The sequence below is a fragment of the Lytechinus variegatus genome, chromosome 10 (assembly GCF_018143015.1).
Source record: "Lytechinus variegatus isolate NC3 chromosome 10, Lvar_3.0, whole genome shotgun sequence".
Classification (NCBI taxonomy): domain Eukaryota; kingdom Metazoa; phylum Echinodermata; class Echinoidea; order Temnopleuroida; family Toxopneustidae; genus Lytechinus; species Lytechinus variegatus.
In genome coordinates, this window is record NC_054749.1 from 29,414,045 (window position 1) to 29,558,223 (window position 144,179).

General features: G+C 36.5%; 3 protein-coding genes and 2 long non-coding RNA genes across 6 annotated transcripts; 1 reads left to right on the forward strand and 4 right to left on the reverse strand.

Moving 5' to 3' along the window:
• Window positions 1–9,615: 9,615 nt before the first annotated feature.
• Window positions 9,616–12,369, reverse strand: LOC121423099. The gene is made up of 2 exons (XR_005971233.1): window positions 11,987–12,369; window positions 9,616–9,953 (listed from the first exon to the last, which is right to left on the reverse strand). It is a non-coding gene; the product is annotated as an uncharacterized LOC121423099 (long non-coding RNA).
• Window positions 12,370–18,382: 6,013 nt separating this feature from the next.
• LOC121422223 lies at window positions 18,383–90,733 on the reverse strand. 2 transcript variants are annotated; one of them, XM_041617132.1, is made up of 38 exons: window positions 90,471–90,733; window positions 88,866–88,887; window positions 65,859–66,364; window positions 64,435–64,603; window positions 62,943–63,115; window positions 61,797–62,445; window positions 60,428–60,571; window positions 59,598–59,789; window positions 58,957–59,183; window positions 58,223–58,370; window positions 57,811–57,905; window positions 56,452–57,366; window positions 55,505–55,806; window positions 54,925–55,106; window positions 53,983–54,240; window positions 52,811–52,968; window positions 51,330–51,489; window positions 50,313–50,386; window positions 49,846–49,908; window positions 49,165–49,290; window positions 48,196–48,321; window positions 47,656–47,779; window positions 47,022–47,080; window positions 33,900–34,151; window positions 32,878–33,262; window positions 31,965–32,236; window positions 30,946–31,173; window positions 29,869–29,970; window positions 29,226–29,341; window positions 28,554–28,719; window positions 27,713–27,991; window positions 27,158–27,355; window positions 26,475–26,678; window positions 25,625–25,843; window positions 24,126–24,255; window positions 22,910–23,163; window positions 22,393–22,564; window positions 18,383–21,313 (listed from the first exon to the last, which is right to left on the reverse strand). In XM_041617132.1, the coding sequence occupies exons 1-38, from the start codon at window positions 90,510–90,512 to the stop codon at window positions 19,890–19,892; spliced, it is 9,315 nt and encodes a 3,104-aa protein (XP_041473066.1). In that variant the 5' UTR covers window positions 90,513–90,733; the 3' UTR covers window positions 18,383–19,889. The 2 variants fall into 2 exon arrangements, with proteins under 2 accessions (XP_041473066.1, XP_041473067.1); XM_041617133.1 differs by lacking the exons at window positions 88,866–88,887; window positions 90,471–90,733 and adding an exon at window positions 69,221–69,362.
• An 8,882-nt stretch (window positions 90,734–99,615) lies between these two features.
• LOC121422891 (Usher syndrome type-1G protein homolog) lies at window positions 99,616–119,880 on the reverse strand. The gene is made up of 3 exons (XM_041618119.1): window positions 119,313–119,880; window positions 111,356–111,527; window positions 99,616–105,180 (listed from the first exon to the last, which is right to left on the reverse strand). The coding sequence occupies exons 1-3, from the start codon at window positions 119,474–119,476 to the stop codon at window positions 104,260–104,262; spliced, it is 1,257 nt and encodes a 418-aa protein (XP_041474053.1). The 5' UTR covers window positions 119,477–119,880; the 3' UTR covers window positions 99,616–104,259.
• A 9,157-nt stretch (window positions 119,881–129,037) lies between these two features.
• LOC121423375 lies at window positions 129,038–136,114 on the reverse strand. The gene is made up of 3 exons (XR_005971279.1): window positions 135,991–136,114; window positions 131,855–132,084; window positions 129,038–130,441 (listed from the first exon to the last, which is right to left on the reverse strand). It is a non-coding gene; the product is annotated as an uncharacterized LOC121423375 (long non-coding RNA).
• LOC121423374 (40S ribosomal protein S2) lies at window positions 136,084–143,530 on the forward strand. Its single transcript, XM_041618735.1, has 6 exons — window positions 136,084–136,173; window positions 139,420–139,605; window positions 140,113–140,273; window positions 140,886–141,059; window positions 141,546–141,705; window positions 143,082–143,530. The coding sequence occupies exons 2-6, from the start codon at window positions 139,422–139,424 to the stop codon at window positions 143,234–143,236; spliced, it is 834 nt and encodes a 277-aa protein (XP_041474669.1). The 5' UTR covers window positions 136,084–136,173; window positions 139,420–139,421; the 3' UTR covers window positions 143,237–143,530.
• Window positions 143,531–144,179: the final 649 nt, after the last annotated feature.

A 144,179-nucleotide genomic window follows, 5' to 3' on the forward strand; every position in this document is an offset into this window, starting at 1 on the left:
GACTGACTCATTTGCATGTCACTGAGTTGTGCATATAACTGTTTTGTGAAAAATACTTGAAACTTCAAAATACCATGACTTTTTTACATCCGATTTTGATGAAATTTTCAGCGTTAACCTGGTTTGCCTTTTCTCTATTAATTCAAATCAACATTTTTCTGCGGTGGACTTGACCTGTAAAGTCATTCTCGATAAATCGTGAATATGGTGAAGGCGGTTTTCGAAGTTACTAACAGAAACCAATATCCTAGTCGAAGAAAATGTGCAGTACAAGAAATAAATCTGCAATGACCTTCGGGAGCAGATCCCCCCCCCCATAAAAAAAGAGAGAGAGAATGTGTAAGTGTGTGTGTGTGATGGTTAGAGAAAAAAAAATGAGAGGGAAAAAATGGAAGGGAAAATAGAATTTTTCCGATATTGTTCAAAATCTTTCAACTCTTTGATTTGTCATGTCTGATTTCCCTTTTTCCTATAAAAAGAAAAGAAAAATGATAAGCACCGTTTTTTCCTACGGCTGCGGTAGCGGTGACTGCGGGAGTAGTCAACATTAAGATCTTAACCAATTATTTTTTTAAACATCATCATGACTTAAAATTGTAATTTTTTTAAATGAAACTTGGTAAGAAGAATAATAATCGAATATCATTTATCGATTTGCAATAACCTTAGGTCAAATTATCAAGGTCAAACTTATTCTGGGCCAATGAACTTTGACCATGTTGCGGTGCCAACACTGACACATTAATTAAGGTAAAGTATTTTCTAAATGTCCTCATAAAACTTTTAAAATATAGGGCCCTAACTATTGCATCAAAGTTTGACATAATGGTGATAAAGGGTCATTAATGATCTGGCAGGAGTTGTTAGTCACATGGTCATAGTGAAAGGTCAGTTAGGGTCATTGAACTTTGACAAAGTTTCACTATCAATACAGGGGCGGTGGAACGAATTTGCTTTTTTTTGGGGGGGGGGGAGGGGAACCAAGAAAAGGGCACTTGTTTGTCAAAATGGGCATTATGATGCAAAGTGGTATTTACCCCATGAGATTATCATCTGTGTGAAGAAGTTGTGTGGGTTTTTTTAAGTAATTAAGTTGAACAAAGCCCTTTTGAAGCGATAACTGGTTGATAAAATATATATTTAGGCTTTATTTTTCCGCGAGCGAGCGGTTTGGAAACAATTTCAAATCTGAAGCTGTGAAACTCGCCTCGCCTTTTTGTCAATTATTGCGCAAATTGCCATGTATTAATGATACCTGAACATGAAATATTTCGAGCAGTTTTTGTTATCATGAAAAAGATATGTATCTAACTAATGCATTGACGCGAGCGCGAAGCGCGAGCTGAAACTTTTAATTTACTGACCAGAAAAGGAAGCTGGTAAGGACTGCATTTATTGACTGATGGAATTTGTGATATTCCAACCTGAAAACTGGATTTTTCTTTTTTGTAACCAAAAACAGAATGATTACCTTACTTTTTCAATGGTTGATGCGAGCGAGTCATTTTCTTATTTTCTAAACTGAAATGTATTATATTGTTTCACTTCAAAAACGGTATTTTATTTTGAAAAAAGCGCAAATATTATTTCAAAAAAGGGCACTTTCCATTTTGAAAAAAAGGCATTTTCTGCACTGGGTGCACGAGCACCCTCTCGCTGAGGCAGAGGAGTTCCGACACTGGCAAGCAAAATAAATTTTGTACGCCTTCTTCTGCTTTCAACAGCTGATTTTCCAAACTTTACACTGTGAAAAAATTGGGCAATATTTTACCCAATATTTTGCCCAACGTTGGGCCGATAGTCAACCCTACCAACTACTGGGCAATATTTTACCCAACGTTGTTGGGGCATTAATGTGCCCAACTGTTGGGTAATATTTTGAACTACATTTTGGGGGACATTAATTTGCCCAACTTTTTAATAAAGTTATTAACCCAACATCTGGGCAAGGCCTTTAATAATCACCAAGAAAAATGGCATAATTTTACTAAGTTGTTGAGTTATTATGATCCCTCCCTGCAATCAATAATACTATTTGTTGGCATTTTTCATTTGCTTTACACAACAAATGGTCATTACTTGACTGGGGTTTTGATGTGAATTATCCAATAGATGGGCAAATAAAACAAGCATTTTGTTTCTCATGCATGATGGTTTGATATTTACGTTCTGTCAATGATTTATTGGAAAAGGTGCACGAAAATGCATCCAATGCTGTTTGTAAATAGCAAGAGGAAAATTACTACAATGTATATTTTATAATAAAAGAACATAAATCCTCTGTGAGATATATTGTTTGTTTGCTTAAGAAATCATGTATTACTATCATAATTACTAATTACTATCATTTGTTATTATTTTGTAAGAAATTGATTACATATTTGTGAATTTCTTAAATCAATAGCCTCCTCCCCCAAAATAAAGGATGACAAAAATATTATTCTCATGACTATTTCTGTAAAACTGTCTTGAATGCTGTAAAGCACAATTCAATCAATTTACAAGTGATAGTTCAAGTATGGATTAACAAGCACACATTCACACAGTAAACCACACAGTAACAAATGTCCAATCAATGCACTTTAGATCAGTATTTCTTTGGTTTTTTTTTATATAACTGAAACTCAGAAAGTTGCAAAAGTTACAACTACAAACATAATAACCAACTGCATGCATAGAAAGTGTGCATAACTTTGCAGAAGTGGAATATAATTAAACAGTGTCTTTCAATGTTATTACGATAATGTAATATAAAAAAGCTACAAAAATCACTGAGTGATGCCATATTTGAATATGTTCTTGAAAGTGAACAAAATGAATCAAGTTTATCATGCAACTGTCTCTAACCAAAATCTCTGACAGGTATATATATGTACTTCCCTTTCTCTGTTTTTTTTTTATATAACTGGTTTTTTTTTTATTCAACTGAAACTCAGAAAGTTACAAAAGTTACAACTAGAAAGTGAAAAACATAATAACCAACTGCATGCATAGAAAGTGTGCATCACTTTGCAGAAGTGGAATATAATAAAACAGTGTCTTTCAAAGTTATTACAATAATGCAATATAAAAAAGCTACAAAAATCACTGAGTGATGCCATACTTGAATATGTTCTTGAAAGTGAACAAAATGAATCAAGTTTATCATGCAACTGTCTCTAACCAAAATCTCTGACAGGTATATATATGTAGGGAAAGTTCACCCTGACATTAAGTTGGTTTTAATAAAAGCAGTAAAATTAGATAAGAATATCAGTGAAGGTTTGATGAAAATCCATTAAAGGATAAAGTTATGAATTTTAAAAAATTTTATATTGTGACGTCACTTGCGAGCTGCTCTCCCATATGCTGTGTAGTGTAAATTCCATAAATTTCCATTTTTCAAAGTTCTTCATGAAGGAATAGATATTTTTCATAGAGGCGTGTGTAAAAACATGTGTCTAATAATACATCAAATGCACAGGTAAAATAATTTACATTCCTTTAAGAAAATGGATATTTATGGAATTTACAGTACACAGCATATGGGAGAGCAGCTCGCAAGTGACGTCAGAATATCAAAACTTTAAAAATTCATAACTTAAATATCTTTTGATTTTCGTCAAACCTTCACCGATATGTTATTTAAATTTTACTGCTTTTATTAAAACGAACTTAATGTCAGGGTGGACTTCCCTTTATGAAGTAGTAAAGTTAGTTCTTTAAATTATTTTCAGTTTCTGGAATATGGAGTGCAGTTTTGTCCAAATCATTGTTTTGTGAAACAGCTTTGAGAGCTGACAATGGCGATCGGCTGTTGAGATAACTACTGTGTAAAGGCAACAAATGCCCGGAAAGAGCGCATTGCTGTTGTTTTTGCGAAAGTTGCCTCCTCCCTTTTGATTGAAAACGACTTTCTCAAAGAAAGTCCAGGTCCCTTTCAGCATGTTCTGGTACTGGCAGTCAAGGACATAGCGCGCCTTGTAGCAGGTGTAAACTGCTTTGATCAGCGAAAATGATGACTACTGTGTGTAGGCAACAAATGCCCGGAAAGAGCGCATCGCTGGTGTTTCGCGAAAGTTGCTTCCTCCCTTTTGGTTGAAAACGACTTTCTCAAAGAAAGTCCAGGTCCCTTTCAGCGTGTTCTGGTACTGGCAGTCAAAGACGTAGTGCGCCTTGTAGCAGGTGTCAACTGCTTCGATCAGCGACTGTACAGGTACTGCCCTCTTCTCTATTATTACAAAGACTTGTTGAGGTCTGAGTATGCTCTCGGTGAAGAGTTCCAAGATGAAGGGCTGTGGCCGCTGTGTCTCATCAATGCTCTGAAGGAAGCCTTCTATGTGAACGCTTTCCTGTTAAAACAACAGAACCGTAAACAATATTAAACATGACAATTTGCACAACACACAATGTCAATGAATCAACCACACTCTGTAAATGAAACTACACTCGTAACCATGATTCAAGTCAGGGGAATTTCTCCTGCTACTGGTGAATGTATCCCAGAGGAATAAATCTGTCACAAATATTCTAAATTCAGTATTAAAATGCACATGTGGGAACACTCACTTCGTGTACCTGGTCCGTGTCGATCCGGAGACCTTATCCGAAAGTGCTTTGCATGCACAATAACGCTGCATACAAGTGCAAGTGCATATCTCAAGTGAGTGAAGCAAAAACAAAACAGCGTCAGATATATGTCATGTATGTAGGCCTATTCTGACAAGTTCCTTACAAATTATGCTTAACGTAAAGTCCAAAATAGAAAAATAAAAAAAACGTTTAAGCAACTCACCTATGAAAGATTCAGCGAGGCTCCCCAGCCCCCAGTCATCTAGAAGCTCCTCCATATCTTATCGACCGTGTGTAGCATGCTGCAAGCGCAACTCGTGATCGTAAAGTTTCGCAACATTTACCACTCAGCAGGGCAATTACTAGCCCAACAATTGGACATCTGTATTTTGGCAGCGGCAGAGTAAAAATTTGCCTAAGTATTGGGCACATAATGCCCAACAAAACAATAACCAACGTATATATTACCCAACAAAAAAATGACCAACGTAAATTTACTCTTTTTTTTCACAGTGTAGTTCCACCTCCCCAAGATGAGCACTCCCCTATACCACTTTAGTGCTATCTCCCCATGCTCAAACCAGCCGACGCTCTTGCTAATGCTACTCCTTACCTCAATGTCTTTAGTCAGTGCAAGCCGTCCTGCTCCGCCACCATCGCCGGTCCTACCGCGTGGACCACCTTGGCCATTGACGTAGCTTAGAAGAAGTAACGTTACGAATAAGCACAGGGGAAATGTTCGATGCATTTTTAGATTTGGTTTCGGGAGACACCCAGCAAAACAATCAAGAGGACGAACAGTCAGGTAAAGTACTGTATACTATATGGCCTTCGAGGGTTCAAGTTTTACCACCTATCGTTTATCGCATACTTTGGATAAACATTTCTGGCTCAAATTTGATTCAACAAAAGATAGGCAAATACGCCAAATGAATTGCATTTTGCGTTTGAGCGCTGCAGTATCGGTAATTCGCGATAAAACCAGTGGCGCAACCAGGATTTTCAACTGGGGGGGGGGGGGGGGGGCAAGCGGGGGCAAAGGCAGACAACATTTACTCGCTTCACAAAATCCAGTGCGAGCTAGATATTTTAGTGTAGGCCATACTGACTTAAAAGGGACCTTTCAAGGACTGTTGTAAATTGTGAAGATATCTGAAATCTTTTGATACCCTGAGATAATAACTGGGCGTTCTAAGCACTTTTTGTAACCATGCACAGGATGTGTAGCTGACTAAACAATTGATGCGAGCGCGAAGCGCGAGCTGATTTTCAGCTTTTTGTAATATGAACAAGCAGGATGCGTATCTCGCTAAAACAAATGAAGAATAGCATCACTTGAATATTTTGCCTATTGGCCTGAACTCTGGATTTTGAAGCCCCATGTTATCCTATTGAATATATCATTTATTAATCTCACTCAATTAACGTTGGCCACAGAGAGGGTGGAATTTTAAATTTCCTACAATGACTTGAAAAATTGTCCACGTTCAAATCATTCACCTACCATTATTTCATTCTCCTTTCTTACCCTTTCTCATTTACTTCTTCCTCTCCTTCCCCTTTAGGCCTAGAGGAGACTGGGAACAATTGTAACAAGGGACAAATGTAACAAAGGCTCCCACTGCGAGTCAAAGCTACTAGGGTAAGTTTTTTTTTTTACAGAGCATGCGCATTTCATCCCTCTACATGCGAGTGTGCGCAAATATAACGGTTCGTGGATTTTTCTGCAGCAAAATATCTGTTTTTGAGTAGGAATATATCGCATTACATAATATTTTTCTTCTGGGCAAATATGTAAATGAGCTATAGTGATAATTTTATATGTTTAGAAAGTATGTTCTTCGGCCTGCATTTGAGGCTAACATTTCAACGACGAATATACCCACGATAAGATCTTTTCAAATGTGACCAACCTCTTCGGAGCAGATGTGAAACCATGTTACGATTGCACATGACACTTTCGGAACTGTTAAAACTAAGGCTCAGAAAAGAGAAAATTTGCATAACTTGAAACGTATCTGTTAATCGTTTATTTAGTTTAAAAGGAAAAGGCTACCATATACAATGCGTATAAAAAAACGGGACAGATTTGAAAAGTCGATAAAATTTTTGTTTCGAATCATGATCTCTATATTTTGGTGTCAATAGGTGCTCTGAGGCCTTATCCTTCAAATGCCATTAAAATAATTAAGTGCCGTTCATGTTTGAGCGAACGCGAAATGTTTTTGTCTGGGGTTAAAAAGGGGGCTTGCGCCAAAATGGCATAAAATGATAAATATGATCATGGTCGGACTTCTTGCTTAAGAACGGACTTCCTCTTAACCTTTTAATTGTCTTTGCCATAATTTTCGAATAAACTCTACTTAATTGCTTGAATTGTCTGTTGTTGTTCCTTTTTAATATGTTCTGTTTTAGCTTTGAATATTCCTCCTCTAGGCAAGAACAAGTTTTTTTAAACCGTAGTATCGGAGAGCGTTTTTTTTTCTTAAAAATCCTTTTATTATGTGCTTCAAAGGTTATGGTGCCTTTGAACAGTGGCATACTGATGGATGAGGGCTCGGTGTGCTCTCCCCCCCAAAAAAATAAATAAATAAATAAAATAAAATATAAAAATCATGACCAAGAAACAAAAAGTCTCATTTATGGCAAAAATAATGAAAAGATTAAGAGGAAGTCTGCTGATTAGCCAAAAATCTAATCATCAAATTTCTCATTTCGGCCATTTTGGCGCAAGCTTCTTTTTGAACCCTCGACAAAAACGTCCCGTGTTCGCTCAAGCATGAGCAGAATTTATTTTTTTAATGGCATTTTAAAGATAAGATCTCAGAGCATCTATTAACATCAAAATATAGATAAAATGATTTGAAACAAATTATTTATAGACTTTTCAAAACTGTCCCTTTTTTGATATGCACTGTACATGTATAAGTTTAGAAATACATAAATTTGAACATATATCTGTCATTTTTTTATTATGCAATAAGGTTTGCGAATCATTTGTTTAATTGTAATCAGAACCTTCAGTGGTATTGTGTTTTTCATGTTTTTAATAATCTATTCCACTTTCCTAAAAAAAATGTTAAGAAAACGAAAGTAATTTAGGTTCTTCTAATATCAAAATTGTATATCAGAGTACAGGCTAATTTGAAATAAAAGCACAGAACGGAGTAGGCTCATCGATAAATTGAAACATGAACACGTTTTGTCAATCATAATGCTTTATTTACAAAGAAAATTGTAACCATGTTTTGTTATTCACATGGCTAATGTTGTTTAAAATAAATTGTTAAAAGTAATGCATCACGTCAAGTGTATAAGTGATAAAAAAACAAAATGTCATGCATTTGTAACACCTGACCTCTTTGTTTTCAAATGAAAATAGCTTCTAAATTATTTTTTAACTTAATCCAAATCTATTCATGTGTCAAGTCAAGATATGCATCTTTCATTTTATTTATAGGCTTAAGCAGGTATTTAGCTAAAGGTGATAATTCAAATTTAGTAAATTTTGTTACAATTACCCCCGGTCTCCCCTAATACTTTTTTATTGCGTCACCGACAAGGGGGTGGGGTAAAGTGTATAGGATTCGCCAATGAAAACAACAGCATGATTTCACCCCTGTTTTATTGATGTCTCCTTCATATCTTATTTTTCATACAATTATAAAACAAATTTCCATTGAGGGACAAGTAAAAAGTATTAGTAATACTTCAATTTTATTACAAATATTAATTCAAATTATTATCCGTATCATTCATTTTCATAACAATATTTTTGTGTGACAGCCTGTTATTGTGGGATAAAGAACATTTGTATTTGGTCAATGGGTCGGCAACTAGCATTTGGTTAAAGTATTCAGAAATGGTTCATTGAGTTATTAAGAATACCATTCCCACACAGAATAACAAAAAAAGGAAGGTCCCTTTGTAAGGCAAACAAACTACATGCATTCTTATAATCCAACATCCATAAAGCCAAGCAAAATCAGTCTTTTCATTTTCAAGGTAAATTATTTTATTCATTAGTTCACGTTGACATGGTCGATGTATTTCCATAAAAGAGAGCAGTGGCGTAAATACGGGGGGGGGGCATGGGGGCATTTGGTTAGTAGACTACGTATGGTCTTTGTGAATTCCTACAAACAAGCCTTAAAATGTTAATCATGATTACAAGTGCTTTATGCGCATGTTTAGATGTAATTCAAAAAAAATTAGCGAGCGCTTATTGGCACTCGCATTAGATGACTATGGGAGATGTGTATACTTAATGGATTCCTAAAATATAGTCCTTAAAATCTTCCTGTATGGGGGTCAATATTTACAAAAATATCAGCTCGCGCTTCGCGCTCGCATTTTTTAGCGAGACAGGTATGTATCATGATTACAAAAGATTGATTATAATGTCTCCTTTCCGGTCTGAATATAAAAAATTTTAAGCTCGCGCCATCATTTGACCAGTGAGATACACATCCGTTCAGTGGCACTGTTCTTAAAATGTCTCTATTAGGTCAGTATACCAGGCAACTGGGCGCGCTTCGCGCGCTCACTAAGTGACTCAAAATGTTTGCTGGTGCCCCCCTCATGCCGTGACTCACGGTACGCCACTGAAAGAGAGGTTACTAATAGAGATATACCAGATCTAATTATATATTGGATCTTATCTGCTGTTTTTTCAACATTCGCATTCAAATTAGATTTAAAAAGTTTAATAAATCTTCGTCTGTCTAGTATGAATAAAAGTTATTGATGTAGGTCTATAATTGCCTCCTTATTCAGCTGACAAGGCAATATTTCCAACAGATAGAATTTACCTTACACACGACGAGAAAATGTTTTCCAATTATTCAGTTTTTATCTAATAAAAATTGCTTTTAAAACACCCCCCTCATTCATTAGTGTAAAAAGCTGTGACTCCCAAATGTCCATATTTTACATACACATTGATTAATGTGTGTTTTTTTTCTTCACTATCTCTTTCGAAGGACAAATCAGAAATGAAATTAAATGTTCACTAAACCAATCAAGATATTTACTTTTTGTCTCGATTGATATTCATTTCCTTCATTGTGATATACATATTGAACACCTTAAGATATTGATATCTTTATTTTTCTTTTTTTTTACATTATAGCCTCCATTCTTACTCTACATAGAAATTATCATGGGCATCGTAAATGTCTTTCTATCATCTGCTCAGCTGTTATTGTTTTGGTCAAAATGAACAATCCTAATAGCATGATGGTTCCGGAAGAGCCAAGGTAGAAATCGCGATTTCCATGTCTGCTCTACAGGGCGACAGGTTGTCGTACTCTTCTGAAATCTGGGCGTCTGCTCAAAAAGTCGTCAATGGATCTTTTCATCTTTCTGATGAGCGGGGATGCCCTCATTTCTTCCACAGTTTGCTGTTAGTAAAAAAAAACATGACATGGGCCATCATCACCATGGTCATGATCATCATTATCATCATTAACACCATCATCATCATCTTTATCCTCGTCATCATCATCATCATCCCCATCACCACTATCTTTATCATCATCCTGATGATGATGATGATCATCATCATCATGATCATCATCACCACCACCACCATCACCATCATAATAGTAATAATAATAATACATTGTATTTATATAGCGCTTAATACGTGATGTTTCTAAGCGCTTTACAAAACAATTAAGTAACATACATCAATAACATTGGACAGTTAACATACAAGAAAGGAAATGTAGTGTAAAGTGTAAAGTATTTTCATATGACAAATTACAAATTAGCTAAGAAAAAAAAAAAAAAAAAAAATTATCGTCTTTATCCTCCTCGTCGTTGTCATTGTAGTGTCTGTATTTCTATATTTAAGTTTGGAACATGATTACTTAAAAAAATTATCCAATATGGTTTAGTCGTGTAGTAATGGATGGTATCTCTATAATCCAACCATATCCCCCCCCCCCCCGTTGCTGTTATGAATCAGTTACACACTATTAGGTGGCAGCAACAATGCATTAGAGGAAGTGCATTTTATACTTTCAAGATACCAGAATCATCATCACTACCATCAAGATCATCATTATTATCATCATCAAAATCACCCTAGTTGTTATTGTCATAATTGTTGTTTGTTAGTATTATCATTATGATTTTTTATTGTTATTATTATTGTTTTAGCTCGATGATTGTTCCTCATAACATCGTTCGACGACAGAACTATGCTATAATTTTACCGATCGAGAGACTAAAATGTGAAAGTCTACTTCAATGTATACGAAGTCAGGAAAGGTCACTATTTAAACATCCTTATCCCCTATTCAATTCAATTCAATTTTATTTATTTCACTTCCATCAAACAAAAACAAGTTGTATACCATATATAAACATAAGTATTTGTATCCGTTGCAGAGAAACAAAAATAATAATACACATGTTGTGAAAAAACACACAATTTGGGCAACACATTGGAGGTTTTAACTAAGTATACTATTTTTCAATAGAAATTAAATTAAGATGGAAATGGAGGGACCCACTAAAAAGCAATGCTTGTACAATGTGGGCCCCTCAAAAAAAGATAACACAACCAATAACAAAGTACAAATACAGATATATGTAACCAAATGAGAAAAAAATAAATAAATGATAAATAATACTCACAAAATAAATACGAAGTTATCAAAAAAATATAATTTGTATAGGACAAAACAACCCGTTTGTATAGGACAAAACAATCCCCTATAAAAGTATAGAATTTTTAAATTGCCACATATCCTATTTTTATGTCAACATGGCGAGATATATTATCTCACCAAGTCGAAAAATATAAACGGTTATATACCTATGTCGTCCTGGCAGGCTACGGATCTGGACACGTCTTGGAAAATAAAAATGGCGTTCCATAACCCCACCCTTTGGGAGTATAAAATGTGACATTTCATTTTTAGAATTATCAACTCAATGGATATTGCAATTGGACATTAAAATATTATTATCAGTGGTTATATCAATACTAGCTATTATAACTGTTGACATTGCTTATTATATCGTTGCTGCTGTGTTCTTCTTATATTATCATCATCATCATCATCAGTAGTATAGTGAGCAGCAGGAGCAGCAGCAGCAGCAAGAGCAGTAGTTGTAGTACTAAGAGGAGTAGTAGTAGTAGTAGTAGTAGTAGTAGTAGTAGTAGTTGGCACTACTAAACATCTCTATCATTATTGGGTATACACGTATGAGGCCATTGCTCCCACCCCCCTCCCCCCTTGTGTGTTTAAAGTAAAGAAAGAAAATATCATTTTCAACAAGCGAGATGTCTAGATGATATATCTCTACATTGATTATTGAGTTTTTAAATAACGGCGAAAAGTTTACAGCCATCTTACCCCCCCCCCCCTTCCCCCGGCATGACAATTTCCCTCTACGCAGCTCTGGAATGGATTTACCCTACCTGATCATACAATCTTGCCCCCGTATGTCGATCATCTAGGCTGTAGCCAGAGCCGAAGAGAAGCAATATGATGAATAAACTCAGGACCACTACTCGATGCATCGTAAGCTTATTTCCAGAAAATGCATATATGATAAATATGGTTCAAGTTTAAAAGACAGTTCAGTCAGGACAGGAACGAAATATGATACTAAATCAAAAGAACACTCCCTTTACCTTCAATACAGCCTTCACCAAGGCAAGCTATTTTTCGAGGTTGAATTTGTTTTTGTTGTTGTGCGAGAAATATTTTTTTTATCATGAGATTTTACAAAGAGAGTGTAAACCACGCAGCGTAGCTTGGCACCGTAGCACTATGGGGTTGTTCCCAATACATGCAAGTCATATTCAATATAAATATATTCACCAACCTGACTGTTACGGTTCCCGGATCATGCATGCATGGCATCTCACATTGCCTATCATGGGCATCACTCGGAACCTATTTTCTCTTTTATAGTTATATATATATACCGGTATACTTTTTCGGGGGGGGGGGGCATGTCGCCTTTATGCTCATTATTGAAAGTTATTCATAATTATACTGAAATAACCCTCACACACTCCCCCCCCCCCTTGTCTCCCTCTCTCCTTTCTGCGCAAGGTTCTGTGTGAATGCACGATATCTAACATGAACAAAAGTACTACCAACCAGGCTTTTCAATTTCAACTATTCATAGTCTGTGAGCCGATCAAACGCCATTGTCTGTATACAGGAACAATTTCGTCATATTCGAAGTCCTACCCAATGCGATGAAAACACATTTTGGTTGTATGTTCCCAGCTGGTAACAATACAGCATTGGATCAACGAGTTGCGATGTTGTGGAAAATTTTGCCTAACGCTGCCTCAATGCTGGCAGGCAATGTTGCATCATCAATAGCATTGCACGCGCATACAAATTTCAGAACGAAAACGTTGGTCCAACGTTGTCCGGGAACTATGCTCCGACGTTGGTAGGTTTTATATTTACCGTATAAAATCACAACAAAATACATTGCACAAGAAATAAGAAAATTTTCAAGTAGAGAATTATCGCATTACATAAAAAAGTAAATTATTTGGGTCATGTACCCGTAATGAATATTCATGGTGCATGATCATTTTTCCTAGATTCAGTTGTCAACGTTGGTCCAGTATCTTAGTACCGAAGAAACCGATGTGGTACCATCATCGCTTTTCGTGCAAACAAAATCCCAATGTTGTACCAAACATCTCCACTGAAAAACTTTCCAACCCTGCAGTTCCAAATCCTGTCAACATCCTATAATTGTTGGTGTGTTAAAGGTCAAGTCCACCTCAGAAAATTGTTGATTTGAATCAGTAGAGAAAAATCAGACAAGCACAATGCTGAAAATTTCATCAAAATCGGATGTAAAATAAGAAAGTTATGACATTTCAAAGTTTCGCTTATTTTTAACAAAATAGTTATATGAACGAGCCAGTTACATCCAAATGAGAGAGTCGATGATGTCACTCACTCACTATTCCTTTTGTTTTTTATTATTTGAATTATACAATATTTCACTTTTTACGACTTTGACGCTTAGGACCTCCTTGCCTAAATTAATTCCACGTGTTCAGGGAGGAATGAAACTTCATTTCACAGGACAATGACGAGAAAATAAAAATATTTCATATTTCTTATAATAAAATACAAAAGAATTAGTGAGAGGGTGATGTCATCAGTTCCTCATTTGCATACCGACCAAGATGTGCGTAGAACTGTTTTGTAAAATGAAGGAAACTTTAAAATGCCATAACTTTCTTATTTTACATCCGATTTTGATGAAATGTTTAGTATTATGCTTGGTGAATTTTTCTCTTTTTATTCAAATCAAGTGTTTGTTGGGGTGGACTTGTCCTTTAAATAAATCTCCATCAAACTCTGCCATCATCACCTGTTCATCAACCTTCCTACCTATAGATGTTAGATTTTTGTGGAAAAAAAACATCACAGCTGATATTCCTTAATCCTTCCCTTTGAGTGCTTTCCCTTTCGGACAAAATATTTTTTTATTTTTTATTCTTCTTCTCTGTAATATATCATTTCACATAATAATAATAAAATGACGTTTTATTTACCCAGGGTAGCCACTTCAGTTAGGAAACTGCTCTACCAGCGGGCCCTGCATAACACAACATGTTATTATTACCCTTCTCCAATCTAAATGCAAAGCGCCTAGCAAGAAGGCAGAAGGTCCCATTTTTATAAGTCTTTGGTATGACTCGGCCGAGGATCGATCGAACCCACGACCTCCCGTTCATGAGGCGGACGCTCTACCGCTGAGCCACCATGCCCGGTTCATTGATATTGATAATGATTCAGCTGACTATCGTTTACTAATGTTTGAACTTCACAACTTTCTGCCTCCGGAGTGTGGAGCTTTACCAAGTGACCAAGGTTTCAAGCGTTCTGTCATATATGTCCACCACTGGCGTAATGAAAATGTCAATTCTTGCTCACTCGCATCTTTAAATATTTGCTCCATTGGCCATATATCTGGCCCCCTTGTTCTATTTGTTATTTTGGCTTGAACATGGACGTCCACAGCGAGGTGACATTTTTTTTTTGTTTTTTGTTTTTTTTGTTTTGACATACACATGCACGCGCGCGCGCGCACACACACCTTTAAACTCTTACCAAATTTCTTTTCACACATTTAATCCTATCCCCTCACACACTATCTTTATTTCCACACACCCAATCAACTCTCCTCGTATCATTTCTCTTTCCACTCACCCAATCCAACCCCCATACAAGTACTTTCCACAAAACCAATCCACTCCCGTCAGACCTTTTCTCTTTTCACACATGCACCCGATATCCAGTCCCCTCACGCTCTCTTTCCACACACACAATCTGCTCCTTTCACACTTTCTTCCTTTCGAACCTATCCGATATAATCCTCTCATAATCTCTTTATATAAAAAGCAATCCACTTAATTCACACCTCTCACTTTCCAGACAACGCACTCCCTTACACTTTCCACACACACTTTCTATTTTTCAAAACAACCAATAGGCCTATACCCCCGTAATACCCCGTATACTCTCCACAAACCAATCTTCTCTCGTAACACTTGTTCTCTTTCTACACATCCGATACAATCCTCTCATTCTTTCCCCACACACAAACCATTCCATCCTTCTTTCCAAACATCCGATACAATCCTCTCATTCTCTTTTCACACACACAAACCATTCCATCCTTCTTTCCACACATCCGATACAATCCTCTCATTCTTTCCACACACACAAACCATTCCATCCTTCTTTCCACACATCCGATACAATCCTCTCATTCTCTTTTCACACACACAAACCACTTCTTTCTTCTTTCCACACATCTGATACAATCCTCTCATTCTCTTTTCACACACACAAACCACTTCTTTCTTCTTTCCACACATCTGATACAATCCTCTCATTCTCTTTTCACACACACAAACCATTCCATCCTTCTTTCCATACATCCGATACAATCCTCTCGTTCTCTTTCCACACACACAAAACACCCCGAGCCTTCTCTCTTTCCACACATCCGATACAATCCTCTCATTCTTTCCCCACACACAAACCATTCCATCCTTCTTTCCAAACATCCGATACAATCCTCTCATTCTCTTTCCACACACACAAACCATTCCTTCCTCCTTTCCACACATCCGATACAATCCTCTCGTTCTCTTTCCACACACACAAACCATTCCATCCTTCTTTCCACACATCCGATACAATCCTCTCATTCTCTTTTCACACACACAAACCACTTCTTTCTTCTTTCCACACATCTGATACAATCCTCTCATTCTCTTTTCACACACACAAAACACCCCGAGCCTTCTCTCTTTCCACACATCCGATACAATCCTCTATCTCTCTCTCTCTCTCCACACACAAACCACTCCTCTTTTTCTGCACATCCTATACAATCCTCTCTTTCCACACACATAAACCACTCCTTCCCTCTTCCCACACAATCCTCTCATTCTAATTCCACACATCCGATACAATCTTCTTTATTTCCCCACACACACACTCCCTCACTCTTTCCACACACACAAACCACTCTAAGCCTTCTCTCTTTCCACACATCGGATGCAATCCTCTCACTCTCTTTCCACACACACAAACCACTCCTTCCCTCTTTTCACACAATCCTCTCATTCTAATTCCACACATCCAATACAATCCTCTTTTTTGCCAACACACACACCACTCCCTCACTCTTTCCACACACAGCACTCTGAGCCTTCTCTCTTTCCACACATCCGATACAATCATCTTTTTTGCAACACACACACACACCACTCCCTCACTCTTTCCACACACAGCACTCTGAGCCTTCTCTCTTTCCACACATCCTATACAATCCTCTCATTCTCTTTCCACACACACACAAACCACTCCTTAACTCTTTCCGCACAATCCTCTCATTCCACACATCCGATACAATCCTCTTTCTTTCCACACACACACACACACTCCATTCCCTCACCCTTTCCACACACACAATCCACTCCTCTCTTTCCACACATCCGATACAATCCTCTCTCTTTCCACACACACACACACACTCCACTCCTCCCCTCACCCTTTCCACACCCCTAATCCAAGTTCTTCCAGAACCCATCACACTTTCCACAGAATTTACTCTCCTCACACCCATTACATTAATCTCGTACTTTATTTCTTTTCACGCACACAACCCAATCCCCTCCACTTTATTCCTTTCCACACGCAAAATTCACTGCAAATTTGTGGTTTTCAATCTTCTATCCCCAATGCAAACTTAGCAAAATTTAGTAGAATGAAGAGTAAATGTGTGCAACTATTCCATTACAGTAAATTTGTAGCATTTTTTTATTTATACTTTGATCAGAACTGATCTGAACATTGAATGAACATGGCTATAGAGAAATTAGTGGTACATGTCTTACAGCTAGAAATTAAGTTATGCTGTGCTAAACAAAACTTCTGATAAATGTTTAACTTATGGGTTTAACTTTACACCTAGATAATTTCAGAAAATAATTGCAATGTGTGTCCAGCCCCAGTGCAATTCGATGCTTACTTGCATTTCATGAACTTCTCAAGCTATCATAATTTATATGGTATTTCTAAATTATTTCACGATCTAGAAGCAGACTTGATTTTTTTAACCCACATATAGGATATTGAGCAAACATATTTCATGAAACTGCACACCTTCAAATATGCAAATTTGACTTATACTCATTTATTCAAATCAGATCAAATAAGAATCAATCTTTAAAGCCTATATTTATTATATCCCCAAAAGTTAATTTCACTATTCCAAAAATTTATATCATTATTCCAATGTATTACTAGATTATATATATGTGTGTGTTACAATGTAAAGGGTATAACATAACAAATGTGTTTTATTGAACAGATTTATATAAAAATAAAATATCTGAATATTTATTATATCCTTCTCAAGCATGGAAAGGGCTGAAAATTTCAGATATAATCTTTGTATATTCCTGATAGCCAATTGCTAACACCGTAAAGTAAGTGTCAAAAAGTCTATTAAAAAAAAAACGAGAGTGGGTGGTAGATACTAAATTTCAATTTGAATGACCACTAAACGTTTGTTATATTGAGATGTAAGCTGACACCCGAGTATAGGTCACATTGTTGACCCATTGTCAAAGCTTTAGTCAGGGTTTAAAGACAGAACCCTACTATTTGACCAATGGGAGGCTAGACAAACCACATGAATGCTTTACTCATGGACGAATATGCACACTTTACAAAAATCTACAAAGCCAAACAAAAAATATCGAATTCAGGTCCAGGCCATTTTCAAACTAAAATATTTATTCATCTATTCACGATCACATCAGGAAAAGGAAATGTATTGCGATAGACATGCATTAAAATTCACTTTATATTATAATGCAAATCACATTCACAGCAGTTAATGCATTACACGCCCCATTCAAGTAAAACATCTATGTTTATCTCATTCGTAAATTTTGAGTGAGAATAATTTCACATTCATCTGAATGTATCTGTCATCATCTTAGCAAGGTGGTACTTCATAAACATTTCTGTATGTTAGGTCTCATTCGGCACATCAATTAAGATTATATAAGATGCACTTTTGTAGAACCAACATATAAGATGTTAAATGGTTTGAACAAGCAGTCTATCGTCTATCCTTGGTTTTACGTGTTTCATGAATTCCTATTGTTTTTATTTCTTATATCTTGCATTCTTCTGTTGACTTGACAGGTATACATGCTAACAATTCCAGTACTGCTGATGTACCGTAGTTGCCACATGGGGCAGTATTCCGACAAGTTAACCCAAACATAATATCTCTATCATCAGATCAAGATAATTTATACTGGGTGAATAAGGTGGAATCTAGCACACTAAATAAATAAGTGGCTACCCATTACTATTAATGTACCTTAGTGTCTAAATTATTTCAGTGTTATGAGAATGGGATTAGGTGCTCTTGACGATGTATATACTGTGATATTTCAGGGCGCTACTAAAGTAACAAGGAAAGTGTATCTTATAGGCATATATACAGATCAAGATAATTTAATGATCACCGGTAAGTGAAATACATTATACAAAAAAAGCAATGAAAGACTTACAATGAAAGACATGAGTGAATATATACCCTAAAACAGGTTGATCTCAAGTGATTTCAATCCTTATCTAAATAATTTGATTTTTTTGCATACATTATTTAAGTAAAGAGAATCAAATATTATAGAACAATACTAAAAATGTCAAATGATGTTCAGAAAACAGTTGTCTGGATAACATGAGCAGTGAGCACTTGATCTTCCACACTGCCATTCATCCACTATTCACTATCTTTACATGAAATTTCTAATACAAGCTTTTTCCTTTTCCAAAATATTATTTTCCAAAGTACTGTTTATGGTTAATGACATTTTAGAGGTGTCAAATCATGTTCTTCACTTTTCAAGCATACAGTATATTGAATTGTTACAATACAAAATATGATATAATATCACTTTATTTGCAAACATTTAGCATATTGCTGTATTCATGAACCCAAATAAGAATTTCCAGTATAATGTGAGCTTCATTTTATTCTATTTAGTCAAATCAATTTCGTTGAACTATAATAGCAGGTGATACTCGGTAGTAACTAATGCTATAAGTCTTTTTGGGATTAAGTGTTTCCCTGTTATAGCTCAGGCTACTTTAAATCTTTAATTTCAAAAGCAATTATTCCTAGATATCTAGAAAAAAAACACAAATAAGTGCAACATGTTTTCAGAAAATTTGATTTAATATCGGATCTATCATTCCAATCAGTTTATCAATTCAATATTACCATTTGTCGTCTGAATTCACATTTAGTCAGCAATTGGTCTAGGCCAGAGAAAAAGGAAAAATAACAAGCAGATAAGACAAAGCTGGCTGCACTTATCACTTCAAACACAAACACCACCTTCACTAAATTATTAATTCACAGCAAAATTAATCTATTAAGAATCACAATAATAAACGATACCATTTGTACATATGGATGGCATTTACGGGCATTGCACTCAGCAGAGCATTTATGTACAGAGGACGGGACAAATTAAGAGTGATCATTGATTATTTATGTATTTTGTGTGAGTGAATATTTCTACTTCTGAGTCATGGTTGATATCTAGTACTTGAAATGTCGGCCAAAAGTATGAGAAAGATAATCCACCCATATTTTTCATTGTTTACGTTTGTACAAAATTTTTGTACATGATTTGTCACAATATGCAGTTTGAATTAAAGTTGAATTTTATATCATTCATTTCATTAAGTTTGGCATTTTTTTTACGTAACAGCTGTGCATACAAATTATCCTGTCAAAGCAATTTTAACCGGTCGTTTCTTGGTGGTGTTGGTATTCTCCCCCTTTGACCCACCCATCCCGCGGATGATGTCTTCAAATTGGGAGGCATCGAAGTAAACCTTGGCGATGCAGTCAAGGAGTTGGTCAACCTTGTCAGGGAACTCTGTCATAGGATCATGGTTGTCCATCTCTGTCACAGGGTTGGTCTTCTTGTCTTCTGGCTTGGTCTTGTTGTTCCATCCCACCCATTTCTTTAGCTGACCGATCATGAAGTCGACCATCTCATAGTCGTTGGACTGGCGGGTGATGTCTCGCTTCACTGAAGAGAACGCCTCAATTACGATGGTCAGGAACATGTTGACAAGTATGAACGTGATGGTGATCATGAAGAAAAAGAAGAAGATGGGGCCAAGGATCCGATTTGTTTCAGCAATACCAGCATAGTGGAATTTGCCTAACATGGCAGCAGAAAGTGTTTCCATGGTAAAGATGAAGTCAGAGAAATCAAGGAGATGGCGGAGGTACATCTGGTGAAAGGCGAGTGCGTAAGCGATGAAGAAGATTCCAAACATGATACCAAAGTGGATCAGATCTTTTGTGCAGCTTTGAATGGTGCTCGACAGGATCCCGATGCGTTTGTTGAAGCGAAGAAGTTTGATGAACTTCAGGTTGCCGATGAAGACCACAACACCTAAGAGGTACGTAAGTAATTCATTCCAGTAGGCAACATACTGAAGGTTGATCCTCTCTGTCCCATGGGTTGCCTTGAATTCCTCAAGAAGGTTGGCTGTGACATATTTGCGATAGAAATAGACAACTGTTGCTCCGATAGCACAAGCAATGATGATCCATTCAGCCAGGTTCCAGAAGGTCTTGAAGTACTTTTTAACCCCCTCCCGTCTCAGGTTGTTGATTTCACGAACAATAAAGAACACAATAAATCCGAGGAAGAGGATCTCACAAGCAAGACGAACAGCCCCAAAACCTTGAGCGTAGGTGTAAAGACGAATGATATCGATACGATAGAAAGGTTCTACGCCACCAGTGGGCAGGAACTCCGCCAACAGACTGACAACCCCAAATAGATCTACCTGACTATTGTACAAAGCAATCTCTACAAACACTCCCCGTGTGTATCTATCGAGCCAGGCCTCCTGGTAGAGCTGATCCAGGAGAGCTTCAACGTCGGTCTTATTCCCCTGAAGTTTGGCAAGATACCCACCTCCAGAGTAGAGGGCATGACGACCAAGTACTGGGTAACTTTCTATGTCATCCCATGCTGTGTAGTTATATTGCGGTCTGTCTGTTATGTTTGGATTGTACGGTGTCCATCCGGGCCCATAGTTTTCTTCATCTGAATCCGTTACGGAGTAGGCAACATTACACTCCGGTACTATGTCTGTGAATTCAGATACCACTTCACACTCTCCTATGAGAAAAAGAATAAATAAATGGGGAAATTACTCATAAAAAATACAACAAGGGATAATGCTACACAAAGAAACCCTAATGAAAACAAATTCATTTCATGAAAGCTGTACCCTACACTGGAAAAAGAGATATTTATAGAAACAAAATCAAAGAAAATTTCATGAAAACCAGATGAAAAATTATTAACTCCACGTTTTGCATCATTTTGATGAGACAATTCTTATCAAAATAAATTAACAATATGTAATTATTGTGATCATGACGTCATCTTCCATCTTTTTCTCTTGTATTTCAATACATGAATTAACAATAACTCTCATTCCCTGCTCCAAGAATGCCAGAAATCGGTTTAACTGTTGATCCAATATATAACACCATCATACGAATCTTATCTTGTTATGATATTTTTAAACACATGATAAAGAAAAGTGAAGTCATTAAGAATTAATATATCTAGTAAGGAATGGAAAAGTGGAATTGTGACATCATTGGCTATAAAACTGAAGCAAATTTATAACAAAATATTATTTTACCAGCATAATAAAAATTAAATTACTTCACCCAATTTTGATAGAATTTTCATTTTTGCTTCATTCAATAAACCTTATTCATGCCAATCTTGTCACTTTCAGGCTGGAGTACCCATTTCACACTATCATACTTTCGTTACATACACATGATGCCTGAGTCAAGTTTGAAATCGATCCTCAAAACTTTGAATATTGTGTAGACAAGACATTTCAACACATGTAATGATGTTTGTAAAGGCTTTTAGCTGCTCATTTCGTGTGAGGTTAAGAGATATGATTATGAAACAGGGAAAAGTTGATAAACACAACCTCACTCCAGAAAAAAAATTTAAGTGATATATTAAATGTAATCAAATCTAATAGGTATAATTTCTTGGCACTGTGAAGAGAAGTGAGTAACGTAAAAGGGCAATAACGTTTCATCTCGTTTACGTCTGCATCGATATAAGAGGGGCACATCATATGTTACCATGCACATCTTCTTTTTTACTGCTCTTATCTTGAATCCCTTACCAACCTCCGCAAAAAAAGTAATGCATATACTCACCCCTTTTGACGCGAACCTGTCGTAGTACAGGATAACCGAGGATTAAAGCATTCTGGTCTGCAAGAAATCCTTCCAGTTCTGGACTTGGATCACCATTATACCAGGTTTGGGGGAATATTGTCGGTACAAGGGTGGTGTGAAGGTAGGCCCAGAAAGATGTATGACTGTTGATCTGTTTGCGGTAAGTAAGAATATGAAGAAAAAAAACAATTAAATTGTTTGTATGTTTAATAGCAGAAGCCTGACATGTATGATAATAAACAAATCTAACACACATACAAAATCAGCAGAAGCTAGCATAAATACAACACACAATTTTTGGTAACAAACTAAATGTATATTATAGTTCAATAGATATTTGACCCCTCCCCTTAAAAAAAAACATGTACATGTGTGAATAATTCAGTTTTACTCCGTGTAATAGCACATAAAATGAAGAGGTATGAAAAGATCAAAATCGTAATCAAAGGCTATGATGTGCAGTGATTAATATTAATATCTTTAAGTTCAGTCTTGCCTTGGTAAAGGAATGAACAGAATCAGGACCAATTACAAGCTCGTTGAAGAAGTCTTCTTGCATTCGGTAAGCTGAAGGATCCGAATTGCCATAGCTGATGACAAGAACCACCCACAGATACACCACGTAGAAGAAGATCTCCCTGAAGATGGAATACATCTTAATCTCCTTGAGACGTTGTTCTCTGGCTCTTTCCAACGCCTCTGGATCAGGTGGCTTGTAGGGCAGTTTTCGCTTCTTTCTTGACACAGTACCTAAGGTAAATTGAAGCACAGGAACATGAATGCGTCTCTGATATTCAATGAACTTCACTGGTTACCAGTCCAAAAGACAATTACATCTTAAGATTGCATTGTTTGTTTACATCTCCACAATTGACCTAGTACCACCATACATTTCATGCTTGTTTTCTCCAGCCCAAAAATCTCATTATTCTTTACATTCTAGAACAGACCCTTTTCATTTAAATTCCCAAAATGAACTCAAATAAAGTTTAACAATGCATAAATTTTTCTGGCCCTAGTATTTGAAAAATTCTTCATGTAGCATCATCTGTCCAAGCTATTCAGCATTATTATTCATAGATGAACTGAAAACCTATCCATTTTCATTCTGATATCCTCTGTAATCACTTGGAGCTAGGGCAGAACTTGTTACTATGGAAAGGTGCTACATAAATGTCAATGCATGTACATATGTGCATGGATTTGGAAATAAAGAATACAGTTGAAAGCTGCAAGCGAATAAGAAAAGTTGGAAACACGGTGCAATAACATTTTCATTATTCAGTTTTAAAATGGGCAAGTTGATTTTACTAAAATTGATTTCAATGACAGACTGGATCGATTGAAAGGACCCCCCCCCGTACTTAGTCATGTGATCTCTGTACATGTGCAAATAAACACCATTCAATCAGATTTAAAGTGAGAATGTCAAGGATCACAATATCACAATTTGTGGGTGCGTTGTGGTCTAGTGGATACGACTCTTGTCTTTTATTCAGAGGGGCATGGATTCGAACTCCAGCAATGGCGTCTTGCCTTCAGCAAAATTTTGTTCCCGCATTGTGTTGCACTCAGCCAAGGTGAGGTAAATGGGTGTCCGGTGGGATTAATTGAATGCACCAAACCCCTTTACAGCTGGAGCTAAAGTTGGGGTAATATATAAAGTTCGCCAATGAATAGGCAACTAGATAAATGCTATATATCATTATTACCAGAGACTGTGTGGAGGTACTCTTCATCAGGTCTGAGATCAAATTCCTCTTCATCCTCTTCCATCTCGGTATCCTCATCAGCATTAGGGCTTTTGATAATACAGGCAATGAAGGTCGCAACCAGAAGAATCTGTACAGAAAAAGCAAGAGCACAGAGAAAAATTTCAGCCTCAAAAATATACACAGGAAAATTATAATTACATCTAAATCTTTAATTTTAGAACTTTTAACAGAGAACCGTTTCTAACAAGGACCCTAAAAAAGATCCTTTATTACCTTTATCTCTTTGTATGCTGAATTATTTATTGCTCCTGTTTCATTAAACTTTAAATTTAACTTGCAATAACAGTTAAAAACTACTAAAATACTTCAATCTGATTGGCTGAATCACAATACTAACAATAATAATGATATCAAAAGTGATCCAGGGGTTAAAGGTATTATTTAACTTTGTGAGCAGCCGATTTAAAAAATTCTCAAACCAAGATGAAACATGTGTACAAGTGCATGTATTAGAACTAATAAACCCTGAAAACAACCATTATTGAGAATGAAAAGCTAAAACTAAGGGGCTAACCCCGATTTTGTAAATAGGCGTCTTATAAACACCTAAATAGTACACATAAGTGTATGGGATGAAATTAAGATGGTGTTTCCGGTCACTTTATATTTCAATTTTTGAAGCACTAAATAATCATTTTCGAACGCAATTTTTTCTGGGCTTCATTTTTGGAACAAATCACAGACACAGGTGACAAGTGTGACCCTCTAGCTCAGATTTTTTAAAAGTCAAACCAATGTTAACCAATCACTTTAAAATCTTCTATAGGACTTCAAATACTCCCAATGATCCCTGTTTTGGCTTTTGAAAAATCCTACTAAGGTGCTAGATTATGGGATGCTTAAAAAGGTCCTTCTTAGCACTCCCCCTACTTCTCTTGAATTTATAATAGATAACTAGCTCTATCGCATGACCAACATGACCCAATCACTATCACATTGTCATATTAATATATCAATGCATGTGCCTCAAAATGACTAAGAGGTGACGAATACAAACTAAAAATTATGAGTTTTTTAAAATTAATTTATATATTTTAAATTATAATTAGAATATCTGCATTTTTTTGTTGTTTATATAAACCCTTCTCAATGGGCTGAAGATTTCAATGTATAAAATAAGCCTTCTGATTTACACTAACTGAAAATGTGAAATAACTGCTCAACTGGCATTTAAATAAATAGAAGCACATTATCAAGAGAGGGTGATAGTTTCACATTTTAAATCTTAAAAAAAAAATAGCCAGGAAAATTCCATATCTGAATTCAAATGGGTAAATATGCATTAGAGGACTACTACCGTTTTTAATAATAATAATACTCGATGATACTCCAGAATACTTCACATTACTACCCCTTAACCATAGTTAAAGACATGATTTAAGAAGACACTGTCATATACCAAATCAAGAACAAAGTGAAATGATATATCACTATACCTTAATGGGTTGTGTGAGGAAGATTCCAAAGACAAAGGAAACAACAATTGAGCAGAGCCATTCACTAGCTTCCTTATTGCCAAACTGGATGCCATAGAACACTGTAAAGGTGGTAGCTGCCGCCAGAGTTAAGATTAACACAATCCAAGCAATAATGACAAACCACCAAGGAAAAGAAAACTTCTTGCGTCGTTTCGGTTTTTCCGGTTGGATCAAGACCTAAGAAGAGGTGGTAGAGTTTTATGAAACTTAATCTTCTTTTTTCTGACCAATTAAATTGGCAAGTAGTGTTTCTAAGACAGTTTGTGATCACCACCCTTCATTTTACAGATCATCATTCAGGAAATTTCACATCAGGGCCATCTGGGATTCCTTGTGGTGTAACCTTGGTGTCAAAGTAATATGCTTAAGCTAGTAGACAATGAATTTTCTTTGAAAGAAAGCTTGTGGGAATTCGATAACATTATGGACATACATGTTCACAATTTTTTTTGCCTGCAGTCTTGTCACTAAAGCATGTTTCACGAAACTTTTGTAAAAATTGACATACGGTACTTTAATAATCAAATATCCATTGTGAATACCTTTCTCCTAAAGTTTTTTATAACATCAAAAAAGAATGCCAACAAAATTGTAAATTCAAATCACGAGCTGCCAGCAATTCTATTGCTTTTTTAGAGCATAGTCCAGGCAGTTATGATAATTTAGAGAGGTGAACCCCCTTACCCACCTAATCTGTATGTAAATGTTATGTTTGCTTGGGTTTCTTTGAAATAGACAACAAATCAATTGCTCATAATAAACTTAACATAATAAAAATTTGCATATATCAAAAACTTGAATGACTTACTGTTGCATCTCCTGTCCCTTGCGGAGTCGGGGATGAATCCCCACCAAAGTAACCCGCGCCTCTACCGCCTTGGGCCACACTCTCGTCGTAGGTACCGGGGATGGGTGGGACGACCAGACTAGGTTCAGCCCTAGTACCTGCTGTTGGGTTCATCATCATCGCCGGCTTACTGCTTTCCTCAAGGACGATTCTGCTCGGTGATGCCTGAGTGAGTTTAGAGACGGTGAGGAGGCACATGGTTCAAAATGAATCATGACAACTAGTGAAACATTTCATTGCTATCCTGTGTATCATGATACCCATTAATCAGATTTGATTTTGCATGAAGTTGCAGATTATTTATTTTTCTCTAATTAAGAAACTTTGTTGCTTTTACCCCAAAACTCTAAGATATTGGCCTAAAAGACCAGACTTCATGTTAGCCAATATAAACAATAAGAAAAGTGTGAGAAAATTGTAAAGTATTGAGCAAACTAAATCTAATGTTAGAACATCTTCTTTAAAATCTGATGGGATTCCTTGAAAAAATCAGTTTATTTATCTACATGGGGGGGGGAGGGGAAATCTCAATGATTTTTCTTCTTTCTGATTAGATTTCTTTATTTCAGTCGATTCAGAAGTCATTCATATTTCTGTTATAGCTTGCAGGGATTAGTCACCACAGAGCTCAAATCTCCACTTACAAAGTCTTCCAACTTGGAGTAATCCGCTGGTGCTGTCTTGCGAGGTCGGCGCTTCAGTTTCCGAACAGGCTTGTTGACCAATGCAGCTAGCTTGATGCGAGACTCTCTCATCTTTCTGGGACGGGATTTCCGGAAGAATTGGACGACAAGAAGAGATACTGGGAAAACTATGAGGTTGGCTTGGATTCCAATGCTTATCTGTTAAGATAATGGATGAGGTCACATAAAAGTATTTGAATGGAATCATGAACCAAAGCAATCACTTGCATTATTCATCAATAACCACCATTTATACTCCTACTCCTTCATCTCCTCCTCCCATTTCCCTCTTCCCTCTGTTTCCTCCTTATCCTCCTCCTCTTTCTCTTCACCCTCCTCATATCACTTCTCATTACCACTGTTACAACATTATGAATTTCAAATGTGATCGGCAATGGAAATCCATTACATGAAAAATACAAGATCACCAGTACACTCTTATAAAAACTCTTTCCAATTATCATCAGGTAAAGCACTAGAAAGAAGGCAGTAAAAGAAAGGCTGCATGGCTAGTACCTGAGCAGGAGAAAGACTCAATGGGCCAATTTCAATGGGGCTGGTGGCAGCAGGAGGTGGGGTAACCTTGTAAAACATGATGTTCACAAGCATCTCCAACCAAAGGAACATCAGACAGCATGCAGCCCTCTGGAACCGGGTGAATCGACTCCCTGGAGGACGCGCAATGATGGAGAACCACAGGTGGCCATCGTTGAAATTCTTGCGGGAGTGGTTGCTGAACAGGTGGGAGAAGTTCTGCATCTGCTCCCGGCCTGCTACTGGAATAAGCCGGTCAATCTGAATGTGACAGAAAGGATTGTTTCAATAAAACTGTACTTTTTCACTTGCTCTTGAATCTTGTGTGAGACAGATTGCCAAATACAAGTTTTCACATTTATACACCATCATCATCTTTGGCATCATTATCGCCACCATCATCATCATCATCAACGTCACCATCATCATCATGGCAATCAACACCAACACAAACCATCAACAACACCATCCATCAACAATATTGCAACTCAAACCAAGACCATTATCACAATCAACATCATCACCACCAATACTACCACTACCTCCACCAACATTGTTTCCAACATCATCACAATACCATCACTACCACAAAATCCCTCAATAGCATCAATATTAATTATCATCACAATCACCAACAACACAACCACCAAATCACCATCAGCAACATAATATCACCAAATTTGTCATTAGCATCACCTCAACATCATCCCATAACCAACCACTCAACCTCATCATAATTCCATCCCTGACCATTATCACAATCACTACCACCAAAAGTATCATCATCATCATTTAATACCATAATCCCAATCTTTATTCCCACCTGTCCGTCGTCCTCCACCACTGAGAACCACTGGTTGACGATAAAATAAAACCTCTCCCTGGTTTGGATGTCTCTGATAGCAATGTATTTGACGTACCATCCTTGCATCTTTCCTTTGCCAGAGTTGTCATGCCAGATACGCATGTAGTTCAATGTTCCCAGAGGCCTGAAATTAAATCATATACAGTACATCTCAGAAAAAAAGGAACCAAGGATTCAAATTTATATTTCCAGCATAGTCAAAATGATATATGATATTCTATATACATCATCGTGAACCAAAATGTATTTGATGGTTTTGAAATGTTCCTGAAAATGGGTATAAATGCCTACACCCAATACCAGGCTTCCTAGAAGGCTAATGGTCTTGCACTGAGGAGAAAGACTTAAACAGAGGTATAGCTCTCCCAAAGATTTTCTTCATGTAAATGAATCTGTTTTACGTAAAGAAAAAAGCAGCTGATGTTGTGAATAAAATCAGATTTGTAGTAACTTGACAGAATAGTAGAAAGTCCTGCACATTTAGGATTTGTTTCAGTGTATGTTATTCTTTAGTAATAATGATTATACATTGTAAATGATGCAATGCAAACTATAGTATATATGATTAGTATTTTTATCAACAATTAGTGTACACTTCATGAAATTATTAAGATTTCACTATGGTCTTACCCGGGTACAGCCATAAGGAATCGGTCAGAAGCTCCTCGTCTGAATATCTTTCTCTTGTCATCCTCAAATTCTCGTACATTTGTTTCTTCATTTTCACCAGACAAGATGAAACTAACCTTTATAGATGGAAACAAAACACAACAATTGTCAGAGATTCAGTGCTCTGATAGGTATTCTCAAAGTCCAAAAATAAATGGAAAATGGATCAAGTCTTACTGCGACACTAAAGTCCTTTGCAGCAACAATAGTCTGAATTCAGTATTCCCCATCTTGATGATATACCGTATATGGTTGCAAGAGGTTTTGAATAATACACACTTAAAGTATGAGTATGTGAATTATGGGGTAATAAGGCACATAAGTACATATTGTGTGCATCCTTTTTAATGTTAGAAACACTTTTTCTTTAATGGTTTTGTCCTTGGCCCTTTCTATTAAGATCTGCATTGCTGGAAATTGGCTATAATTGGAAAAAAAAACATATTTCTAAAGAAATCTGAAAATCAAACACAAAGAAAACTTCCAACAGGGTGCAGGAAAAAATAGGTTTAATGATGTGTTATATAATTACAAGACACCTACACCCTCCCCCCTGCAACACACACACAAACTTTATTTTTTTAAATTATTTTTCTTATCTTACTTTAGAGTCTGTTCCAGCAGCTTTCCTTTGCCCAGTCAAGACGACAATTTCATAGTAATAGTTATGGTTTGGGTTGTTGTCCGTCAGCGGTGTTACTCCAAGCTGCAATATAAACAAACACTTCATCAGCATCAGCATGACTAGCTGAATATTGCATATAGGTCTACATTTCCAATGTTATCCATCAAAATTCAAGGAAACTGATAAAAATTATCACTTCGCCTCTTTAAACTGTTAGAGTACCAAAATTCCAGAAAAAAAATAGGATTAAAACAATAATCCTCCTGCATTTTCTTTCCATTTCTTACATTAACCGTGTGTTTTTCTCTTATGTTTTTACAAATGAAAATTTACCAGGAACACTACACATATTTTAAATAATTTTTTTTTCAAACCATATTTTATTGTTGATCGTGAGCCAGGCAGCCGCTGTGCAGCGCCAGATCAACGAGGCTCTATTCCTTAGTTGTTGAATGCCAAACAGGGTAGCAGCAACTCCCATCTTTAAATGTCTTTTGGTCTGACGCGGCTGGGGTTTGAACCCCCGACCTCCCGGTTGTGAGATGGATGCTCTACCAACACACGCACAATAATAGCAAGCATGAAAACAATTGACTTTAATCATCAAATGTAAAATATTGATACATTATGAAAATATGGAGTTTATGGACTGGAAATATCATTCAAATTGGATTAGTACAAGAAATCATGTTTTTTAAACAATTTTTGTCCAATATCTAAGTATGAACTTGCATTCCTTCTTCACTTCAAATTTACAGAAAGCAGAAGCATTGACATATTATTACATGAATCTCTCATACATTTAAGTCAACACATTGTGAATACAAAATCCACACAGATCATATGCATTCCTGACTACATTTGATTATTTAGTATAAAAAAAATGGAACTGTACAAAGGATTTCGGCATCCACATGATTTTTTTTTAGTGGAGGCGTGATTGAAATTAAACGAAAACATTTCTTGCAACTGAAAACAATAATTAGTATTTCTCATAGAATTCCCTGTATCATATGCTCAATATCTTATCCAGCATTACACCATTTTCTATCCTACCTTCAATAGGTCTTTACGATCTCGACGTCGTGCCCAGAGTAAAATAAAGAAGAAGAACACATAGACCACGATGGTAGTGATGTAGATGGTGAGATTTTCAGTGAAACTAGCATTTTCCAAGATGTAGTTAAAGTCGAGAGGTGTTGGGGGAACAATCCAGGTACTAGCAAAGGATGTCAGATGGTTACAGCTGCAGTACTGCTCACTGTAGGTTGTACTGCTTAAAACCTTGAGAGAAAAAACATCAAGTCATTGCTCAAAAACGTGCTTTTGTGTTCGAAGTAAATGTAAATTGTGTTTTCAACCAAAAATCATAAATGTATGATTATTTTTAGTTTTGCGTGTCTAAATGTATTTATCTTATGCTTTTTATGATCTCAGAAGAATCCCCAACAAATTGATTTGACAAAACAATGAAAAACAAAGGGTCCAAAAAACAAAGAAATAAATAAGAGATTGCAAAAAACAATATAATTAATAAAAAATTGATCTGCTATCACAATTTTTTTCATGTACAATTGCTAAGATCACCACAAAGAATTTCTATAAAAAATTAGAACATTTGGAGCTTTATTTACAGAGTTAAAGGGAAAAAGTATGAATTTGCATACTAATTACGCATTAATCAGCAAAATCACTTAATAGCAATTTGCAAGAAATAAATTACTATGCAATTTTATAGATTTTGTCCCAGACAACCTGTGTGCCAATTTTTGGCGCGCTGACGTAGTCGATGACCGAGATCTCAAGGGGGGTCTGGGAGCTCCCCCCCCCCTCCGGCCATATGAACTCCCAAAATGCCCCGGCCTAGAAAGGGTAAAGCCACTAAATATTGTACCGAGATCTTTGTTATTATTTATATGTACCATTAAAACTTTAATATGTATGCTGTATGTCATTGTGGGAGTTTTGCACAATGGGTTTAGATTAATTGTGTTATTAAAGCAAAATGATATTCAAACAAATTTTGGAGAATATTAATATAAGAAAATTGCGATTTTTTTCCCCCAAAGTCTGACCTCGCATCCATCCTGGTGCCACATCTCGTCTGCTTCATCCCAGTAAGAACATCCTGAAGTAAGAATGCGGAAACCGTAAGGCATTGAAAAATTCTGGCTGGTATTTCCCGCCGCCCATAGAAGCTGGTTATCTTCTGAAGAAGACAAGTCAGGGTAGTCATTGAAGAGCTTAACACAGTCAAGCTCAAGCAGCATGGCATAGTACTTCCTAGCGTTGTTCCCGACCACGGAGTTGCTGTAAAAAGCCTCGTAAATGACTTTATCGGTTGTGGCTAGAGGGTGATGAAATGATGAAGAATTCAATACAGTAAGCAAACAAACAATGAGCAAAGCAAATGGTTACTGTAGAGTTGGTTATGAGAAGTTCAGGAAATATACTTGATTTATTTTTCACATGACAGTTTCAATGTCAATAGCGAGTGAACATGAGCTCCAAGCCACAAGTCTCCCCCCATCCAGATGAATACTCATAATAGCACATTACAATAATGTGTAATACAAATCTCAAATTATACCATCACCCATTCATATCATTCTCAATGGTGAGGAATATATAAAGGCAACACCATAATATATCATTACCATGGCAACACAGTTTCTGACACACTGTTATAATGTGTCTTGCACCCTTCACTCCAATTCCGTGACCACTGGGCAAATATTTAGGCGGTTGTTTGATCCTCAATTTTTGCAATGTACCAACCACCCGACCACTCGCCCGTCCTACTGTATGCTGATTCCTGCATGATATACCCATATTCGAATTACATAATTGAATAATTCTTCATTTTCTTTTTTCAATGCTCTGGACACAGTCTGTCAATAAAAAAATAATAATTTCTTGCATACCACTGATTAATATCATATTACTTTAATGTCTATTCCAATCCAATGCAAATACGAAGGAGCCTACCATTGGCATCTCTATCGTAGCGGAAAACTCTTATGTCGTCGAAGCTGCTTGCATTTGGGAAACCGCTGAATCCTAGAAGCAACGCATAGCATGATTCGCTCTCGGCCTGTATCTGGACGGTGAATGCTGTGTTATTGTAGAGGATATCAAAGCTGTGATACGTCACATTGGTCACGTTCACTAAGGATTCAGAAGTAATCTCGGTCCAGCCTGGCTCTTCACCGTTCTTCCGCTCAACCTTTATTATAACCGGTTCTTTGGTGTCAGAGACTGGAATGGGGTCGCCATCCAAAGTTTCCAAGACGACTTCCATGATGCCAGAATTGAGTGAGATACGGTCAGAGCTCTCTTCCCAGTTGTATGAATTCAACCGAGTGCTGATTGTCTTTTCATGATATGAACAAAAATTTGAAAACTAAGTCAATCAGTGCACTATAAACGCAAGTGGCTGCATCTTGCACTACAAATTAATATGGCAGCAGTACTGACTTTGAGAAAAAAACAATGATGAATTTTTCACAAAGGGAGAAAAAATTGTTAGACAATAAGGTATGTTTGGTGACCTCAAATGACCTTTGACTGAGAAACTTGTTATTTGTTTCATATTCTTTGTGACATCAAATACAAATCTTAAATGTGTTTTATCTTTAATAGATTCAGTACAGAGCTACCAAGTCTCACGCATTATACGTGAGACTCAAGCATTTTGGACTCTTGTTCATCCCCTCAAATCTCTGTCTCACGCAACTATCACAGCCTATCCCCATATACATTGTACACAATGTCTGTGATCTCACTCAGATTCACAGAAAATCTCACGCATAGCTGGTCTTTGAACTTGGCATCTCTGTCATTACTTTTAAAACGATGAACAAAATACAAATTCTTATCCAAGTTAATTGATCTAAAATGACAACGAATGTCATCCGCAACATAATCTCCACAATAGGATAGTTAATTTATCAAAACTATTCTCACCCATGCAATATCTGTAATAATGCAATCACTAGCTTAAAATTTACCGTTCGTGAAATGGGGACACCGCAAACGGCATCAGGGTCACTGAAGAGATTGGCTGTTGATGGGAGTGTGAGGCTACCAAATTCTTCATTGACATCTTCATTTGTCAGCATGTCACAGGTGTGCTTCTGATATGTCATGGTAATCGTATCCGACTTGATGTGAAAAGCAGGTTCCCTGGCAAGCATATTTGCTGCAAGGAGTTTCTTGCTGTTTTCTATCTTACTTCTAGCAGCCGTCACTACCACGCGACCCTGAAAATTTCAAACATGAACAAATTAATTTGCATGATCATTTAACAAACTTGACACAGTGGTCAAGATTAAAATATGCAATTCATTACGAAAATTTCCCGTTTGATTCTCGACCTCACTTCGGACTGCAAACTGCGGTCGCATACCCCGTTTTGCGTTTGCAAATCTCAAACAACTTTTCCAACCCCGATAAACCCATCTTGGCCAGGTAATCCCCTTGTCTCGATTTCACCACCACGGGCCAGCTAAACGAGCATTGAGCCAAGGACGAAATGATAAACAACAGCTGTGCTATTACGTAAGACTTGTCTGCCTGTAGAAGGATCTTCGGAATGAAATTATTGTATTCGATATTAATCACGTTTTCAAAGGCATATTACATTCAGACATCCAATACTAGTCTATTTTCAATTTCGATTGAAGAAAATAGACCTCGAAATAAGGAAAGTATGCGGAATAAGAATTACAGTATGCTTAGCATGCAAGGACCGCGATGCATCCCATCTAGTTTCTGTCCGTACAGCAAGAAAATATGGGATGCATGCCGTTCACTCGCGCAACGATACAGTCTTAACAAAAGAAAGGAAGGAAGGAAGGAAGGAAGAGAGAGAGAAAGAAAGAAATAAAGAAAGAAAAAGAAAGAAAGAAAGGAAGAAAAAAGTTTCTATCAACGCGTGTATACATGGAACTCCATGCACTCAACAGAATTCAATCCATCGTGTGTGGCCCCCTGCTGTGACCGTTGATGCTGTGGTGTATTATCTTTGGACCGAGGTCAAGAAACAGGTGTTTTTATACTTAAATTTCATGCTTGAGGGCAATAGGATTTTGAGAAGAGATTTGATGATAAGGGAAACTTGGGGTATACTGCTCTTAAACGCAAAATTTTCGTCATGTAATCATATGGTTTGAAAAACTGAATCCAGTATAATAATAATAATAATAATAATGAGACTTGTAAAGCGCCAAATCCACTCTGTAGAGTGCTCATGGCGCATAAAGAGCTAAGAGTTAAATAGCAAAGTTTTTAGAAGATTTTTTTGAAAGTTTCGACAGAGGTACATTTTTTTATGTCTTCAGGAAGGCTATTCCACAAAGTGGGGCATGCAAAAGCAAATGATCTTTCCCCCCAAGTTTTTGAAACTTTCGGAATGACAAGTAAGCCAGAGGTGGATGAGCGCAAAGATCTGCCTGGTCTGTAGTGATTGGTAAATGAAAGACTGTATTGTGGTGCTGATCCACGAATACTATGAAAGGCAAGTAACAAAATCTTAAAGATAATCCGTTTTTTTATAGGGAGCCAGTGCAGCGAATATAAGATAGGGGTGATATGTGAGCGTTTACTTGACAAAGTGACAATGCGAGCGGCTGCATTCTGGAGCTTCTGAAGCTTATGTAACTGAGCCTGCGGTAAATTAAACAAAAGGGCATTACAAAAATCAAGGCGGGAGGAAATCAAGGCATGTACAATCTTTTCGGTCGCGGACTTAGATAAATATTTCCGGATAAATCCTAGATTACGAAGATGATACCGAACCGATTTGCAGATATGTGAAATTTGGGAAGACATCGTCATGTGTGAATCAAAATTTACTCCAAGATTACGGCAAGTTTGAGACAAATGAATTGTGTGGCCAGAAAAAGAAAAGGAATTGACATCAATTTTGTTGAGCTGCACTTTAGAGCCAAACAAAAGAAATTCACACTTATCTAAGTTTAGTTTCAAGGAATGGGTTTGCATCCAGTCGTGAACATCAATCATACATAATTGAAGACGACGAATAGCAGTATCAGCTGCTTGCTGAGTTGAGTCAAAAGAAATAATAAGTTGAATGTCGTCAGCGTAAATATGGTAGTCAATTCCGTGATGGAGCATCACTTGCCGCAATCCAATCATGTAAATTGAGAAAAGCGTCGGTCCGCCCACAGAGCCCTGCGGTACGCCATGGGTCAGAGGTGAAGCAGCTGATTGACAGCCATTTATACATACAATCTGTGAATGGGAAGAAAGATAGGATTCAAACCACTTGAATGCTTCACCTCTGACACCAAACGAACTTAAAATATTCAGCATAATAGTATGGTTTACTGTGTCGAAGGCGGAGGATAGATCGAGTAAGAGTAAAGCAGTCACACGCCCTCGGTCCATCTCTTGGAGGATATGATTTGAGGTGCTCACAAGAAGGGTTTCCACACTGTGGTGGGGTCTGTAAGCAGATTGAAATGGGTCGAACAGATTATTATCGAGAAAGTATTCAGCAAGACGAGAGAAAGCAACCCTTTCAAGGACTTTGAAGAGGAAGGGTAAGTTAGAAACCGGTCGGTAATTTTGGAGAGAATCGGGATCAAGAGAGGGTTTCTTTAACAGTGGTGTAACATGAGCGCATTTCAGAGAGGACGGGACATGCGACTGCTCTAAACTTAAGTTAACAAGGTAAGAGAGAATAGGAGCGAACGTGGATGAACAATCCTTTAGTAACTTAGCAGGTATAGGATCCAATTGACATGACTTGGGAGGAGATTTTCGAAATAAAGACAAAATCTCATCAGGAGAGGTAGGGCGTAAGATGTCCAAGGTAGAAGAGGTGGAAGACTGTAGAGGTGTGAGGTCAGGAGTTAGACTTTTGCAAATCCCTTGAACTTTAGTTATAAAGAAATGTGAGAACTGACAGGCAAGTTCGTAGCTGTCTGTATTATTTGGTAGAGGTGAGGATTGACGACGATTGAGGAGTCTGTTAGCCAAAGAGAAGAGTTGTTTTGAGTCATCTTTGCACTCCTCAACAAGACCTACGAGGTAAGATCGCTTCGACCTCTTGACAAGAGAGTTGACAAGGTCGCGCTGAACTCGGAAATGTTCCCTGTCAATCAGTAGTATGTGCCAAAACATCAATTTACACTTGACCCAATTAATATTACACATGATATGCAAGAATTAATTTAGAACCCATCTAAAACTTTAGTAAAAGATAAATAATGCAAACTGCACATACTTCCATATCATTTAACATTCAAATCTCCCAAAAATGAGGAGATTGATGAATCTTGATTGAGTCCAATGGCCCTAATTCACAAAGGTGGACTCTGCAAAATCCATGGATTTTAGAATCCGTGGATTTTTGAGTCCATGGATTCTGGAAAATCCACGGATTCTGCAGTTTGTGATTCACCAACAGTGGACTCAAAAATCCACGGATTCTACCAGACCCACGGTTGAGTCCATGGATTCAACCGTGGACTCAACCAAATCCACGGATTCAACCGTGGATTTTCAATCAAATTTAGGGACTTCCCTTTTTTGAGACTGCACTGCGCATGCTCATGAAAACAAACATCTGCAGCATATACACAATATAAAAAAAATATTATTCTAAAATAAATGTTTGCTGGTCACCCCCCCCCCCCCATCTCCCAAGAATTATGTTTGCTGGCATTGATTGTTGTGTATCTTTACACACACACAAAAAAAAAATAGAAGCACATCATCAGCTAGCTGCACCTGATCAACCATGGCCCTGAAGTGGCAAAAAGCAGAAATCCATTATTTAATCGAGTTAATCTCAGATAGACAGGATAAGATATGTAACTGAGAAACTAATCACAATCCTTTTTACAGCAACCAATTCCACATCACTAAAGCACCACTGGATCCATCTTTAAGAACAAGGTAATCACTGATTGCCAATTCACTTTGAATCACGCCATGATCATGATACAATCAGGAAACTAATCATGAATAACGTTTTCAGACATTCCAATCCTTTATACTTAAACATCATCACCTAATCTAAAATATCACAGCATTATATTTGATTTTGACACACACAAAAAAGCATATCGTCACCATGATCTCTCTTATCAATGGGAATAACATCTGGAATAATTCAAAGCACAATCAATTCAATTTGATAACAGACAACAATTTAATATATTATTTTGTCACATTTTCCACACATGAATAACCACACTTCACATGATTATTTAACTATGATTACATAGAGTATGACTGTTAAAATTAATTTTTCTGCAAGTCAAGTGATATGCATGTAAAAATTATTTTTCAAAAATTTATATACATCATAATTTCATGGAATACCATTAACCCTATACAGGCCTCGGAGCCCCCCCCCAATGATTTACGCAATATTTTTATTTTTACCGCGCTCGCTGAATTTTTACTTTCAAGTCTTGCGCAACTTATGAGACCAGTTTTGCTTCACCTGGGTACGCGGTTCCGAAATTACGTAACATTATGTCAGACCAAAAATTGCTCAAAAGCGTGATTTTGTGTACAAAATCAATGCAAATTATGTTTTCAACCAAAAATCATAAATGTATGATTATTTTTAGTTTTGCTGGTTTAAATGTATTTATTCTATGCTGCTTATGATCAGAAGAGTCCCCAACAAATTTCATTGAAAAAACAATGATATCAAATATGCATTACGTAAAATTGGGAGTTGGGAGAAATTAATTGCTAAACACAGATTTACAATTTTTTTTTGAGAGGTTTATATTGCATCAACAGGGGTCCGTTGCAGAAAGAGTTGCGTTTAAACGCAAGTAAAAAAATCAATCGCAAGTCCAAAATGCGCGCTGTTGATGGGTTGAAAATCAAGTTGCGCATGATCTTTAGAGTTGCTATTGATTGCAACTCTTTCTGCAACGGGCCCTTGTACTGCAGATTATATTAAATATTCATAGATAAAGAAATAACAGAAGTTCTTGATTTGTTGATGTGGTTGGGAGAATTCATTTGAATATTGATAACATAAAAACTGTATAGAGACATATCTATTCATAAATTAGGAATTGTGTTGCAATGGATGACATTGTACTAGAAAGACCAAGAAAAACAAATATAGTATGCAGTACCTGACTCATTATCAATATTCATGAAAACTAGGGCAATACATTTTAAAGGTCCAGCTCAGACGTCAGATAAGGGTAATACTATATTATATTTATGTTATTAATGTACTTATATTCTTCACTCTGTATGATGATTAAGTATTTATTGAATATTGATATATGACTTCGGCATTATCAATTGAAAAATACAAGAAGAGCATGACAGTAAGAAAGTGAGTATTCATTTTTAAAGTAAACCTAGTTAGAAGGATCTGGTCTTTGAATGATTTTCACACTTCTCTAACTTAAAGAAATACGATGGAATTATAAGATTTTGTATATATGTTGATATATCAAACACAATTATCGAAAGACTCACTTAAATTCTTAGTCTGTAGCGTCTAATATCTAGATAAATGAATTTGTAAGGAAAATGCTCAAGAGCATATTTAAAGGACAAATAAGTACTGTACAGTACATTACAAAGAGAGGGTGCTAAATAAAACAATCTAAATTTCAATGCTTAAAAAAAGTCAATGACCGCTATTATACTTTAGTGACATTGGAATGATGATAGGAGTACAAGTCACATTATCGACCCTTTCCCAAAAGTTCAGACTGGCATAACAGAGTATACATTTATATTAAAAATGCAATCTGCACACTGACGGAATACCTGTTCTCCCGGTTAAAGAGAAATGCTAGTAGTTGCAGTAAACACTGATTTCATGAGAAAATCTGTAAAACCAGGCTTAATTGTCAGAATATCATCGAGGATCTAGATCTGGTACAGACTGAACTTGGTGAAATCTTGAAATCTACTCTGAAAAAGTTCACACTGAAGATCACCAACACAGATAGGCACACATGGGACAGTGTATTATTATTGCTGGAATAAAGACCAGACGGAAGTGACCGAATCTGCGCTTATTTTGCTGATCTCTCAGCAATTTCACAATTTCTCCCAGAATCCTTTGACACATATTTTTTTATTCATACAAACAGACACTTGGGTGGTCATTATATTAGATTCTGTAAAAAGTCATTTTGAGATCGTTACCAAAACTGGAATTTATCTTTAACATGTTTACGGAAGTACAGGGCTTGTTCCCCACCAGGACTCCTTATGTAGACATGAGTCCCATCGATGACACCTATGACAACAGGTAGAGGTTCACTACATTCTGTATTCCTCCTCAGATCACCCTCCAGCAAGTTGATGAGATGGAGTGCATGCAGTCTCTTTTGAGAAGCGATACCGCATTCAATAGGCTTCATCCATGTACAACTCAAAAAGGATTCATTCATTCCTGTAATCCTGTCAGGGTCTGGGCCTGTTGGCTATCTGTGTATACATGGAAAAAGAATTAGAGTAGACAAACATGAAACAAAAAAGATAATTCAAGATTCCCTGAACAATAGGTAAGGTTTGTTAACATTCAACCCCCCCCCCCCTAGTCTTCTTAGGTACAGTATGGAAATAGCCCAGTCTATTTAGGATTAAATTTGTTTTTCTTTTCCTAATTTTGTTTTTACAGTAATATGCATTGCATCCATCAAGTCAAATGTTTCAAATAATCTGCTGTTTTAATTGCTGTACTCCTTTCATTCATTTTGACTCCATCCATTTTTCAATCTTGAAAATTGTCACTGCTTGTGCAAGTAGGAACGAAAATTTGCCATGTTGGTTTCATCACTAGTGCTTCAACCAGTATCTCCTCCATATAGAAACAAGTCATAATTTTGTCACTGCATCGGTTTATTGTTCAATCGAAACAAAGCTTACCTCTCTGAGCCTGTTGACACCATCAAGATGCATTAAATGAGCACGGTGAATTTCTGCCATTTTTGTTCTGCAGAGAAAATGAAATTGACATGGTTAAGTTTCAATGGCAAAGAAAATAGTCATTACTTAGAAAGATGAGCATGAGACTAGAATGATATTCAGTCATCACGACATCGGTCATTGACATAACAGTTTGAGAAAATTCTCTCAAATCTGTATTCTGAAAATTTTCTCATCTCTGTAAGGACATCCCCTAGGCCTATTCCATCTCTGAAAACGCCCATTTTTTTTCTTTGCTAAAATAAAAATACATGACTGCTCTCCCAAATTTATTTTCTTTGAAACGATTCATCATCTCAAATGAAATCTTCAAAATTGCTGAAAAGACTAGCCTGGAGGTTCCTGGAGAGTAAAAATTAGTCATAGCTGGCCCGTAGGCTTACTCATGACCATCATGACCCTGGATAGTACCAACTGAACTTTTGTCAGTTCTGAATCTGAGACTGAGTGCACCGTAGAACTGATTTTTACTCTCCAGGAGCCTTCAGGCTTGCAGGCTAGAGTAAGATAGAACATGTAGATCTAAGAAAATCCAGCGACAGGGACAGGGGGAATTATAAATTTCGGAAGAACCGAGTGAAAAGGGGAACAAGTCAAGGGTCTAATCGTCTAACGTCAACGAGTACGTCTAGCCGTGTCACAGAGCTCGCGAAAGACCAACACAGAAATGCACTTATGGGGCTACACAAAACCATTTCCGCGAGAATTTTTTTCACTAACTCGACTCTCATGACCATACCTATTATACATGCATTTATGACATAAATTCGGACATTACTTCACAAATCAATGCATAAAAAGTTACAAAAAATATTGCTCATCAAAAAATATGTCAAATCACTCACAATTTTCTCGGAGCTCGGTGCAGCATGCATTTTTTCCACCACTTTCACGTCCAGTCTTCCACTTTAAATTTTGCTGCAAAAGTATCGCCCAGTGATAGCTAGCTGTCTGCATATGTACCCAAATGCTGCGCTGTGATTGGCCAATTACGCCTAGAATCCAAGGATTCTGTGGAGTCCACTGTTTCAGACCACCCCAAACAGTTGACTCGAAATCGTGACGTAATGGACTTGGTAGAATCCGTGGATTCGGTCGAGTCCACCTTTGTGAATCACAAAAGCGAATCCGTGGACTGTGGACTCAACAAAATCCGTTGATTAATCCGTGGATTTTGCAGAATCCACCTTTGTGAATTCGGGCCAATATGTGCCAAAATATCAATTTACACTTAATGCACATGACCCAAGCAATATTACACATGATATACAAGTATTACTTTAAGAACCAATCTAAAACTTAAGTAAAAGATAAGTAATGCAAATTACACATACTTAATTAGCATCTTATATTCTGATCTCACAAAAATTAGGAGATCGATGAATCTTTTTTTAAGCCATTTAATCTTTGTTCAATACCCCTATAAAACCCCTTTTCCACTAGGGCCAGGACAGCGTCAGGACAAGGCGCGGAATGTAATAATTACAATCCGCGACCCTTCCGCAACCTGTCCGGACATTCCTAGGAGTGTCCGCACGCTGTCCTAAACCCTTCCTGGTGTTCGGGAAATCAAAATTTGTCCGCATCCAAATTTTGGTCGAGACCAAAATTTGGACGCGGATATTGAATTCCTGACACCTTCGGGACCCTGTCCTGACGATGTCCTGATGATGTCCTGCCCTTCCTAAACCCTTCCGCGTCTTCCGGAAACCATCCGCAATCAGGTCAGCTTCAAGAAGGAAAGAAGAAGCCATGCGGATTTTATCAGGAACATGCGGATTGGAATAAGAAGGCAAGCGGACAGTTTCAGGAACGTGCGGACAGGAATAAGAAGGCAAGCGGACTGTTTCAGGAACGTTCGGACTGGAATAGGAAGGCAAGCGGAGTGATTCAGGAATGTGTGGATCAAATGCTAATATGTATGGAACGAGTACACAAGTAGCAAAAACCATTTGCAAAAGCACTAGATGGGGCAACGGGATAATACAAGACAAGAAAATTACAAAAAGTAAAGAAGTACGGGGTCAAGGGGCCTAATTAGTATATACTAAAGAAAACTGAGAACCTAGTATTTCAAGTAGTGTTTTAAACATAATTACGCGAGCGCAAAGCACGAGTTGATTTTTTTTTTGGGGGGGGGGGGTTACAGACTTGAAGGAAGAATATTTCAAGCATTTTCTACTGATCTGAAAAGTGGACTTTTCAAATATTTCTTGCAATAGTTCAACTGGCAATGATGCGAGCAGATTATTTTATTCTGCACTGAACATAAAAAGATGTTTCATGCAAAGTTTGATTATGAACTAGATTATTTTAATGTACTCGACTGAAAAAAGGACCGTATAGGCAGCGCTTGACTTTACAAATAGGACAAATATCATAACAAAATTAATAATACAGGTGTAGATTCCAAACTGAAATTCAAGTTTATATTCCTATTACATTTTAAGCACTTTGTTTGATCATGAATGAGGTGTCATTAATAAGATATAATAATAGCAAGTTTATAAATATCGCTTTTCTCAGAACGGCTCAAAACGATTTACAGCAGGGGCAAAACGATTTATCCCAGGATTCATTTCAATCCCGCATGAAAAGTGCACAATTTCCACACCCTGGGAAGCATTCCTTGCATTCATCCCAGTCTAAAAATGGCGCTGGCAAATTCAAGCATACAATAACTTTCGCTTCCAACCGGGTACCCATTTAGCACCTGGGTGGAGAGTGGCAAGGTATGCAGTACGTCTTGCCAAAGGACGGTTTAGACCGCGGTGAGAATCGAACACACGACTCTCCGTTTACAAGGCGGGAGTAAGAACCACTACACCACGACTCTTTACAAAAAAATAGGCCTTCCTGAAAAAAGTCGTGCACAGAGCATGTTTCTCATAAACATAAAATATGAGCGCGAAGCGCGAACTTGCTTCTTTCAAACATCAAGGACGAAAAAGAAAAGACCTAAGTATTTTTCGTAAAAAAATGAACAACGTGCACAATCTTCTTATGATTAAACTATTGAAAGTATGAAGCGTGAAATGGACCATTATTTTTTAAAAATTGAACTAGCTGAAACGCAGATATTCTCGCCGTCTGCAGGTCTGTCAATTTCTTCACTCTTCTTCCTTTTTTCCCCCTCTTCTTTGGTTACTCCATTTTTCCTATTTTTACGCAGTCAATAGGGCGTAGCGATCGCATTCGGCCTCCTGGAATTGCCCATTTACATTTTCTTACTTAGTCCATTTCAATTGGTACAAGAGGAGGCAAAGGCGATTAGACACTGGATTCACATTTTCGTCTAAAAATTAAAACTGATATTTCTAATCTTACACTTTCATAATCTCGACCAATTATTTTCTGTTCATTATCGCGATTTTTTTCCTCGATTCTATTTCACCTTATTTCATTCATCTCCTTCGTTTATTCCTATTTCTTTTGTGCTGTTTGTATATCTCTTTAATACTGGGAGGGGTAAGCCAGCAGCGGCAGGGAGAGGAAGGCCGCATCAGCACGGCACCCCCTTTTTCTTTTCCACCGTATCATTTTTTTAAGTTTTCCTTTCCATTTCACTTATTTTTCTTCTGTTTGTATTTTCTTAAAGGGGGAGCAAGACCTCCTCACCCCTTGATCCGCATGTGCATGTCGAATGCAATTTGCATCCTTACTTCCTGTTTTCTTCCTCTGTTGTAATATATGATCATGTATTAATTTTTAGAAAAATTATAAGAAAGTAATGTCATAAAGAGAGCCCCGACTTTGCTATGAACACATGCAGTCTTTTTAAAGTTACCTTAGTTGAAAAAAAATCAAGATCCGAGATAATTCATTGTTATGTATAAAAATGCCCAAATCTGCTTTCAAAAAGTAAATACTACATTACACCGCTAACACACTTTCCTTTATCCTACATATTTCAACTATCAAATAATGCGAGCGCGAAGCGCGAGCTGAACATTTTTTTTACATTCCTTCCTAAATACTGGGCATTCTAAGCACCTTTTAAAAGCATGAACAGGAAAGGAGTATGACTATACACTTGATGTGAGCGCGAAGCGCGAGCCGAAACGAAATTCGACATAATTATCACGTTTTGTAAATCAGGAAAAGGATGGATAATTGGATAGATGGATAATATTCCTACATTAATAATAAAAATAAATAAACATGCGTGCGTGTGTTTAGATCCAGACCTAGAATCTGGACATTCTAATTACATTCTTTATTATAATATCAATAATAAGAGCGCGATGAGCGAGCTAAAGATATTTGATTTTCAGATCTAAAAAAAAAGAATTTAAGCGCAGTTACGAATTGGATATTGATCTCGCTTAATAAATGATGCGAATGCGAAGCTCAAGTTAATATTTTTATCATTACATATATTTTGAGTTGCGACCGGGACATTTTAAGGACATTTTTTTGTCTTCCTATGATTATGATGACTATCTTCCTAAGCGAGAGAAACTTGTCGATATTCCATTCTGAAAAAAGGACAATGATTATTAGGAAATCATGAAAATATCGTTACATTACTTATTAATCAAATGAGGGCGCGAAATTGATATTAAGGTCAGATAACTGGACATTTTGTTATCATGAATAGGATGCATGGGTTGATATATTTTTAACAAAAATAATGCGAGCGCAAACTGTGAGCCGAAAATTGTCATAAAAGAGGAATTTAAAATAATTTGTTACAATTGATATACATAACTCCCCAATCAAAATGCAAGCGAGCAGCTTTAGCTGATACTATTCACAATCAGACCATCCTAAAAAGGGATATTTTAAAAAAAAATTATGGAATACACGAAGAGAATAGTTGTTTGACAAATCAAATAATGATAGCGCGCAGCGCGAGCGGAAAATGTTCATATTTAGACCATAAAATATAGTCATTTTACAGAAAACTATAAAATCTATTTGTAAATCAAACAAATTGAAAACTTAATTTCTGAGAAATGTTTGGTATATTTACTTCAAAACTTGATCTTTTAAGCTCAATATAAGTCTATTCAGGAAGTTATACATCTCATAGATTAGGCAATGCGAGCACAAAGCGTGAGCGAAAATTTAACATAGTGACATGAAATCCCCTCCCCCTCATCTTTTTCCTCTTCGTTTTCTCTTCTCTTTTCCCTTCTGGTTCTTTTCCCTCTCTTTCCATTTTTTTCTTTTTTGCTCGTTCCAAATATTGGGGAGGGGGCATTTGATATCAAATGCCCCCCTTCCAAAAAGTGAGGGGACGCGTCGCCCCTGTCCCCCTGGGATGTCCACCAATGTATGCAATTTGATTTGAAATAAAAGAAAATCCTGTATAGTCTTTGTAGTCGAAGAAAACCAAAATAACACCCCTTAATTAATAAAAAAAAATATATGGATGATAATTTTCATGGAGTATTCGCAAGTTGTCCGATTGTCCTAGTCCTTGAATTTACCACTCGTGACGTTGTCCTAAATGTCTCCGGTTCTGTCCTAATACGATCTGCATGCTGTCCGCACCGAACGCCGACAAATTTATTTAGATATTCTTGTCCTAGGACAGTCCCAGGAGTGTCCTACGACAATACGCAGACAGTCCTGGTTGTGTCCTAGGACAATATCATTTGCATAATCTTTTACGGAATTTAGTTGCGGACAGCATGCCGAAATGACAAAAGTTGCTTCCGCAACCCTTCCTGGTCTTGTCCGCGCCCTAGTGGAAAACCGCCTTAAGGGGAAGTTATTTCCTGATTAAGAGCTCTCTAATTAGATCCTTGGGTGGGTCTGCCACATGGCGCGATGTGTTTGCCGATGTGATAAACGTCTGTAAAACGTCTGTAAAAAACACATTTACATATTAACAGAAAAGCATGTATTCTGAAGTCGGGTTTAACTAAAACTTAGGTTTAAAGTTGTAGTTCGAGTATGGAAAGCCAATTATTAAATAAATCACGAACAGTAGAGATATAATATTTCAGCTCATTTGACTCTCAAATCATTCATAATTGTCTAGGAAGTATAAATAGATGATTGCCTTTACCATTGAAGAATCAGGAAAGAGCACAGTAAAATAAGAAACATGCAACTTAATAAAAAAAATTCAAACTTTTGGCTTCCCATAATTTTAGCAAATAGTCAGACCATAGTCGAATTTAAACCTGACTTCAGAATATGGGCCAAAGTGTTTATATTCTTACATTGTCCCTCTTCCTTTGAAGATTTTCCTCCTTCTCTTGTGTCCACTCAGTTGTTGAGCCTAATGAGAGAGGCAGCAGGTGAGAAAATGAAAAAAATATACATATTGCATCAGCGACTACAATTATGTTAATGAAAGAGTTCAGTTTTAAAGTACAAATTACAAGCAATATTGACACATAAGGGGGGCCAAGAGACTGCTTTGGATTCCAAGTAAACGCTAACCTGCCCAAGACTGGTCCGGAACAGGTTCGCTTGATGCGCTACATGCTTATCTTAACAACAAACACAGTGCGTGCTTGGCGCTCTGCCAAACGTATCTCGGACAGCTTTGGTAATTTGGTGTGAATGGACAGAAAGCTGTCTCGGGGTGCCCCAAGACTCGTTACAATTCCGGTGGGTAATATGGGGTCAAAAATTAAGGTCAACTTTTTGGAAACCAGTCTCAGGGCTCCCTGAGACTAGTCTCGGGTAGAAAATCCGGCGTAAAAGGGTCTTCACCATAGAAACAACAATGGGGAATGCAAGATAGCCCCTATGAAAGGACGCTTGGTGTCTTTAATGCCGGATTCCTGCTAAAAGACAAGGCAACACACTTCTGACAATGTATCTTGAGTGTGAAATACTTTGACAAACCTTCACTATCCGAAACGGAAGTTGCTGCACTGAGTGCACTCTGAAAGGCACTGAAACTCTGGTCCCCCCCTTCAAGCTCAAAGTCATTGAGTGGTAACGACTCCTGCACACTCCTTGCTGATCCCTGCATTCAGTTAACAAAAAAAAGGACATAACCTTGTTGTTCCTGTTATCTTCAATATGCATTTAGTATATTGCACAAATTACTGTACCCCATAAATACACAAGAAGGGTGTACCATTCTGACAGATTATGGACGATATGGGGTCAATCCTACATATCGTGCCAAAGTCATTGACAGATATTTTCCAGCCACTAGTGGGCCTTACTGAACAACAAAGAGACTCAAGACCTTGCAGAAAGCCTTAAACGCTTTGTCAAACAATTTCTTTTGCCATTCAGATTAAGATTGTGATTTGTAATATAGACACCATAATACAAATGATAAGGAATATAAAAGTCACTGAAGGTGCATAGACATTGGAGAATACAAACACACAAGGATAGATTGTACCATAAATAAATTAAACAAAAACTTACTTCGATGGTATTTCCCAGTATTTCAAATAGCAAAGAAACTGTTGTCGCCAACGAGTCAGAGGATAGAGTATCTTTTTGTTCCTCTGTGACATCCAGTATTTTATCAGCAACGGTGTTAAGTGAGGTCTGCAAAAGCATTGGATATATATTTAAAAACAATTAACTTTACAATTTCAATCACATCAGAATGACAAATAAAACACTTCTAATGATATGGATAATATGTAAATAAAATGTAAGCAAGTATTACTGTACCATCATCATTAAAAGCATTGACAACAACACTGAAGATGCAGACAAGAAATCCATTTTGAAAAATATGCCTGAGAGTAAAATGCTGCTTAGAATGATTCTTTAAATTTAATAGTCAACATATTCATTACATCACCTAATTCTTTCTTTACAAGCTGATAAAATAGATTGCTCCATTCGTATTGATAAATCTGTTTGTATTGATAACCTTTCTTCTGTATGCATCTATCTCACCTGTTCCTGCCTCCAACACATGTACATTTGACCGGAGGATGGCATTTAAGAAACTTTTCAAAACTTTGTCTTTACTGATAAAAAATTGTAAAGAATGACACAAGCTGGATCTCAAACAGACACATTTGGGAACCCCAGAATCTTTCAGATGTGATCAGAGTCTGGTAAAATTTTCTCTTGTTTAAAGAAAAACGATAGCAGGATTTGCATACCGCACATCATTTTAAAAAGCAAAATTGCTCTTCCGCATGACTCTTGCAAAGGTGGTCACCATATCATGCGCTTTTTTTCGCTGCAGACGGCCCTTTTGTAATCTTGATTTCATGATAGAATACACATATCATGGGATTGATTATCATTCATTCAACCAAACAATCACATAAAAATTCTTCATTATCATTTTTTCTCCCAAAATTCATACAAAGTCAATTTGTCATAAATACATCTCTCTACAAGATTTGATTATTTGAAAACCATACTTACCAATGCAGACTGAGACAGTTCATTAGTAAATAAAGAAACTGCTACTGCAGAAGCTCCCAATATCTGGGCATCTTCAACGTTATTGACTTCCATAGCAGCTTGAACTGTGACTATCTGGCTTCTTATCTGTCAATCAAATAACAAGATTTAGTGATAGGTCTAATGGTGCATTTCATTTATAATTTCCTTTTCAGTTTTATTTTATTTCAAAACACAGCATCAATATTGGGTTGTTTCCACTGAGCATCAACAAAATCAATAGATCATGGCATATTGAGAGATAATCAAAAGTATTTTCATTAATATTGAGTTTATTTGTTCTGAAAACATACATTCAAAACTTTCCAAGCATTATTCATTCTACAGTTATCAGTGCAAATAAAAAAAAACATTTAAAAAAAACAAAAAAACAATCATGCCATCACTAGCCTCGAGTTTGGGGGGCTGAATCAGTCACCCCACCCCTTGCCTGTCTCTTTGAGGATCAAAATATCTGTCTTCTATATGTCCATCCCTGTCTATCTTTATACTTTGACACTGGCTGCATTATTGTTATCAACGTTAGAACTATATAAATGACTGCTACTGCTATACTACAACTAGTTCTAGTGCTTTGGTTCTACTTATTCTGTTTCAGAAATTCATCAGTTCTACCATTTCAATTCTGTTGATGATACTCACATATGCACGCATCGAAGTCTTCTGTAATTTCTGTACTTCTAATTCCCGTATTGCGGATGATGACTTTAAATGAAAAAAAAGAAACAAGAAACACATAACCCAAACCAGCATGATAAAAAAGGATATCAAATATATATTATACACACATATTTATTTCTACAATAATGTGTTTTAGATTGTATACCTGGCTCCTTTTTTGTCATTTATAACAATAATATTTTTCATGATAATGAAAATAATCATAATATTAATAACAATAATAATAATAACAATAACAATAATAGTAATGAAGATATTACTACTACTACTACTACGACTACAACTACTACTACTACTAATAATAATAATGGTGATAATAATACTACTAATAATAATAATTATCATTATTATCGTGACAACAATAGCAATAATGACAATACATGTATTAATCAAAATGAAAATGATATCATGCCATTCACTGAACTTACAAGTTCTGTAACAGTTTCGTTTTCTGTTCCTAGGTTAACAGAGTGTGTTTCAATTTCAGTGTCAATTCTGCTATCTGAAACAAAAATAACAAAAAAATTGTACAAATGAGAAGCAGATACTAATTAATGAAATGAAATCATAAAAAACTAAAACTGAGAAGGTAAAAATAATAGAATACTGCTGCACCAGCAGCAATTATCACATGAGCTGTAAAAAAGGTCTCATGAAGCTAGTAAAACCCATGGCCTAAGAAATAAATGATTTTGACATAAATAGCTATTTTCCTTTAAAAACAATTTTTAGAAATGGAATTTGGCCATCTATGATTTATGAGGATACAATGACTTTAAAGGTCAAGTCCACCACAGAAAAATGTTGATTTGAAGAAATTGAAAAAAATCAAACTAGCATTACGCTGAAAATTTCATCAAAATCGGATGAAAAATAATAAAGATAGAAAACAGCAAGAAACTCCTTGCAGCAAGTTTCGCTTATTTTTCACAAGACAGTGATATGCACAACTCAGTGACATGCAAACGAGACAGTCGATGATGTCCCTCACTCACTATTTCTTTTGTTTTTCATTGTTTGAATTATACAATATTTCATTTTTTACAAATTTGATGATAGGGACCAACTTGACTGAGCTATATTGTATCAAACAATGCTAATTCCACATGTTCAGGAAGGAATTAATTGTTATTTTTATGTGACAATGAGAAACTTAGAATATCTCATATTCCATATAATAAAATACAAAAGAAATAGTGAGTGGATGACGTCATCAGTCTCATTCGCATACCAATTAGGATGTGCATATAACTGTTTTGTGAAATTAAGCGAAACTTTAAAATGTCATAACTTTCTTATTTTACATCCAATTTGATGAAATTTTCAATGTTATGTTTAATGGATTTTTCTCTTTTTATTCAAATTAACTTTTTTTGGGTGGACTTGTCCTTAAATATCAAAGGAAAAACAATGGGAGAAATCTACTAGCAATCAAGCTCACTTACTTGTAACTGTTGCATCATAATTCAGTGCTGAAATGTCAATTCCAGTTCTTACTGTGACACTCACTAAGCTCCCTTCGGCTTCTAATTCACTGTATGAACTCAAAAGGTCTGTCACAGTATTCTCGTTAAGAATATTTTCTGCTTTCCGTCCAGGATCCACCTTGAGAATATTGAAGCATGTAATAGGTTCTGGTAAATATATTGATTTTCATTGTTTGAAGTCACTATCAGATCAAAATGAAAGATTATATCACAAAACATATGCTTTGTAAAAGGTCTGGGCCAGGATTCAATTTGATACGTAAGACAGAATTTTAAGTATTTTACTCAGTATTAGTGAGTATTTTGCTTACATGTACGTTTGGCCTGATAAAGTAAAATACTTAGATGTGATCTGAATACGAGATTAAACATTTTGCTTAGCCAAGTAAAATGCAAAGTAAAATACGAAATCAATCTGTCGATTGAATACTGGCCCTGTTCTGGACAGCGTTTCATGAAAGGACTTGCCGGCTGTTTTATCCAACAGCTACATGTACCACAGGAGTTGAGAATTCTCAGCCTCATTACAATCAAGGAAAAACATAAAGGGGGGGGAGGGGGGTGTTTCACAAAGATTTAAGTATGACTTAAGTCGCACTTAAATGCCAACACGTACATGATATGCAACGCGCGACCTTATTGATAGATACAAATTAGTGTGCGTCCTCATGACATGATCTGACCAATGAGGTCAAGCCTTTCATACCGTATGCAACTTATTTAAGTGCGGCTCTAAGTCATACTTAAATCTTTGTGAAACACCCCCCAGATCTGGCAACCTGTCAGACAACAACTGCTGATGAAACAATCCCCTCATAGCCCTTTTGGATTAGATGCAGATAGGGAGGACAAGAATACTTTGAATTATTTATAAGCTGCTTTTAGGAGGACTTGATCCGCAAGACAGCTCATCTTTGACTTCATGAACATGACTCTGAAAGTGTGCAGCTTCTGCGATTGAAGGTCACTCATTTTCTGTCCACAGTCTGTACTATATGCATACAATCCAATCGAAGTACTTATTTTGAACATTTTATCTATAGAGATAACAATAATCTAGACTACATGTATTTCCTCTCTACACTCGCAAAAAGTAATGCGGATTGTTTCTAAATTAATGGATGCAATTTTTTGCCTGATCCGCTACATTCTGATCATCATTCAATACGGTCTATTTGAGAATGAATCTATGAAATCCAACATTCATTACATACACTTACAATTTGTGAGAAAAAAAAGGTTCTAGAAAAATCTTGTCAATGCATATTTTTATTGTGGCACATGTATAAGGCTACTTCTACAGGCTTTAACAAGATGAAAATTTCAGAATACAATCTTTCCATTAAAGATTTCTGATATAAAATCACTAAAACTGGAAAACAAGAAACTGAACATTTCATTGTTCACTTTAATAGTCAACAATAAGAACAAGAACTTACATATACATTTCCTAGATCAACATCTGTGGCTGCTCCATAGCGATCTATGATAACGACGCTGATTCCTACGGTGTTGTTCGTTGAACCAACACCGAGTTGCACCAAGGCCTGCCCCGTGCTAACTACGATCTTTAGCTGGCGGCTATCACCATCAACAGCTGTATAAAGACATCAATAACATCACTTGTGGTGGATTAGAACAATGTATCAACCGTTGTATGCAATTTTTATCATACAATAGGAAGTGCTTTTTTTCACAGCTGATTTGTTTTTCTGTATTTTGTTGATTTTTTTCTCTTGTATAACAAAGGGCAAAAGACAATTATACATTTTCCAGAAGATATAGAAATCAATCAAGAATTGCATTGTAGATGATGCAACCAACAGAAACCTATGTTTCATAATACTATAAAACAAGATATACACAGATATACTTGATTACGATAAGGAACAAACTTAATGAATTCCCCCAAATAATACAACCCTATTAGGTATGATCAGAATTTGTATGTCGCTTTGTGTGAAACTAGTTTGAAATGATAATGACCCTGTCATTTATGACAATTCCTTGTAAATCTTGATATTACTAGATTTTGAGCAAGGTTTCGATAATAGTTACTATTGATGGCAGAGTTGTAATTCAATATACACTAACTTGCTGGTGTGTGGTGAAAATCTAATTTACATATTAAAATATAAGCAATTGTGTAGATGCCATTCGATATGAACCTACAAAATATGAATGATAAAGGTTACACACAGCAACATAATTTCTATTAACATTTCAAAACTATAAATTTGAAATAAATATCAGAAATGCTGGTATCCTACAGACTCACAGTTCCCTTTCAAAGTGACAAACATTTAGGTCCGTATTCTGAAGTCAGGTTTAAAGTTGTGGTTTAAGTATGGATAGCCAATTGTTACATAAATCAATAACAGTAAAGATATCATATTTCAGCTCATATGGCTCTCGAATCATTCATAATTGTCTAGGAAGTATAAATAGATGATTGTCTTCACCATCGATGAATCAGGAAAGAGCACAGTGAACATAAGAAACATACAACTTAATAAAAATTTTGACACTTTTGGCTTCCCATAATTTTACCGGAGTTAGACCATGGTCTAAGTTAAACCGACTTCAGAATATGGGCCTTAGAAAAGATTACCGAAGAATCTGTAAGCGAAAATGCCGTCTTCATCTTGCCAGTCAAAACAATTGATGTAAACAGAATCACCGAGCTCAATGGACCGAGAATCGACATCACACTGACCACCTTCCGGGGGTGTGTTCAACTTGGCTTCAATCTCTGTGATGCCAACTACTCCCCCAACATTGGTAGCAGCAAGCTGGATGACATAGTTCACTACCGATGACTGAAGCTTGAATGCCGAGTGCTCGATATAGACTGCATCGGTGGTTATACCTACATGTAAAACAATGGAAAATTTTAAATAGAAGTACATGACAAATACATTGGAAGAGATTCTATTTAAACATAACTTCAGAATGATACAGAGAGGTGGTAAAACAATTTGCAGGGAGAGGGTGGTGGTGGAAGAGGTCTAACAAAACACACATAAAATAATAAACCTTTTAACAAGATATATGTGTTTCCTAAGTTACCGCTATGAAGTCTGGAGGCAACAATCTGGAAAGATACAAGGCCCATACTAACATTATTAGTGTTATACTCTTATGCAATGGTTTTTCTTCCTAGAGTCATCATGAAGAAAATCAATACTGTAATGTTAGCTTTGGTCACTCATAAATGTAAAATGCAAAAATTGAATGGTACGTTCCATCACTGATTAAGCTTGATTTTAACTAAAACACTTTCATGGAGTATTAATTATAACAGAAATATTCAGTGAAAATTTCTTGGAAAACTAATTTTCTTTTGTGAGATAAGTATCATATAACTCCGCAATGAATTTCAATTAATTCATATTTGTATATTATCGTTTTCATAATTACTGAATGATAATGTAACCTTGAATTCCATACATTAAGAAGTATGGACTAAAATATCAATTTATTCTGGAGGTGAGACTAGGATTTCATAATGAGAATACCATCCACTGTCAGTTGTCCAAGTATATAACTTTACCTGTGGCTAAACCTTCCCAACCAGTTAAGGGCAGTACGTGAGTACCATTGTTAAAGAGCATATCCCATTGGTATGTCACATCATCACAATCAGCAGTACAATCTGATCTTAAGCGAAGGTCATCTGAAGGATTGATTTTAATCGCGTTAAAATCTGAGGTTGAGGGCGTTCCATCGGATAACCTAAAATTCAACATGAAATAGAATGATATTGTGAAATGTTGACAGGAAAAAGATGAAATAATTATCACCTTCGGGAATATTCCAAGTAGACTGCAAGAAACAAGCAACACATAAAACAGTCATCAAAATTGGATGAAAAATAAAACTTGCACGTTGGATAAATTTCATTATAGAGAATTTTTCCCCTTTAAAAAAAAATGTGCAGAAAAAATGCCTAACAAAATAAGTCAGAGCAATGATGAATAGATAATTCAACAGTCCACCCTATTTTTTTATTTTCTTTTAATTCTTGAAGCAGAAAATATGAAGACTTTTATTGTGATGAAAGTCAAAGTCAGGATTATACACTTGTAAGCACTATACACAAGGGTAGTCATTTTCATTATCCCAGTTTTTACCTTATGACAGGTTGAGGGGGATTCCCACTGACAATCTTCAGCTGAAACGAGACCTCACCGAAGACGGTTCCTTTCTCGATGACCACTGTCATATCATAGGTCATGTTATAGTTCATCAATCCAGTATCGAGATTGAGAATACTTTGATCATGATTCAGTCTCCCGGGCCCAGTACCGAAGCAGCCTCCATCAAGTCCTCCATCACTTGTGATTTCCACAGGTGTGTCGACTAGGTTCTTGTTTATGTCGAGTCGAAATTCTTCGTAGAAACGCTTGCAGTAGTACTTGAAAACAGTGATTCCCTATGTTTGTGAGTAGATGATAGACAGAAATTATGTGAAGCAATCATGGAGTTTTCACATTTTATGTCATTAAAGAAGATTAGAGTGAAGAGGTTCAATGCAAAGAATCACTATCAAGATGCCCTAAAATTCAAAATATGACAAAAAAGAGCAGTAACATTTTCACGCTTTTAACATTTCTATGTACTAGTATCAACCCATATATAAAGAATGAGACTTGTAAAAAAAATTAAAATGATTTTAATTATTTCTTTCTTTTTATTCAACCGCTGATGTGAGATTACCAGAGATTCAAATCAACGTGTAAATCTGCCGCTTTGAGAAAAGGAAAGAGAATGTGCATCTATTTTCTTTGCATGCAAAAATACTTGACAGGAGAAAGCTGTCACTTTGTGAGAAAAAAAAATAAACATTTTCACAAATCACAATAGCAATAAAGTAAAACATTAAATGGTCTGAAACGTTGTGAGGTTGGAAATAAAGGAAAAGGAAGTGAAAAAAATGCATACCTCTCAAAATTGGAAAAAATTATGATTTTGCTATCTTTTGCCAGTGTGTGAAACAAGGGAGGACAGGGTTCTAAGACATACAAGTCAATAAATCATTTGGTTTTATTGCTTAAATCAGAATTGTTTGATGACATACCTGGTCAGAGTCACGATCTATAGAAGGATCGTATGAATAGCGCCCAGGATCTAAAGTGAAGATCTGTCCATGACCAACCGTGGTTGACGACAGCTGTCCATCAACAACTCTGGCTTCAAGATTGAATGGCAAAACACGTATGTACTCCCGAGCACATGCCCTAAAGACAACACCATCTAGTTTACTACTATCCATGGCAACGCAGTATGTTATGCAGTAGTGCCCAGGTGGGTAGGTGTACGGATTCAGTTTGATGTCTGCAGTGTTAGCTTCACCGATATAGAACTGGTCAGTCGGTTCGAGCTCCGTAAGATTCACAGAGAGACCAGAGATAAGCTCACCATTGGTACTGTTGTATTCACTCACTGACCACGACTTGATGTTGTCATGTATTTTACAACGGATGTCGGTCTCAGTCTTCAGAGCTATAAAGTTGAAGGTCTCTACTAATCTCGGGTACGTCGCATATGGGTGTGCATCACTGAAGGATACAGCTGGCACGTTGCACTCGAGATACGTCACTGCAAAGGCTTCTTCAATGGAGATGTCGCTAACGAGATTGAACCCACGCACAGTGAATATAAAACTACCATTGTCTGAGTATGTATGTAGAAGATTGATGGTATTAGTAAGAGGGCCTATATAGTCTGCAAATGGCGACTTCCAGTGACCATCGCACACCGCTTCACCGTACATTATGGGTGTCTGGTGGTCGCCATAGTCAATGGCCAGACACGAGTTGTACCCGATCTGACCTATAGTGATGGAGAAGTTCTTGGGCTGGTTAGGAATGGTGATGTCTCCAGTTGTTACTTCTATTGAATGGATTGTCCTGAAAAGTTGGAATGTGGCAGTAATGAAGTACCGCTCGCTGACTGGGTTGCTAGCGGCAACGGTTACCGTGTGCTCTCCAGGCTGCAAAAAAGACATTTGAAACAAATAGAATCTTAGATGATTATCAGATAATCTGAGGGCATTACATCTTTTCATATGGAGCAGACAGCAGAGACAAATCAGTTCAGGAAAGTGTTACATTTAAGTAATCAGTTGTAACAATATAGAGTTACCCTTTAAACTAATATAGATTTTACTACTCCATGCAAAATAGGAATACACCAGGACTCATTGTGTTGTAAAACGACATCAATAAATACGAATCAGCTGCATAGTCTACAATAATTACCTATGAGAAAACTGTACATTATACTTGTCTATTATGATATTGTCTTCAAATCTTATGGGAAGAGGTTATTATTTTCCTATAATATTGACATACACTTTTAATAATACAGACGGAATAGTTAAATATTATAATGTCTAAATATCCCAAGAAATTAGTAACCGAGATTTCCTACATACCGTTGAATAATGGTGCACAAGAGTACTCTCAGTGGTATTCTCAGGCACAGAACCAGCATCACCAAAGTCAAGATATTCAAAAGTAATATTAGTTCCTGAAATTTTGAGAACAATTTGAAAACATCGGTCATGTTATTTTAACAAAATTTTACACAATATAACAAACAATTTCCCTGAATCGAAAGGTATAACTCAAGCAAAATGGTTTTGAGCAAATTCATTGAACCTAAGTTCTAATTCATCATTATCATTACTTATTCAGCCATAAAAAAAATCAAGGGTGCATGCATGCAAAAATAAAGAATTGACTATAAGACAGGTATAAACTACAAGTGATTAATAAACAAGACAAAAAGAATTAACCAAATCAACAGTTGGTAAGGAAATGCTTCTGAAATGAAACGCATCTCACCGGAGGAATACACAGGCTCAAATACTATGGGTCTCTCTAGTGGATAGTTGTTTCCATAATCTGCTATTGGCGAACCGTCAGGTGGTATTTCTGGTTGGTAGAGGACTTTCAGGTAGATGTCTGGGGATATCACACCATACAGCTCAACCTAGAGGTAAAACCAACATTACCACAACATAAAGAACATTGATGTGTGACCTCATCAATTTTTGCGTGTGTAAATTTCAGCATTTTCATGGCATATTTTGGTAGAGCATAAACCTCCACATTCCAAATTTGCATGAATCAGTTCATAAAAAGCCAAAGGTATGGCAAAATGAATACTTGATAGGCTCCATTTAAATCAAAGTAAATTGGCTGGTTCTAACATGCATCTGTTTGAAAACACGTCAATTTGCACTGGTTTCAATGAAGCTGTAGGTAGGTTTTCAAACGGTCATTTGTTTGGCCCCTGTGAACAGATTGCCACCCAATTTTGGTTGTGGACGTTTTCCATCACCCCAAGATAGGGCATCAAAGACAATAACATGCAAAAAAGAGGACTCTTTTGGAACTCGATGGCTCCGGAACTAAATAGTCTTCCTTTAAAAGCATATCTTATCATAATACATGCCAGTCTCCATGGCCCAAAGTCACAAAGAGATGTTTTAAATATATGGTTTAAACTTTGGTTTATGTGGGTGTCATACCTTTATGAGGTGTGTACACTACAAAAGGGTTATTACTGGTCATACCTTTTCAATGATCGTGATTGAAGAGACAAGATTCTCGATGGTCACTGTGACATAGAAGGTGCCCGGGAACTGGACCGGATTGATGTAACTCTCCTGATCTCCTTCGTTGTTTAAGGTCATGACATGGGTACTGTTGTCATAGTAACCACCACTGAAGGAGATGTTTGGGTCCGTGCCGTATGGTTTCCCATTTGATGCCAGGAGTTCTACTGTAATGTTGATGTAACCTATAAGAAAATGGATGTTAAATGAATTGATAATCAAATCTAGGTTTACCTACACAGCAAACCATACAGGTAAGCAGCTTCCAGAAAATCTACACTTAAAAGGCAAAAACAGCAGATAGTACTAATATGAACATTTGTAAAACACTGGTATCAACCATGCATAGGAGCTCATGGTGAAGTCAAGAAAGCAAATAGAAAGATAATAACGAGGAGTGAAAGTTACATGTGGAAATGTGTATTCTTATTAATGCTGGGAAAAAACCTTTCACCATTCAGAAAAACATTTTTATTTTGCTCACAACATGTATACTGTGACTTATCATTTATACATGGGTGGTCATATTCTTGTATTCGGACTGTTCTAACTTGTTTAAGATCGTCTTGAAAGCTGGGATCTACACATTTAACCCTTACCTTGTTCTGGACTGGGGTACGGATGGGAAGCGGGGGTGTCCGGCATGATTTTGTAATGTTCCTCGAGTACAGGATGTTGAATGTAGATGGTTTCAGATGTGCTCTCATTTCCATGGAGATTGGATGCAGTCACAGTTATAGTTATCTGGCCATTTGAGATATTGTAGAAGTGGCCAAATACAGGCAGAACAGCTTGATAAAAGAAAGACAATGAGACATGAGACATGAGAAAGAGAGTTCGGGTTAGAGGCAACTGAGCAAGAAAAACATGTATCCCAAGTCCACAGAATAGTTACAATTTTAAATAAATCTTGCCCTTGCATTGCTTGAATTGGCATAATTTTAGTCCTATACAAGCTGCAGGCATTACATTAAATGTGTTTTTAATTGAATTGAATTTAAACACTGCTCACGATGCAGCAACTTAATGTATGTTAATAGGGAATTAGTAAGCAAGTCTGTGATTGTATTTTGAAAGAAACAAACTACAATTAATATAAAACAGGAACAACTTGTTTTCTATAATTACTAAAAACAAGACAAGACAAAAGACTTTTAAGTATAAATACTGAAGAGATTCCTACAGAAAAATTCTTTAGACTGCTATGAAAAAAGCTAAAATCTTGGCTGATGAACATAAAGCATAACACTAAGCAGTTCTGTTATGATGTCATATCTATGATTTGATTTACCTATTTTCTTTTTAAAGCAAACATAATAATCAAACACAAAATGATATAAAATCAAGACAAATAAAGCGTTAACAAAATGTTAAATATCTCAGTTACACAACTGATAACATTCCCAAATAGAGATATTTGTTTTCTTACACGATCTATTTAACTGAAGTATTTCGCCATCTCCCCAGTCAATGTCCAAGTCTATGGGATCTCCCGAATCAACAGAAACTGTCAATGAAATATCAGCTTCGCTAGAGAAGTATGGCTGGTCTGGTGATACGGTTATCATCAAATCTACAATTAATCATCAGAAGAAAGAAAATGATAATTCAATTCAATTCAAATAAAACATTTATTTTCTTCCATTTTAGTACATTTTTCATAAACATAAATTCATACATAATCCGTTTGTTATAAAAAAAATAAATATGTACATATTGGGTTTAAGGAAGAAGGCGTATACCCTAAAAGCTTAGGCTTGTGACGGGATACGCCCGTAGACAAAAATACAATGGATAGATGTGCCTATGGATTAAATTATCTTCACTGTTGGAGATTAATGAAATATAAAAAAAAAACACATTAAAAGCACTTCTAAAATTTATCACTTTCCTTTGTGTACAGAACATTACATTTACTGGAAAGGGAGATAAGTTTTTAGATTAGAAATCCGAAAGTACCAAAGAGTAATATGCTTGAATCATAAATAATAAATACCAGTACCAAATAAATAATAAATCTTTTAATACATTCACGAATTAATTTCTCTTAATAGATAACAGCTCCATGATGTTGTTCCATGCTGCCATTTGAAAAACAAAAGGTATACCTGTTAAAGCATGTTTGACAAACACCAAATTAAACAAACAACAGTAGAATAACACAATACAGACTGTGAAAACAACAAGTTTATTAGTTTTGATTTAAAAAAAATTATGAAAAGTTATGCATTACTGAAAAAGAGGGTGATATTCCTGTGCATGTATTTGGAATTTCAGCAAAACATCAAACACTCTGAAAAAAAAAACAAGATCAAACATTTTTAATAATGACACCCACAATAGTACAATAATGTAATTTATGTATATTCAGATAACAAGAAAAAAATGTGTGTGACTTTAGTAAAAAATAATTCAATGAGCAAGGGCAAGTATGTTTGGCCCAAAAGACCCTTTGGAAAATAAAAGAAAAAAATCAAATAGTGGATTAAACCTTTGTAGAAGTTACAAAGCATCATCAGTTAAGTAATAATAAGCTCAGCAAATGTGATGATACTAATCAAAAACATGTTCATAGTACAATCAAATGAAAATCACATATAACACTTATTTTAATGATCCTAAAAACAAAATAATAAATCTAGAAACAAGCATTAAAATTGAAAGGCAAAACAACAGAGTAAGAGTATGAGTATATACAAATAACAGAAGGCTGGGGGAAAATAGATAGATAGTGGAGAGCAAACTGGAGAAAACTGTTCAGGTGAGTGTGAGATAACTTAAAACATTCTTTTACTTACTGCGAATAGGAATCTGCACCTCGACCACACTATCAGCTGTGACACCGACCGAATCCAGGGTGTTATTGACCCTTACTGAGATGGTGTTTGTCCCTACATCAGGGTACTCATGCTCCAGAACAATAGAGAGTGGATCAATAGCAGCCATTCGAATGTGGAATTGTTTTGCCTCAGCGGTAAGACCAGAGACAAACTCCATTCCTGCAGTGGGCGTTGACGATGTGAGACTGAAAGCCACTGCTCCATCACTTGTATCATATCTGACTTCGGCGGTCCCTGCATCAACAGCGAAACCCAAGACATCTCCGATTTCCGCAATGGCAGTTCTGTCTGCCACCGGAATCTCGAAGTAGTTGTAGCCTGTGGAGGTAGCTGTCTGGGTAATGACATGTCTGACCCTGTAGCTTGCACGCGAAGCATCGCCCGTTGATGTAACGTACCGATCTGGTTCTGCCTCGCAGACGGACTCGTCAGATTTTGATGCACAGCGGTGTTCAGATAAACAGAAGATATGCGTGGATGAATCGCAGGAGGCATGGTACAAGGGATTGGTGGGCATCAAGGTATCGTAGCCACAAGGAGATGATGAACACTGGTTGTCAATGAGACAGTATATCTCACCTGCACCGCTACAGAATGGTTCCAGGATCTAATACATTGTAGTAAAGAAACCAGTAATTTAAACATGCGAGAACTTTCAATATAAATTTCATTTTCATTACAAGCAATAACAATAAAGGATACAGAGGCTCTGTAACAAAAATCTGTGTCCCATCTTTCAAACATGAATTCTGTAAGCCATTGATTCCCCTCAAGCTCAACCATTTCATAGGCATAACAAAAACAATTGGCCATTCAGGGATAACTATCCTAATATACATTGAGTGGGATTCCTGGTAAAACAAGAGATACTTTGTACAATATTTCAACCCAATAAACAGGGGTGTAGGCAAGACCGGCCTCAAGGACATATTTTGCCGGCCTTGGCCTCGGTCCGAGTCACGTTTACAAAGTCTATGGGAGAATGTTTTCTCCAGCGGCCTCGTAACTCAGACGTACCGGCACTTACTACGTCCCTGCCAATAAATCTTAGATCATATACCATTGCAGAACAAATGACATCAATATCCACTTCATTGACCATACCAGAAAGTGAATTGTCCCAGTAGTTTCAACATTGACTTCGACCGATCGGATAGCCCCATTATCAAGGAATTCCTGGCCAGGTAAAATCCACACAGTATCAGATGCCACAGTATCATACTGAAGGGTTGACAAGGCATACTGGGAGACAGTCCCTATTGAGAAAATATTTGGTGCTGTTGGGAAAGGACAAAAAATGCAAAAACACAAATATGTCAGTGAAGAAATACATGTAAAGACTCAAGGAGGGGGAAGCGCTGAAAGATGCAAAATATGTGCATGGCCCAACAGACAAAACTGCTCTGCTGCAATATCCCAGATCCATATTACTACTAGTTAAAGGACAAGTCCACCCCAACAAAAACTTGATTTGAATAAAAAGAGAAAAATTCAGCAAGCATAACACTGAAAATTTCATCAAAATCGGATGTAAAATAAGAAAGTTATGGCAGTTTAAAGTTTCGCTTATTTTCAACAAATGAGAGAGTTGATGACATCACTCACTCACTATTTCTTTTGTATTTTATTATATGAAATATGAAATATTGTTATTTTCTCGTCATTGTCATGTGAATTGAAGTTTCATTCCCACCTGATCACGTGGAATTCCATTATTTTAACATTTTGTGCTTCAGGCAAGGAGGTCCTAATCGTCAAATTTGTAAAAATTGAAATATTGTATAATTCAAACAATAAAAAACAAAAGAAATACTGAGTGAGTGATATCATCGACTCTCTCATTTGGATGTAACTGGCTCGTTCATATAACTATTTTGTTGAAAATAGGCAAAACTTTAAAATGCCATAACTTTCTTGTTTTACATCCGATTTTGATGAAATTTTCAGCATTGTGCTTGTCTGATTTTTCTCTGTTGATTCAAATCAACATTTTTCTGAGGTGGACTTGACCTTTAATAGTGCATCCGTATAATTTGTAATTCAACATTTACTTGTAGCAATTTATATGACTATTAGCCTGTAGCTACTTCTGATTTGGGTTAATTCATAAACTCGAAGTAATCCTGGCGAAGTAATTTGTCACTGCAGAGGCACACACATACACCATGGGTTGATCACCTGAGAATGCGGATATTATGGACTGATGATTTGGTACAGAGGCACAATATTGAGGAAAATGACAATTTTCACAGAGGAAGGGTGTATGAATGTCATGGTCACTCATCATTCAGTTGAACCCTGGCTGGGTCACTGTGAGGTAATTTGTGTTGAGTTAACCAATAAGACAGACAAAATAAATGTTTGCATGATCTCATCTCTAAAATGCATCATACAGGTAATGATATTTTACATTCAACCCAAGACTAAATTCTCTGCTTTACATCCATGTCAATGCAATACAAGGGTAAATCAATGCATTTCCAGAAGTGGTTAGCATTGTGTCAAGTCAAGTAGAATATTGTTAGTAATGCAAATGAATGAATTATAACATTTCTATCTCCCTAATATATTGGATAGCAGATTTTTTAAAACTTACTCCCTATGTGATATGGACTTCCGATGTTTGTGGTCAGGGTCATATCAGAACCGTCTGTAACTGTAATCGAGCAGGAGAACAAAGTTGATGGTTCAACTACCTCCGGGCAATCCATACCGACATCAGTAATACCCATGTAGGTAGTGATCTGCGCACCTGCAAAGGCACTCTGTGCAAATAAACAGAACAGAAGAATGATGTCACTTCTGAAGCTTTTAAAATAGACTTCATCACTATGATGAAAGGGAATTTCACATGCTGATGCCCAGTATGAACACCACTCACACCAGAGTCTGTAACACAAAGGTTTGTAAGTAAGAATTGTAAGTATGGTAAAGCAGTTCTGATTGTTTCCTGGTCTTTTGGGGGAAAATGCTCATGTGACTATGATCCCCATTGGCCAAATTGCCATTTAAAGGTCAAGTCCACCTCAGAAAAATGTTGATTTGAATCAATAGAGCAAAATCAGATAAGCACAATGCTGAAAATTCCATCAAAATCGGATGTAAAATAAGAAAGTTATGACATTTCAAAGTTTTGCTTCTTTTTGACAAAATAGTTATATGAACGAGCCAGTTACATCCAAATGAGAGAGTTGATGATGTCACTCACTATTTCTTTTGTTTTTTATTGTCTGAATTATACAATATTTCAATTTTTACGAATTTGATTATTAGGACCTCTTTGCCTGAACCACAAAATGTTAAAATTATGGAATTCCACGTGTTCAGGGAGGAATTAAACTTCATTTCACATGACAACGACGAGAAAATCAAAATATTTCATATAATAAAATACTCAGGAAATAGTGAGTGAGTGATGTCATCAGTTCCTCATTTGCATACCGACCGAGATGTGCATATAACTGTTTTGTGAAATGAAGCAAAACTTTAAAATGTCTGATCTTTCTTTTTTTTATCCGATTTTGATGAAATTTTCAGTGTTATGTTTGTTGGATTTTTCTCTCTTTATTCAAATCAACATGTATGTTGGGGTGGACTTGTCCTTTAACAATTGATTGCAAACATTTGTATGACAGAGCCCAGGTTATGAAGTTATGAATTGTCCAATATTCTGTTGCTCAAATTGTGATACCGTTTCATACATCAGCAATGATCAGTGATTTCTGAAACTTTGCACATTTGATGTGATTGTAAGCCTTTATTGTTATCTAAATAAGTTCATATCAATTTGATTTTATGTGACATCAAAAATTATGAGGAGTCTTGTACATGTATCTGGACAGATTTTATTTCACTTTCTGTACTTGTATAATCCGGAAATCATTCAACTTTAAACTTGCCTTTTTTTGCAACTTGTCTGATGGTCAGAATCAAGAGCAAAGGCCATAAAAACAAGGATATTCAGATGATAGGCCCAATGATTTCAGCATTACAAAAACATCCATTGCAAAGAAAACTTACCGAATAGCTGTTCTGGGCTAAGATGCTAGCAACATATAGACCAGGAAGTGCATACACATGATTCTTCGTCTGAACTGCGTCGTCTGCCGTGGCTGGTGATCCATCACCATACTCAAATGACGTTGTCACTGCTTCTCCTGTGACATCAGGTTGAAGGGACTGAGGTTGACCAACAACAAAGACATCATTGGTGCTGTTGAGCTGCACTGCAGCCCGTGTCAGGGTGATACTGAGAACCGTGTCGCTTCCGGAACCACCACAAAACTGAGCGCTGTCACCACCGCAAGGGCGGTCACAGGTGCCAGTCTGGGCACCACCGGAGTAGGTATCGCTACTGCAGAGGCAATAGCGACCCATCGTCAGCGCAGCATACTGGTATTCAAGGGCGCCACAGGTATCTGCACAGGTCTTGTGGTCAATAGCATTCGGGTCATAGTCACCAGCTGACGTCACAAAGATGCGATTTTGGACATCCACCTTGTAGCATCCTTCAACGGTGAAATCCGCTGGAAAAGTAATCAGTTTAAAAAAATGTAATTTTGCTTAGATGGGCTTTGTCATACAAATTATCAGTGTATGGTCAAGTGTCCAAAACAGAATCAAAACATATTTCAATGACAAAATAACTTTTCTGGGACCCTTTGCAGAAAGAGAGATGTTAAAAAGCAATTCAGAAAATCATGCGCAGATACAAATGTGCCTATTTGATTGGTTTAAAATCCAAGTTACATTTGGTTTGTACAGGATGTGTTTGATTGCAACTCCACATGTATCAGCACCAGGCCCCTGGTAATCCACACAAAAACATGTGCATGCTTTACCGTGAACAGTCTCTATGGAATAATACAAGAGCAGTTCATGTCCACCTTTTTAGACTATTTTTTGCAGATCAGGGTCAAGATTGTATGCCCTGTTCAGGAGGCTTAGTGAAGCACATTCACGTAAATGTACACTCTGATCCTGTCATTTCTCCAAATGTGGATTTAAATTTAAAAAGTTAAACATTAAATGTGTGAGACTAAATAAGTTTTCACACCTACTGCATTGCAAAACATGAATATTGTAAAACAGTAAAAATCCCCCTTCCTTCTTATAGGCCCAACGTCTATCAACATTTGGCAATCAAATACCTAATGACCTAAAAAGCGTAGACACATATCAGCAACCAAGAAAAAATTACTTTTGTGATGCATTGGGCATACACAGACTTTGTTCAGAGGGTTTTTTTTTCCATCACAAGGTACTTTAAAGTTCAAAACTGATTATGGGAACAACTAAAAATTCAAACACCTTGTCCGCTGAAAGTATCTCATGAAGATATGAACCTACTATTTGTATGAAATATGATTATTTTGTTGATATTTATTGGGCCTACTCTCACTCCATCTCTGACTCCATCTTACTTTTCTCTCTCTTTCTTGGTCACTATATCAATCAACCTAAGATAGAGTGCCTGACTAACTTCTTGGCCAAATCGTGGTTTTGGGAACCACTCGTAGATTTGTGTACGCGCACTTGTGTACAAAGTGAATGGAGGTGGAAATAGGGAACCGTGCGTGTGACTGAATAAAGCGCTGCTGTATGAAGTGAACGGTGGTTCCCTATATCACGATAATGCCAACTTCTTAAACTTATCAATCATCCTGGCAATTTTTCACTCTGTATCCTAAATTCAAGATCAGAGGTCCTTGTATACATACAATCCTACATAGAGTTTTTCACATAACTATTTTGCTATTTGGGATTGAAAGTAAGGGAGCAGGGGGGTAAGAGATTATTAAGCAAACTGCGCAGTTTGCATGCTGTCACCAAGCAAAAGACAGTGAAATCAAGATTACGACGTAAACACGGTGTCAAGTTTTTCCCATCTTTCCATAACATTTTTCTCCTTTTTTGAATGAATTCTTGTTTAATAATGAAATCAATATTGTAGAAATGTCGGAAATGAAGTTGTATCCCATGGCCATGTACATGATTTAGGGCTAGATCATAGGGGAAAGTAGAAATCTCGGGGGCAAAAGTTTCAGGTTTTTTGGCAGTACACACAGATGTATGGGAAGCAATTCCGGCTCTGTAGAGAGTAAGCATGCGTTAAAAAAATTAATTTTACTCTCTAATAGCCTCCTGGCTATTTCTGACCAGCACCTCTACTTATTGTGTTACTGTTACTTAATTAAATTGTTAGTGTTATTGTTAACAAGTTCATGCGGTGTGTCTAACAAAGTAACATTAATTTAAAACTTAAAAAACACCCCTTTCTCACAATGCATTCTTTGTGGCACGCATGTGTATAGACCAAAAGCTTCAGTCTCTGTATTTTGGTTGTTCCGCTGAACTACGTTGGCTCCACTCACCATACATAGACTGAAGAGTTAGGGGCCCGTGGGCTACAAACAACGTATAGTGAACTAGCGTTATTTTTTTTTTGAGCGAAATTTCTAGTTTAATTATCAGGGAAATATAAATAACTTAAGTAATTGCATGCCTTGGACCGGAGTTATTGAAAAAAAATCCACTGGATGATTGATAAATCTGTCATCTAAGACATTTTCTCCTGACCTGACGGTTTTTCTTGCAAGTTGCCATCTTGAATGACGTCATTATCGTTAATGTCTCGATATATCGCGATTATAACTATTATCGTTTGTCTTCGTGTAGTGTATCGTATCGTATTATTGCCTTGGAGGTCTGCTGGTGGAATGCAATATCGATATCACATTCGTAAATTGTTGACGCCCCCTCCGTTCGTTTGTAAATATTTCATAATTTGGCTGCCTTATCGATTTAGCTGTACTTTTCCCAACTAAACATCGGTAAAGTATAATTTTCATGCATTTTCATCTATATCGTTTAAAGTATTTTAAAATTGAATAATTAAATATTTTTAATTTGTAGTTTACATATCCTTAGATTGTAACCTCGATGTTTTATATAACCCCAAACTTTGGACTCTGGTCGGACAAAAGTGCTGGTGTTATAACAAATGGGAGCCCACACGGACATTGTCTTTACCGTCGGTGAATGGGGATACAGTAAAATGTCAGAAATCGTTGAATAAATCCCCAGAAACGACGGTTATTCCTGTCTAGCATGTGTACAGAAAAACAATTTTTTGCCCCCCCCCCCGGGCTATTTTTCCCCGTGTTGCAAAAAATCATGTGTGTAGGGTATTTGGTTTGAACTTGTCAGATCACAGCACGGCGTCTCATTGGGCTTATTACCCACGTCCGCCGGTACCGCACGGGGGAAGTTCGGGGGGCTGGAGCTGTGCGATCGCGCTCCCAACAAGGAAATTTGTACGACTCTTAATCTTACTCTTTACACTTTAATACAGGTCTGAATTAAATGTCGCCTGAGCTTACCTAATTTATACACTGCTAGTACATAACTACATACGGATCCACATTTCCAGGTGCAAAGGAGGGGTTTAGTCCCGAAGAAACGAAGAACTGCTTGGGCTACATTTGGAATTCAAGGAGCGCGCCATGCTGAAACGTCACACAGCTATATATGAACCATATCGTAGGATGGGGGTGTCTGGAAAGCGAAGACCGAAGACCGAAGACCGGGGACACGTATCACACTCGTGTGAAAGCGTTTGTAGTTCACGCACGAAGCGTGTACAAAGCAGTGCAAAGTGTGTACAAAACACGTGCGCGGGTTAGAATGGACTTTGGACCTTGCCCCCTACACATGTTCTCCCATTGACATAACGCATGTCCCCGGTCTTCGATCTTCGTTTTCCAGACCTGTTGTTGGGTGTCTGGAAAACGAAGACAGAAGACCGGGGCCATCGCATCCGTCTAGCTAAAATAAACCATTATTATATTCAGATCAAATTCAGGAATATTCTGATATTGGATATGTAATGAATTATGATTGGTTAATGATTAATTGTATGGATATCGTAATGTGAATGATAATTGATTGAGCAATATATCGCGCTCAGCTCAGCTGGCATTAAAATTTTATACCATTGACATAACGCATGTCCCCGGTCTTCGATCTTCGTTTTCCAGACCTGTTGTTGGGTGTCTGGAAAACGAAGACAGAAGACCGGGGCCATCGCATCCGTGTAGCTAAAATAAACCATTATTATATTCAGATCAAATTCAGGAATATTCTGATATTGGATATGTAATGAATTATGATTGGTTAATGATTAATTGTATGGATATCGTAATGTGAATGATAATTGATTGAGCAATATATCGCGCTCAGCTCAGCTGGCATTAAAATTTTATACCATTGACATAACGCATGTCCCCGGTCTTCGATCTTCGTTTTCCAGACCTGTTGTTGGGTGTCTGGAAAACGAAGACAGAAGACCGGGGCCATCGCATCCGTGTAGCTAAAATAAACCATTATTATATTCAGATCAAATTCAGGAATATTCTGATATTGGATATGTAATGAATTATGATTGGTTAATGATTAATTGTATGGATATCGTAATGTGAATGATAATTGATTGAGCAATATATCGCGCTCAGCTCAGCTGGCATTAAAATTTTATACCATTGACATAACGCATGTCCCCGGTCTTCGATCTTCGTTTTCCAGACCTGTTGTTGGGTGTCTGGAAAACGAAGACAGAAGACCGGGGCCATCGCATCCGTGTAGCTAAAATAAACCATTATTATATTCAGATCAAATTCAGGAATATTCTGATATTGGATATGTAATGAATTATGATTGGTTAATGATTAATTGTATGGATATCGTAATGTGAATGATAATTGATTGAGCAATATATCGCGCTCAGCTCAGCTGGCATTAAAATTTTATACCATTGACATAACGCATGTCCCCGGTCTTCGATCTTCGTTTTCCAGACCTGTTGTTGGGTGTCTGGAAAACGAAGACAGAAGACCGGGGCCATCGCATCCGTCTAGCTAAAATAAACCATTATTATATTCAGATCAAATTCAGGAACATTCTGATATTGGATATGTAATGAATTATGATTGGTTGATAAGTAAATGATTAATTGTATGGATATCGTAATATGAGTGATAATTGATTGAGCAATATATCGCGCTCAGCTCAGCTGGCATTAAAATTTTATACCATTGACATAACGCATGTCCCCGGTCTTCGATCTTCGTTTTCCAGACCTGTTGTTGGGTGTCTGGAAAACGAAGACAGAAGACCGGGGCCATCGCATCCGTGTAGCTAAAATAAACCATTATTATATTCAGATCAAATTCAGGAATATTCTGATATTGGATATGTAATGAATTATGATTGGTTAATGATTAATTGTATGGATATCGTAATGTGAATGATAATTGATTGAGCAATATATCGCGCTCAGCTCAGCTGGCATTAAAATTTTATACCATTGACATAACGCATGTCCCCGGTCTTCGATCTTCGTTTTCCAGACCTGTTGTTGGGTGTCTGGAAAACGAAGACAGAAGACCGGGGCCATCGCATCCGTGTAGCTAAAATAAACCATTATTATATTCAGATCAAATTCAGGAATATTCTGATATTGGATATGTAATGAATTATGATTGGTTAATGATTAATTGTATGGATATCGTAATGTGAATGATAATTGATTGAGCAATATATCGCGCTCAGCTCAGCTGGCATTAAAATTTTATACCATTGACATAACGCATGTCCCCGGTCTTCGATCTTCGTTTTCCAGACCTGTTGTTGGGTGTCTGGAAAACGAAGACAGAAGACCGGGGCCATCGCATCCGTCTAGCTAAAATAAACCATTATTATATTCAGATCAAATTCAGGAATATTCTGATATTGGATATGTAATGAATTATGATTGGTTGATAAGTAAATGATTAATTGTATGGATATCGTAATATGAGTGATAATTGATTGAGCAATATATCGCGCTCAGCTCAGCTGGCATTAAAATTTTATACCATTGACATAACGCATGTCCCCGGTCTTCGATCTTCGTTTTCCAGACCTGTTGTTGGGTGTCTGGAAAACGAAGACAGAAGACCGGGGCCATCGCATCCGTGTAGCTAAAATAAACCATTATTATATTCAGATCAAATTCAGGAATATTCTGATATTGGATCAGTTATAATTGGCTGATAAGTTAATGATTAATTGTATGGATATCGTGATCATGGTGATGTGAATGATAATTGATTGAGCAATATATCGCGCTCAGCTGGCATTTGCAATTTTACTACCATTGACATAACACATGTCCCCGGTCTTCGATCTTCGTTTTCCAGACCTGTTGTTGGGTGTCTGGAAAACGAAGACAGAAGACCGGGGATCGCGTATAATTTTGTCTAGCTAAGATAGGCCTATAATATTCAGCACCAGTTCAAGAATATTTTGATCTTGGATACGTCATCTGCTATGATTGGCTGCGGATAAGTTATGCTTATTTGTGTGAATGGTTCTAGGAAAATTACCCCCCGGACAATTACCCCCGGACAACTACCCCGCGGACAATTACCCCCGAGGACAATTACCCCCGGACAATTACCCCCCGGACAATTACCCCCGGACAACTACCCCGCGGACAATTACCCCCGAGGACAATTACCCCCGGACAATTACCCCCCGGACAACTACCCCCCGGACAACTACCCCCTGGACAATCACCTTCGGACAATTCCCCCCGGACAACTACCCCCCGAACAACTACCCCCGGACAATAAGCCCCCCGAGGACACTTACCCCCCTGACAATTATCCTCGAGGACAATTAGCCCCGGACAAAAACCATCGAGGACAATTATCCCCCGGACAATTTCCCCCCATAAAGTCATCCCTTCTCTCCAGCATCAATGTTAGAAGCGGGACCCTTTTTAAGTTTTGGTCGGTGGCACAGGTTTTTCGAAATATTTTCTACATTATCTTACCTTGATAATTTTTATTTCTCTTTGATATTGCTCTTTTTCCTTTTCTCTCACTTTCTTCTTTCTTCGGTTTTTTTTTTGTTTAGCGGCGCCTTCTGCATCATGAAAAATGGGGGGGGGGGTCTTGCACCCGAAATCTCCCGTTTGGCTATGCGTATATTCATCAGAAAATGTGTAAACTGGCCCTCATACTAAGTTTTCATAGATCAATTGAACACGATTAGTCATAATAATCACAATTGTTGAATATCTCCGATTCCAACTGATCTGATTTTTTTAATATTTATTTTGGGTTCAATTTCAGGAAAGAAATCAGGCAAATAGATAAAACGTAAAAAGACACCTTTATAGGTAAAAATATATTGAAAGTCGATAACGCATCTATCAACACTAACACTGTCAAGTAGGACTTATAATCCTGTTATTTTAAAACAATTCAACTAATAAGAAGCTAAAAATTATGAAACGATTGGTGCACATTCCAGCAAGCTCAAAAACTTTATGCAAAGATAATACAAACAAGAACACCTTGTAATTTTACCATTTAGGCCCTAAATGGTAAAATTACAAGGTGTTTTTTGTGTTTTACTCTTGGATGAAAGCAACATTAAAGAAGGAAATTAAGTACCAAAATTACTAAATTGTAAACAATTGTAAAGAATATGACATAATCAAAAATAGTGTTTTTTCTAAACAAATTGGCAATCATGATAGTAAACCATTCGTTTAAGATGCATTTTAAGGACGGTACGTAAGAATATATATAGAAGTAGACCTATGCAAATCAAATAATGCGACTGAGCAGCGTGAGCTGAAAATATTAATATTTAGACCTACATAGCACTTTCAAGAAAAAATCAATTTGTAAATTGAAAAAATAATGAAAGCTCGATATCCGAGATAAAATATGTTTTGTATATTAACTTCAAATCTTGATATTTTAAGCTCCATATATGTGAGCGCGAAGCGCGAGCTGAAAATTTTTAGAATTGCATGTATATATTTTAACCTGAAAATTTACTATTCTGGGCAATGTTTGTGAACCTGAACAAGATGCGTATGTAACTAGATAATTACTGCAAGCGCAAAGCGCGAGCAGAAATTGTTATTAACTGTCCTAGCATTATCGAAAAGGGACCTGTTAAGGACTGTTTATAGGTACCCACGAAGACGGTATATATTTCAATAAAGCATTTTTTTTAACATTCCGACCTAAAAGAATGGTAATTACTTTTTTGTATCAATAAAAGGGATAGGTATGTAACGAAACAATGGATGCGAGCGCGAAGCGCGAGAGGAAAAAAAAGAGATTTCAGACCTAAAAGCGGGACACTATTCATATTTTGTAAATAATAAATAAGATATAGTTAATTGGGTATCATTACTAATGCGATCGTGAGGCGCGAGCAGACAATTATTGATATTATGATGTGAAACTGGATAATTCAAATAGATTTTAAATGAAGAACATGCAGGCTATCGCGCATGTTTTAGATTTAGACCTAGAATCTGGGCTTTCTGAATACATTCTTTAATGAAACATTATAGACAATAGGAACTTGGCAAATCAAACAATGTGACCACGCAGCGTGAGCTTTAGAAAAAATGCTGATATGTAGACAATAAAACGGACATTTTACAGAGCACTTAAATTTGTGAATGAAAAAAATATTGAAAGCTCGATGTCCGAGCTAATTATGTTTTGTATAATAAATTCAAAACTTGCTCCATATCAGCCTACATGTATTGAGCAAGATACGAATCTCATCGAAAAGGCAATTCTGGCGCGAAGCAAAAGCAAAGATTTTTTTTATAGTAACATGGAAGATTTTTTTTTGGGAAGTCTTCCCCTCACATTATTTCATTCACTCGTCTTCCTCCTCTTATTTTCCACTTATCTTTTCTTCTTCTTTTCCTTTTATCTTTTCTTCTTTCTCTCTTTTTTTTGCTCTGCCAATTTTTTTTCACAGCAAATCTCAGGGGGGGGAGCCCCCCGCCCTGACACAGCCACTAGCTGTTGTGTTCTTAATTTCTTTCTTTTCCCCCCGGGGGGGGGGGCACTCAGTATATAATGCATAGTGGGTATGTGCCGCGGAGGGGACCCCCATTTTCACACTCAAATTTCCGTTCCAAGGCATAGCATTTTTGCCTTGTTGAGAAAAAGAACAAAGAAAGCCGCTCCAAGGCATAGCATTTTCTTATCGAGAAAAGAGAAGAGAGAAATCCGCTCCAGAGCATCACATATTTTTCGTTACGCCGCTCCGATCGCATTGAATGAGCTGCAATTTTGGTGAAAAGCGGCCGCAGAGCTCCCCCGGCGGAGGCCGCGCTAGCTGCATCATGCACGCATGACCGTTCCGTAGGGATGCATACGCGCTCACACGCTGGCGATCCGTTCCAAGGACCCCCGTTTTCACAAACATTTGTCGTTCCGATGCCCGTTCCGAGGACCCTCCTTTTTACAACAAGCCCGCTCCAAGGCCCCCGTTTTTTGTCTCGCCCGCGGCACACCCCCACCACTTTTTTGGTCGAGTGCCCCCCCGGGCTTTTCCCCCTTGTTTTTCTGTTTTCTATTCAGATTTCATGTTAGCATTTTCATTTTCGTTTTCGTTTATTTTGCCCTCTTTTCCATCCCTTTCCCGCCTAAAATTTCCATTTCACTTTGCCATCTCTTTATTTCTAACCCCTTTCTCACTTGTTTAATAGTAGGCCCTATTTCAGGATGATTAGATTTGTTCACTCTACGTCCTTTTCCTTTCTCCTCTTGTTTCTTTATTCTCTTTCTCTCTCTCATTGTTTGTCTCGCCCACAAGAGGTGAAGGCGAGACTAAGAGATCCAAATGTCGTCTGCCCGTCGATTCCCAGAGAGGGTAAGCCGATTCTGCGGTGCAAGATAGACCAAAAGCCAATTCTGCATCGGCTTTTGGTTCTGAACCAAAAGCCGATGCACGTGTAAACAGGGTAATTTTCTTCCAAACGCGTACTGAATGTTGCTGTCTCGAAATGTACGCGTGGGAACGTCTCGGGTTTAACCGCAAAGTAGTAAGCAAGCGACACACTAGTGTTTCATGTTCGCCGACCGTATGGAAAACATTCTCCAAGGGCGCGCTTGCCACCTGTCTTAGGTCGATGACATTGCTTTCTATTACAATTAGGTTTATTTTATACGGAGTTTTTAATGGGATGGTCCGGGCTGAAAGTATGTTTAGCTTAATGAATAGAGTAGAATTCACTGAGTACAATACCGAAAATTTCATCAAAATCGGATATAAACAAAGTTATTGAATTTTAAAATTTAGCAATATTTTGTGGAAACAGTCGTCATTAATATTCATTAGGTTGGCTGATGATGTCACATCTCCACTTGTTCTTTTGTATTTTAGTATGTGAAATTAGGTTTATTCAATTTTTTTCATCCAAGAACTAGAAAAATTGGATTGGCAACTGATTTAGTGCATCAAATATTCATTGCTGCAACTTATTTCATTATAAGGGAGACATATTATTTGCACAAGTATGAAATAATGTAAAAATTATGATCATATTTAATAACATAGGAAAACGGAAAGTGGAGATGTGACAATATCAGCCCGCCTAATGAATATTCAAGACGACTGTTTTCACAATATATTGCTAAACTTTAAATTTCAATGACTTAATATTACTTGCTATCCGATTTTGATAAAATTTTCGGCACATTGCTCAGTGAATTCTACTGTATGTATTAAAATATAAATATTTTCAGCCCGGACCATCCCTTTTACACGTTTAAGTGCCATCGACTTGGCGAGAAACTTAATCATGCCATGTCCACATAGGCTATATGACCTTTTATAAGATATCATATCTCGTCATGGCGACATATAACTTTTTATAAGTCGACTTGAAGAAAACGAAGTACAATTGCACGAAAACGTGTCCGTAGCACGCTATAAGTGGTAATTACCTAGACAAAATCCCTGGTCTTCGTTTTCCAGACACCCAACAACAGGTCTGGAAAACGAAGATCGAAGACCGGGGACATGCGTTATGTCAATGGTATAAAATTTTAATGCCAGCTGAGCTGAGCGCGATATATTGCTCAATCAATTATCATTCACATTACGATATCCATACAATTAATCATTAACCAATCATAATTCATTACATATCCAATATCAGAATATTCCTGAATTTGATCTGAATATAATAATGGTTTATTTTAGCTACACGGATGCGATGGCCCCGGTCTTCTATCTTCGTTTTCCAGACACCCAACAACAGGTCTGGAAAACGAAGATCGAAGACCGGGGACATGCGTTATGTCAATGGTATAAAATTTTAATGCCAGCTGAGCTGAGCGCGATATATTGCTCAATCAATTATCATTCACATTACGATATCCATACAATTAATCATTAACCAATCATAATTCATTACATATCCAATATCAGAATATTCCTGAATTTGATCTGAATATAATAATGGTTTATTTTAGCTACACGGATGCGATGGCCCCGGTCTTCTGTCTTCGTTTTCCAGACACCCAACAACAGGTCTGGAAAACGAAGATCGAAGACCGGGGACATGCGTTATGTCAATGGTATAAAATTTTAATGCCAGCTGAGCTGAGCGCGATATATTGCTCAATCAATTATCATTCACATTACGATATCCATACAATTAATCATTAACCAATCATAATTCATTACATATCCAATATCAGAATATTCCTGAATTTGATCTGAATATAATAATGGTTTATTTTAGCTACACGGATGCGATGGCCCCGGTCTTCTGTCTTCGTTTTCCAGACACCCAACAACAGGTCTGGAAAACGAAGATCGAAGACCGGGGACATGCGTTATGTCAATGGTATAAAATTTTAATGCCAGCTGAGCTGAGCGCGATATATTGCTCAATCAATTATCATTCACATTACGATATCCATACAATTAATCATTAACCAATCATAATTCATTACATATCCAATATCAGAATATTCCTGAATTTGATCTGAATATAATAATGGTTTATTTTAGCTAGACGGATGCGATGGCCCCGGTCTTCTGTCTTCGTTTTCCAGACACCCAACAACAGGTCTGGAAAACGAAGATCGAAGACCGGGGACATGCGTTATGTCAATGGTATAAAATTTTAATGCCAGCTGAGCTGAGCGCGATATATTGCTCAATCAATTATCATTCACATTACGATATCCATACAATTAATCATTAACCAATCATAATTCATTACATATCCAATATCAGAATATTCCTGAATTTGATCTGAATATAATAATGGTTTATTTTAGCTACACGGATGCGATGGCCCCGGTCTTCTGTCTTCGTTTTCCAGACACCCAACAACAGGTCTGGAAAACGAAGATCGAAGACCGGGGACATGCGTTATGTCAATGGTATAAAATTTTAATGCCAGCTGAGCTGAGCGCGATATATTGCTCAATCAATTATCACTCATATTACGATATCCATACAATTAATCATTTACTTATCAACCAATCATAATTCATTACATATCCAATATCAGAATGTTCCTGAATTTGATCTGAATATAATAATGGTTTATTTTAGCTAGACGGATGCGATGGCCCCGGTCTTCTGTCTTCGTTTTCCAGACACCCAACAACAGGTCTGGAAAACGAAGATCGAAGACCGGGGACATGCGTTATGTCAATGGTATAAAATTTTAATGCCAGCTGAGCTGAGCGCGATATATTGCTCAATCAATTATCATTCACATTACGATATCCATACAATTAATCATTAACCAATCATAATTCATTACATATCCAATATCAGAATATTCCTGAATTTGATCTGAATATAATAATGGTTTATTTTAGCTAGACGGATGCGATGGCCCCGGTCTTCTGTCTTCGTTTTCCAGACACCCAACAACAGGTCTGGAAAACGAAGATCGAAGACCGGGGACATGCGTTATGTCAATGGGAGAACATGTGTAGGGGGCAAGGTCCAAAGTCCATTCTAACCCGCGCACGTGTTTTGTACACACTTTGCACTGCTTTGTACACGCTTCGTGCGTGAACTACAAACGCTTTCACACGAGTGTGATACGTGTCCCCGGTCTTCGGTCTTCGGTCTTCGTTTTCCAGACACCCGTAGGATGGGGGGTCCGGACACATATCTTTTTGAAGCCTTCTTTTTTGTCTTTGGATTACACTAAAAATATGAATCCAATACTTGTAATCATCTTCTATTTTGTTCTTTATAATAATTCCTAACATTTTGTATTAAAAAATGATAAAACTTCGCTTGTAATTTTTTCCAAAATACTTTCTAAAATTGATCGTCCGGACACACAACAACTGGGTATACTAAGATAATTTGGCCATCGCCAGCGTTTTTGTTTACTAAGGACATATTAGTCTAGAAATACATTGTGGTTAAAAAATTCTATTGCAATTTAATTATTCCAAGTTTGCTAATTAAATTTTGGGCTAAAATAATGAATGGGCTACTAGTACTCACATCCTTTAAAACACAAAGTATAGACCGATACATGTATGATTTTACAAATAACAGATAGCATCTGTATCTAGGCCTGCATTAACGGCACAGTTCGTAATTTATTTCTCTATATATCCAAAAAGTGTGTGTCATAAAACGGATTGGTAGACTACATACAGTATCACAACAATCTTAGTATTGTACTATGCACACAGGTCCTGGGGCGCGGCGGAAGTCTCAACAAAGGTAATTAAGGGGACCAGGGGCTGGAAAATTTGACAAGCAAAAAAAAAGTTATCACCCCCAAAGTTAAGATCCTTTTGACCAAAAGAAATTTGACAAGCAAAAAAATAAATAGAATAAAATAAAGAATAAATAAAAAAAATAATGAAAAGGTTATCACCCAAGTAAGGCCATCTCGTCCAAACTACATGTTTTATTTCGATTTTGAATGATGAATTTCTTTCCATAAATTAAAGACCAATAATAACAGGGGGACATTGTGTCCCCATTTTGAGTGAAACTATCGGCCCTGGGATTTCCGCCCATTATGCATACCGGTACACATGAATTTATAGGGACCTGACAGAAGTGAACTGTGGTGAAAAAAAGTCTATTGCAATTTAATTGTTCCATGTTTGGCCAATTAATTTTTGGCTAAAATGATGACTGGGCTAGGATATATACTCACATCTTTTTTTCTTTGACGGTTAACAATTATAGACCGATATGATTTCACAATATGAACGGCACAGTTCGTAATATTTTCTCTATAACCAAAATGCGTGCCATAAACGGATTGGTTGTCTATCACATGCACATGTATCATGATCGCACCTCACGCATAGGTTGCGTATAAACTCTGAGGTTGCGTTGCATATGTCGTGTAAAACTCTTGAGTAGCAATAAATCTGATAATCTTAAATACAATTTCAATAAAGTCAACTTTCTAGTTCTCAAAGACTTGGCAAGGTTTGATTACACTTATATTAAAGAAAGGAAAAGAAAAAATGTTATCGAAAATTATCGACCCATTACTCTAATGAATGTTGATTTGAAAATTGGTTCTAATTAAAGCTCCAAGTTGCAGAAAGATTAAAAAAAGTTCTTCCTGATTTGATTCATCTCGCTCAGGTAGCATCTATAAGGATAGATTTATTGGAGAACTTGAAGTGGTCAGGACAGTTAAATACGCTCTTTTCTTTTCCGTCTTGAAACATAAATTATTTCCGGAATATTATTTAAGGTCAAGTCCACCTCATAAAGATGTTGATTTGAATCAAAAGAGAAAAATCAGACAAGCACAATGCTGAAAATTTCATCAAAATCGGATGTAAAATAAGAAAGTTATGACATTTCAAAGTTTCGCTTATTTTTAACAAAATAGTTATATGAACGAGCCAGTTACATCCAAATGAGAGAGTCAATGATGTCACTCACTCACTATTTCTTTTTTTTATTGTTTGAATTATACAATATTTCAATTTTTACGAATTTGATGATTAGTACCTCCTTGCCTGAAGCACAAAATATCAAAATAATGGAATTCCACGTGTTCAGGGAGGAATGAAACTTCATTTCACATGCCAATGACGAGAAAATCAAAATATCTCATATTTCATATAATAAAATACAAAACAAATAGTGAGTGGGTTATGTCATCAGTTCCCTCATTTGGATACCAAACGAGATGTGCATAGAACTGTTTTGTGAAATGAAGCGAAACTTTAATATGTCATAACTTTCTTATTTTACATCCGATTTTGATGAAATTTCAGTGTTATGCTTGTTGAATTTTTCTCTTTTTATTCCGCAATTCAACTTTTTGTTGGGGTGGACTTGTCCTTTAAGTTTGGACTTCCCAAACGCATTCGATTCACTAGACCATTCTTTTTTGTTGAAAGCAGGGTGACCAGACGTCCCGTATTTCCCGGGATTGTCCCGTATTTGGCTCCTTTGTCCCGGTGTCCCGACAAACCCTTCCCGGGACGCCTATTTGTCCCGTATTTCAGATTATTGAACAAAATGTATTTAATACATTTACGAGTGACGATTTTTTTATTAAATAACCAACAGATGAAGAAGCAGAGACAAAACTAAAATCATTAACTGTAAACTGTTGCCTAAAGTTTTTTTGTAAAGTTCTGCGGCGATTTTCTTGTTAACCCAATGCAAATTGGCCTCCTGCCTGTGTGTGGCAGGCTACTAGCTAGGCACGTGGGATCGGAGCAATTCTCATTGGTGCAAACTATCTCACATGGGAAACAGTTTTTCCACCAAAATAATCGAAAAATCGGCGGAAATTCTTAAAATTATATTGTGGATTATCAGATTTATGATTTGGAGATGTAATCGGAAGAACAATTATTGAGTTTTCAAAACTTTTGAGATCTAGTTTCAGCTTTCGTTTTGAGTCTTGATGTGTATGATGCCGCGATGTTTCATTTACTTTTTAAATTTGACAATGTTTCACTTTGAAATTTTATTCATTTCTAAAACATTTTACTTTTTAAATTTTTAAAATATATTAAAAAAAAACCTAAATAACATTATGATTTTTGTAAGATGATTGGATTTTTTTGGTTTGCTTGAAGTTTGAACTTTTTTCCTCTTTCTTTCTTTTCTACTCTATCCTTCCTGCTCGCCATTTTTGTTCCTTATATCTTTATTCCATATCTTTCTTTCTTGAACCTTTCTGTCTGTCTGTGCCTTCATTTTCCTTTCTTTCCTTCTTTCAACTTTCCTCTTTTATTTCCTTAATTCTTTCTTTTCTTAAAATTTTCTTTGTTTTTCCCTTCCTCTCCTGTTTCTTTTCATTCTTTCTCTCCTTCCATTATGTTCTCTTTTTAATTATCTCCTCCCTTCATTCTTCCATCCCTCTCTTTCTTCCTTTCTTTGTTTTTTCCTTCTAATTCTTTTCCCTTATTCTTTCTTTCCCTTCCTTCCTCTTTCCCTTCCTGTTTTTTCTCTTTCTTTCAAAGAATGATGGAAACATTTTTCTTTTCTCTATTCGTTCTTTCTTTCTCACTTTTTCTTACTTTTTTCCTTTCTCTTTTTTATTTTGTCTTACACACATTTATTCATCTTTCCTACCTTTCTTTTTCTTTCTTTCGATATTCATTTCAAAGAATGACAAAAAACTTTTTTCTCTCTCTTTTATTCTTTCTTTCATCCTTCTTTTTTGTAACTTTCTATTATTTCTAAATACTTTTTTCCATCATTTTCATTCCTTCTCAATTCATCTCTTTTCTTTCTCTCCTTTATTCTTTCATTCACCTCCCTTCCAATTCTTTGTATTTTTTCACAAGTCTAACACTGTGTAGCCTTCTTTGCTGATCTTTGTTGTCGATTGTCCCGTATTTCATTTTGTGAAATCTGGTCACCCTGGTTGAAAGTCCTACCAATTTAGAAAGCTCAGTAATGAATAGGGTCTGTCATCGGGTGATTTTCCCGTTGAAAGAGTATAGGCAGGGACTCCCATTGAGTCCTTATTTACTTATTTTAGCTATATAGGGACACTTGCTAGGAATCATAAGTTCGTGAAAACAAGACAATACATGGTATTAAAATATCGGACCATTTGGACTTGAAATTGTCGCTGTACTCGGATGACATTCCTTTCAGAAAAAAATATTTAGATACTTCTTGAATACACTTCAGAATTTCCGAAAGGAATCATTACCCTCTATCAATATTTTCAAAACAAATGCAATAAATGTGGATAGGAGCCTGTAAAGATCATCGATATTCAATATTACAGAATATCAAGTTTGAGAAGTCTTTGACACTGATTCTTGGGGTAGATATAGCTTATATTTACTTTATGGGGTTTTTTTTTCTCTTTCAAAATATAATTAAAAATAAAATTAGAGTACAGTTAAATTTATGGAAATCTCGTCATTGATCATTACAAATACACAAAATACAAATCGTCAAAACCTTTGATTTTTCGCAAGTTACTATACCTTGCAAGCCTGTCGATTATTATATAAATTAAGTTAATAAGCTAGTTTGGGGTTCATTTGGAACGGCTCTGACAGGATCAAAATGGAGATGATTGTTAAGCAGTAGGCCTATATAAAGATGGGGGGCTGAAAATAGTATAAAATCTCTTCTGCAAGTGCAAAATGTCAAGTGGATACAAAAAGTTTTTACATTGAATTCAAAGGGATGGAAGATTATCCTGTTCACACTCTTCAAAATGTAAGTAGTGACATTATATTCCATTGTGATTATGATCTTAATACCTGAATGATTAAGATGTCATGATTAGTTGGAGCAAAGTTTTTCAAAAAAGCATAAAAATATGTGACCAAATAATATGGAATAATAGATGCATATAACAAAATGGAAAATCATTATATAAGCCAGTGATAAAAAAACAAAAAAACAAAGGGTTTGTTAAAATGTCACATAATTATGTTGGATGGCAGACCGTTAAGATGGTAAGATGCGAAAAATAAAGGTTTAACATTAATTTTTGTTGGATACTTTTTGCTTCTTGACTGCTACAAGTTTATGCCATCAAAATGGAAATTATTCTGTCTATCTAAAAACTGTTAGTAGCATCACTGGTCAAGTAGAACGTGTACCAAAGTATATTTTCTGCACATTTTTTATGAATGAAAATAATCCATCAATTTCGAATACATTTACACGTATAAAATATACTTTCGGGTTTCAAGAAGAAATATTAAAACTACCTCTACGCATTGCTAAAGATATGAGATTTCGAGTTCTACAATCATGACAATTCAAGATTATTAATAATTTGATTCCTACCAAAGTTTGGTTATTCCGTATTAACAATGTAACAGATACACATTGTACATTTTGTCGAGCTTCACCCGAAATGCTAGTGCATCTTTATTTTTTCTTGCTACGTCAATTTTGGAATAATGTTGGTACACTTTCTGCTTCACTAGATCTTCCTGATTTCCTCTCACAAAGATATGTTCTTTAATTTGGTATCTGTAAGCCCCCAGTTCCCAGTAATACATTTGTATTGAATGTTCTTGTCAGTTAAACAATATATTTTTAGAAGTCGATGTGACGAAAAAAAAAACTACTCTCCCCCACTTTTGTTACTTTCTTTTATCATTTGAAACTGTTGAACTTACCTTAGCACAAAGGAAATGCAAATTATAAAAACATGATGGCAAGTGGGCTATCATTTTGAATACTATAAAGAGACGATAAATAAAGCAGACGACTGTTTTTGTTATTTTTTCATAGGCAAAGGTTTTTTTTCTTATTTTATACTATTTTATATATATATATATATATATATATATATATATATATATATATATATATATATATATATATAATATATTTATCGGCCCACTTTTCACTTGGGATTTTTATATTTTTAAATTCAATGAAATCAGACTTGACTGATGTGCACTTTCAAAATACATTTCCTAGGCTACTTTTTTATCAATAGTTCGTGATTGTCCTCCACAGAACAATGTTATTATATATCCAGTGCTCGCCCAACTTTAGCCATGTGGGATTACGATGTAATAAAATGAAATCCATGCAATATCGAATTTTAATTGCCCGCGAGTGAAATGACGCTCGTGGTTTAATATCCCAGAAGGCCGTGCAACGAAAGGGATCGAAAAAAATAGCCAATTTTATTTAATTTCCTGACAATCAATAATTGTCATGGTAAAATTGGAAACTTGAACAATACCCCAGTGGCAAAACAAAGCGCAGGAATGACAATTATGGATCTTTCCTCTGATATAACATGGATGGTTGCTACGAACGCGTGTAATTAAGAGCGAGTCTATTGACTGGAAATCAATAGTGATTTATCGCGCTGGTGATCGTGAAGTCGCTTAATGAGGGCGGAGAAAATCGCTCTGTATTAAAAAACCAAAATGTCAAAAATCTTCCTATTCCAGTCGGGATTCTTTATCCAGAGCTCAGTAACTCTTTTTTTCTTCTTCGAGAATATTCTATTCGACCCCTTCGCATTTTCCTCATGACCATTTGTTTTCCTCATCGTCTTTTCTCTATACTTCCTCCTCCATTCCCCCTTTTTTTCTCCTCCTCCCCTTCCTTCTTCTTGTTCTTCTTTTTCTTCTTCTTCCTCTTCTTTTTTTTCTGTTTCTTCTCGTTCTCCTACTTAATCCTCTTCTCCATTATCATCATCACCCTGTTCTTACTTTTCTTCTTTCTCCATCTCTCTTTATCATATTTATGCTCCAGGACTGCCGAACAAAATTGAAAAGATAACATCCTTTTTACTTAATATTGGTTGGTCCTTTAAATTTCTATATAATTCGAACTTCGTCAGTAGTATGATTACACAGACTCATATACGTATCCTCCTTTTCTCCCCTCCCTCCATCACTCCCTTCCTCTCTCTCCATCTCTCCCCCCTCTCTCTTTATCTATTATCTCTTTGTCTGTTACCTGCCCAATAAATATTCCTTAATGGTTCGTGTTACTTGATGATGTATGCTTAAAGTGTCTGAAAATTTATTAGTGATTGATGTCATTCAAACAGTTCTCTATTCATTTGTTGCCAGCATATCAATATTAAAGAAGAAATTAGAAAAGTGGCGGGAAACGGTTCCTCAGACAAGCAAGAATGCAAAATGATAATATCGTTACCTAGTAACAGAAAGCCGGAGTAATAAAAAACTGTAATGGCAGGTAGCATTCGAAGTGATATCATGCATATTTTATTACCGCGTTTGATAATGGGTTGGTTTTTTTTTTAAATCATGTAAGTGTTCTCACAATGTGGTTTGGAAATCTAATAAATAGACGCCGGAGTTGCAGCGGAGCACTCTGCATGAAAGATGCCTCTTTGGATGAGGTTTCCTTTTTATTTCTATTGTATACAAACTAGATTTCAATATGTTCATATTTTATCGGTTTCATTTATATTTTAATTCTTGTCAGCTAACCAAACAATTAAATAATCAAAAGCAGACACTGTTCTTTGATCACAATTGATATTAGATTCATGCTGTCAAAATACTTTTATAACTATTCTTATTTTTTGCCAAATAACATCTCAACAAAAATAATAATGATGATGATGACAATAATAATAATAATAACAATAATGATAATATAATTACAATAATAATTATGATGATAATATTCATAATAACGATAAATGATAATCATTATAATAATTACAATTAAAAACAATAATAATGAAATAATGTAGACATTGGAAATAAAAATGAAAATATTGAAAGCAACTAAATATTAGATATATCAAACATAATTTTACGTACTATATAGTAAATAATTGTCAGTAATGGCGACAATGGGTACTCAATGCAGCAAAAATTACTCCAGTTTTTGCACCGCTAATTGCATAAATTACTAATGTAAGATAAAAATTTCTAAGTTTGAATTATTTTAGTTTTATTACGCGAACTAAACTTTGCGGCAAAAAATTAAGACCAGAATCTCTAAAGAAATTCATACAAGATACAAGGTAAAATGTGTTATTGATAACTTTTGGATTACCGACAGTAAACTAAAGAATCAGAAGACGAGGACTTTGTGTTAAAAAGCATACTTCTTAATTATTTTAAATTTATATGGATAACTTGTTTTGATAAGGTGACGTAGAATCTTCAGGCAAAAGTAAATAGCTAATTTGGAAATTGTTAAAAGAAAAATAAACTTTTTCTGAAATCATGAGTTACCAACGGTTACTCACTAGATAGGTGTCCATATTTTAAAGAGGATGAAAGGAGGATCTACTTAGAATATCATTACAAATACACTAGAATTAATTTTCTATTACGTATAGGCATACGCCATGTAAGCGTTGAATATTAGCGTCACCTGAAATAATAAAAAAAAGCGTTTAAAACGTTTACCTTTGATTTTAGGGGTAGGTTTCCCTAATTCGCATCGAATACCTATATTATACGCTCAAAAATCGCAGTTAAATCTTTTCAATTAATAAAATGATATCATGGCCTGTGTGCACACACTGCAAATTTAATTGTCCTCCATGGGTATGGCGAGGACGGGTAGAAATGTAAACATACCCTACTGTTTGAATTTATTTTTGTTCAAACATTCATTGAAGCTTATGACGCCATTTATTAGACAGAATATCAATACACGGAACAGTGGAAACTAAACATTTGAGTAGAATGTGAGAATTGGATGGGTACTATGCGACTTTTGAGAAATGTAAACTAAAGAAGGTGAGAGTAGCAATCAAAATAAGGATATGAATGATTCATAGAGTAATATAGTTGTCATGGTATTGCTGACGCAAAAAGAAGTTGTGTGATGTTTTAGCCTGTATCCTAATCTCTTTCATTTAATCTCTATCAATATAAAATTTGAAATCTTTTTATAGTCTTTTTTAATAAAAACGTATACTTTCTCGATATATCAAGACCTTACTTCCACCCTCTTTGAGATTTTCACTTTCTTCTTGACCTCCGCCTCTCTTTATTTCTATTTTCTTATTCGTCTTGTTCTTGTATCAATCACTGAGCCTTTCATGCCAATCTCTCTCACCCTTTCTTCTTCTCGCTCACTCTATCTTTTTTCTTCATCGATAATTTTTTTTCTCCTTCCCCTCCATGATGGTATCTCCATGAATGCAGGGATGCCGCACCAAAATAAAAATTAAGGAAACATCGTCCTCTTTTCCTGTACATGAGTCAAAGTTATATGAATTTTTCTACTTTGTCAGTAGTTTAATATAAGACATTAAGACATTCCTCTTCTTCTTCTTTCTCTTCTCCCCCTCCTCTCTCCCTACTTCTTCCACTTCTTCCCCCTATAGACTTCGCCATCTTCTTGTTCGTTTATTCTGGTTCTGGTTAGTCTTCGTTGTCATGTTCTTCCTCTTTCATATTTCTTTGCTCTTTCTTCTTCATGTTTTTTTCCTTCTCTTTTTCTTTTTCTCTGTTTGCCTCTCTTTCCGGCGAATTGATTGGAATTATTTTCTTCAAGAAAATCTTGCGCACACGGCCCCTATATGCTATATGATATTATCGATCAAACCTGTCTCGAAGTATAATGATAAACTACTATACCAGTCAAGTATCTTTACACAGGGTACTTTGAAAGATTGCATAAGCACCTAGTAAAATCGATGTGTTTATTGATGATCGCGTATGGTTACTATCCATTCTCGGGCAGTAATTGGTGTAAAACCAGTCCGTTTTTTACGTTTCCGGAATTGGTAATATTGGAAGAGAAAGCGAGCGGTGTTTTATCAAGTGAAGATCAGGATATCACACAATCCCTTGTGCTAGTTGTATCGATGCCTGGAAAATACACCTTGACCCTTAACAACTTAAAGACACAGGGGAACATAGCGAGCATATCATTCAAACAAATACCCAATAGTTGTCACTGATAAGATTGGATTATAAAACGGCAACCCAACTGTATTATGTAATTTCTCGAAACGAATCGAATTTGGACTGATGAAGCAATATACTTAGATATTTTCCTTTTACTAACAATCCCACATAATGATATTAATATGTCTGTGTTTTCATAATCATGAAATTTCAAATGATCTTGGTAGGCCTTACCGCATAGAAACTCATTTCTATATTTTGGGTTGAATAATGAAGCTATGAAAGCTTTGTTTCTTCGTAATGTTGATGTTGTTAAACCATCGAATGAATAAAAAAGTGAGATTAAAGTTAAATGTTGCGCACTTACCTTTAATGGGAGCGTACAGCATCTGTAAATATTAAGAAAAAGCAATATTCAACAATTAATTTGTCGTAAACAAAATTACAACATCTAAATCTATAATGGTTTAGGTGTGTTAAGTATATCAAGTATGCGTTTAATTTGTCATGATCATCAAGATCATCGAACTTCTCCTAATGACAAATGTTATTTCAAACCGAGTTAAAATGATATACTGATATACATGCAGAATTTGTTTTGCATAAATACACTATACTTGCACAATGTTCAGGCCTATTAGAATCGTTAACATTCAACTAACACTTCTTTCAAAATACCAACTTATCGTCGTATCCATTATGACGTATACATGGTATTTGTGAATATTATGTAACCATTCAGCATGTTCAGACAAAAGTGCACGTCAATATGTTACCTCAATATGTGTCTTATTGAAACGAATTGATAATGATGATGATGATAATAACTTAGTCTTATATAGCGTTTTTCATTAAATCCATATCAAAGCGCTTTACAATGTAGAACATACGACATATACAAACAAAAGTGAAATTAGAAATCATATAACTAAAAATAAAAAAAAAATATCAAGGACACTGTAAATCCATAGACGTGGGACAGAGCTTGAAAAGGACCTATCACCAAAAAGCATAGTTTTTGCTTTTTTGACTGTTCAAAACTTTGATTTGCAGAACGAAAGGACTTACTGGGAGTATATGCCTGGATTAATTCAGAGAGATATTTTGGAGCATGTCCATGAAGAGATTTGAATGTTAGGAGTAGAATTTTGAATTGAACACGAAATTTACTTATCGGTATACGAGGATTCAAACGCGAAAAAACTTGTCATGTATCTATAATACGTTGTATATGTCGTATATTCATACGTCGTATAATCTATATTGGGTGATTTCAAGTTCAGTGTTGACCTTTTGGTGTTGGTGTTAGGTCAATTTTTTACACGATTATAACACCAAACATAAAATGAAGATGGTCCCGAAAAGTCACTCACTAGTTGTTGAGATGTCAAGAATGTGATCTGGATCAGTTTTACAAACTCTGAATAAGTTTTGGAGCTAGGGGAAGCAATCCAAATTTCAACACCAACACCAACACTGAGATCAACACCGTACTTGAAATCACCCATAGTATAACCTTTATCAATACAAGATAATAATATTTCGTTTCAATTCGGGGCAAATCATACTTGACACACGTAACTGGATCTTGAGAGTCAACCACAAGCTCATAATGAACTTTTTGTCCACTTCTTGAATTCGTAACAATAAGCGATTAATTCTTCTACATGATTGTACTTCGCATAACCAAAATTAGATGTAGCCTTTAAAAATATATACAATTTTTTAAATATCTTTCTCAATGTGATAACTGAATAAATGAATATTGATAAAGATTTGATTATAAATCTTTTCATGAAGGAATTTTCGGAAGTCAGCTATTGTTTGTAGATTTTAGCAAACTCTTTACAAAGAAAGAAAAAAAAATGATAAAGGAAACAAGATATGATTTAATCATCTCCCAAGATTGTCAGAAAAAGTAAATATGATGTTGGTACAGTTGAGATAAAAGTTAAAAATGTTTTTAACTTACCATGCTCCAAAAAATTACCACAAACGAAGTGATAACGCACATGTTTTATTGTATTCTCTTTCGAAATATTCCACAGATAAACACCAACAAAATGTCCGTTCGTAAATTAGATATCATATTTCAGACATGATTTTTGTTTCCGCTGTGTTTTCAGTGGTTGCTTATTCAACGTGAATATTCCTGGAACCATAAAAGAAATACGGAGCGTGTTGGGTCGGTAGCAAAATAGGACAAGCCTAGAGACGAGTTCATAATAAATTGATTATCACTCCGACGTGAAACACTTTCGCCCGTCGACTTGCGCGCTCTTTATTCTGAAAAGATAAAGACATAGCATCCGAGTTTCTCCTCTCTCTCGTCTCCCCCCTCCCTCTCTTTACACACATACATATGTAATACTCTTTATTATGTATGAAATCTCTCTCTCTCTCTAGCTTTCACTCGCCCTATATTAACATTTTGATTCAAATAATTTACATAAACTCACGGTAAATAATTACATCAAAATTGACAAATCATCATTAGATATATTTACAAGAATCTACAAATATATCAACCAAAACCTGAAGCAAATAATGATGGAATGAAGTGCCTAAAACAATATACTATTATACTAATAAAACTAAATACACACACTCCCCCCCACCCTCTCTATCTCTCCCTCTCACACTCATGTACACATGCACTCTCTCATCGACTGTCACATCCATCCTCTGGGGGTATGACCAAAAAAGCGCCGAAAGTGACCTGTTCCAGAATGTGCTTCTAACGTGCACCCAGGCGTCGTCGACGACGTCTTTTTGAGAAAAACAGTTTCCAGTATACCTTTCACTAGCAATTGTCATTCTTCACACCATTTAGGGCTATAAAATTTGTTATGCGGATTACTCCATCTAGGGCTCTTTTTCCTCACTACTTGTAACATTATAGAGGGCTGTCACACCTGTCCCCTTGCCTTCCATGGCGCCGCCCCCGGGCCTGAATGATCCTATATTCACCACGTTTACCAATCAATCATGATTATCCGTCGTATGACTATATTCGATTAGTTGAAACCATCTAAAAGCAGGTTATGATAAAAGTAATTGATACCGTAGATAGAATCGTAGAAATGAGTGAACCGTGTATTTAATCTCACTTTTAAACTGGTGCATTTGCGACAGGGAGATAAGGTTGCAGGTTGTATGCAAGCGATAGTTTGTAGTGGTGTTGCATTGGGAATCGTGGTTGAAAGCGCAAATATCCCTGAAAATTAAAATTAAGGTTGAAACCACAAGGGTGAAACCTGATACCTATGAAATAACAAGACATGGTGCTCGATGTTTTCCCTCCTACTTCTTCTCTTCTTCTTTATCACATCTTCTTCTTCATCATCTTCTTCTCCTTCTCCTTCTTCTTCTCCTTCTTCTTCTTCTTCATCTAATGGTTTAAAAACACATTCTCATCATGATGTAAACACAAAGAACCTCAACATTGCATCATGGCCAATGTCTCTCTGACAATAGAATGATAAAACAAAGGTTTTAAAACACCAGAGTCAAACGAAACTTTTTTTTCTTCGAATCATTGCCGGTTATATTATTAGTCCTATGTTCCTTTTTCTTCTTTTTGTTCTTCTTTTCCCTCTGTTAATTGCTATTCGTGATTTATATTTTTTCTTAGTATATGTAAGGTTAAGGTTGAAACCACAAGGGTGAAACCTGATACCTATGAAATAACAAGACATGGTGCTCGATGTTTTCCCTCCTACTTCTTCTCTTCTTCTTTATCACATCTTCTTCTTCATCATCTTCTTCTCCTTCTTCTTCTTCTTCTCCTTCTCCGGGGTAATAATATGCTGTAACGCGCTTTGGGCCATTCTGGGAAAAGCGCTTTATAAAAATTGGCTATTATTATTATTATTATTATTATTATTATGTAGGGAGGAAACCTATCTACACTGTTAGAAAATGATTCCTTAAAATAAAAGAAGTTCATGCAGCAGAGTCTCGAGAACACCTGTAATCTTACCAGATTGCGCAATCTTACTGGAAATTGGTCTTTGGTGTCTGGAATCTTACAAATTTCCTTTAATAAAACACCCTTTTCCCCTTTTTAAACAGAACTGTTCTGTTGAATTGCAGAAAAATTCTTGTTTTATGAATTTACAGAATGATTCTATTGTTGCTTTTTGCAAAATCTTCTTTATTTTTTTTCTCATCGACTGTCACATCCATCCTCTGGGGGTATGACCAAAAAAAGCGCCGAAAGTGACCTGTTCCAGAATGTGCTTCTAACGTGCACCCAGGCGTCGTCGACGACGTCTTTTTGAGAAAAACAGTTTCCAGTATACCTTTCACTAGCAATTGTCATTCTTCACACCATTTAGGGCTATAAAATTTGTTATGCGGATTACTCCATCTAGGGCTCTTTTTCCTCACTACTTGTAACATTATAGAGGGCTGTCACACCTGTCCCCTTGCCTTCCATGGCGCCGCCCCCGGGCCTGAATGATCCTATATTCACCACGTTTACCAATCAATCATGATTATCCGTCGTATGACTATATTCGATTAGTTGAAACCATCTAAAAGCAGGTTATGATAAAAGTAATTGATACCGTAGATAGAATCGTAGAAATGAGTGAACCGTGTATTTAATCTCACTTTTAAACTGGTGCATTTGCGACAGGGAGATAAGGTTGCAGGTTGTATGCAAGCGATAGTTTGTAGTGGTGTTGCATTGGGAATCGTGGTTGAAAGCGCAAATATCCCTGAAAATTAAAATTAAGGTTGAAACCACAAGAGTGAAACCTGATACCTATGAAATAACAAGACATGGTGCTCGATGTTTTCCCTCCTACTTCTTCTCTTCTTCTTTATCACATCTTCTTCTTCATCATCTTCTTCTCCTCCTTTTCCTTCTCTTTCTCCTTCTTCTTCTTCTTCATCTAATGGTTTAAAAACACATTCTCATCATGATGTAAACACAAAGAACCTCAACATTGCATCATGGCCAATGTCTCTCTGACAATAGAATGATAAAACAAAGGTTTTAAAACACCAGAGTCAAACGAAACTTTTTTTTCTTCGAATCATTGCCGGTTATATTATTAGTCCTATGTTCCTTTTTCTTCTTTTTGTTCTTCTTTTCCCTCTGTTAATTGCTATTCGTGATTTATATTTTTTCTTAGTATATGTAAGGTTAAGGTTGAAACCACAAGGGTGAAACCTGATACCTATGAAATAACAAGACATGGTGCTCGATGTTTTCCCTCCTACTTCTTCTCTTCTTCTTTATCACATCTTCTTCTTCATCATCTTCTTCTCCTTCTTCTTCTTCTTCTCCTTCTCCGGGGTAATAATATGCTGTAACGCGCTTTGGGCCATTCTGGGAAAAGCGCTTTATAAAAATTGGCTATTATTATTATTATTATTATTATTATTATGTAGGGAGGAAACCTATCTACACTGTTAGAAAATGATTCCTTAAAATAAAAGAAGTTCATGCAGCAGAGTCTCGAGAACACCTGTAATCTTACCAGATTGCGCAATCTTACTGGAAATTGGTCTTTGGTGTCTGGAATCTTACAAATTTCCTTTAATAAAACACCCTTTTCCCCTTTTTAAACAGAACTGTTCTGTTAAATTGCAGAAAAATTCTTGTTTTATGAATTTACAGAATGATTCTATTGTTGCTTTTTGCAAAATCTTCTTTATTTTTTTCTGTAAAGTCATTTTTTTAACAGTGTACTATCCAACTTGCATCAAGACTAATCTGACTGGTATGATTCTGGCGGAGCTCACATGGCAGCAGAGGTATCCATTGCTATGGTAACCAGTCAAACATTTAGCGCTATCGTTTGCATCGGGCAACACAACAAGGACTAATTAAGAGGACGCTCGCGTCGTATATCGATTTTGTCGGTGTTTTCCGATACTCCTCATTCCCCTCGCTCTCTCTCTCTCTCTCGCTGTCTATCTATCTATCTATCTTTCTTTCTTTCTCTATATGCGCCCAATCCTTCAACGCTTCACTCATTTCTCACTTTATCTCACTTTAGCGTAAAAATTATGTTTCAAATATATGAATATTATATGAAAACTATGTTATATATATATAAATATATATATATATATATAATTCTCATATAATATTCATATATTTCAAACCTAATTTTCCATATTTACCTCAAGATATACAAAATACATTCAAATTCCAACATGACATAAACAAAGATGAGAAAAACGGATAGATAATGATAGATAATGATCTTAAAAATTTCTCGGCGAAAAGTTCAAGAGCGTTTAATTTGAAAAACCGATACAAAATCTATAAGTAATTTATTATTTTTTAAAGACATTCCATATCGACAAACTATATTTTTAATTTCCCTTGACAATAATTCACCATGTACATCATGTAAATTGAATATTGGGTGTATACCAGAATTGCATTTATGTCTGCTGAATTCACATATTTGATATCTATACTTACACTGCAAATACTCCCGTGTTGATTTAACACCAGCCGGAATGTATATATATCCACACCAGAGAAGTGTTAAACAACACCAGTTTCCTTTTGGACCATCACCAGATAGGTGTTTATATAACACCAATTATTATTAAAACAGCATCAGTTTGATTCCAAACTGGTGTTGTTTCAATACTTCTCTGGTGTGGAAATATATAGATTCCGGGCTGGTGTTAAATCAACGCCGGACTTTAATTTTGCAGTGTATTATCACTACTTTTACTTTTTCATTTAGTGACACTGTATGTGTTTACAGTAAATTCTAATAATGTTAACAATTCACTTTGGACCATTCCAAGATAACATTAAGAAAGGATTCATTTGTTTTTCAGTAAGTGCAAATTTTTCTTATATCATTTTCCTTTTATAATAAATTGTACCTGAAGGGAAGAGTACGATTAGTGCTTTGAAACCGTATTGCAACATTTTATTATTCTTCATTTATTTAAATTTGAATTTTAGCATAGTTGACCAATCAAAATCGATGGGACGGTTAAATGATCCTCCCAGTGTCTTAATGCAACTTCATATATTTTCTTTATATCACAAAACATCTGTGAAAATATTTAGATTTCACTTTTGACAACACAATTGTATCACCCATTTTTATTACAGAAGAGTAATTAATGTACAGGAGCGGATCCAGGATTGGATCCAGGATTTTCCAAAAGAGGCCCCCCCCCAAAAAAAAGGCCTTCAGTTTCAAAAGAGGGGACACACCTCTGTTATAATGGCATATTTACATTACAAATTTTAATTTTGCCGTTCAACCCAAATTCACTTTAGCGTCAAAATTATATATGCCCATATTTTCTGTAGTCTTTCCCTCTTCTTCCACCATTCCATCGCCTCTCTATATTCATATTTTTCTTCTACCCGTTTTTTTTTCTGATGGAAGGGGTTTGGACGTATAAGTTCCATCGTAGTGGGTCAATGGGCCTATTAGAAATATCTCTTTTTCTACAACATGTACAATGTTTTAATCAAAATGACAGTGATTTATAATTACTTTCCACATACCTAAAATTCCCTACATCAAAGAGATTTTGAAATGAAAGCAGTTAAAAAAACAGTTTTCCAATCATCGGCTACACTACACAAAGTATAGCAATATAATTATACATGTATCGTTACATGCAACACCCATTTATAAAGCTTATGCAGTGCGAGATTAACCCTTTGTAAAAGCTCTGAACGTGAATTGTTCCTGTCATTCTCAAAGCGAAGTATAATCAGGGGTTTAGATGATATAATATACCACCCAAGGGAAAAAAGGAATTCGATTCGTCATTCACGAATATTTTATATTCATGCCTTCTGTTACTTCGTACATGTCGTAGGACAACAAAAGACTCAACATTTTACATATCTAAGGAAAAGGCAGAGCGAAAGAAATTCAACCTACACGATGATTGCTAGTCGAAATTGATAAATAAATTAGTGTGAGTAATGGGTTATTAAAAGCAAAATAATTCCCAACATAAAAGAAAAGAATGTAAAAATTGCATTTTTGGGCCACGATAAAAGGTAACAGATAAAAAGATAATTATATTATCGACTGTATCATTCGCAGCGTTTTTATCTTCCTTTCAGCCACTCTTTTTTTTGGTTCTTATTATTTCTTCTATTTCTTTCCATTTCACGTAGAGATTTACCCTTTAAGTTTGTAACAATCAGTTTTCGGTGAATAGTCTTTTAGGTTGTATGATCATGGGACAATTCAGTTTTTACGAAAATATATATCTGTACAGAACTTAATAGACCATGTAGACCTTATCACGTATATAGTTCGTGTTCGTTGGTGTATTCAGATATTTGATTCGCATTACAACAGGCCTCACATTCTCCAAAAGTTGATACTTTTAACATTTCAGTTTCAATTTTTCTTTTTTTCCACGACGAGCCGTTTTCCTTTTGAGGAAACCTATTTTTATTAATCTCAAACTGTTGAGGAAATAGATCTTGCTAGTTACATCGGTACTCGGATGTAAAATAGACATGGAAGGAAAGTACACGGAAAAAGTAAGTAATCTCATTATTGCGAAGCTGAGATTTTAGTTGAAAAATATACATGTATTTTCTTTTAAATTTTACGACCTTCATACTGTAGTTTGCTTTGCATTTACGTGATATGAAAAAGGTATAAACAGACTTCCGTGGGCGATTTGGCAATTTTCTTTTTACAACACTTCAGGGTTATAAAGGCTGCAAATGCAAGGTATTTTTCACCATTGCTTTTGAAAGAAAGAAGGGCATTATATTTCTCTCTCCATAGCTATTTCGTTCCATTGTATTTCACACATTTCTCAGAAGAGTCATATCAAAAAGACTCATAGCATGATATTTGATGTGAACATCAATACTACAGATTCGTAGACTCCGAATCCATAGTGACATATCGCATGAATGTAGATGTATTAAGGTGAAGGCGTTTGCTCAATTCTTTTTCATCATTCCTTGAAAAGTCAAGTCTAGGATTTAAAAGTTAGATAAAACAAATACAGGACGTGTATGCAAGCGATAATCAATGTATTTAAATGGGATTTTTAAATCATGTACCAGGGCAAAGACGCTTTAGGTTTCGCTCGTTCATCCACGTCAATTTTGCTACCATCGGGCTGTGATCGACCATCAACATCGAATGATACTGTAGTCCGGGCAGACACGCATAGCGATTTCGACTGCGACGACGGAGGTGATAAGAGTAATGGGACATCTCGTGTTTGTTTCGTCTGTCGTATCATCTGTATTCTGGCGAGCATTGCTATTTCAGTGTTCCTCATTGTGTGGTGCTCTGCAATAGAAGGTACGCATATACCTACACCCTTGATATTATATCACATTCACACCAATGAAACCAATTCCAAAACGACTGAGGGTTTGACATTGGACATAATCATTAATGTAATCGCTTTTGAAGGATTGACGCATTAAACCAAGACCATCATGAGAATGTCTCACCGACCTCAAACTGACAAACAACCGAGGCCCCTCGCAGATTTTTCTTTTGATTTATAGAAAATAACAAATTATCTGATAGATTCCTGGTCAGTGCTTTGAATAAAACGAGAATGCATTCAATGGTGATATTAACTGGTCATAGCCATTCAGTGATTGAAATATGCGACAACAAATCAGTGGAATATACCATTGACCTTAGATAACTGACTTCGAATCGCTTGACCTCAATCAGTTTAATTTTAAAAGGATATCTAGGTATTCAAAACATATGTCCAAATCAATAGTACTTGTACAAGTTTTACGGTTTTATTACATAGAGTAGACCCAGAAATGTGGAGAACTTGTGGGAAACACTAAATAATAACGGTAAGATTAACAAATATAACTTACAATTTCCATGTATAATAAAATTCAATATGTTATCACCATTATAGCTAAAGCACAAGTAAAAGTACCTCTTCTGTTTATGTACTTTATTGCCTATGATAGCAATAGCCAATTAGCCAGCAGAGATTTAACTTTATATCTGTGAGTACTATTTATTCCATTTCAATCTCTTTACTCATCTCGTTGTTGTTTTTTTCAAATTCAACGTAGCTGGCCTCCATCGCCGCAACCCACCTCTGGAAATGTCTCAATCCAATATGTCGACCGATCCATAACTGGTCATCAAAATGTTCTATATAATCGCAACTGTATTCGGACTGGGCTTACCAGTTTTACTTCAAATTCATTTTCTGGAAAGAGCATTAGATGAACAGAATGGAAGAATTCAATTCTCGTTAAAATTAGTAATATATAAGTAGGAAATGGTTAAAATATATTGGTAAGTACGTAATAGTCGATTAGTGACATACTGAGTGAGTGAGTTAGTGAGAGGGCGGGTGATTAGTTCCCTGTCGGAAAGAATATGGTCACTAGATTGAGTAGGTGGGTGATTTGGTCACGAATGGATGGATGATGATCGAACGAGTGAGTGTGGGTTGGCGATGAGGGGATGGATGAGTGGAGAGCAAATTAGTGAGTGGTTTGGTGATGAAAGAATTAGTGAGTAAGCAAATGAGTGAGAAGGTGGGTGGTGATGATAGAATAGGCAATGAGTAAGTTTGTGGTGAATGGATGTTGGAGTGAGATAATGAGTGAGTGGGTTGGTGATGAGATGGTGGGTGAGTAAGCGAATTATAGTTGAATGGGTTGATGACGAGTGAATGGGTGATTGTTTTGGTGATGAGAGAATGGGTGAATGAGTGGGTGGGTTGGTGATGTGGGTGAGTGAGTGGGTCGGTGATGTGGGTGAGTGAGTGGGTCGGTGATGAGAGGATGGGTGAGTGAGCGAATGAGTGAGTGGGTTGGTGATGTGGGATTGTGAGTGGGTTGGTGATAAGAGGATGGGTGAGTGAATGAGTGAGTGGGTTGGTGATGTGGGTGAGTGAGTGGGTTGGTGATAAGAGGATGGGTGAGTGAGAGAATGAGTTAGTGGGTTGGTGATGTGGGTGAGTGAGTGGGTTGGTGATAAGAGGATGGGTGAGTGAAAGAATGAGTTAGTGGGTTGGTGATGTGGGTGAGTGAGTGGGTTGGTGATGAGATGATGGGTGAGTGAGTGAGCGAATGAGTAAATGGGTTGGTGATGTGGGCAAGTGAGTGGGTCAGTGATGAGAGAATGGGTGAGTGAACGAATGAGTGAGTGAGTTGGTGATGACGAGATGGTGGTGGGTGAGTGGGTTGCAAAGGATGTATTGGTGAGGGAATAAGTAAGTGGGTTGGCGGTGAGAGGATGGGTGAGTGCAGAGAGAATTAGTGAGCGGGCTGGTGATGTGGGTGAGTGGGTCAGTGATGAGAGGATGGGTGATTGAACGAATGAGTGAATGGGTTGGTGATGACGAGATGGTGGTGGGTGAGTGGGTTGCAAAGGATGTATTGGTGAGGGAATAAGTAAGTGGGTTGGCGGTGAGAGGATGGGTGAGTGCAGAGAGAATTAATGAGTGGTCTGGTGATGAGAAGATGGGTAAGTGATCGAATGAGTGAGTTGGTTGGTGATAAGAGAGTCGGTGTGGCGAGTTAGTAAATGAGTGCGTTGGTTGGCGAGGACATTATGGTGATGTTGGGTGATTGGGTTGGTGATGACATGAGTGGTGGCTGAGTATGAGTATAAGTGGGCGAATGAGTGATTTGGTTGGTAAAAAGAGGATGGGGGCAAGTGAGCGAATGAGTTAGAGCGTTGGTGACGACATGAATGATGATGGTGGGTGTGTGGGTTGCACATAATGGGTGAGAAAAGGAAAGAAGGAATTACAGTAGGAAAGTCACGATAAGGGAAGAATGAAAACAAGAAAGAAAAGACAGAGATAAAGAACTAAAAAGGAATTTTTAAATAAAGACAAAAAGTGTTCTGATAGCAATGAAAGAAAGATAAAAAGAGGGAGAAAGAAATAGGTTGGAGGTGTACAAAATAATAACGCAACAAAATGAGTTCAAAGGTAAACCCCGAAGAGAGAAAAAAAAGAAGCATGCAACAAAACAAGGGGTAATTTATTGTACAATTATAAGTATTTTACAATATATTTTATTGTAGTTTCATCTTAATTTTTCAACAAAAGTCATTTCTGTTTCTGTTTTAAAACAGATACACTGACAAAATTAGTAACTTAAATTGGAAGTGCGTTCCAAAATCATGGGACCAGTGACGGATAATATATTCCGTGCAAAGGTAGTTCTTACTGTCGGTATACGAGGAGCAGTTGCTTGTCTTGTGTTATGATTGTGAGTTTGATGGTTTAATTAAAATGTTCTTTTCATGATTAACTTTATATTTTGGTGGTTTATTGTCCCCTAACTTTTCAATGATTAGTTGTTTCAAACTTACTATAATTCCTTGATTGATTACATACAGAACCCCCCCCCCCCCACAATGTTAGCTAGTTCATCTTGTCTAAGCGCGATTATAAAGCATGTGGTAAATTGCCTTTTATACAAGCTTTGCTTTGTTTCGGTAAGCCCCTTCGTTTTACTCTAAAATACAAACATCATCTGAGGTAGCTTATTTTTCTTATTGTGTTTATCCCATAATTACATAGGACTTCGTTATGTTATGTTTATTATGTTGTATACAACACTGTAAAAAGAAAATTTATAAATAAAATGAAATTAAATGAAATAATAAAATCTTTTTGATTGATTGCAATAATAAAAGTATGGATATCACAGGCTCACAGCGGTATTATTTCATCAGCTAAATTTCTCTGAATGTATGTTATAAATATCAATTTGAGTGTCATGATCGTCTACCAATTATCCTTCGCTATTGCATCTCGGTCAATAATGCATTTTCGAATTAATCATTGTAATTGTATATCGTCGGTAATACACCCCCCCCCCCTTCCCTCTCTCATCTATTGGGAGAAATGAATAAATAAATTTTAATATTTGTCCCAGCTAGCTTGCTCCGCAAAGCGATTAAATATTCATGTACTCGTTTTTCAATAACATATCAATGTTTCCAACCTAGTATATATCCAATCGGTATCAACATGATTAAATGAGTTTGGCTATAGTGAGAGGGGGGGGGGCGTACGTTGTTTTATTATCGAGTATTTCTTGGACATGTTGGATACATGTAGATAAGAAAATTAATTTGACATAGATCCTGGTCTATTTCTCATCCAAAATGTCATCTCCCAATTCTTTCTCTCCCCTTTCTCTCTCTCTCTCTCTCTCTCTCTCTCTGTATTAAGTTCAGATTGGTTTATTCACAACTCAAAACCTATTTCTATTCTACCGGTGATAATTTCATTTTGGTATGATTATATTTATGTTTTGCGTAAATCAAACAAAATACACTAGAGTTTACTGAAAATCCTGGAATCGTATCTGACAATTACTATTCTAAAGATAACATGACTGTGAAAATGCGTAGACCATGACACAATTCAAATAATCTCTTTCCATCTGAACCAACATCTTCCAAAATTTTATGTGACGATTAGAGGCATCATCTTTCGGTAAACGTGGATGTCTACTATGAAGTTGTTCCATTAAGCTGTCCGTGACGTTACGCAAGACTTTACGAACGACTGCTTGGAGCATTTTCTCATGGGACGCCACAAGTTTTCCCTGATGTTTTTAAAAAGTGCAGGGAATTTTTTTTTTTACTAAAAACATGAACCCATGATTAAAATTCCCGTTAACAGCAAGACTATGTATCCACCAAGACTATAAATCAAGTTTAATGAGTAGATGGAATTTAACGTGTTAAATAAATTGAGGTTTCACTCGGGAACCTGCTCCAGGAGTTCGTATAGTCATGCTTATCTTCATGAACAGCTTTATGAAACCGCCCTTCAAACATGTAAAAGTTCATACATTATATAAGTTCGATGTGTCTGTATGTACTTCATGGTTGATGGGGGTGATCCATCATTCTCCTCCGACCAGATAAATTTTAAAAAATATGGCGTCGTGAATAGGCGTTTACTGATCAGAAAGGGGGATTTTCTTTGACATGTAGAAAAAGTAGAAACATGATTTTTTTTTAATCATTATTTATGTGACTGTGGTATTTATGACATATTTTTATATCTGATGAAGAGATCAACATTGAAAACTATTATTATTATAGTTTACAAAATTGTACAAGAGCATTGGTGACTTTTTTTAATCCAGGAAAGAGACATTTCCAAGCTTAAAGTGCAATATTATTCTTATCAAAAGTCACCATCACCATCACCAACGTTATACAAAAATAATATTTTGACAACTACCAGTGTTACTATCACAAAAACATCGACATCATTATCATCAGCATTACGATAATAATCTCCAATTGTGACTTTTATTCCATATAATATATCATGTTCTTGTATTTCAATTTTCAAAAATAAGTCGAGCTGACAAATACGATTTTTGCTACTTGAATTAACTCTTTGTTCACGCGTTATCATGGTTATTCCAGAATACGAAATCATACTATATACAGATCCAATTATCATTTATATCATCTTCGTAAGCATGCGATATCAGAAAGAGCACGAACTTACTTAGAATTGAATTGAATATTGTAAATATACAATATTTCAAGCTTAAACTCTTTTCATTATTTGTCTAAACTTGTTTAACGAGAGAAATTCAAATCAGAAGCACAATCGACAAAATAGTTTTAAACTTAGTATTATTAGATTACCCATGAATTAGACCAACATTACTGGTGTGTTGAAAAAGTATGAACTTAAAATAAGTTACAATTAGAAGAGTTACTTAGTTTACTTCTAGTTGATAGATTGCGTAATAAGCGTACTAAGTACTTACCTTAAGCGTTACGTAATATAAAAAAGGCACCTTAGAAAGATTGCTATCCCTCCCATTCCTCACCTCCTTCATATTCACATTATGATCATTGCTTCATCAATATACGACACTGACTTACACGTTTGACAGTTTAACACTATTTTCATGATTATCAGTATTGTTTAACACTTTATTCGTCATTATAAAGTATAAACAATACTGTCACTTCAGATCAACAATTAACTTAATAATTATGCCAAAGAAGATTATGAATAAAAACTGCGCTGATATGTTTTTTCAACAGCGCCATCTTTCTAGAATTACCGTTATATCGAGAATTGGTATGTAAATATTGGTGTTTCTTTGGCATTTTGGAGTGAAGATAAATTAGTGTGGTATTCGGGGCATCATTCCGCAGATGGAGCGCTACAATTGGGAACCCACTGCCCTCTTATGAATTTTCAACTGAAAAAAGGAATAAAAAGAAGAGAGGGGAAAAGAGTAAAAAAAAAAGAGAGAGTAGGGCCCCTCTCCCGTATACATTACCCTTGTATATCATTTAAGAATTGTAATAAGAATTGGCAGATTATTTTTATTTGTATGACCTTCAAGACAATTCAAAACAAGTTTCGTTAGCAAAAATTGAAAGAGAAATAGAGAAAGAAAATTAAAAGAAAAAGGTTATAACAAATCCAGAGGGCATTCTTTGCAATAGTGGCATATAATGTTGAACTCTCATTCTACTTTACTGTATACAACTTTTTATTATATCTAAATTTTCAAAACCGTTGGCACATAATATGGGTCCCACTTCGGCTAGACAAACTGAGCTAAGTGATATCATCAATGATTCGTGTCGTTGTTCAACCAGAGATTCAGTGCGTTTGTGGTTCCAACAAATGGCATAAAGTTTATTTTGTTTGTGTTCAGTACTTGTATTTTTTACATTCACCGTTTACAGCAAAGATTGCTATGATAGTATCTATATACATGTACATCGGTAGATGGATTCTTTGCCACCGTTACCACATGTTCACATCGCGGAATCACGCATTGGACTAGGAGTTGCAAGAATTTCCTTTCTCTTGGCAATTGCGCGATTTAGCTTTCTTCTGGGACCTAGAGGCAGCTTTAGATCAACAATGTCCTGTTCCGTCAACAGCTCTAAGGCTTTCATGTCAATGTCTTCTTCGAAAAAGACAGGTATGTAATCCTCGAGGTCGTTAGTGGTAAGGAATAGTTCGATGGCTGACGATGATGCGTCGACCTCGTCTTCTAAATCGATGTCCACCTCAGCCCACATCGCCTCGTTACCGCGAAAGACGGTACTGATGGAATCACCTGGTTTAGCCGTCCTGGAGTGATGACTACCGGTGTCTTTATCAGACGACATTCGCCTCGGCTTGGTTGGTTCTGACGGATGGCCAATGACATCATCAATGCTATTATCAAGTGTTGCAAGGGCATCGTCAATATCCCCTAAATTATCCTCTCTTGGCAGCGACATCATCGCGGTGGCGTTGCGATTCGGAAGCCAGAATCGTGAATCCTGGTAATTCGCGCTTGTTTCCCCAGAGTTTTCGGTGCTTCCCGATTCTGACGCTGGTACTCCTGTAGAAGAAGTCCCGTCACCGTCACCTCTCTTCCGATTGTGGTTCGATGTTCCCTCTGTTGCATCTGGAAGCATCAACGAATCCCTCTTGGTGACTCTCGAGTGAAGAACATCCGAATAGCTAGATTCTGACATACCCGGGGTGGAAGGTTTTCTATTGCCTTTGTTCTTGCTCTGTCTCTCTACTTCCCTTGCCATCTGCTTTTGGTGTTCTTTCACCATCTTGTCGAGTTTCTTTACTCTGTCGTCTGCGTCTTTGATGGCTTTCTGCTTTGCCTTTTGAACGACTTTCTTGTTGGTCGCCGCCTGGCGTCCTGAAACGTCATCCAAAATTTTGACAATCTATAAAGCAAGAACAAAACATCGTATTGACATAATCAATATACATTATTTTAGTCTCCTGATAACCGTTGACAGCGTCGCCAATTCGCGAAGATAGATAAATATCATATCCAGCTCTTAAGCCGCGGAACGGCTTTGAACGTTGGGGTGTCTATGCTAGAAAATGAATACAAACACATAATCAGCTGGTCATGTTTACATTTTGTACATATGTAATGAAAAAATTTGGTGCTTCACCAGCACTCTCATGGACCAAGCCACGAAGGATTTACTGGGGGCAGGCGCGTACGCAAGGGGGGGGGTTCGGGGGTTCAAACCCCCCTTTCTCATGTTTCCGAGGAAAAACACAGAAAAAATTTCCGCTCGCTTCGCTCGCTCCATTTTATTATATCTTTTATTTCCGCATGTCGCCGACATGATCACGGTATCGCCATTAACAAGGCCATACATGATTATCATGATGTATACTTATGAATACAAGTGAACCAAGACAAAGACATACGTTTTCTTACAAAATATGTTTTACCAATATGAAAACCAAAATGACGGAAAACGCTAAAATGTCGGTTAGCTCGCTCCGCTCGCTCGTAATAATTTATGAAATTCCATAAGTATCTAGTCTCCTGTTCAAGGCCGTATTATGAGTGTTACGAATAGAAGGACATTACTTGATTTACTAACAAACTATTGACAAGAAATGTATGTTTTGACGGGAAAACGCGAAAATTTCGGCTAGCTCACTCCGCTCGCTCGTAATCATTTATGAAATTTCTTAAGTTTCTAGTCTCTTGATCAAGGCAATATTATGAGACTTACGAGCAGAAGGACATGTATCATCAACTAATATGTAATCATTACCAACAAGCTATTGAGAAGAATTGTATGTTTTGACGGAAAAACGCAAACATTTCGGCTCGCTTGCTCCGCTCGCTCGTAATTATTCATGACATTTCTCAAGTTTCTAGTGTTCTGATCAAGGCCATATCCAGGCGCGTAGCCGGGGGGGCGGTCGCCCCCCCAAAAAACGTCCCCAAAAAGAAAAAAAAAGAAGGGAAAAAAGGAGAGGAGAAAAGGAAAAGGGAAGGAAGGAAAGGGAAGAAAGGTAGCTTTGTGTTTTTTCTATTTATTCTTTATTTTTTTCTCAAAAGAGAAACTCCTTCACTCTTCTTGCTTTAAATTCATATATGAATTTTGCTTCCGCACTGCGCGCGGTTAAATGACAATATTGAAGTTCTCCATTGTTCCCCCACCTTTTCTCTAACCCTGTTTTTCCACCTCAGCTATGTGCTTCTTGCCAGTTAAAGTTAAAATTGTATACATTAGGGCATGAATTTGAGTATAAGGTTAGGCCAAAGTAAATGTAAGAAGTTATCTTTTTTTTCAATTGATCGCGCAACTTCTGGTCTGGTCGGCTCCGAGCGGGTAAAATCTTTATATCAGTTTCTGCCGTCACCTCCATAAAGTCAGCTTCTCCCGCTTTTCAGCTCATTACTATAAACAACCATAATTTGGGGGCAAACAGGTTCCTAATTTAAAAAGAGGAAGGTATGGAATACGTGTCGTATTCAATAAAAAAATTTTTTTTTTTTTATCAAATTGTATTAAACTTCATGTCATTTCCCTGTATACATTCATCTCCTGTCCTGTTTTGCGCCCTCAGTTTGAAATTTTGAATGACACTTAAGTTTCTTTATATTCAAAATGAAGCGCTTCAGGATAAGTCAAAAAAATTAATCATCCTTTATTATATAGATAGATAATTTCAATAAATCACAGAAGTTTCAACTTCATGCGCACTATTTTCCTTGTAATGAAGTTCAATAATCTTAGAAAATCAATTGAATTAGAGACGATTGGGTATTAGAGATATCTACATTTGATGAAACGTCCGCCCTTTGAAATTTCAGTTTCATTGCTCATCGCGGGGAGGAATATCTTCCTCTACCAATCTTCTCCACTGTTTTGCGAGTTAAAAATATGCACTGATGCTAAATTGTTTGTAATCAAATCTGCATCTTTCCAAAGAAAGTTTCAATATATCTTTGAGAATACCCTTTTCTCGGGACCCTTTTTATGGCAAGAAAAATTGATAAATCACTTTAGCTTCCGCGCTTCGCGCGGAGTTATCATTTTAATTTCCTCCTTGTGCGTTTACAATCACTTTTGAAAACAAGGTTCAAAATCGCAATATAGTCAACCGAATTGGAGGTACTAGAGACAAGAACAAGTGGAATGCCTCTGGCCGTCTCACCTGCATCACGCGGTTCAATATAGCAGCAGTGCTGACTTTGCATACTACTCTAACTCGCACAAGATGTTCAGTGATACATGGTTACTCTTATGTCCTCTTTTTATGAACTAGACCAATAAACTTACAGAGATATGATGGTTATTCAACAAACAACCCCATCATGGCCAAAGTTCATTGACCTTACATGACCTTTGACCTTGATCATGTGACCTGAAACTGGAACAGGATGTTCAGTGATACTTGATTACTCTTATGTACAAGTTTCATGAATCAGATCCATAAACTTTCAAAGTTATGATGGTAATTCAACAGATACACCCAATTCGGCTAAAGTTCATTGACCTTTGACCTTGGACATGTGACCTGAAACACGCACAGGATGTTCAGTGATACTTGATTACTCTAATGTCCAAGTTTAATGAACTAGACCAATAAACTTTCAAAGTTATGATGGTAATTCAACAGATACCCCCGATTCGGCCAAAGTTCATTGACCCTAAATGACCTTTGACCTTAATCATGAGACCTGAAACTTGCACAAAATGTTCAGTGATGCTTGATTACTATTATGTCCAAGTTTCATGAATCAGATCCATAAACTTTCAAAGTTATGATGGGAATTCAACAGATACACCCAATTCGGCTAAAGTTCATTGACCTTTGACCTTGGACATGTGACCTGAAACACGCACAGGATGTTCAGTGATACTTGATTACTCTAATGTCCAAGTTTAATGAACTAGACCAATAAACTTTCAAAGTTATGATTAGTGTTGTCAGTCGGTCCGGGATCGGGATGAATTCCCGGCGGTCTGAGGCTCCGAGACGGTTCCGAGACGGTTCCGGGATCAATCAACTTAGACCGTATCCCGGCAGGAAAATAAAATCAATAATGGCCAAATTCATGTTGTAATATTTCCCTAATTAGTAATTAGTAATTGTACTTACGAAATACGAGAGAACAATTTAGTTTCAACTGGCTGTGTGCACATGCACCTCGAAATATTACGCAATTACATAGCTATCTGTACTCGTCGATCGCATGAGCATGCACGCAATCTAGCTTTGCACACGGCTCCGAGAGATCTACGCAGACAACGTGTGTGTGTGTGTGTATTTGAGTTTTGACAGACGTGTATCAATCAGATATGATTATTTACGTCTGGGACCGACCTTTAACGTCACCATCCGAAAGACGTGACCAGGGCTCGAACTTCGAACCTCTGCATCAGTTTGTAACTTCCCCACAGCTTGGATTACAGGCGCACGCCACAACGCCCAACAATCGTCTACTGTATAGTCTCATGTGCAGACCTCTTTCGCCTCAGTTCGTTTTACTGAGTCATTCATTTACCCCATACTTTCGAAGTTTCGAGTTGAATCTGCTACGATATGTATGGACTAGTGAATTTATCATGAAATAATTTACTAACAATTGACGATGATGATCTATGAGTATTTGCAAATTTAGTCATTTAAAAAAAGTCGCCATTAATTTTGTGATGATTGTATTTGTTGGGGTATTTTTTTGCGAAAGGGTTTGCAAATAACAACTAGACGAATGCGCATCATGTTTCAGCTGGTTAGAGCCGGGAGAGAGAGAGAGAGAGAAGGGGGGGGGGGGATTACGGGAAGTGCTTGGTCGTTCACGACTGGGGACCATCTGTCATCTGTTGACTTGATGTTTACAATTGCAAACCAGTCGGTCAAATCATGGAGCTGTTAATAGCTCTATGGTCAAATCATTTCTCCTAGATATATTTCGACTTAAATTATAAAATTGTACCAAAACGCTGTTAGAATTGGCGATGTTTAAAGTGGCGTTGTTTAAACTTTGAAACAACATTGTTTTGAAAGTCATATCATACCCTATATGTTGTAAAAATATGTTGTTAAATGCATCAAACAAATTTCCAATGATATTAACAGTTTTAAATGATATCGTTGGAAATTGCAAAAAATATTTAAAAACAAACTGTTTAAAGTTTTAAAAAAATTCTATTGGTTTAATAGTTTAAAAAATAGTTGTATATTGACTGGCTTAAACAATGTTTCTTAATATTTAAATAGTTGTTCAAAATATTTTTTTTACTGTGAATAGTCTGAGTATCTATTCAAATAATGTTTTCTCGATCGAAAGTAATTCATGATTAAAGAAAAAATGAGTTTGTTGTTTCGATGCGAAGTGCCGGCCGCCGGGACTAATCTTGTGTAAATTTCCAAATAAGCTTCTCTGATAAGATAGTATTCACTTTTCTCAGTAGTAGTGATATCAAGGAGATATCTCCTTGGTGATATCATACTGTTCAGAGTTACGAGAGAGGGAGAGAGAGAGTGAAACTGAAAGTTAATCCATATTCCGGGCTAGCTAGGGCCACAGGCGCACTGACAAGACATTACGCAATTTGCTTATAACTGTCAACCACGTGCGCACCGACCACAGATCAGTGGCACCGACATGTGTGTTATTGGACTGTCAGATCAGCAGCTGGGTCGACTCAAACATAATTCGGGTCATGTCAGTTTTGTCGTTAATGTTTACAGTTTGCGGTGGTGGCACGCTTTGACTGTCTCATCATTATTTTCCCCACGTTTTGAGTGAATGTTTACAATTTGCGGTGGTGGCATGCACACTTTGACCATGGAGCTAACAGTTAATAGTTCTATGCTTTGACTGTCTGGTGCACCGCCAGTGCGCAGTGTTTAAGGCTGGAAATGTAGGTATACACTTTTGGATTGCATTTGTATATGTTTCGGGATTCGGGACGAGCCGGGATCCCGATAAGGAAATTTTGAAGTTGCCGGGTCGGTTTCGGACCGGGATTTTTTTTCTAGATAACAACACTAGTTATGATGGTAATTCAACAGATACCCCCAATTCGGCCAAAGTTCATTGACCCTAAATGACCTTTGACCTTGGTCATGTGACGTGAAACTCATGCAGGATGTTCAGTGATACTTGATTAACCTTATGTCCAAGTTTCATGAACTAGGTCCATATATTTTCTAAGTTATGATGACATTTCAAAAACTTAACCTCAGGTTAAGATTTCGATGTTGATTCCTCTAACATGGTCTAAGTTCATTGACCCTAAATGACCTTTGACCTTGGTCATGTGACATGAAACTCTAATAGGATGTTCAGTAATACTTGATTAACCTTATGGCCAAGTTTTATTAACTAGGTCCATATACTTTCTAAGTTATGATGTCATTTCAAAAACTTAACCTCAGGTTAAGATTTGATGTTGACGCCGCCGCCGCCGTCGGAAAAGCGGCGCCTATAGTCTCACTTTGCTTCGCAGGTGAGACAAAAACGGCTCCTTTTTATTTTAATTTATGAAACACTAAAAGCTTCGCGCTTCGCGCGGGAGGGGGAAACTCCCCTCCCTCCACCCACCCCCTAGGGAGCGCGCTTCGCGCGCTCTGTAAGTGTTGGCACGCTTCGCGTGCATTTACCGCCCCCTCCAAAATGAAATCCTGGCTACGCGGTTGGCCATATCATGAGTGCTACGATCCGAAGGACATGTAGCATCGACTATGATACCAACAAACTATTGACAAAAAGGTTATGTTTTCAACGCAAAAACGAGAACATTTCTGCTCGCTCGCGGGTCATGACCGCACTGTTACATACCCATCCCCACTTAAATGTTATTGTCTTATTTGCAGCGCTGAAAAAAAAAGAAAAAAAATCATCACCTCCCCCCCCCGCTCATCACTTTTTAGAGACTGGGCGGGAGATTTAAAAAAGAAAAAATCAGCTCGAACCCCCCCCTTTCAAAAATCCTGCGTACGCGCCACGAAGGATTGACTGGGGGTACTGTGACAATGTTCAGTAACAATAGAATAATCCTCCGTGGATATAGCCCTGCCATACCCCCATTCCCCCAATAAAAAAATAAAAAGTAATTCATACTTTACCTCTTCTTTGCCTACTTCCGAAGCTAAGGCCATAGCTGTTTTATAATCGTTATTGAGAGCCCAAAGATTACAACCAAATGAAACCAAGTACTCGATGATTGTGATGTGGCCGTAGAGGGCAGCCACGTGGAGTGATGTGTGTCCCTGTAAATCGGCTTTATCTGGGTCGCCCCTGGAATGAAAAATAGGCCCCCAAATGGAAAATCTTGATATCAGATTTCATTAAATTAAATCTTTTTATATGACCTTAGTCGCAAAAAAGAAATAGGCCTACAATCAAAATGTGTTCTCCAGACTTCTTACATGTGTGATTCTACCCTGATTTGATAATTCTGCATTTGTGTTGTCTTTATTTCGGGATCAAAGGGATGGTCCGGGCTGAAAATACGTATATCTAAATAAATAGAGTACAATTCACAAAGCAGAAAGCCGAAAATTTCATCAGATCGGATAATAAAATAACTAAGTTATTGAATTTTAAATTTTACCAATATTTGGGGGGAATCATCATGAATATTCATTAGATGTGCTGATGATGTCAAATCCCCTCTTTCCTTTTTTCTTATGTTATTACATGAAATCATAAATAATTCATTTTTTCATACACGTGTAAATGATGCATCTCCATTATCATAATGAAATAAGTTGCGGTAATCAGTCCAATAGTTTAATTTCTTGGTAGAACAATTTTGAATAAACCTAATTTCATATAATGAATTACAAAAGAACAAGTGTGATATGACATCATCAGCCCACCTAATGAATATTCATGCCTAGAACTGTTTCACCGGAATAATGCAAATCTTTAAAATCCAATAACATCGTTATTTGATTACCCGATTTTGAACAAATTTTCAGCATTTTGCTTTATGAATTTTACTCTATTTATCATATAAATATCTCCAGCCTGGACCATCCTTTTAAAAAGAAACAAATTACGACATGTACGAGAGCCACTTGATCGTTATAAAAAGACAAAATATAGTCATTTTGTTTTTACAGCATTAAACCTATTGGCATGAAAATCGAAAAGTAATATATTAGACTATTTGCTGCCCAAGTAAACGTCATAGAATTATTACATTCGGCATGTTCTGGGTAAGAGATAAATTATAATTTGCTGCCACAATAGGGGGTCTCAAAATATGGTGACACGACATTTGCTCCTACGACATTTTCTCCGGTGATAATATCTCAGAGGGTCGCTAGGGTTAGAGTTAGGAGTGTAACAGATTTGTTTAGATTAATGTAAGGATAGGTTTATTTAGTTTTGGAGGGTATAGGTTTTATATTTGGCTTATAAAGTGCAGATTCTCAATCGGAGCAATAGTCGCCCGAGCAAATATTATATGAAATATGAAATATTCTAATTTTCTCCTCGTTTTCATTTGAAATAAAGTTGCTCTCCTCCCTGAAATTGTGGAATCAATATCGTTTAACATGTTGTGGTCCTGTCAAGTTGGTAATTTCGATCTAAAAAACGAAGAGCTAATTCGGAGTGCCGATTTGTCTAGTTCAAATTTGAACGAGAAAAATCAGCACTCCGAAGTGCAGTCGCTATCACTATACAGTATATACGCTCTTTCTCCCGGGGTTGATTCTTGTCATTCGGGGGGGGGGGGGCATTATGCCCCCCCCCCCTTAAAATCTCGGCCGCGGATTGCGCGATCACAACGAAAATGTGCATGATAGTAGAGGATGACGTAATCTACGCAGTTGCATGGTAAGTTTCACTGAATTCATATATTTTTATTTTATATTAATTAATTATGCTAATTTATTCATGAAATCATACTTTTTGCTCTGATTCAGTAAATAAAGCTCCTAGAATGCTATTTTTGGGTGAAAATATTCTTTATAACATTCCTTACAATTTTGAATGAAAAAAATTCTGGGACCAAGACCAATTTTTTATGTATTTTTTTTTATTTCTGATGTATTTCTTTGTTTTTTTTACTTTTTGTTTTTATCTTTTTTTCGATGGAAATTGTTCCAGACTTAATTCTGATCATAAGGCAAAAATAATTAAGCTTAATCAGTAGAAGTAGAAATAATGATACATTTATGAATTTTGGCTAAATACACAATTTGCATTTGATTTGTACATGATATCACGTTTATGAGCAATTTTGGGTCTGACATGCACTTACATAATGTTGCGTAATGTCGTAACTGCGTATACGTACCTGGGCGTCACAAATTTGGTCTCAAAATTTGCGCGAGACTTGAAAGTAAAAAGTCTGTGAAAAAACTAACACAGAAAATTCTACTGAGGAACTCGTGTATCGCTTAAAAAACAGACCAGGACAACAGCAGGTTTCGCTTATTTTGGTTGAATATTTAACAATTATTTTTTCTACCAGATCGAGTAATCTTAATTTTGGTTAGCATGATATATTTCGAATTTTCAAAGTTTTCTTATCTGGCCTTTTTTCACAACTGGTATAAATTTTATTAGAATTAAATTCTCTCGTGATTTGCTCAAAATGTGGTGATAAGCAACACTTGATACTTTGTAAAGTTAAAATTTGTGTGATACCTTAATTTGATGAGATCCGTCAGACATGCATGTTAGATCTTTATAGACATGGCTGTTATAAAACATACATGATCAAAAAAAAATAGACTGATAAAATGGAAATTACAAGTTAAAAAGCCTACATATGTGAAGGCCTTTAAATCCTAACTGGGTGTCGCCTAGCTATTCTCTACAGTCGGATCAAAGATCGAAGTACACACTCTATATGCAGAGTAAAACGTTAATATACCCTATAACTTTTCAGTTACTGTTATAGAATAAACATTACCGGCATAAAGTGCATATTATTAATATAATGTGCACACATTAAATATATTCAGAAACTTCGACGATGTTGTAAATGAATGTTTATGATTTTCGATAGATTTGTTTAGTGGGAGGTATACTAGTTACATAAAACCAACATTAATATGATTAATGCACTCTGGATTGATTTTACATAATTATTTATATTAGGCGTTGTATGATCAGGGATTTTGCCAAATTCATTCTGAGCGGTATCGCTTGCAGTTCAGTCGGGACCCCTAGGAAGGGGGACGGGCGCGCGGGGGGAATGCGCCCCCCCCCCCTACATGAATAATCAGATTTTTAAAAAGTAAATGATTATGAAGTAAATGTTTTTATAATCATGGTAATATCACTATGTTCGGTGCCTATTTATTGTAAAATATGGAAAGAAAATATACAGGCCGTATTTACTTATACAAATCCCCTAATTTATGTATACGAAAGATTCTTAAGACTGAAATCAATCATAATTACATTCGATATTCGCTTGAAGTCTATCCGGGAAAATAGAGAATGAATCTCAATGTAAGTTGACATGTATACAGGGAATAACCAGGTATTTTCCCATCTGCTGACCCGGCTGCTGACTAATTTCCACCTCAATCAACAACCAAATATTTGATGATGGATTAGGGAAGATGTGAGTAATTGGAAAACTAGACGATTTGAATTAATCACAAAATCAAACCATCGATAGGGCACCGTGTGTATGATGTATAATAGGAGTTGATTACAATACATGCGAGCCTTCAATTTATATTGCCAACGCACAGAAAATCGTCAATATTGTTAGGAATATCGTTTTTTAGGAGATTGGTAAATGTGAGGTTGATTGTTTTATTATTGAACAGTTCAACCAGAAAAAAAAATCACCAGTCGGACTTACGTCACTGGAAAAGGAATTTTATTCATTCGTTCTACAACTCACTAAATATGAATTGATTTGATATGAATGATTTGATTTACTAATAATGAATCATAATAAATAGGCCTAACATATTATAATAAATTGACTTTCGAAATTATTGTAAAATTTACAATATTACTGAGCTGCATGCATGCTGAAAGATCGATATGAATGAGAATAAAGTTTATTTTGTGTAAAACGGATATAATATGACAAAGTAATCATGGAAAATAACGTAACATGGTACACACCATCATTAAAACTTCTGTTGAGAGACAGTGTCCAGAGGAATAACCCGACATTATTTGATAACCCCTTGCTCCCAACAACAAGTATACTAACCTAAGAGTATATTTTAAGAGAAGTACATTGCACCATCGCACATAATCATTATCAAAATAAACAATTTGCTTATGATAATAATAATTTTAAAAAATAAGCAATATGACCATCTCAAAGAGAAATTCATGCAATAATTCAAAATCTTTATGAAACAGAGTGCCGGAATGATGGTTTTAACATTCATTTTATAGATTTCCATACTGGTTGAGTGCTGTTGCTGCTGGTTATGATGGAGAAGATGGTAATGATGATGATGAAGATCTAAGGTAATCAGGGAAAACTATAATTATTTTCTGTAATAAAAAATATCGTAATATTCCTAACTTGTCTAAGTTCACGAATGAGGGGTATTTTGCTCTTAATCCTTGGGTATTCATAACTAAATGATTTTCATGTAGTACGTTTCCATCTAACCAGCTCTTCATTTTTTTCGGGTTTAATTTTGTAAAATCGTGGGACAGAAAATATGTTATTATCATTTTTTTTATAATTCATTAGGCATTTGAAGGTAAGAGTACAAATTAAGTATGGAAATCCTGACGACATTGCCATTATTATGATTTGATATAAACAGTAATACATTATCACATGCAAATATAGTCAATAGTAAATGTTCCATCTTTGTTATTGTTATCATTCTAAACAATCGATAGTTTTTTACATAATAATAAGAAAATAATATATTTCACTCTTTCCCTTTCATTTTCATTATTTTTCTCTTTGTTTTTCTTAATTGGTCGGGATACATTTGAAGGCCATGTCCCCTACTCCCCCATCTGTTTGCCAGTGATATAATAAATCATACAGCGAAATATGAAAGCGTATTTATATCCAGGGTGCTTCTCAGCAGCAGGTAATAAACAATTGATATTGTAAAAGATGTTAATTTGCACGTTCTTTTAAACAAATTCATACATCACTTTAAAACGAATTTATGGGATATTCATAAACATGTTCAATGTATCTCGAATATTATACCCTTTGGAATAAAGCGCTGTATATTATGTTTGGACGAAAATAAAAACAAACAAAAATGAATACGTTAATCTGACTATTTCCTCGTAATGAAAATATTTAACAGTTTAATGACAGTACATACCATATCACCATTATAAGAATATGTCATGATATTACTTGTGCATCATTGAGCAATCTTTCAAAAGACACCTATCCGCCTATATTCAAGAATATTTCTTCAACAAATTTGTTTGACGAAGAGTGCTTTAATCAGTACACAATAGCGGTCAAAGTCCTCCCCGATAACATGGATAATGTAAGAGAGGTCTATATATCAAGTTCTGCTGATTTAAGTATCACCACTCCCAACGCTTCTGTATAATATCCATATATTTTATAGCCTGCATACCATTATTAATCTCGATCACTCACGAATTCGATGGCAGTGAGTGTAAAGACTAAAGCTTATTGGTGTTTATCCCTGTTAAACAAATTAAAAAAACAAATAAAATCGCAATCTCTCACCATGTTCACGTTTCATATAACTATAAAAATATATTATTGATTTTGGTTATCATAATCTACACTTGTATAGAGGATGATTGTGCATTAACAGATATGAATTTTGTTGTAGTTTAAAAAGAAATTTATATCACGCTGGGTGCTTATTGAACATGCTAGCAAATAAAATTTTATCTTATGTTTTTCTGAAAGAATGAAATAGGGCAAAGAAGTAGAATGTTTAGAGTTTGAACAAACTAGACATGAATGCAGGAGGAAGAAATACTTTAAGTTTTTAAAAGCTTATGATATACTTGCGAAAAAAGATTATTTTGATGTAATACAAATTTTTCAATATGTAACTTTGAAGGATATTGAGAATATACATAAATGATCTAAATTTTATTGCAGGCTCTATAAACACTCTTTTTAAAAACTTTTTAATACATATTGTATTAGAGCGGAGCATAAAACAGTTAAGTTTGTTTTCAAAACGTATCTTGACATATCCAGTATGATATAAGAATATCATATAGGCCCTAATTATCTTAATAGTATTCTAAGGTTTGTGATAGCTACAGGTTCTCTTCAAAACATTTATCATCATTTTTTCGTTCCATGTTATTTCAACTATTTTTTTCTTCGTTTCTAATATACGTTTATATCTAACTGTGATTCAGTATTAATATACCCCTATAAATCACCTCGTATATTTTTTTAAAACTATTTCATGACTCGTTTCGAGTCTATTTTTTTCTTCAGTGGAAAATGAACCTGACAATTTTTGATGAAGAAGTTTAAATCCTACAAGTAATGCTATATAATGATATGGGCCTATCATATATGAATAACTCGATTCACTTGAATAAATGAAATAAAACAATGAAATAGGTGACACTCACTTTCCACCAGTGATTGTATGCACACATGAGAACTACTTATGTCGTATAACTTTTGAAAAAAAGATTCAATAAAACAAAATGATTGTCCAACCAAAACATTTTCAAAGTCAAAAACAATTCTCATAGACGCAATATATTTGCATTGAAATTCACATGATTTTTTTCAATTTGATCATTTTATGGTTTCGGTTAGACATAAATTCACCCGCACATCCACTGATCATGCTGGTGGTATATGAAATTGCCACTGTATTAAATAATCGCCAAAATGATAACTAAAGATATTTTATTCGATTTTTAATTAATTTGTCATTTATCTTCTTTTATTGTTGGTGCTCCTACAGACTGTACAGTTTGCATCGATTCTCTGAAATGTTTCCTATATTTTTGGTTTGACAAGGCCACTACGAGTGTTTTGCCAGATTGGGTTTGTGCTTAAATAAATCGCGTCAAAACAACTCATTCATAAGTATAGAATATCAGATATTGAGCCCATGCAATTTGTTGATGTGGACTGCATCGATTAAAGTACAAACAAAGGAACATGTGTAGAATTCAATTCTCTAAAGCTAGAAGGTAATGTTTGCTGCTTAAAGGGAAAACCTGGCCATACCCGGCATAGAAGCATAAACACAGGATCATGCACCAGTATAGCACGCTCGCAGGATTTAGCACTTTTCAGACCGGATGGGGGCAAGGGGGTGACCCCGCCCTAACAATAATTGTTCAAGAAGTGAAAAGAGACATATGATTTTTACAAAGTGGAAGAGAAAGTAAAAAGAAATAATACTATGAATAAAACCTGTATTATTTTCTACGAAAAAACCCTCTATATTTATAGGTCGTTCTTCCCCTAGCAAATTTCTATAATAGGCCCATAATTAATTTATCGTGGACTTTCAAATACTAAATATGATTCAAGCCATGCAAGTACACGTCATCAAATATTTCAATACAGAATTAAAAACTAAAGTAGCGTAACATGTGTATTTCATCTAAATCGCATGTAAAGTCAGTCAAGAGATATTAAGCTTTTTTTTGGGGGGGGGTTAATAAATGAGTCGATGACGTCACACATTATTACTTTTTATATTCTATTCAATGGAAGTATCACATGATTTAATGATAAATTAAGGTGTTCTTTAATGAATCACATTGCGTAACAATAATGATGATTTTTAGATGTTCGCGGAGCAGTTATATAATTGTTTTTAATCAGAATCGGGTGTAAAATTTTTGTCAAGCTATGGGATTGAAATGTACATAACATATGCACAATTTCTTTAATCTATCAGCCACCCCGGTCAGCCACTCACATTGAAGGAATTCAGTAGTTTTTGTTATTACAAAAGTTTTATGTAATATGTAACTGATCTAGAACTCCACCATTACAATGGTAAAGATGAATAGGCAAACGATAAGGATGGCTTGCTCTCCCTCCAGATATTTTTTTCAAAATACGCCAAAAACCCATGCCCCAATTGCCCCCATATACATATATGCATATATTCGAAAACCTACCCTCTGCTAACAATCAACCGAAGTGCATCTGTGTGACCATTAGTCGCAGCCCATAATGTTGGGGTCCTACCGGACTCATCTGTCCGGTTGCAGTCCCGTTTAGTGGCCTCGCGGAGTGGGTCCAGGTGCCCCTCTTTTGCGGCTTCGTGAAACTTCGTCGTCATGGTCTAGAACAATAGTTGATACTTGAAGAGGTTCTCAATTCCTGATAGATGTGGCCTTGTCAGATTTGCGTTTCATATGTCAGAAGCAGGACATGGAAGAGTCTAGATTGACTTTTAAATGAACAAGTCCATTGATAATAACCTGTTCTCCTTTGCTTTATTGAGCTCGGTATCGGTAAAACAATGACTGTTTAGTAATATATTACTACTGGAGAACGTCAAGTATACTAGAGAATGCCGCAGGCAAAAGAATATCACCTGTATCACAAAGCAACGGCACTTCGTCTATCAGCTTAATGATTATCGTCCCAGCTCGTATCTATACGTACACTTTATATACCCAGATTAAATATGAATTTGCTGAAGTGTGGCCGATCGATGAAACTGAAGTATACGACAACTGTGGGCGTTGCTCAGGTAGACTTCGCCCCCATCTCAAGTTGAATTAACACTCTTCTATCTCCCGCGCAAGTGTATTCCAAAACAGAATGTAAATTGACAAATATATACATCATCTAGAGTTAATCAATTCAAACAGCACTTTGACATGTTTGAGAATAGTTCTAGGTTATTTAAAGGGGAAGTTCACCCTGACAAAATATTTAATAGCAGACATAATAATTAGAAAAAAAATATTGCCGAAGGTTTGAGAAAAATACATCATAGAATAAAAAAGTGATTATGCGAGCAGAATTCCAACATATCGTATGGTAAAAAAACAATGAAATGTCAATTTATTTAATAAAATGAAAATGTTTTTTTACTGTACTTTTTAACAATAGTCAAATCAATCATACCCGGCAGTTTCTAAAACGAAAACAAAACTAAGTCATCACGAACCATTAAAAAATCATCATGCATTTGATAACATATGGGCAGCTGCTAGTTTATGACGTCAAACATCCAAAACTTAAAATTCTAATATCCTTCTTAAATCTGTATCTTCCTCGAACCTTCTCTAATATTTTTTCTGCTATTTTTACAACAAACTTTTCATCAGTGTGAACTTCTCTTTTAATTTTTGGAAGAAAAAGCACCCCGTCTTACAAAGAGTTAAGATTGATCCAATTAATCGTAGCTCTATGGAAATCCCTCAGTGTCATAATTTTTTTCTACAGGAAATTTGTACAATGTCCTTTGTAAACACACAGAAGAACGGCACCTATGCCTGTGAGCAAGGCATTTAATCTGCAATGCTCTTTTATCCTGCTTTCAAATAAATGAAAATGCTTTATGCATTATTGGTAACAACGTTTGCACTTAAAAAAAAGGGGGAGAAGAAGTAACTCTTTGTAAGACGGGGCACTGGGATTATTTTCCTGTTTGGCATGAAACAACCCTCCCCCATTCCGAGTTGCAATGGCGTACATTGGGCTAGCAACAAAAGAGAGAGGGGGGCAGATGAGAAAAGGGGAAGTGTGGGTAGACAGAAGAAGGGGCAAACAAGAAAAAATGAAATGTTATATTTTCATGGATGCGATCATTCGTATTTTGGAAATTAATGGAATTTTATTTTGTAGGCTTATTCTTATGCAATGATTTATACTTAATTTTCCATTTGAAGTGATTTGTAACATAATCACAACTGAATTTCAAGCCAAGAATGAATAATGGTCTAAATTTGAAACTGAATAACCCTATGATCGTACGATGGATCAGTCTACGATTTGTAGGCGGCATCAGGGTTGGCTATGGGCTACGAATGTTTGTGTATATCGTACAATTTCATGTGATGGGCATCGATCGTAGAATGCCAAAGACAAAGGCCGTAAGGAGTTCGCAATAGATCGTATGAGGATGTCTTTACAATATAATGCCATGCACTTGCGCTGATCTTTCGGTGCCCATTCATTGTATGATACCCTTGGAATGATCATACGATGCTCCTACGATGTTCTAGGGCTACGATAATACCATTAACAAAATAACTTCCCCTACGAAGTTCTGAATCGGTACAATCGCGTAAATATGTACTAACAAAATAATGTGATACTTAAAATAAAATAATCGATTTATTGCCAAATAGTTCCACGTTATGTGGGCTTGACGAAGTCCGACTTATACGGAACCTTATAAGTGCCAACATACGGAAGTTTAAAGGTGACTCCAGAAGATGAGATGGCCCATGCCGGCTTGTTTCCGACAACAAGACAAGATAACAGGTTGTTGGAACTCGGCATGCCGGCTTGTTTGTGACAAAAAGATAGGATGACGAGTTGTTGAATCTCAGCATGCCGGCTTGTTTGTGACAAGAAGACAAGATAACAGGTTGTTGGAACTCGGCATGCCAGCTTGTTTGTGACAAGATGACGAGTTGATGAAAGTTGGCATGCCGGCTTGTTTGTGACATGAGGACAAGATGGCAGGTTGTTGGAACTCGGCATGCCGGCTTGTTTGAGACAAAAATACAGGATGACGAGTTGTTGAATCTCAGCATGCCGGCTTGTTTGTGACAAGAAGACAAGATGACGAGTTGTTGAATCTCAGCATGCCGGCTTGTTTGTGACAAGAGGACAAGATGACGAGTTGATGAAAGTCGGAATTCCGGCTTGTTTGTGACAAGAAGACAAGATGACGAATTGTTGAATCTCAGCAAGCCGGCTTGTTTTTTAAGATGACGACTTGTTGAATCTCAGCATGCCGGCTTGCTTGTGACAAAAGGACAAGATGACGAGTTGACGAAAGTCGACATTCCGGCTTGTTTGTGACATAAGGACAAGATGACAGGTTGTTGGAACTCGGCATGCCGGCTTGTTTGTGACAAGAAGACAGAATGACGAGTTGATGAATCTCAGCATGCCGGCTTGCTTGTGACAAGATGACGAGTTGACGAAAGTCGACATTCCGGCTTGTTTGTGACATGAGGACAAGATGACAGGTTGTTGGAACTCGGCATGCCGGCTTGTTTGTGACAAAAAGACAGGATGACGAGTTGTTGAATCTCAGCATGCCGGTTTGTTTGTGACAAGAATACAGGATGACGAAATGTTGGAACTCAGCACGCCGGCTTGTTTGTGACATGGGGACAAGATGACGAGTTGTTGGAACTCGGCATGTCGGCTTGTTTGTTCCCCAGAAGCCGAGATAATTTAGGTCGTGAAGACGATAAGACGAGAAAAAGAGCCAAGAAGACGAGGCAAAGAAAATAGTAAAAAAAGGCAAGATCCTGGATCTCGTCAAGTCGACTTCCAAAGGACAAGATAACAAGAAGACAAGATCCCAGAACTCGTCAAGTCAACTTCGTCATGACTCGGCATGCTGGCTTGTCCATGACAAGAAGACAGGATGACAAAATGTTGGGACTCGGCATGCCGGCTTGTTTGTAAGAAAACTATAAAAAAAAAAAGTGTCCACAGAAGACGAGATGAAAAGACGAAAAAAGGGGTCAAGATGACAAGAAGACAAAAAGACGAGATCCTCGATTTTGTCAAGTCAATTTATTTAGGATGAGAAGACAAGATCCTTAGACTCTTCAAGTCGATTTCGTCAGGGAAAGAAGATAAGAAAACAATATCTTCGACCTCATCAAGTCGACTAAACTAGGACGAGAAGATAAGAAGACAAGACCCTTAATCTCGTCAAGTCGATTAAACTAGGACGAGAAGACAAGATACAGAATCTTGGCAAGTCAACTTCGATAGGAGGAGAAAAGAAGAAGACGTGATACATGATCCCGTCAAGTCGGGTTTGTCAGGACGAGAAGACAAGATGAGTTGCTGAAACTCGGCAAGTCAACTTGCCTAGGCTAGCCATAGCCTAGCCTAGCATTTTTCCCCTGTCATTAATGGCAAGTTGATAAGTGTTTTAAGGTCAAGTCCACCCCAGAAAATGTTGATTTTAATAAATATAGAAAATCAAACTAGCTGAAAATTTCATCAAAATCGGATGTAAAATAAGAAAGTTGTGACATTTTAAAGTTCGCTCATTTTTACAAAACAGTGATAAGCACAACTCAGTGACATGAAAAAGGAGAGTCGATGATCGATGTCCCTCACTCACTACTTCTTTTGTTTTTATTGTTTAAATTATACAATATTTCATTTTTTTACAGATTTGACGATAAGGCCAACTTGACTGAGCCATATATATCATGTATATTAAACAATGCTAATTCGCCATGTTCAGGGAGGAATTAATCGTTGTTTCACTTGACAATAAGGAAAAAAATTGAATATTTCATATAATAAAATTCAAAAGAAATAGTGAGTGTGTGACGTCATCAGTCTGCTCATTTGCATACCGACCAGGATGTGCACATTGGCGGCGGAGCAGAGGATTATCTTTTGTGTATGGGGGGCGGCTATTGTTGCGCCCCCCCCCCCCCCCCAAACACAAAAGGTAATCATCTGCTCCGCCGCCTAAGGATGTGCCTATAACTGTTTTGTGAAATTAACCAAACCAAAGCTTCAAAATGTCACAACTTTCTTATTTTTTCATCCGATTTTGATGAAATTGTCAGTGTTATACTAGTTGGATTTTTTTTCTCTTTTTTTATTCAAATCAACTTTTTGTTGGGGTGGACAAAAACTTGATTTGAATAAAAAGAGAAAAATTCAACAAGCATAACACTGAAAATTTCATCAAAATCGGATGTAAAATAAGAAAGTTATGGCATTTTAAAGTTTCACTTCATTTCACAAAACAGTTACATACACATCTCGTTCGGTATGCAAATGAGGAGCTGATGACATCACTCACTATTTCTTTTGTATTTTATCATATGATATATGAAATATTTTTATTTTCTTGCCATGTGAAATGAAGTTTCATTAATTTCTCCCTGAACACGTGGAATTCCATTATTTTAACATTTTGTGCTTCAGGCAAGGAGGTCCTAATCGTCAAATTCGTAAAAATAAAAATATTGTATAATTCAAACAATAAAAAACAAAAGAAATAGTGAGAACCATCATCCCCTCTCTCATTTGGATGTAACTGGCTCGTTCATATAACTATTTTGTTAAAAATAAGGGAAAATTTGAAATGTCATAACTTTCTTATTTTACATCCAATTTCGAGGAAATTTTCAACATTGTGCTTGTCTGATTTTTCTCTATTAATTCAAATCAACATTTTTCTGAGGTGGACTTGACCTTTCAGAATTGGATCTATAGATCTAAACCTAACGTGCCTAAGGCCAATAAGGGTACCGGCGATTTGAAGGTGCTGATTCATTCATGGCAACGCGAACTATCACAATTTTGTAAAGATAAATTCCACGCGCATGCGTACCCTTATTCCGAATTCATGAATATTCATATTGGCTAGTGGGAAAAATAATTTCGCTTCCGGGGGGGGGGGGAGGGGGCAGTCAAGTGTATTGCTATACACACGCGTAGCCAAATTATATCCAAACACCCCCTAAACGAGTTTATCTCTGTGTGCAAAATAACCCCCCAAACAGGTTTTTCGCGGGCTTTATTTACACATTTTGGCCCCTAAAAAAGTTGTCGCCAGAATATGACCCCGGGGGAAAAACATACCCTAAACACGTTTGGCTAGTAAAAAAAAAGCTTTGGAAAAAAGCATACCCTAAATACGTTTGACCCTACGATTGACCATTGACCAGTCTTTCAAAACTACCCCTTTTTTGAAAATCTGTGTTTTTTATACCCTTAAAAAGATGGTCCGGGCTGAAAATATATCTAAATAGAGTAAAATTCACAGAGCAAAATGCTAAAAATTTCATTGAATTTTAAAGTTTATCAATATTTTGTGAAAACAGTTGTATGCACATCGTCATGAATATTCATTAGGTGGGCTGATGTCACATACCCACTTTCCTTTTTCTTATGTTATTACATGAAATCATAAATGTTTCATTTTTCATGCATGTGTAAATGATGTGTCTCCATTATGATGAAATAAGCTGCGACGATTAATAATTTTTTTGAATAAACCTAATTTCATGATAAAATACAAAAAAAAGTGGGGATATGACCTCATCAGCCACCTAATGAATTTTCATAAGACATGCCTAGAACTGTTTCACCAAAATAATGCAAATCTTTAAAATTCAATAACTTTGTTACCCGATTTTGATCAAATTTTCAATTTTGCTTTGTGGATTTTACTCTATTTATTGAGATATAAATATTTCCTGCCTGGACCATCCCTTAACGAGTGCACGCGCGGCCCACGTTAAAGAAATCCACCCCTTAAACACGTTTTTTTTTTGTCGCACGTGTGTACAGTAATATATTTGACTGCCCCCCCCCCCCGGGCTGGGGTCCCTTTGGTAACAATCAGATAAAACATACCCAGTCAGACAAAACATGTGAGAAGCCGGTCCTTTCATAAAAAACTATTTATACACCCATTATCATAAAAAAATAGATTTAAAAAAAATATATCATTTCTCCCAGAGCATTATGGAATTAGCATTATTATTGTAAGTCTAGTGTAAGTCAATGAAACGCTAAACCACTGCCAAATCTGAAAAATTTGAAATATTCTAGAATTTGTATTATAAACAAAAGAAAAACTAAGTGTGCGACACAATCAGCTCTCATTTGCATATCACCTGTATTGTGCATATAACTGTTCTCTGAACATACAATAGGTGAAACTCTATGACATCATAACTCTCTTATATTAAACCTGACTTTGATGGGATTCTCAGCATCATGTGATTTTTTTTTCAATTCATTCATATCAACTTGTTTTGTGGAATTGACATAGGTGGTGCTTCATAGAACTGTTGATAATTTATTAGTAGTAGGCATCCTGCTGACCAATTCTTGGTTGCAAAATCAGAATCTCAATCATTACGACTGACATCAGATAAAATTAAACTCCAACCATTGTTGATTTCAATTCTTGTTAAAACAATTAATTTGGATGCATATTTGATTTACAGAAATTGATTTATACTTCATAAAAAAAGGAAAAATCTATGGTAAATTTACCACAAGTGCATGCCACCTATCATTTGTAAAGATGTATGTAACTTACAAATAGATTTGTGAGACAAGACCCACATGATTTGCATTATTTTCATTAATTATCCGTATACATTTAAAGAAAAAATATTACATTAAGTCAACAGCCCCAACTGGCAGTACACAACGACAAATGCAAACTTAACATCATATACAGTTGATCTACTCACTTAAACTTTTATTAACAAGTTCAGTGACAGAATATTCTTATCATAATGTTATCTTTTACTCTAGTCTCTAGCAAATTAATGTTAGTAAATTTATGTACCCGCATGAAAGCATATTGATTTTTTTTACTTTCTACTTGGTTTAGTTTTCTCTTTATCAAAGACACATAAATGTTGATAAAGTAGTATTTACGATTCAGAAAAGCGTATTTAATTCTTATGAAATGTAACATTGTAACATAATGTAATAATGAATAAGCCAACCAGTAAACAAACATTCTACATGCAGGTTACAAGTCACGACAGAAGTAGGCTATCTATTAAAAACACATTTATTATGAAAATGCAAGCATTTGTTGAAACAAACAAATTTTTGCTGTTTCTTGCTGAATATTTCAGGTTGGGTGTCATATAAAAAGTAGATATTAACTTTCTGGATTTTCTCTTTGGAATGAAAATACTTTCTGCCAAATGAGTTGTGTTATCATTTCTTCCATTTTTTTTTACTCAGTCATGCTTGAAACAGGCGAAAGAATTAGATGAACGAAGACACTAACCTAAGTTTTACAATATGTTATTCATTAATGATATTTGTAATAAGGTTATGATAAAACATTGATGATAATCATTGGTTTCACTCTTTCTAGGATGAACACAGAAGATAAGTCTGGTAAAAGACCAAATTGTAATATCGGGCTATTTGAACTTTTCTTCAGTTACAGTAACATAGTAGTCTGTAAGCACAGACACATATTTGACACTTTAACCATAGCATGTCTAGAGTGAAGACTAGCTGCCAAACTCTCTGGCCCGAATTCACAAAGATGGTTTTTAAAACCCACAGTTGAGTCCATGGTTTATGCAGATTTCCTGTATAAATTACGCTTAATTAAGCGCGTATCTGCCGCGTGTATAAGAAATGTCCAATGATGATGCGCGCTTTTGTCACAGTACGCCAAATTGATGCCCATTACCAAGGTAAGATACGCTATTTATTCATGAATCCACTGTTTGAAGAGTGGACTCATGAATAAAATAGTGGACTCGTGAATAAAATAGCATGGATAAGCAAGGCAACAGGCGTCAATATTGCGCACTGTGACAAAAGCGCACATCACCATTGGACATTTTTTATACATGCGCGCAATAGGCGCTAAATTAAGCATAATTTAGTGAATCTGCATAAACCATGGACTCAACCGTGGGTTTTCAAAACCACATTTTGTGAATTCGGGCCTCTGTGTCAAAGAGCCAGCCACAGAATAGGGAGAATCTAGTCTTACTACAAGGGTCTGTGCCTGCAGACTAGTTACACAGTATCCAAATTTCACATTTTGTGCATTAAATATTTGCTATATTTGAGTTTTTCAAATAGTGATCATCAAACATTTTTATCTTAAAGTACACATGAAATAAATGTATTATTAATTCCCAGCTAATCAAACACTATTCATATTCAAAATAAAAACAGCTTTCCAATAGACAATAATTTCCCTGTACCATTACCCAATTGGTAAAACAGAAATTGATTCCTGTAAGTGTAAAGTACTTTTAACCACATTTTTAGTATTTTGCCCCCATTTTGCACAAAAAGTACAAATTGGTATTCAAACTAATAATACATTCCAGGTACACCTTGTGTAAAACAACCCCTCCATGTATTTTCACAATTTTGAGTTCACTTTTACTTAGTCAAAAACATGAAATTGCAAACTAGGATGAAAGCAACACCAACACTTCTTTCATTTCATTTTATTTCGTTAACCTTGTATCATAAAAAAATGCACATATTATGTTTGAGAACATCCTATGAAAAGACACCCTTTCACACAAAATCTCATAACGATCATGCAAACACAAAATCAATAGCAGATTATATATTGCATTTCCCTTCCAGCTAATTACTAGTAAATTTATAAAAGCATAAGGCTATCTACATCTCGCATCACCTCTCTATCCAGTACCATCATTAATTAGAATCACAGAATAACATATTGGCCCAAATTCACAAAGGTGGTTTTTAAAACCCACGGTCAACGGGTCAAGTCCATGGTTTATGCAGATTTCCTATATAAATTACGCTTATTTTAACGCGTATCGGGCACATGTATAAAAAATGTCCAATGCTGATGCCCGCTTTTGTCACAGTGCGCCAAATTGACGCCTGTTGCCATGGTTATCAACGCTATTTTATTCATGAGTCCACTGTTTGAAGAGTGGAATCATGAATAAAAACAGTGGACTCATGAATAAAATAGCGTATCTAACCGTGGTAACAGACGTCAATTTGGCGCACTGTGACAAAAGCGCGCATCAGCATTGGAATGTTTTATACACGCGCCCGATACGCGCTCAATTAAGCGCAATTTACACAGAAAATCTTCATAAACCATGGATTCAACCGTGGGTTTTCAAAACCACGTTTGTGAATTTGGGCCATTGTATACAATTTTTATATATATGCATATAAATAACATCTATATTTTATCCACACAATGCTATACAAAAAATAGACCTTGGTCTTGGTAGTTCAACAAAAATCATGTCCATGGATTTCAAGCATCCTGTTTCCCATTCTCAGGAAATTCCATTACAGTTTTTCTAATCCCCCATTATTTTGTCTATAGATGAAGGAGATAAGGTAGTAAGTGGAATATCTGCTAGTCTTTTGTCAAGGCCATGTGAATTATGTTATGGAAGAGACCTGTGCTCCGTAACACAAAGGTTTTCGATGGATTGCAAATATGAAAGAACCGCACTGATTGGTCCCTGGTCAGTATTTTAAACCAATTGCGCATGTAAAATTGATATTGATTGGTCAGTTCATTTAGCAATTGATCGCTATTCTTTGTGTTATGGAGCCCAGGAGGAGACCAGCCAGCATAAGAGGGATGCGTAGTAGGCCAGGGTGAATGTGCTCTATCACAAGGGCCTTTGGATTCCAGTAGACAACAGGGTATGAATAATTCACTAGCATGCCACTCTGACCAATTAAATCCACACCTTTGATACTGATACTTAGTGTGAGCAACCGTGACATTCCTCAAGATCTTTTGGATAAAGTCGCCTAACTAATCAAGGGGTTTGAGCCACCACTCTGCATCTGATACAAACATCATCAGACATAGGACATCTGGCATAGGACCTTGCCTAAAGTCTGCTGAAAGACAATGTCAAAGTTGGCTTAGATTTCTGTTAAGCTACCAAGACAAAATATATACAATGGAACCCCATTAATAAGAACACCAGTTGGGAAACTTACAGATATGGATAGATAACTTCCCAAAGGCTCTGTCACACTGTCCCATGCAAGCCTTGGGTGTGAGTTGTGGGTAACTATATTTGCTACCAGCAGGTTGCCTGCAATGACAGTTTCTTGCAGTATCTCACACACAGTTAGCAGCACGAGCACAAGCAGATTTTGAACATGCTCAAACCTTTGTTGCGGACAGGTTGCAAGCAATCACCTGCAAGACTAGACCAAAAGCTTCAGTCTCTGTACATTGGTTGTTCTGCTGAATTAATGTTTGCTCCACTCATGTCATAAATTGTTAAATAAATCCCCAGAAACGACAGATATTCCTGTCTACTGCAAGGCTTGCACGGAACAATGTCATGTGACAGGGCCTTTACCCTTTCTTTTTATGTTCTATTATATTATAATTCTGCATATTATCAAACAAGATTTCAAACCAAAAATAATAGTAGTCAAAAGGGGTTAGCTATAATGATGTTCCACTGTACCAAAAGAGCTGAGATTCTGACTCTTGAAGATTGATTTCCAACATGGATCTTTAAAGTAGGGGCACTGTATCCGATCTCAGCACGGTCTTGAGTTAAGAACAAGGTCTGTGAATCTAACAAATATAAAAGATAAGGAATGAGTTAACAAGGCAGAGCATTAAACAAGGAATGAATTACAATTCGTCTTGGTCTTTATTAAAACACAAATATGAAAGGATTAAACAATTGAGTCACTATGACTGTGCTTTGAAATTTTCAACTTTTTATTTTAGCTGATTGTATTATCATTTCATAATCAGGGGCGTGACAGGAGTCGGTGGCCAGGGGGGGGGGCAAGAGCCAAAAATTTCCCAGTCATATGGTATGAACAGGCAGTGGTGTAAAGAGCAAAATTTTTGAGGGGGCCAGATATGGCATATCCGGCAGAATTTTTTTAAGATGCGAGCTGGAAACAATTTTGAGATTTTTATTACTAAAAAATCAAATTTTGTGATAGATTTTGACATAAAATTCACAGAAATTCCTAAAAAATTGGCCATACGATTTTTCATATTCCATGGCTTTCCCTTCATGATTTTCATTACGTTGCCTCCTACATTTACTTTTATTTCCCCTTGGGTGTGGAACCAAGACCCTAACCCTACCCCCCCCCCTTACGCCAGGAAGGGTCCATACAGGGAGGGAGCATTATAGAGCCTTTTGAAGGTTACCGATGAAGAGTGCCTCAAAGCTGCGTTGGGTCTGGGGCAGAGCCCCCGGTAGCTTTGGAGATTTATCCAAAATTTTGTCAGCGTGAAGCTCGCCCTAGGTTTATAGGGACATAACGTATAACAGGAGGATATTTCAAGCCTTTGGCTAAGGACTATTTCATCCCAAATGCGACCGTTATTGCATAAAAGTTAGCAAGCTTATAACACAATGTTATTATGCAGTCCAACTTTCTTCCCACTTTACTTTCAATTTCGGCAGCCCGGTTGTATTAGGGTGTTCAATTTTTTCTTTCATAGTCCCTTTTCTTCGTCATCCACTTTAGCATTTGGTTCATTACATTTTACCTTCATTTCCCGCTTTTGTTTGCCATTTGTCATCAAAATTTATTTCCCTTTCTTACTAATCATATCATGCTAATGCATTAGTAGGCCTACTTTGGAATGATTTGTTCTTTCTCATATGTTTTTCTTTCGTTGCTCTCCACGCTTTCCTACTAGTTTCCATTTTTCAATGTTTTTCTTTTAGCTTTCTTTTGAATTTTTCTTCTTTTCCTCCTTTCCCTCTTTTCCTCCCCTTTTCCTTTCTCTCTCCTTCCATTTTCTCTTTTTTCCTGTTTATTCATTTTTCCCCCAGTAAAATCTGCCAGGGGGTCAGCTTGCCCCCCCCCCCCATAAAGTTACTTAGAAAGAAGTTAATAAAAAAAATTAAGATCAAAAGCAACACTGCTGTCAATGGGTGGGGGTTACAATACCAAATATAGCATAAACAGCCTACAAAAAGTTAATATACCAGGATTATCTAGTAAATTATCTTACTTGATAGAATCTCTGCAGAAGAAAGCCATCTAGTCATCATCCTCGGGAACAAAGATATCATACTCCTCTAGGAAAGCTGCTCCTTCTTTGCTGATTGTTGCACCAAAATAAAGGAATGGGACTACAACGGCAACGACTTTGGGCAGTCCAAACCGCATTGAAAATGGAGCCTCTAGCATTCCGCCATTATCGTTTGTAGTTCTATGGCGGACCACAGTACGGAGGCAAACCTAAGATTTTAAGAAAAAGGTGTCAGAGGAGAAAAATTAATTGGAGTCTCGTTTTCATATTCTTCAAATTTCAAGAAGATTATGCCGCTTCTAACGTTAGGCTTAGTTCAGTTGCCTATAGTATGGCGTTGTGTAAAAGCATGCCTCACTGCTAGTATTCAGTGCAGGTATGAATAGAGTTGGAAAACTCTGTCAGAAGGGACACAAATATGTCAGTTCCTTGAACCGGTACATACAGTTGAGGGCGAGGCTAGAAGTTCACGTACATGTACGCCCAGGAAATTCAAAAGAAAAGTTTACACTTGCCTAACATGAAATTTACTGTATCTTATATAATATTTGTGCTATCATGACAAATTTGATATCAAACAAATGAGTATGCCATGCCCCTTTATCACATTGCTTTGTCATCAGGATCTGACAAATATTTAGGTGTCATTTTCCCCAAAAAATCTTCATATCTTAGACAAATAAAAAATAAAAACTTGACAAAAACATTTCATATTAGTGCTAGTTGCTTCTCAACAGAAATATTTCAGATCAATAGAAAATGAAATGTAAATCATAGATCTCACATTTCAATACAATTTATTATTTATATGAAATGATGTTTGAAAATACAAAAAGACTCCCGGGAGGGGGGGCAGTCAAATGTATTGCTGTACACACGCGTGGCCAAATTATTTCCAAACACCCCCTAAACAAGTTTTTTTTTCTGTTTGCAAAATAACCCCCTAAACAAGTTTTTTCGCGGGCTTTAAACACATTTTGGCCCCTAAACAAGTTGTCCTCAGAATACGAATCCGGGGAAAAAGCTTGGGGGGAAAAAAACATACCATACACACGTTTGGCTTTGGAAAAAAACATACCCTACATATGTTTGCCCCTGCGACTGACAATTGACCAGTCTTTCAAAACTACCCATTTCTGAAAAATCTGTGTTTTTGATACCCTTAATGAGCACGAGTGGCCCGCGTCCAAAACTGAAAAAACACCCCTTTTTTAAATGCATTTTTTTTGTCACGCATGTGTACAGCAATATATTTGACTTGCCTGAGGTTAGTATACTAATACTAACCTCGCAATACGTGTGAGTGTCCCCCCCCCCCCCCGGAATTCCGATAGGCAATATGATTTGGCAAGAATATTATAGGTATGTTACAAAAGCGCCCTCTAGCCCTAGGTGCATTCTGAATGAGGCATTGAGTGTGCTGGCTATAATTACAGAGCGACTGTGGGGGCTTTGCTTTGTATTGTGTTTGCATGTGCAAGGAAAGGTTATTCCCCATGACATCAATGTTTGGAAAGACTTCCATATGTCCCCTCCACTAATTTAAAAAAATACTTCCCCAAAACCCCCTTCTGTCTTTCTCTTTTTTCTTCTTTTTTTCTTCTTACTTCCGGTGGGTGCTTGGATTCGAACCTCTCGCTGCAGAACGAAGCATCTCCAGTCCGTCACCTTACTCACTGAGCTAGCAGGAATTGTTGAAAGCCATGGGTTTCATAACAATTATCAACCAATATTACGACTAGTCTACTCTCAAAGAGTATTGAGTATTTATTTTTCTGACTAAATAAACCGATGCCATTGGGAATTAATTACACACGCTCGAATTTTTGACGGAATAAAGCCATATTTTGGTATGTATCCGACTTTTCCTTCTTAAATCTCTTAGATATATGTTAGATAATTCTTGATAAACCTTCTCCATATTTTTTTTTAAATTTTAGTGGAGGGGACATATGGAAGTCTTGCCCAATGTTTTTATGTAGTTGAATGTTTATGGCAGCTGTCTAGACTTGAAAAAAATTCTCACTCCATGACCTTGAGAGTTGAGACTCTGTGTGCTACTGGAACTTGGACCTTGCTTTCAACCTCTTGCTATTCACATTTACAGGTATCATCCCACGCTAAAAGGTGTTCATCCCGAGAGAGCAACATTTTAACTATATTGTGGTGAAATTTGAACGAAATCTACTGAAGCTAAGTGTGTTTCTTATGTCCCTGTTTTGGCGGCGTCTGTAATTTTGGGGAGTATTTTTGGGCACTTCCATATGCAAATGTATGCAGGGCTACCAAGTCTCACGCATTATGCGTGACGGTGAGACTCAAGCATTTTGGACTCTTGTTCATCCCCTCAAATCTCTGTCTCACGCAACTATCACAGCCTATCCCCATAGGCCTATACATTGTACACAATGTCTGTGATCTCACTCAGATTCACAGAAAATCTCATGCATAGCTGGTCTTTGAACTTGGCATCTCTGATGTATGCGCATTGTTGTTTTCTTTTACTAGATGGGGGGGTGTTTCACAAAGATTTAAGTATGACTTAGGTCGCACTTAAATGTTGACGCGTACATTATAAGCAACGCGCAATCTTATTGATCAATACGCAGTAGTGCGCGTCCTCTTGGCATGATCTGACCAATGCTGTCATGCCTTTTATACTGCGCGCAACTAGACATTTAAGTGCGACTCTAAGTCATACTTAAATCTTTGTGAAACACCCCCTAGTGTACCTTGATCCCAATTAAGATCACAACTTTTGGCTTAAAAAACAAAGGAATACATAAGAATTTAATAGGCAATTTATACGACCTTAAAACTACAATACCTTTCTTATTTTGGGGGCTATTGAGATGAATGAGGTGTTAAATTAAAGATCTTGATGAGCTCTAAGTAAATGATGCCATGAATGATGAAGAAAACAATATTTCTGAGATTTATTTTTTTTTGCAACATACAGTGTACCTATGTCCTCCAAAGATAATTCCAAAGATTCAATGATTATTCATAATAATATAAGGATCATTATCAACTGAAATTTTCATATAAAAAGAATTTCATGTTAAATCTTTATTCATTTGCTCGAGCTTCAATACAACTAGACCAAAAGCTCCGGTCTCTGTTATGTTGGTTGTTCAGCTGAACTCCGTTGGCTTCACTCACCAAATACAGAGACCGAAGTTCTAGCGCGATCTGTACAGGGGACTCAATGGCCATATGTTTATGTACTTAAAGGGGAAGTTCACCCTGACAAAAAGTTTATTGTAAAAATAGCAGAAAAAATAATAAAAAATATTGCCGAAGGTTCAAGAAAAATTCATCAAATAATTAAAAAGTTATCATAATTTCAATTATTTGATTTGTGACGTCATATGCGAGCAGCATTCCTACATAGCGTGAATTGTAAAATATCAATGAAATGTCATTTGTTTCAGAAAATTGAAAATGGTTGTCACTGTACCTTTTTTACATCAATAGACAAATCATTTCACACCCGATCATGAAGAGAAAACAAAATTAAGTCATCAGGAACCATACAAAATTTGAAATTCATGCATTTTATATAACATAACATATGGGGCAGCTGCTCGTTTATGACGTCACAAATCCAAAACTTTGAACTTTGATAACTTTCTTACTCTTTAACGGATTTTCCTCAAACCTTCACCAATATTTTTTACTATTTTTTCTGCTGTTTTTTAAAACAAAGTTATCTTCAGGGTGAACTTCCCCTTTAACTTTAAGATCGGATAAAACGGGGAAGTGAATTTGCGCGACAGCCGAGGTAAGTCACTGTTTTTGTTCCTTTTGGCTGCATGCTGCACGATTGCGAGCCGTCTTGTGTACGAGAACTAAAAAAAAATGTTAAAAACTCCTCGAAACAGACGGCTGCCAACTGTCTACAATACAACACAAATCAAGACAATACTCAATACTAGTTATCATAACCTTGTTCACTGAATGAGTGCTCAATAGCACACATGACACAGCTGCAAACACAAAAACATCAACGCATGGGACTGAGGTGGAAAGCTTGATGGGTGTGTGTCATGTTTGCATAACAAATGCCTACTAATTAAGTACGAATTGACATCCTTTCATTAAACAAAACTTACCCTGCTTTGGATTGGATGAATTCTATTTGTTGCATTTCTCATGAGAGAAACAAATCCTCTGCCAATAAAAGACATTTTAGCTGAAATTGTGGGGTTATGGGTTACCGTGTATCTCAAAGAATTGTATTTAGCTCCCTCTTCGGTTGGAAATTTTACATGATCTCTTTGACATATCATAATCACGTAAGTGCGACATAGTGAAAAATCATGTTACAAAATCCCTGAAATCCACCTAAATATTGACTAATCATAGAATGAATTATATTAATTTCCGATATTTTGACAGGTTTCCTCCAATGTATACCAATATTATGTAGTTCAACCTTTTGCGTAGTCCTGTATTTTCAAGAATATTTAGCTATGTGTATCCCCATCCACTGCGGAGTTGTGAGGGTTGGATGTATTTTGTGATAATTATGTATAGTAATTAGTATACTATAGGCCTAGGCCTACGGTACATGGTTGTGTGTCCGGACAGGTCGGGTGTCCGGACACATGACTTTTACTCTCAATTTTGAAAAGTTTAGAAGCAAATGTCTTTGACTTTTTTAAACACATGTGTAAGAAAATTGGCCAAATTGTGTTTTGGGGAACCACTCGTAGATTTGTGTACGTGCACTTGTGTACAAAGTGAATGGAGGTGGAAATGGGGAACCGTGCATGTGACTGAACATGCTGAAGCACTGCTGTATGAACTTGAAGTGAATGGTGGTTCCCAATATGATCATGTCTGATAATGCCAGAAAATTTTAAAGAGAACAAATATTGATGGTGATATGCACTACTCAACCTATATTCAGTAGAGGCGCTGGTCCAAAAATTGGGATTGTCCCAGAAAACAAGGATATCCTCATAAACCAAGACAAATCATGTCTTGATAAACTGAGACTGTCCTTGTTTACGGGGACGTTTTTTTTTCACTTCCCCCTACGGGACAAAGACAGCAATTACGGAAATTGAGAGTGCTAAAAATGGATTCAGTGACCTCAATTCCCCCTAGTTCACCGTCTATTTTTCATGACTTACCGTCTTCCAACATGTCCAACATGTCCAATAATCTTGTTATGAAACCTGATATGTTTACATTGACTAGCACACTTGATTGGTGTCGGCACTTGACAGGTGAATGAACATTCCTAGATTTCTTGTGTGAAGAAATCCTTATAAACTGAGACAGTCCCTGTAAACTGGGACGATCCCAATTTTCTGACCAGTGCCTCTACTGATATTTTGGCTTATTCTAATGAGATAAAAAAGCAAGATCTTGTTAGGTGTCCGGACCCCCAACCCCCCACATGCCCCATCCTACCGTATGGTCGGCACTTGGATTCCATTGAAGCAATTGATGCATAAACATGATTCAATGCAATGTTGTCCATCTAACTTTTAATGTTAGATCAATATTGGTTGTAATTCACCCTTGTATTTGGCTTAGCCTTGGATTCTTGGAAGTTGGAATAAACTTCAAATAGGAAGGGCAAGTGTAGGGGGGGGGATAGCCAGTAAAAATAATTTACTTTTGCACCGTACCGTATGCTTACTATTACTAAAGCTAGGGATTCCATCCCATTCAATCATCTGTGTCGTGTGTACCACCTATAAAAATAACCTGAAATTTCCGCCACCGAGATTTCGACTTTTAAAAGATCCCTGGGCCTGGCCTAAGTAAAAAAAGGGCCAAATCATGTACCTCAGGGAACAATGAGAGGTCAAAGCAAAGGTCATTTAGGGTCAATGAACTTAGAGTTAGACCATGTTTGTGGAGAATCAAACATCAAAATCCTTAACCTAAGTCCGAAGGTTAAGTTTTTGAAATTTTATCACAACTTCGAAAGTATTTGGACCTAACGTTCATGAAACTTGGCCATAATAAGGCTAATTAAGTATCACTGAACATCCTGTGCAAGTTTCAGGTCCATGACCAAGATCAAAGGTCAATGAACTTTGGCCATGTGGGGGTATTAGTTGAATTACCATCACAACTCTGAAAATGTATTGTTCTGGTTATTAAAACTTGGTCATAAAGAGTAATCGGTTACACTTAGTAATTCCGAATCACGTAAATTGCATATACCTCGATGTTCGTTAATCCGAAAACAAAAGGGTTTCTTAATTTGAACATTTGTGGCATTATTCCGAAGGTTAGTTATTCCAAAGGTTCGATAAAACGAAATAAGGTTTGATGTTCCGAAGGTTCCTTAGCCAAAAAAGAAAAAAGGTTTGTTCGTTCCGAAGGTTCTTAAGTCCGAAAACAAAATAAGGTTCGGTAATCATTACGTTTTCGGACTAACGAACCTTTGGAATTCCGAACCTCATTTCATTTTCAGACTTTCGAACCTTCGGAATTTCGAACCTTTCGGAAATACGAACCTTCGGAATATCCGAAACTTCGGAATAACGAAACATCAGAATTACGAATGTATGAGAGAGTAATCAAGAAGAAGGAGGGGGGAGTCGGGTGTCCGGACACTCTATATTTTTGAAGCCTTCTTTTTTGTCTTTGGATTACACTAAAAATATGAATTCAATAGTTGTAATCATCTTCTATTTTGTTCTTTATATTTCCTAACATTTTGTAATAAAAATTTATGAAACTTCGCTTGTAAATTTTTTCCAAATGACATTCTAAAATTGATTGTCCGGACATACAACCTGTCTGGAAATGCAACAACTGGGTATATCACTGAACATCCTGTGCGAGTTTCAGGTCACATGACAAAGCCAGGTCATTAAAGGTCAATGAACTTTGGCCATGTTAGGTATTTGTCAACTATTACCATCATAACTCTGTGTGTAAGTGTATGGATCTAGTTCATAAAACTTGGACATAACAGTAATCAAGTAACACTGAACATCTTGTGAGAGTTTCAGGTCATTTCAATGAACTTGAAGTTTGGCTATGTTGGAGGTAATTATAAAATTGCTGTTGTAACTTTCCAAGTTTATGGATATGGTTTATGAAATGTGGACATAGTGGTAATAAAGTACCACTGAAAAGTCTTAGGTCACATGATCAAGGTCAGATATCATTTAGGGTCAATAAACGTATTGTATCATATGAATATAGTGTTTTTTTGAATAATTATTTTATAGTAGTTTTCTAAGTCAGCACTGCTGCTATAATCGATATTATATTATCATGTAATGCAGGTGAGACTGCCAGAGGCGTTTCACTTGTTTTTTTCTTAGGATGATTCTTGTGAATGCTGTCCACTCTTTAATGGAGCAATTTCCAAATGTGGCCATAAACAGACAAAGTAAACAAAAACATGTTCTTAAGTGAAAAAGCAGAATTTGCAGACGTTATCTCTGGCTTGTAGTGCTGCTTTAACCTGTTTTAGTGTTTCCTCTTTTCAAATGAAGAGAATTTGTTTTCCTTCCCTTCCTGCCTTAGATTGCTTTATTCTTTTGTCTTCATCAAATTTGTAGCAATGGCGGACTCAGCACCAGACGCAGGACCAGCCGGTGGTAGAGGAGGTTTTCGTGGCGGCTTTGGGTCAGGTGGCCGTGGTAGAGGTAGGGGTCGCGGACGTGGCCGTGGACGAGGTCGTGGAAGGGGCAAGCCAGAGGACAAGGAATGGCAGCCAGTTACCAAACTTGGCAGATTGGTAAAAGGTGAAAGTTTGCACAAATCTGTATTGTTCAACAGTTCATGTTGTAGTCATCTTAATACAACACTGCCACACAAACAGGAAAATAGTAGATTTTCCATTTCTTTACTTAAAACAAATCTTGTTTATTCAAATTGAGTGATCAGTATGTCATTGAAAAATATTTCAAAATTTTCCAACATTTGAGACTAATTTGTATTGACAAAGTAACCCGGGTATATATTGAGTTTTATCAGTTAGGGTGTTTCAAAGTGTTCGTTGAATATATGACTTATTGGGCTCACATGATCTGCAAATCAAATTACAGACTAACAAAATGCTTTCTTTTTAGTTATCAAGCTCATGACAACTGGGATATATATATTGCAGGAAATTACTTAAGCTTTTGTGCCACTTTACAGGGGTATTAAAATATAATCTATTTGGTGCCTTAGAGGTTAGTTTGCGGCAAACTAATTATTAGCCAATAATAATTTCTCCCCTTACAAACCAAACTGTTCTCACCTCACAGACCTGAAGATCAAGGATCTGGAAGAGATCTACCTGTTCTCTCTGCCCATCAAGGAATTTGAGATCATTGACTTCTTCCTTGGCCCCGCCCTCAAGGATGAAGTGCTCAAGATCATGCCAGTCCAGAAGCAGACCCGTGCTGGACAGCGCACAAGATTCAAGGTATGTGCCTTCTGCAAGGTTCCATTCTAAAGGCTGTGGCTTGTGTTGTATTATATTGGAGTTTCAGACCAGACATTTTTATTTTAAGCGCAAACTTCACTCAAATTTTCTTATTTGTGTGTTTTTAAAGTGGAAATTTGAAAAATTCTTGGGTGAATTCAGTCCTGATTTTGTTAACTGATAAAAGAAGTTCCTCTATTGATAAGTTTCCAAGTGTGACATAACTGCAACTTCCATGGAAACCAGTTCTTATTTAATGGTTCAAGATGAACCATATTTGTGATGATCAATATAATTCCTTTGTGCCATCACACTAATTAATGCCTTGCCAAATGATTGTACTGAGAATCATGGTTGTATCCAACAAAGAGAAGTGAAACCAGCACTTTACACTTATGAAGGTAATAAGTATTTTCTCTTTTCCATTTGAAATATTTCCCCTCTTCCTCTTCTGAAAAAGTTTGGACCCATTTAAAAACTATGTTAAGCAAAATATACTCAAAAATAAAGGGAGGGCTTGAGAGAGATTTGAATTTTAAAATTTGTATAAATTCTTTGCATTATGTATTTGTGTGACATTTCCCCTATGCATCATTTTGTGTTTATTTTCAGGCTTTTGTCGCTATCGGTGACCACAATGGTCACATTGGTCTTGGAGTGAAGTGCTCTAAGGAAGTAGCCACAGCCATCCGTGGGGCTATCATCTTGGCTAAGCTCTCTATCATCCCAGTCAGGAGGGGCTATTGGGGTAACAAGATTGGCAAGCCCCACACTGTACCCTGCAAGGTGAGTGGAAAGTCGGATCATGATTTGCACAGTCTATTTATTCATTTTTTTTGACAAACTCCTTCCCCCACCACTAAAAAAAGGAAGATGAAATGATTTAAAGAAACATGTGAATGAATAAATGAATTAAACAAAGAAATGTTCAGTCTGAAAAAATATCTTTATTTATATTAGATAATTTCTATTAAAGTTGTTACAAAAGAAACCTTTGTTGCAAGGGGTTGACAGTCTATCCACAATTTACACCTTGGGTAGTTGTGCACTGTGCAGAAGTTATCTTATTGATACACAAGTATCTTCAATCTGGATTATAGTTGGGAGAAGGATGATATTTGTCCAGTGTCTCAAACCAGGGTTTAGCCTATTAACTGAAGATTCTATCAACTGACTTAATGATTGTAAAAAAAATGTTACCGAAGTCCCAAGTGTTTTTAACTTTCCTTACAATCGATACTTACACTTAAAACCTTACTATGGTATTATTAGGTTACAGGAAAGTGTGGCAGTGTCTTGGTGCGTTTGATCCCAGCACCCCGTGGTACTGGTATCGTCAGTGCCCCCGTACCCAAGAAGCTTCTCCAGATGGCTGGTATTGAGGACTGTTACACCAGCGCCTGTGGACAGACGGCTACCCTTGGCAACTTTGGTAAGTAAACGGTGACACCGGTGCCTCTTGATGCTAAGCGAATGTAGTAGGGCAGGTCCAAGCTATTCGACTTGGACGTACGGGACATTTAGAGACTTTAAAGTTGTGTAACATAAAAAATAAATGCACAACAGAGAATCTTTTATGGATTTTGGAAGGCCAGTTGTGCCCTCTTTATTCAGTAAAAAAATTAGTAATCTACAATTCCCATTAATGATGTAATATTTTATTTAATAAGCGCTGTGACGTACGGGACCAGACAAAAGCTGATTTTTTTTTTAAGTATGTCATTAAAACTATGTGAATAAGAATAAGGCAAAAAGAAGCTGCTGAAAACTGCTTATCCAAAAAAAAAGAGCCAATGGAGTAAATTAGAGAGTCAAAAGGGGCCTAAACTTTCGATCCTAGCAGAATCTTCGTCGGAGGCCTTTTGACTCTCTCATTATCATGTTTTCATCTTTTATCTTATCAAGTTTCATAAGCCATGAATGAAATGATAGAACTCATTGTTGTTATTATGTAATAGCTCAAAATATAAATATCTGCGCTGTGACGTACGGGACATTTGTCCATATTTAAAATGAGTGGGGAAAGTGAAATTTTATCAAAATTTATAATTAACTTGATGTAAACCAGAGTAATTAAGTTTTACATGGATTGTCATGATTGATATATATTTCTTTAATAGTATACAATAAACAATACATAGGAAACATTTATGATCTTATAAATATTATGAAAGATGTCTCGCAAATAATTTGATGTGTTGTTACGCCCTGTATTACGAATGGGGAAAGTGAAATTTCATCAAAATTTATAATCAACTGGATGTAAACCAAAGTAAGTTTTACATGGATTATTATGATCGATATGTATTTCTATTGTAGTATTTGATGAAAACAAAACATAACAAACACTTTATGACCTTGTAATTATGAAAGATTTATTTAATAACATAATACATTTGTTAACACGTATGCTAATGTATGTAACTTTGTTATTTATTATAAATCATAACTTAATTATAAACCGTTTACCAAAATATTTAACCACTGATATAATATCATTTATCTCAATTTACTTTATCTTTGCTTTGGTGTGTCCCGTACGTCACACAGTACTGGATTTCTTGTATACATTCTGCCTCTCGTCACCCTGGTGGTGAATGTGTATCTGGTAGGATACAAATGTCTGTGTGATTGGAAAGAATGGTGCCGGCAGGATCACTTTTCTATCGGGAGTAGGTAAGGGAGTCAATGTGTGGAACAGCGAGCGAGTCCAATGACTTATAAAAATGTCATGTTGTGTATATACATTTAACTTTAATTTTCACTTGGTCACTCATTTGTTTTTGCATATCATCCTGTACATTACAGCCAAGGCAACATTCCAGGCCATCTCCAAGACGTACAGCTACCTGACCCCTGACATGTGGAAGGAGACCGTCTTCAGCAGGTCACCTTACCAGGAGTTCACCGACCATCTGGCCAAGAACCATAAGGGACAACCCAAGCCTAAACTCGAAGCCTAAGTCACACCCCTTCCGCCCCCTTCCTGATCACTGTGAAGGAGGGGTAAGGGGGTAGCGGCCTCTGATTATCAGGGCTTATGTAGTAAGCCTTGAATACCCCTCTGGTAAAGGAGGGTTCCCCGCTAAAAGCGGGGCTCCTGGCTTAAAGCCGGGAAAACATTGCTATGTATAAAACATTGCTCTGTACTGCAAGTAAGATAATTTTTCATTCTCTCTAATTCACTTGCCTTCAGGTTTATTTCCATCTTAGCTTTATAATAGCTACATTTGACAGAAAGCATTTCAATAGAAGTCCAACTTGTCTGCCAACACACTAAAGTCAAATGATTTAGAAATGTAATGGAGAATGTATCGAGAAAAAGCTAGTAAAAAAAAGAGAAAAACTATGAATTTGCCCCATTTGTCATCATTTGATCGTAATGGTAAGAAATGGATTTGATCGAGAGTGTGAGGGGACTATAAAGTGAAGAAAAAAAAGGAGTTCAAGGTCTGGAGAAGTTGAGGCATGGAATTTGAAAGATTTTGTAGACAAAATATGGGAGTGTGAATGTCTAAAAATTCAAATTTTTACATTTTATCAGTCGGAACTTGAGCCATTATTCATGAGTCCACTCTTCAAACAGTAGACTCATGAATAAAATAGTGTATCTAACCATAGTAACAGGTGTCAATTTGGCGCACTGTGACAAAAGCGCGCATCAGCATTGGACATGTTTTATACACACGCCAGATAAGCGTAATTTATACAGGAAATCTGCATAAACCATGGATTCAACCGTGGGTTTTCAAAACCACCTTTGTGAATTCGAGCCTTACAATTTTATATCCGGCTCTTCGCGCATGCAATCAGTGATTGCGCAATCAGCGGCCAAGTCTGAGGGGGGGTCAAAGTGAACCCTTCCCACCAAGTATATCCTGGTCCAAAATAGCCCAGTTAAAATAG

Bases quoted from the DNA above. Each gene is read 5' to 3' on its own strand.
- LOC121422223 (XM_041617132.1), bottom strand. From the start codon at position 90,512: ATGTGCGTTATCACTTCGTTTGTGGTAATTTTTTGGAGCATG. The intron at 51,490-52,810 runs GTAAGTTCTTGT...AATATTCTCAAG, and splicing joins TTGATCTAGGAAATGTATAT to GTGGATCCTGGACGGAAAGC. The intron at 29,342-29,868 runs GTAAGATAAGAA...CCATCTATAAAG, and splicing joins CTGCTGGAACAGACTCTAAA to GTTAGTTTCATCTTGTCTGG.
- LOC121422891 (XM_041618119.1), bottom strand. From the start codon at position 119,476: ATGACGACGAAGTTTCACGAAGCCGCAAAAGAGGGGCACCTGGACCCA. The intron at 111,528-119,312 runs GTAGGTTTTCGA...TTTTCATTCCAG, and splicing joins CGGTTGATTGTTAGCAGAGG to GGGCGACCCAGATAAAGCCG. The intron at 105,181-111,355 runs GTAAAGTATGAA...CTTGCTTTATAG, and splicing joins CGGAAGTAGGCAAAGAAGAG to ATTGTCAAAATTTTGGATGA.
- LOC121423374 (XM_041618735.1), top strand. From the start codon at position 139,422: ATGGCGGACTCAGCACCAGACGCAGGACCAGCCGGTGGTAGAGGAGGT. The intron at 139,606-140,112 runs GTGAAAGTTTGC...CTCACCTCACAG, and splicing joins ACTTGGCAGATTGGTAAAAG to ACCTGAAGATCAAGGATCTG. The intron at 141,706-143,081 runs GTAAGTAAACGG...TGTACATTACAG, and splicing joins GGCTACCCTTGGCAACTTTG to CCAAGGCAACATTCCAGGCC.